Here is a 144,179-nt window from a genome sequence, read left to right on the forward strand (position 1 = left end):
AAATTTGGTTGATAGCAAAGCAGCCAACAAAGGAAACTCCCACTGATCCATCAGAAAAGTAGAATATCGATGAATTAAGCACAAGACTATGAGCACCTTCTACCACAAGCAAAATTTTATTAGCCTTTTTACCTTGTTCAAGGAAAGTCAGAAATTTCCACAAGCTGTGAACCATCTTCAAATATGTACATGTTGGTCAGTAATATGGTAAAATCGCACAACGGAGTATTAATTTACTTGTTGGGAGATTCATCATTCTCAGACTTGGCCTTTGTTTTTCCCTTGACTGGTTGTCCATCATCAGTAGATGGAACAGCAGCAGTAAGCTGTCCCATCTTGTTCTGCAAATCAGTAAGAGATTCCTTGGTCACTTTTCCTTTAGGACTTTTCTTTTTGTCCACCAGCTTTAATTCTAGTCTGTATAATGCACAACCATCCTGGTTGTTGATCTCATACTCGTACAAATGCCACTCGAGATAACTAAGAGGCTGGGGGTCCATGTAATAGGACCTCTTTTGTCCCCCATGTTCCTTCATTACCTGCTTCCTTGATTCATGCCAACCACGCCCACTGTAATCCGGAAGTGATCTCTGTTTTCTATTTCCACTTTCAAATGCCCTTCTAGGCTTGTCAAAGAAGAGCCACTCCCTAACAGTTTCACCCTCAAGAAAAGAAAGATCAAAGAACTCTGCAACCAAAAAAATGCTAACAGTTTAATTAAGATGAAAAGTAATAAGCACAGATAGAACAATTTCTTCTACAACGCATTCAATAGACAAGTCTCTTGCTAGAGTTTGCAAAGCTTTAATGAATATAATTAAATAGTGAAACACAGCAAAATTAATAAACTCCTTGTGTACTCACCTGGAGCATTCCAGGGGGATTTAGTTGAAGCAGCACCTTCACAACTAGGGATGCCCACTTCCTTTCCCTGCGTCTTAGCAAGAACAGCAGCAAACAAAGGACCATCTTTTACACCAATTCCCCAAGGTCGCAAAATTGGGGTCATGCCAGGAAGACCCTCGTTATTTGCCAACAGCTCATGACAACTACTACAGTAGTTCTGGCACCATTCTACCCCTTGAGCAGGTCTGAAACAGTCCCATAGGGCACATTTTGGGGCTAAGAAAGCAGAAGGTGGGGGGCAGATATTTGGAAGAATGTTAGGTATAATATTCTCTCCATGCTGCACATTGTCATCAGCTTCAAAGAATTGGCTACAATCAAAACCTTCTAAACTAAATTGAGTTGATTCTGAGTTGTTCTTCATTTCCGTGTTGTGCCTGAGGTCATGATATAAATCAAACTGACCCAACAAATTAGAGTTGTGACCCATATCTTGATTTAAAGTGAATGGGTGATAATCTAACTGTGTCATATCTGAGCTATTATAAGCATTGTTGTACAGAGTTGAAGCACTTCCTTCAAAAGTATGACCTAGTGGTTGGTTATCATTAAAATGCTTCTGCAAGATACCAAGTGCCAAATATTATCTCTTCAAGAAAAGCGAGGAAATAAAAGATTAATCAGTAAAGCACATATATGATTAAACAGACTAAAACTTTCTGCTTATACATGTTCTCTTTCTGCATACATTGCACATTAGTTTTGTTGTTTTTTTAATTTTATTTTTTGAGAAAATTCAGAAAAAGAATTCATGGTAAAAATATTTGCATTTTCAGAACAACAAACCACTCAGGTGCTAAATCAAGTCAGTAATTGGATGCATATTAACAACTCAGAAGTCAGAACAATGTTAACCAGTTAAGTAGTTCATTATTCCTAACTAAATATATTTTTTAAGAATTCCCTTTTTGTAATTCTACCTCAACCAGTGAATTTTGACAAGTTGGAATCAACCTGGAAAGAAAAAATAGAACAAGGCTGCATGGTCTGCCAAAAAATTTCAATAACTTACAACACGACATCAAGTAACTGGATGACTTGCGAATAGCTCATTGGAATCATGTTCATTTCTCATATAAACAAAAAGGTTTAAGAAATTATCTTAGCACGGAACAAACTAAAAGACCACACAAACCACACTGGCATTAGTAGACTTCCCTTATGCTATAATTCATAACTTAAAGCGTCTCATTGGTATTTTTTTTAATCCATAGGAATTGAACATGGTATCAGGAGATTTACAACATTTACACACCCTGCTCAACCAACTGAGCTAGACCCCCTTGGTATTAGTATTTTTTTGTTTAGTATCTACTATCTAAAACCAAGAAAAAAAACACTCAAACTATACAAATCAATGCTTTTGATAGAGGTATTGAATCATGGCCTGTTTGTATGATATAAATAAATCCCCATTCCCAAGAGTTAAAACATATGATCCTTCGAATTTTAGTCTTCAAATTTCATACTCAGCAAACACAAGCTTCACCTGACCTTGCAATTTTTCCCATATGGTTGGTGTCATTTAGCAAATATATATATAGATTAATGGAACACATATTATATCTCATATTTTTAATCATTAACTATAAGAAATTCTAAGATGGTATCAAAGTCTATCTTAGATTCGTTTTTGGGCCACCTGCATTGCCATGCTCCAGGCCCATAGCCCTAGGCATGAGGGGGTTGTGTTAGAATGCCGTCTTAATTGTAGTCACCCCTAGCCCACCTATTGTGGCCTCTTTGGGGACTTCCTTAATTGCAGCCTTAAGGGTGGTATTTAATCCCCACATTAACTAGAGATATGATGTAAATAGTGCTTATAATGCTTAGGCAGCCCTCAACTTACAAGCCAGTTTTGTGGGATGAGTTTAGTGAGGCCCTAAGCCCAAATTCTAAGAAAATTCAGCACTTTTAATAAAGGTAATGAATCCTGACTTGTGTCTACTGTCTATATGATATAACCAAATCTTCAAGAGTTAAAACATATAATTCATTAATTTTTAGTCCTCTAAAATTCACACTCAGCAAAGATAAGCTTCAGGTCAGTGTCATTCAGCAAAAACTTATATAGATTAACAAAACACATATTGTATCTCATTTTTCATCTTTAACCATAAGAAATTATTCCAAAAGCATACAACCAAAATAATAGTATAATACAGGTAAAGTTTTGTGAACCAGGGAAAGCAACAAACCACAAATATTAAAAAGAAGAAAAGAAACCTCTCAAGCACTAGTGACAGAAACTTACCTCCTGAAAATACTGAAAATTGATGTCACTAATGTTATTTGTAAGGATCTCATTCTTCAATGGCACAGGTTTTGTCAATGGACTAGTAGCATCATCTTTCTCCTCAGTTCCTAGCAACATTTGGGCTAGTTCGCTGGGAAATGAACCAAAGCTTCCATCCTATAGAATGGCAATGCAAGCATACATTACAACAACATCCATCCAAATCTTTTTGAGATGAACAAAGGAAAGCACAGATATTATAATCATCCCATGTCTTAACATTTAAAACCATACAGCTAAGGAGTTGGCCGGAGACTCCAGTTCCGCCTTCCACTCTCGGAGCAACTGATGCATCTGCTCCTCAAATATCACAATGTCATTACCCCTGCCCTCCTTTCTTGCACACTGAAGACTGTTGAAAATCCCTTGAATCTTCTCCACCAGGTGTTTTTCCTTCTCCTTCATGGATTGAAGAGAAGAAGATCCACCCTTGCCCTTGAAACTTTCTCTCATCATACCTTCCTTGACAAATATCACAAAATAGCCAATGTAGAACACTAATGAGCACAATCAAATAACAGAATATCGGAAAATTCTAAAAGAAAAAAGGAAACATCCAGTTGGTAAGGATTGGGTTCATATCCTACAACAAAGTGGGTTCGAATTCCACCGCTCATGTTAGAACCTTTTCGGTGGATAATCTGTTAGCACCTCTTCAAGCAGTTTTTGAGCCTTGAGATATGTCTTGATCCTGGTGAGTCCCCCAAGACCCAATTTTTTTTTAATCAGCAAATATTAGTTGTTAATTGTTAGTTTTTTGTTAGTTGGCGAATCACACCCATGACTTTCCCTCCCTCCCTCCCTTCTCCTTTTACCACCAAGCCAACCTTATAACTCCTCCCCAAGACCCAATTAACGCAAACTTTTTTTCTACCAAACAAAAACATAACAGAAACTGATTTTAAACATGGTGCATGACAGTGATCAACCACAATCAACAATAAAAACTCTTGAGCAAAATAGCCATTGACATTTCCAAAAAAAATATATAGTGACACACGAAAATTTGAACATTGATAGATGTACCCAGATGGAAAGCAACACCCCAGTTGACCAAGTTTGGGGCTTTCTACATCTACGATGAATTTAAAGCTAAATTAGCTTGATGGGTATGTTACCTTTGGCCTTGAATTGGAGAGAGGGAGCAATGGGGTTCAAAACGACGACGTAGAAGAGGGGAAGTGTGACGGCTCCGCTGGAATCAGCACAAGACGAGAGAGACTCAGAGAAGCCCTCAATTGTGCGTCTCTCTAATTGAATTTTGCATATTTTTATTATTATTTTTCGAGTTATTAGTATTTGTGCACGTTGAAGGCTTCAATTAGACGCAAGAATTTTTGTTGTGTGCCTTCTGATACCCTTCTCCACTTTTCCGTTTACCCATACTTGTGGGAAAAAAAAAACATATATATATATATAGTTGCTATAACTTATTTTGAAATATGTAATTTTTTTGGAAGTTAAAATATTATAAAGTTTTATAATAATTAAGAATAAAAATATTCAGAAACATAATATCAAATAGAATTATTTTCTTTATAATAATTATAGATTAAGTGCCAATAATATTATTATCACCATCTAACATTTTCTAAACATTATTTTCAACCAATTAAAGTAAGCATGTTCGATGTTTATGATAATATGATGAAATTTTATACTAAAAAAATTTAGGAAAAAATAAAATAATTATTATATTATATTGTTATTTAATTTAATAACATATGATTATCTTATTTTATTGTTTATTTTATTATTCATCTGGTAACTTTTATCATAAAAAGACAGGTAGGAAATACGATAATATTAAAAAAAAAAGATAAAATAATTATTATAAAAAAAAGATTGAAAAAATAAGATCTATAATATGGGTCCCAACTCTCCGGTAAATAAACATTATATTTGATAAATATCTTACAAAATCAAATTTAAGAAGAAAATATTTTTAATGTATGAAGTTATTAAATGTAACTTTAGCTTCAAAATAAAGAAATATACAGAAGACTAAAAAGTAAATATAATTATAAAATAATAAAAACTTGTAAGTATACTTTGATCATAAAAGTTATATTAAAAAAAAAACTTTTAGGTTCTTAACATGCTAAAAATATATGTTACCTCCCAATACTCAATCTTTTAAAGTGATGCAGCGTATGTTCCTTTGTATACTAAATAAAAAAGACTTATGCATCCTTTCTAAAAGTACAAAATAAATTCTTTTGACCTTACAAATAGTGTGTTCTTTGTGTTCCTCAGTAGTAATTTGAATCAAAGGGAAAACTTTGTGATCTCTTACTCTGAATAAGATCAGACTTTGCTGCAGCCTGCACTTTGATTATTTTCTATACACTGCACTGTGTCTTCTTCTGGTTTACCAGGTGATTTAGATACAATATAACAATAATATAAATTGTTTCATGATGTCTAACTCAATTAAGGTTATTTTCATATTTTATATGTAGTATTTTAAAAAAGGAGACTAAACTTATATCTGATTTGTATTTCTTTTTTGTTTTACTTTACATAGGACAATTGTTCCAAATTACGGATGTATAATTTGAGTCACCAATAGGCATGTGAATTGTGAGTGTAATGACCTCATATGCCATTACATGAAAACACTAGACTTAAATCAAGCATTATGAAGGGAGAGAAAAAAAATCACGGATTTAATTTTCTCTGCTAACAAAAAACTAACAATTAATAATTAACATTTGATGATAAAAAAAATCATGCATTATAAAAATCAGTGTTACAGTAAGTAATTGAGGACAAAATTTTGAAGGAAACAAATGTAGATTATCCAAAAGGCTAGAAAACTGTAGTTAGCAGGCTGAATTTGTCCCTGGAAAGGAAATTTTCAAAAAGAACGCATTCATAAATGTGTTGTACAATTTTGTTTTATTTCGTATGAACAAGATTAATCCTCAAAGCCCCTCTCAAAAAAAAAATCCTCAAAGCCCCTCACCACACCTAAAATTTGGTTTTAGCTCTGATTGTACCTCCATATATAATATACAGTAACCCATCTGCACATTGTCAATATCATGCTTCTTGCCACACCAAGAGGTATTGCTTGTTAATCAAAATCTGTGTGCAATGCTTAACAATTGCAACAATCAATTGGATTTTCTATCTTCAGAGACACGAGTGTGTCTGAAGTTAAGAGTGCCAAGTAGTCCTCGTCCCCTGGAAAGTTGTTCCAGCTCTTCAAGCTTTTGTGCAAGAAGTTCAATTTCTCTAGCCAATTCTTCATTCTTAGTCTTTATTTCCTGCAAAGTAACAAAAAAGTGAATAGATCCTTGAAATTTAGAATATTTTTGTCCCCCCAACGGCTTCCTCTACCTCAAATGAAAGAAAACAAGACTAAAATAAATAGGTAGGCAAAACTAAAACCCAGTGAGGGGGAAAAAATGCATCCAAGTTTAAAAACCTCCATCATGCATAGCAGTCAGAGAAAATAAATGAATTACAAGAAGACCAACTTTGCTTCAACCCACAATTTACCCTCAAAACATATAATCCATGACAGACAAAGGCAGGAAGACAACCTGTATCTCCTGTCTACGTAATTCTTCTTTTCTTGCTTCTGATCTTGAACTTCTTTGCACCTCAAAGATGATGGCAGCTCCTGCAACCTAAATAGAACGAAATCGATGATAGCAGAAATCTTGATAGATGGTACAGATGAAAATTTTGTAGCATGGGTCCTGTAAGAAATAAATGGAAATAGAATGGATTTGAACATATCAACCAAAGACCATGTGAATAATTTGACAAACAGACTTTTTTTTTTTAATTGCCACAACTTTGATTGTAGAAAGGTTTTTTACACCCTCAAATAATACTATAATCTGAATCTTATGCTCTGGTTTAAATCTTTTACTTCCCTTTTGCTAGACAAGGGAAGTTCATTAAGGACCTAGCCTATACAAGATTACAAAAGCTCTTCGGCGGTGGCAAAACCTACGCACAGGAGCTTAGACAGCTGTTCGTAGATTGGCTTAAGGTGCTTCATGGGAGTTAACTGAAAAGTCCATAAGCACTCTGCACTCCCTTAAAAGTTAAAACATCCTAGCATTAACCAGACCTTAATTTCATACCACAGTTGTAAATAAGAAGCAAGCTCAAATCAGTGATGTTTGGGCAATGAATTGCATTGCCATTTGTTATTGATGAGCTCAAACCTATTGACCTAAGGAGTCTCTGCACAAGCTGAATCTATTAATCCAGTTCCCAATACCTTATGCATAAAATTAAGGAAGGATATCTTTCCCTGCCATATATGGTTATCATTAATTGCATTGCATGTAAGAAAGCAACTAAACAAGCAGAAATAGCAAGTTTTTAAAAAAAGATCTGTGACCTTGTTTTGGGCTGCAACATCAAAGTTTTTAAAATGTCCGCAACTGCGATTAGAATTGCATCGGCCACATTTGTCTGCGGTATCAACAAACACAACAAAACCGCATCACGACCGCAACCGATATTTAAAACCTTGGGAAATAGTATTTAAGCCAAAATTTCAGGGATTTGAGGGGTAGCACATTCGCTTTACTATTAACTTTGTTTTTTCAGTTCTTTTAGTCCCCCCAAATTAAAACCACCACAAATAGTGCATCCAAACCGCCACAAATTAGTCAACAGGTAGTAAAAAAAAAGCATTTCACGAATTTGAGGGACTAAAAAAGATAAACCCAAATTTGAAGGGGAAAAAAAACACATTTAAGTCATTTAATTTAATTATCATATCGCAGCTAAACCTCTTCAATCTGCAATTAGCAATAGCATAAAAACAGTAGTAAAACACACAAACAGATAGAAGGCAATTCATAATAACAATGGTTTATGATGATTACCGAGAAGACAAAGAGTTCTCCAAGCAGATCAGCAGCAGCTTGCACAGCCTTCTCCTCGTTCAGAGGGTGGATTGCAACATCAGTGGCATGACCGTAAATTCGTCTCTGCACTCTCGTCGTCAATCTATGATTGGCCTGAGACACATACAACAATACAACATATCACACGTGCGAACACAACACCAGACACGTGCGAGAAAGAATGAAAGTGGGAGCTGACCTGGGCAATGCTGATGATGAAATTGCGGAACTTGAGGTGGTAACCGGCCTCCTTCTTGAGCCTGTTGGCGATTGGTTTGCACGCGGTTCTCAGAGCGAGTGTTGCTAGCTTCACCACCGGAAACACCACCATCACTTACTTGTACTTCTGGACTAGAAGAGAAACTAAACTATGAAGTTAATAGTGATAAAGCGAATGTGGTACCCTTCTTGAGTTCTTGGTCTTGGGTGCGTGTGATCGACGAGGGTATTTGAATTTCATCAGCATCTTTCTTCCTCAACAAGAAAATGATCAGAGTAGCAGAAAAGTAAAACGAATACATACATGCATACATCATGATACATGCACATGCATTATGCACATGCATAGTTAAATTCGATGGTCCAGAATCTTCGCCAAGGAGGCGAAATTAAAGCATTTTTTTAAGGTTGTTATTCTCACTTGCTTCAGATTAATTAATAATTAATAACTAGAGTTTTAGCATGTATTGGAGTAAATAAAAGTTTATAATTTATTATAATTAAAATCAGTAACAAATTTTTTTTCATATAGATTATATTTTAGATCTATGAAAAATAATTTATGTTATGATATATTATTATTTTTTATGTAATACATTATTATTTTAAATTTATTGATTTTTTTTTCTAACCACGATATTGGTAGGAAGTAACTGTCATATTCAAGAATTAATTAGAATTCGAATGTTGGATGGCTTTTTAAGGAATAGACACAAGTAATTATTTTTGTATTATCTTTGTTGATATTGATATTATCTTTTAAGAAATATTCAAATTCAACCTATAATTAAGAATGATGGAAACAATATATTGAAAGATATAATAGAAAGTCATAGATTGTTAGTAGCATATTTTAAAGATAAAATATATTTGAAATTGTTTTCTAATATTCACTTAAAAATTGTTACGCCATTCAATTATAGTATCAAAATATCAACAAGAATTATGATATGGGCAATTTGATTTTCCATGTTTGGAAAATATTTCTTCCTTACTATTCATATATAGAGCTCTCGTGAACACATGAGACTTGACACTATGAAAAATAATTTAAATTAGATAAACATATTTGATTATTGAGTGGATAGCAAAGAATAAATATTACGCTTTACTTTTTACTTGTTTATTATTATTGTCAAGCATAGTATATGCTGTCAATTGTCTAGACCTATTTTTACACTTTAGCAAATTATAGTGAACAACATTTTATCAAGCATAGACAATTGCATGGAGGTCATATATTATGTTTGATGAAGTGTGATTCAATACAATACACGGCACAAATTCTTAATAAATTTGGTTCAATTGTTCAATTTCATTAAATAAAAGCAAATCTCGTTCAAGATAAAATTGTGACATTAATATTATATATATATAATTTAAGGTATGTTTCATTTACATAAATTTAATGAACATGACAATACTAAACTACTTGATCTAAAGATTTGTATGCCAATCCATGAGGAGTTGGAAAGGTAAGAACAAAAACCTGAAATTTTGTTACCCACTAAATTAGGGGATATAACTTTTTGTTACAAATAATAATAATAATAATAATTGCATTAAAATAATTAATAAAAAATATAATAAGAAATTTGACACTCTTTTACTTGGGTTGATCATTATCTATCAAATAATGTAAAAAAAAAAATTGTCATGTAACTTAAACAATTGTTGTTCTCCTTATATTGTACCTTAAATAAAAAAAATTAAGTAAATATATTCAAACTCTCTAATTATCTTGTGCATCACACAAGTAAAAAATATAGTTGAATAACAAAAAGAAGAGATAATGAAAAATTGAATGAAAATATTAATTTGGAAATATATATTTTTTTGTTAATATAACATTTGTGTAAACTATTTATCAATTTTCTTGATTAGTGATATTTTATAGAAAATCGGGCTTGTCACCTTTAGTGTGATTTTTCTTTTCAATCATGTTTTGCCGATTCACAGGAGATTAAATTGAATATTATAAAGGATGCAAGTCCAATTTTAATCAGACCAACAACAACATGTTGCCTATTGTTTTACAAATATGATGATAAGGTTGATTATTAGAACGTCAATTGGGCTATACGCAATCAACCAACTAAAGCTCTTGGCTTCTAGAGGATCTCAAATTTGGGTAAATACCTTGGGATAAAGCTTCACCACTCTCGAGTGGGAAAAGAATGTTTTCAAGGTGTTTTGGAGAAGGCTTCTCAGCATATGAGCTCTTGGAAAGATAGGTAGTTGTCGTTGGCTAAGTTTATCTAAATCAATCATGTTCTCTCTCCCAACATTACTACATAAAAGGGCTTTAACATCAGTTATTTAGGAGTTTTAACATTGGTTTTAAAATTAATGTTGAAAATCATTATTTACATCGGTTATAGCTGAAACTGATGTAGAAATTTTGGATAATATTGTGTAATTTGAAGCGTTTTCTATATGTTGAATGTGCTTACCACATTGATTTTGGCGAAAATCAATGTTGAATGTGCCTTTATAACATTGATTTTGGTCATAACCGATGTTGTAAAGGCACATTCTACATCAATTTTAGACCAATCAATGTTGTTTGTTGCAAATTTTTTAATAATAATAATAATAAGAGTTACCAAAAATATCAAACGGAAATAGAAACCTGCAAAATTAGAACTACATATAACTTTACTAGCAGCAAATAAATGACAAATATGTAGCAACTATTTTTTAGAGTATAAAAATTAAAGTTACTGTAGTATAAAACATTAGAATCAAAATGTTATTTGTTGTGTAGTCCATAAATTTGGCCTGAGTCATAATCACCCCATTGTAGTTGAACATCAACCCACTACTTATTTCTTGCCTTTTGATAAAAAAAAAATCCATAGATTCAGCTACAAGACTGGTGGCCATCTATGGGCAACAAAGGGAAGAGTGTTCGCACAAGAATTGCTTATTTTGTAGTTTTTCCTTGGATGGATTATTTCCTTTTGAACAATTTCAACCTCCAAAGCATCCAACTCTTGATCCAAAACTTGACAGAGATCTATAACAACACTCTCATGGATCTTCTACCACAAGTGAGCTCTAAATATCTGAAGGGATATCTTCAAAGATTATCCTTGCTGTAAACAGATGCCTTGGTGAGCATTGGTGTAAATCTTCAGTTGGGTATCTGGTTTAGACCAAATCTTTGAGCATTGGTAAGCTTCTTATACTTCATAGATTCCTCAAAACCATGATGCCTTTTCCCAAAAAGACCTTCCCAAGTTGGAAAACTAACAAGGAAAAATAACAATAAGTCAATTACAACTTTTTACATAGTAGACACACAATAACAAGAGTTAAATACTAAACAAGAATAACCAAATTCAAACAACAAAACAAGTAAGACTTACTATGTTCCTTTGAATAAAGTGTGTTTAAGAATTCCTTCAACTCCTCCAAGGGCTTGAATAACATTAGAATGGTAATTGTTCAAGTTCCATAATTTCTCATCATGCCTCTAATGTGTCCACCATAAGTTATGGAATGGGGTTATTGGGTACTACTAAATATACATATCCATGTCTAGAATAAAGAAAACTTAGAAGGTATGCTTTTTTCCCTTTCAAACTTTGGTACATTTCATCTATTTCCATCTATTACATATCAACAATTTTGTGGGTATTTCCAGTGTACACCACTTTTTAAATAGACGACAATGAATAAGAGTAAGCCAAGTAAGGACAAAAATAAGAGGATATCTGATCACTTAATAATACTTAAGTAGTTTGTTTCTTTTCGTCTTTAGTGTTGCAGTCATCAAATCTTTTTTCATGTCAAATTCATCTGGCTCTAATATCACCCCCTTTATATGTTCAAATCCCCTCAGCTAGTTTTATGAAGGACGAAAATTGAAGAGGAAACAAGACAATTAGAGAATCATATACCATAATGTTCTGTGATTGCAAGATCAAAGTCTTTCTAGTTTGTTGTTTATGTTATGCAGCCTTCATGCTTCATAGTTTAAAAATCTTTCCAATAATAATAATAATAATTTTAAGTTTTTTTCATACCTAAAGCAATAAAGTTTTTACTTTAACATCATTTCATTGTTGGTAGGTGTTACCTTATTTCTCTTAGATGTCAACTTGAGCTCAAATAACACATATTTCTTCAATTGATCAAATGAGCAGAGTTTGGGGGGGGGGGGGGGGGGAACCAATGTGACCATTTGAGTATGCCCACTTATTGGAAAATTCTTCATTTGAAACTACTACTGCAACTAGCATTGACTTGAAGTTATTTCTATAAACCTAGATCTAATAGTAAAACATACAAGAATCACAAACTTACCAATAATCGTGAGTCTATGAACTAAAAAGTGTACCAATTAACTATGTTGATCTAGGAGTTATAAGGTGACAATTACCTCCCAAGTTCCATAATTGTATATCCTCTGTCAATGCCATTGTGATAAATCCCCCATAGGATACAACAACAATAAGGTAAAAAACAAATCACATGATAAAGTAAAAAAAAAAATCTAGATGTCAATATCAAAATATAAAGAAGTATGAATGAAGTAATTTCATAAAACTACTGAATCTAACTCCAATGTAAACACCAAATGCAATAAGCTAAACTCAACATAGTGCATCCCACTAAATTTTTTATTGCAAAGCTTTAAGGAATTAAAAAAATAAGAATAAATAAAGATTATTGTGTGGTTTTATTATGGGAAAAATGTGTTTTTGGTCCTTTTACTTTCCGTCAAACATGGTTATAGTCTATGTACTTTGAAATTGATGAAATCAATCCTCCATATATTGAAATATGTTATTTTCGTGATTTCGTCCCTCTACACTAACTTTGTTGATGACAAACATCATATATTGAAATATGATGTTACTCATAATGGATTTGGATTTCACCTCTCAAAACCCTTTTTCTTAAGTCGTTTTAAGCCAAAAGTTGACTTGAATCTCAAATGATGTTTTATATTGTCATTAAGGACTAAAGTGATACTACAAAGTTGAAGACTGAAGTCATAGTTTGGTTAAGTTAAAGAGAAGAGACCGATGATGGGGTGGTTTGGTGCTAACATTCTTGATAGAGCTACTTTAAAATAATATGGTATTTGAAATGTGTTTTTTTTTCAAATTAAAATTGAAATGCATTTTGTTTATATCTCAACTTCCTAAAATTTAAGGGTAGACATAACCAGAACTTTATATAATCGTACAATGAACTAAGTATTTTTAAATCTATCAAACATATAAATTTCTAAGAATCATAGAAGGCGACGAGCATTCAATGACATTTCACAAAGATAGAAATTTACATAAATAACTAAGATAGGATACCTGTGAATCTAAATTCACTTCATCACCAGAGCTAAACACTACATCTTCCATAACTCTCATAGCTTTCATGGCCTTCTTCTCAAAATTGTCTTCTGGTGGAGCAGGCTTTGATGCCATTGCTTGTTGAATTCATCTCTGCTGCTCTTCCTTTTCAATCATACATTTTCACTCCTACGAATGTACCATCATTGTAGAGTTGGTCTATACACTTGACACACACAAACACACTCACACAAAGAGATTATTGTTAAAAACCATGTTTAAAGATTATCAATAGAGATCGATCCTCTTCAGGATCAATAACTTTCTCATTTTCATCACCATGAAACAGTTTTGGTGAAAATGAACTAGTCTAATCTTCAACTTCTTGATCTTATCCTTTGATGAGTTCTAGTGAAAATGATTCATCTGTAGATTGAACTACACAATAAAGATAAAGCAAATATCAACATGAAATTTGGAACAGAAAGAAGCCTATAAACTATCAGTAACAAAATGCTTTATACCTTTAACATAGTGTTAAGTATCTTCCTCAAAGTTTTTAACTTTAAGCATCTTCTAATTTATCTTCATAATAACATAGCAAATAGTATTGACAATTCGTTGAAAATTGCAAATATTCATCTAAAGGTAAGAGTTATCCTTTTGTTAATGAATTATTCAAACAACCAAATATCTATTATACCATCCTCTATCTAATTATAACATTTAGTATAGTATATCAAACAAGAATTCCCTTGAAAGACTGACAATACAATTTTCCGCAAAGTTTTCCAAATAATTTGTTATTCTCTTAAAGAAACTGAAATTTTAATTTTCAACAAAATTAAAAACAAAATCATGTAGGAACCTTAACCAATATTCCATTAATAATTAACCAATTTCTTAGAAGTTTCATGCTTATATTTTCATCTATACCAACATTTTAACTCCAAAACTACTTAGCAATCCACTCTTATGAAAAATAGAATGCTTTAAAATTGTATACATATATGCATGAGTTATTGGCACATGTCTGGAAAATTTATCACTTATGGTAACATGAAACAAGTCCAAAAAACATTACATAAGACAAATAAAAAACCATACATTATCACTTATGGTAACATGAAACAAGTCCATAAATTGACAAATGCTTGAGATGTGAATAGTGAACAATCACAATTCTACCATTTTCCATAAACCATATTTCCCTTCCTGTGTCCCCAACTCCTTCTTAAAACAACAAAGATAAGAAAATGTGAGAAAAACAACAAAGGGAAAAGGGACAAAAACTTTACCTGTGATAATATACGAAGCAACAACTTGTTTGGTGAGAAGGTCTCCCAATTTTTGAGGATAAACAGAGACATGATGCCACTGAATGGTAGAGCAATTGACATAGTCCTTAGGGTTCTCGTCAAACCCTAATAAGGAACCAATCGTTCCTAATAGAGCAAACCCTTCCTAATAGGGAATCAATGAAGCAATGGAAAGTCAAATGCTAGTAGTAATGCTAACCTTATGCTCCTCAAACCTACTCTCGCACTCAGAAACATCTGCCATAACAACACTAAGCATATCGATAATGGTGCCGAGATCATGTGACGGAATGGCCTCTATGGACTTCTGGAGGTTCTCCAAGGCGTCATTGTACTGCTCTATATATATAGTCCTGGAGCACTACGACGATCTTCAACGAGGCCTTCTTGTGCTTGGTGACGACGAAGATGGTGAAGTTGGCCTGGTAGGAGCAGACTTTAATGGTGACCTCAAGGACACTCATGAGGTTGAAGTTGTGGCTGAGGAACAACGTGATGGTGGAGATGCACATAGTGTGATGGCAAAGTTTGGAAATTTTTAAGGGAAGAGGAACGAATGGCACGATATCATGGAAAATAGGGCATTAGAAACATTAGAATGACAACGACATAAACTACAACATTGATTTTAAGAAAAATCAATGTCAAGAAATAAATCACAACATTGGTTTTCATAAAACCGATGTTAAGTTACATGCTCAACATCAATTATTTTACAATCAATGTTAACAATGACACGTTATTTACAAAAATATCACTTCGCTTTTGGTTAACATCGATTTTTCTAAAATCGATGTTAACTGGCCGACATTAAATTATTATTTTCTAGTAGTGCTGCCTATACCATGCAATCCTCTTTCCTCCCAAAATCCACATGCGATAAACTTGATCAATTGACTCATCTTTCCAATGGGATGATGTTGATGAGCATAACAAAGCATATATGCTAGCTGAAGGTCATTCGGAGACATGTGTAACAATAAGGACAACCTTTGGGCCCAAGTTGTCAGGGCTAAGTATGGATGCACGAATAATCTTTTGCCTTCCATTAACTTGAACACCACTTGTTCAAACTTATGGTGTGGCATTCACGCTTGTTGGCAGAAATTCCAGAGAAATATCTCTTAGCTCATTGGGGATGAGAGAAGCATCATTTTCTGGAAAGATAAATGGGTTCCTTAGAGGGGCACTCTTGAAAGTCTTTCCCTCAAGCTTGTTCTTGCAGAGGATGTTATAAAAAAGGTGGGGGAAGTGGTCAACTTGGAAGGAGGTTGGGATTCCAACTATCCGAAGGAAATGCTCCCAATCGAGATAGGTAACATTATCTTGGCTATTCCTCCTCCTTGTAGTATAGCAGTGTTAAATTCTTTGACTTGGGAAGGCTCAAAGGATGAGGACTTTTCCTTGGCAGTGGCATATCAAACTATCACCAATGGGATTGTGATTCAACATGATCCTCTTTGCAAGGTTAAGGACCCAAACGAATCTGTCTTTTTTGAGGAAGTTAAGCCATGATGCCTTTTATACAAATGCCAAGAGGTATTTGAGGTTTATAGTAGATAGTCCTGCTTGTCCGATGTATGGGGAAGTTGAGACTGTCATTCATGTCGTGTGTGATTGTCAATATGCGAAGATTGTGGAAGCATATCATAGCTCCCCAAGCTTGGACCTCTTTTTTCCAAGGGGACTTGGAGGTTTGGCTTATGGAGAATTTGAATAATACCAACCATTTGAAGGATGATTGACCTATTTGCTTTGGGATCGATTACCATGAACTTTATATGGCTGAGACATGACAACATGGTGTTTAATGGTGCTTAGGAGCTGGATATGACCATGTGCAAGAAGATTGATAGTATGCTCGAGGACATAATTGCTAGAGACTCATGACACAATCACACACTTTTGTTAAGAAATACCTAGTTGTTCATTGTCAGGTGAAATGACTCCTTCCCTTAGAGCATTGGATGAAAGTTAACTGTGATGGTGCTTTTTCCAGCTCCACCTTCAAGGCCTCCTGCGGTGGTATTATTAAAAACTCTCTGGGTTGGCATGTTGAGTTTTTCTCTTGCGTCTTAAGTTCGTGTGCGCCTTGGTGCATGCATGGTACGTATCTGAATGACTTTGTCGAGAGGATTAATAAATATGTTGGTTAAGACATATTAGAATCTCCCACGTGTTGCAGATGCTTTGGCGAAGCACACTAGGATGCATACATATCCTTTGAGTCTCCCATTTTTTTGTCTTTGTCGTTACTAGCTGATGTTAGTGGGGTTGCTTTTGTTCGTTAGTTCTCTTTTTGGGTTTCAGCTTTAGCCCCTTTCCCTCAGCCAAAAAATGTTAGTTTTTAAAATATTATTTTAAAAGTTATATTTACTTTTTTTTAATTAAAATATAAAAATATTTATACTAATAGCGAATAAAAATTAAAATCTTAATTCTTTATCATAAAAATTTATTTGTTGAACAAATCAATTATTTTAGAAGGCTTTTAATACTATATTTGAAATAAAAAATTGAAGAGTTTTTATTTTTAAACGATTTATTTACCAAGTTTCCAGAATCAAGATATTCATAATTGATTTTCTAAAATTAAAGTTATTTTTTACAAATTTAAATTTACAAATTGAACTTAATACATTTTAAAAATAATTTGAAATCATACTTTAAATGTCCTAACTCAATTCATTGTTTCCTTTAAGACTTAAATGTCTTTTAGTTTTTGTAATTTAATGTTTTTTAATTTTTGTTTTTATAAAATAAGTTTATTTTATTTTTCTTCCTTAAAAAATTTTAAATAACATTTTTTTATTATTTGAAATGTTTTTTTACTATTAAAAGTACTATAATAAATATTTTACAAAGAAAAAAAATAAATGCATTTTGTAATAATTAAAACAAACAAAAAATTTTATAGGAGTAACCGAAATGAAAAAAATACTAAAAAGGGATGGAATATATATATATATATATATATATATATATATATATATTAAAATAAACATCTTATAGTATACTACTACTATGAAGTAAAATTTAAATTGCAGAAAAAGTAACAATTTAAATTGACGAATCCCGTTGTATCAAAATTTAGAGTGAATTTTTTTTTGACAATTTTTTCTTATGATTTTCTATGACAAAATTTTGAGTGAATTATTACAAGATTTTTTTGGACAGATTTTAAAGATTAAATTAAATTAAGGCATGAGATGACGAAGAACCTCAAATAAAACCCTGAAGTGAAACCTACCCTTAACGCTTTTTCACGGAGGCCACCGTCGTCTCTCAAAGTAAGCCCTTCCCTTTCCATCGTTCACAGCGGCGCCTCTGGTTCTCTCACTCCGCAACCAAACGACACCCATCTTCGTGTCGTCTCCCTGAAACGACACCGCCACCGAAGCAGAACCCTAAAATTTTGCTTCAGCGATGCAGCACGACGAGGTCATATGGCAAGTTATCAGGCACAACCATTGCAGTTACATGGCCAAGTAAGTACCCTCACTTCTTCAATTTTCACTTTCTTTACTTCCTCCTCAGATTTATGATTTTTTTTTCTTTTGTAGAATTGCGACGGGGAATTTTTGTAGAAACCCTTACAACGTGACTGGGGTTTGTAACCGAAGCTCGTGCCCTTTGGCTAATAGTCGCTATGCCACCATTCGCGATGACAATGGTACTTTTGCTTACACGCACTCTTTTTTTTGGGGGGGCTTTTTTGGGGGTAGAAATTAATGCGTAGCGATGAAATGCTTGTGGGGTGTGAATGAAGCTGCACCCTTTGGTTGAGTTGAGGTTAAAGTTTGGTTCTTTGGAGAATCCACAAGATGGCTTTGTGAGGCCCTATTTAAATTGTCTTTGATGTCTCACTTTTGTTCTTCATGTGCCCATATGGAAATAATCTGGTTTGGTTTTATTGTGTGCAACATATCAATGATTAAGGGCGTGTTTGGATAAACAGCTTAAATGAGCATTTATTTAGGACCAGTTTGTTTAAACATAAAAAAGCAGTTTGTTTAAGCTTATTTTTTAAAACAAGTGTTTTTTTAAACAAAATATGCAGTTTTATGAGTTTCCGATGTGTTTGTCTAAACTACTTTTTTTTTTTTTTTACCTAAAATAAGCACTTTTCTGCTTTTTTTAAGAAGCAAATCCTACCAGCTTCTTAAATAAGCACTTATATAAGAAACAGTTTTTTTTAAGTTTAAACAAACTGGCTTATAGGATTCGCATCTTAAAAAAAAGCAGAAAATTGCTTATTTTATTAATTTCTTTTTTAAGTTTAAGCAAATGGACCCTTAATCATAGCTTAATTTGTGAAAATTTTTGTTGCTTAATTCAATAAGCTTCACTGTTTAACGAATCAGCTTTAATTTTCTGCGGAAATATCAAGATAAATTCAAAAAAGCTCATGGAAACTCTTCGAAATGCCCCTAATGGTTATCCTGATGAATGGCCAATGCTATAAGTGGGGAATTCATGGCAGAGTATGCAAATAATCATGATATTGCATTGGATGTTGCAGGAGTGTTTTACCTTTACATGAAAACTATCGAAAGAGCTCATATGCCGAAAGATTTGTGGGAAAGAGTAAAGTTGCCAAGGAATTATGAGAAGGCACTTGAAATCATAGACAAACATATGGTACTGTGGATCTACGTTGTCTTTTGACATGTTTATGTATTCAATGTTTTACATGTTAGTGATTATCAAGATCAGTTGTGTGCTTGACCATTCTGCATTGGCAGTTGTATTGGCCCAAACTTCTTATACACAAGATAAAGCAACGCTTGACCAAAATGACACAGATGAGGATACGTATGAGGAAACTTGCTTTGAAGACAAGGTTTGAAATCAAATTCTCATGTGCATTTTGTTTTATCATGACAAACCATACCTAATTTATCCATAAGAAGCTTGTGCTCCAGATGCTCTTAATTTGTTTGATTCCTGCTTGTTGATTCTGAACATTTGAATAACCAATCTGATAAATGCATTTTTGCATGTGTGTGTGAAGGAAATATAATTTTCTGAAGAATTTACCACATGAAGTAAAAGCTCAAAGCCCCACCATATTACATCTGATTTTCAATGAATCAGTTGCTGATGGTTTAGACTATGGGCTAAATTTGGCTTGTTCCTTCACTTCCTTGAAATGAGGGAAGCCAAGACAAACCAACTAAATGTTTGACTACTATCATGATGCTTAGTTCTGGTGCTGATTCTCCTTAAAATCCAATTTAGTGAGAATAACATTATACTACTCCAGCTAAGGAAAAAAATAGATCTCCCACTTGTAGATGTAATTTTACAACCTTCTCATTACTTTTGTTTTTTATCCAATATTTATTAGAATGGATTGTCTACTTTGTTTTTTGTAATTTGACATAATTACACTACAAGCTTATTCTTTCGAAGTACATTTTGTGACAAGTAATTCTAAAGAGGGACAAGTTTATGAATGAGGGGTAGCCTATCTGCTTAATTAGAGGGCACATCACATTAGAAATATTGTGGTTGACTTTTTTGTCCAGTTTTTTCTGCTTCTTTCTGTTTGCTTATTTGTTTAATAATCAGGAAACACTTACTAGAAATCAATTACTTCTACATTGTAATGGACCAAAAGCAAAGCATATGTATGTAGTCATAATATAAACAGAAATAATAGGTTCTATAGGATCTGTTTTTGTAAATAATAGGTTCTATAGGATCTGTTTTTGTATTGAACCATTCTGAGTATGCACCAAAATCTGCCTTTTCAGCCTTCTCTTCAAGCCTATAAGATTAATAGTGTGTTTGGATAACAAGTGAGAATTGATTCTGGTCCATAAAATCATGGCGACCCCATGAAAGATCTGAAGCAACTATTTGTTGCTTCACTCCTACCATGATTTTTTAATCAATTATGCTAGAAGTGAATCTAAACCAAACATGCTATAATTCAATAACTTTAAGATTTTGTCTCATGTCCCTCGAACACTAAATTTTAGTGTTAATCTGTTTGATCCCATTTTATTTGACACTAATCTGTTTGTGGATAAGTTCCCTTTTCAGAATTTAAACTAGAATTTATTTGACTGCTGTGACTTTATAGGTATTCTTCCCGTCTGTTATTTTTACATGTGTATATATTATTTTGAATATGATTTTATGTTTGATGTGAGATCTTTGCATTGTGTTACATTCATATGGCAATTCTTTATACCTTTATCTATATTTTAGGTCGTTGTCTACAATGAAAGTTCATATCTGTTTCTCCATAGCAGTTTATCATATTGGTTATTGTGGTTGCTGTTGTACAGGGAGAAAATAATGACAACTCCAAGGAAAGAGAAAAAGAGAGAGGCTCGAAGAGAAGAGAAGGCCGAAAAAGCAGCTTTGTTAGAAAAGGTCATAGTTAATCTTAATGTTACCCATGCCCATTAAATTGTATGTTGTTTTCACATTACTCACTGGTGCTTTTGAATATTATTTAGTCTATTGAAAAAGAGCTATTAGAACGCCTTCAAAAAGGAGTTTATCAACAAAGTGATATATACAATTATCCTCTTGAAGAGTACAATAAAGTTCTTGATATGGAGAAACTTCAAATTGCTGATGAAGAAGAGGATGAAGAGGTATGTATTCACTTATCCATCTTTTTTCTTTTTTTTTTTTTTTCTGTTGTCAATTATGTTTCAGTTAAAACTATTTGGAATTTAACTTTTTAATGTGTTTAGTCTGTTCAATTTATCAATTGTTTGTTTTTGGATTGAACAGGAACCAGAGGTAGAATATGTAGAAGGTTATGATGAACTTGAAGAGGAAGAAGACATGGAGGATTTTGGTGGTTTTGCAACTCTCAAGTCTCAGGGTGATTTTGACGATGATGAAAATGGTAACATTTAGTTTAGAAGCTTTGCAACATGGATTGAATATTTTTCACACGTTCAAATATATATTGAATGACATTTTTTGTAAGTGATGAAATCGTGAATTAGGTTTCCATTTTTGTTTTAAATATTTTTTCACTCAACAAGGAATTTGGTTTTGCTTGATTATGAAGCCCAAATTCAAGGATTCTGACCAAGAGGCTGGTATGATATAGTTAAGCAGGTCATGTTATCCATGTTCTGCACCTAGTTAGGTAGACATAATAGATAGGATATTATTATCTTAGTTTTGTTTTGACTTCAAATGCTGAATATATTAGATGAGAATTTTGTTGGCTGCATAATTTCTTTAGTCACTCATGTACTTCATTTATTCTAGATTTGATTCTGTAATCAGATCTTCCAAGTCTTTTCATCTTTAAATTTATGGAAATTATGATGTTAAAAGGAAAAAGATTTAAAAATTAAAACAAAGTTTACTGATCTACAATCATATGTCTTCTGATTACTTTCAAATTATTATAATCTAATCTAATAATTTATACAAACAATTTTTGCAAATGATAACCTTTCATATTGAGAAGGAATCTCTGTGTCACCTTTCACGAGTTTTGAAATAGTTCCAAACTTACACATTTGAAAAGCAAAAGCATGACAAAGTCTTACTAATGCAGCTGAAAGCACTGATGATGAAGAGGAAGAAGCAATTGATCAGAGTAGAGCAAAAAGGAAAATGGCATTATCTTCAAAGAAACTTGAGAAGAATGGCCTTGGTTCTAAATTAAAGAAGACAAGGGTACTTGTTGAGGTAATTATACAATATTTTCTTCTATGAAAAAATATCAGCGCTTTTAAATGCTATTGGATATTGTAATTCTATATATTACTTTCTGTGAACATCTTAACTTTGGGGAAGTTTTGCAGATCATAATTTCAATATGTATAATTTATAATTGTTGACATTCAGTTCTAATTTGAAGGCCATACCCATTATTGTTTTCAAATAAATGATACCATAGACTGCAATTTCAGTGCTCCGAACTTTCAAGATAATGTTAGAAAGTGGAAACAATTTTGATTTTCTGAGATTGAAAATTGAGCAATGCCTCTTATTTTTTTTAAAGAAGTTAGCTATTAACAAAGTGGGGGCGATCCCTGGCACAGCAGTAAAGTTGTGCCTTGATGACCAGTTGGTCATGGGTTCTCTAATATGGAAACAGCCTCTTTGCATATGCAAGGGTAGTGTTGCATATAATGACCCTCCCCCATACCTTCACATAGCAAGGAGCTTCGGGGCACTGGGGTATGTTAGTTTTTTTTAGTTATTAACAAAGCCAATCCTCTGTTGTTTACTTCAATAATATGTTATATGTGCATGTGTTTTCTGTGTACCGTGCACTGACAATGATGTGAATCAAATCCTTGTCGATATTTTCCTTTCCTCAGTTCCTGTTGCTTGATTTTACTTGGTTTTTGTTTTGTGTTTGGTTTGCCAAAGCTACATTCTGAAAGTTATAACAGATCATTACGCCAGACACATGCTGTAATTTTATGATTAATATTCGTTACTCTTTAAAGAATAGGGCATCAGTTAGCTCCATTCCATCTTTAATTTTAGAATTAACTTTTGAAAAGCAAAAGCAATGACATAGTGGACTGTATGAGTGCCAGCCATACAGGGTTGAATTATATACAATTCCATATTAGAGTAATTTTCTTCATTGTTGACACTGATAGAGTTTAGAGATGTATGAAATACCCAAAATATCTTGGGTTCAGGACCTGATATTGCAACCTTGATTCTTATTGTTTTCAGGTTGAGCGTGAGGACGCTGGTGAAAGACAGAGGATGGTACAATAGTTGCATTCGCCATTGTTATGGACAGGAGAGGAAAAATGCTATAGCAGAATCGGAATTTTGATTATTGAGTCTTCTATTTTTTTTTCAGCTTTTGAAATTATATAGATTTTCCTCTTTTCTTTTTAATTTATTTCATATTTGTTCTGAAGAGTTCTGGCAAATGCCATAAATTGTAGTCTAGGGTTGTTTGATAGAGGTGGAGCATCTCATTCCTGCATTAATTGACCATTAGGGTGTTTTTATAATTTTCTTGGGTCACGCAGCTCAGCCAGGTTTTGGAATTTGGAGTCCTTTGTAAGTTTTGAAAAAGTTAAGCACAAGTTAAGCACATTCTAATATTTTTTTCTTCAACTGGTTTTTACAGATGTTTTGTTGACATCTAGCGTTCATTTATGTATAAAATTGGCTGTGTCTGGTGGGGGGGGGGAGAAAATATTTTCAACAAATAAACTAAAGCTTATATCCAAAATAAATAAATATAAAAGCTGGTTTTGATTGAAATACGATTATTTTTTTATCAGGAGGTATTTGGGGTTGTTTATCTGGCAACCCCTTACCATGTCGAACCATTTGGGGGTAAAGTGATACCTTTACTCAAGTGTCAAATTACTTTTGGTCTTACCAACAATTTTTGGTTGAATATGCGATCCTATAGCATGAGAAAAACCCTTGAACAAATTATTTGCTTGTGTAGTTTTCCCTATAAAAACCAAATAGGTTATAATGGGACGAATTATGTGATGTGTGCCGGATTGCACCATCGAATGTTACAAATAATTTCGTGCTGTACAATGCTCCGTTATGTATAACAAAAAATATCTGATTGATTGCACCACTAAATGTTTTACGAGTCTTATTTTATTAATTCTACCTGTGCTAGTGAAAAACGGCTATTTTTTAATTCCATTCTGGTGTTTTTTTTTTTTTTAAATTATTAGAATGAGTATTTTTTGAATTAATTGTGAGAATGGGTAAGTTGTGATTAAGGGTGAATAAATGGGTTCAGGTTCATGGACTGGCCTGTGGGGTCCGCGGTCCGCACGAGTTACGGATTAATTTTTTTAAACGGTTGGTGATTATGTCATATTTTTGGGTCCGTCCCGTTTAACTCGCAGACTATGCGGGTTTGGCCTGCGGGGTCCACGGGTTGCTCGCAAGCCGCATTGGGTATATTAGGTTTGATTTTCTCTTTTTCACTTTAAATTTTTCTTTTAAAATAACAAATAAAGAAATATATTAGATAAGATAAAGATTTAAAAATAAAAATAAAAGATTTAAATTAAAAGATGATAAAGATAAAAAAGGATAAAATAAAAAATAAAAGATAACAGAAATAAAAGATTAAGATAAAAAAGATAAGTGATAACATGCTAAAAATTTTCATTTTTTATATTTTCTCGATTTTTTTTTCTTTTAATATATCCTTTTCATATCTGCAAGCCATAAATAATAAAAATAGCAATTCTTATCATTTAAGTTAAAAATAATTGTTAAATAAATATTTTTAAATTATTTTAATATATTTTTGTTATAAAAAATAACTCACATCAAATTTAGCAATTATCATTGTAGCAGACTAATAACATTTTTTCTCCTCACGGTTTTTTCCACCACGCAGTCACGCACAAGTCATATGACTCTTTCCCTTGTAGGGAAAACAAAACGCGACTCACATTCACGTAGTCACGCGACACACCATAGTGGCACAGTCTCGGCCCACCACCGTACCACTACGCAAAGTACATCTCTTCTCTCTCTAGCTAGAATTTGTTTTTTATCCTATTTTTGTTGGGCCGATTTATTGTTGTTGTACTCTTAAATTTGAAGATGGAGAAGTCTCAAACTACTTCAAATATGGAATCATTTGTTGTTGGAGGTGTTTAAATTTTATATTTTAGATTTATTGCTTGAATTTTCTTTTGTTAAGACATTATTTATTTTATTGATGTAATTGACTAATTATTGAGATTTTATTTACATCAGTATTGAACTTAATTTGATTGTATTATATTTTTATTAAAATTGAAATTCTTTTAAAACTAGACCCGCGGACCGGTCCGTTTGACTTGCGGGGCGGGAACAGACCAATTTATTTGGTCTTTGTAAGAAGCGGAGAGGACTGGCCCGATCCACTGTCAATGTAAACTTATGCTGACGGACCTTACGCAGGGTGAGTTGACCCGCTTACCCACCCCTAGTTATGATGAGAAATCATGCTAAACACGATTTTCCTTTTGAATTTTTTAAGAGAAGAAATCGTGCACATGCTGATGATTTAGTATTTTGATTTTATTTTATGTAAATCTAATTAGATTTTGGAGGCAAACTCGAATATTTAGATTTAAATTTAGCGGAGTGATAATTTTTAGATAAATAGTCAAGCTCGTATTAAAAAATGAGACGTTGACAAATTGATTATTGAAAAAAATTTCAAATATGATTCCAGGACTTGTTAAAAGTATAATAAATTAGTTTTGTAGATAATCTAATGATAAAATAGTCTTTAAATTGTCATTTAATATCAATTTGGTTATTAAAAAAATATAACTTTATTTTTACATAATATGCTATATAATGAAAGAACAAACAAGCACATCGGGCACGAATTCCGATTGCTTTTAAGTTTTAACTCAGGATTATAGACAATGTTCTCAAAAAATAAAAAAGAGAACTAAAGACAAATGATGGAACGTCATTTGCGTACCTAACAAAAATAGGATACATTGTTTATCAAGTGATAAATTATTTCAATATCTAAATGGCTTAAAGAAAATATTAAAAAAGTTCCAAGAGATATAATTTCCGTTTCCGCAATTAATGCATTTTTTTAAAACTTATCTAAAATATTAAGAAAGCTATTGATAGAATAAAAAACACCGACAGTTTTATCAAAATAATGTATATCAATCATGCAATGGATTCTTGGGATAAACAGAGCAAATAATTTGGCTAAGTGCAAGATGGGAGAACAGGTAAAGCATATATCAAATAAGCAGAGCAGTTACGACATTTCATAGTGGGAATGGACCATCAAGATCTTTTTGGATTTGGTTGAATTAAGAAATATGAATGAATGATTGCCAAGTTTGTTTTTTTCTTCTTCTTAATTTTAATTTGTTATTAATGTTAAAAAATTTAAATATGATTAACAGTAAGATTTGATATATTTCTTAATAATTATTTATAAAAGAAGAAAATAAAATAAAAAAGATAAAATATATGAAATTTTTCGTAGAAGTTAAAATTAATTTATGTTATTTTATTTTTTCAAAAGCTTTCTTATCTAATTTTTCTATAAGCTTCTTTAGACTAGTTATAAAAATAATAACTCTTGCGTCGGTTGATCTATGTAGTTAGTGTTACTAAAAGTACATATTTGTTAACCACTAATTATAATACTTTTTAGTAAATTAAAAATCAAATATTAATCTCAATTGAATAATTTTGATAAATCAAGCTAATTCAAACTCCACCTTAATCCCAAGTTATAAAAAGTTAACACTTACTATCTTTATTTTCTTTCTTTTGTGATCATTTTCAAATTATTATAATATAATAATTCAATCATATTCGGTGATAACTTTAAAATCCTTATAATATAATAATTCAATCATATTCGGTGATAACTTTAAAATCCTTATAATATAATAATTCATAACCAATATGTCGTTTGTCTAAGTAAAACTTAGTTTTAATCCTTTAGAAAAATCTTAGATTTAAGTTTAGAAGAATTTATCAGATATTTTTTAATAAAAAATAATCATCAATAAAATTAATAAACACTTTTGACCAATAACATATGACTTAAAATAATAATTCATAAAGATTGACATACAACTTTGTAAATGATAAAAAAGTTTTATCCCCTTTATCCAAAAAAAAGGTTTTATCTCCAAAGCAAATGCGCTAATTATCGATCAGTCCCACATTTGGAATTTTATTATTTGATTTGATGCAGTTGAGACCTATCATACGGAGAAGGAAGCTCTATATATGCATGTGTTTGTTATGCTTGATATTTACAAATTTGGAAAGTAAAAGCATGATGAAGCCAAGTAATGAAGCTGAGTCCAAACTCGATACATTTCATATTATTAATTTCCTAAATTTTCAACTACGTACGAACGTCAGGTTGATTGCATTTGTCATATAGTATCTGCAAAGGAGAAATTATTTTATATATATAACTCGCATAACTTACCCACATTAAGTGTTGATTTAAGTAGATATGGAGGAAAATCTTAGGAAAGATTTTTTTTTCCAACTAGAATTAATACACGTGTATATCATTACAAATATAAGAGTGAAGACTATTCTATAGTTTTCGGCAACTTTAACAAAATTATTGCATATCAAGCTGTCTCCACAATAATTTAAGGTAATATGGTGTTGCATTCTTATTTTAATAAACTAATAGTGCACGTGCTGGCACTATAAATCCACCCATGGTGTGAGGTTGCTAATAACAAAATCTAGCAGCTAGTTCAATTAAATTTGCAAAACATGGAATTTGATAATGAAGACCATTATGCAAAACTACTTCGAGCTCAAACCCACATATTTGATCAAACTTTCGGATTCATAAACTCTATGTCCCTTAAATGTGCAATTGATTTGTGCATACCTGATGTAATACACAAGTATGGCCAACCTATGCCACTCTCTCAACTCATTGCTTCACTTCCAATTCACCCTTCTAAGGCTTGCTTCATTTTCCGCTTGATGCAAATTTTGACTCATTCCGGTTTCTTCTCTCAACACAATAATGCCACCGAAAATTATGAGCAAGAAGAAGTGAGTTATGTGCTAACTGATGCATCTAAACTACTCCTTAAGGACCATCACTTTAGTATGATTTCCTTGCCACAAGTCATACTTGATCCAATTTTGGTGAATCCATGGTTTCAATTCTCTACCTGGTTCACAAATGAAGACCCTACACCGTTTCACACACAAAATGGGATGGCATTTTGGGATTATGCTAGCTCTGAGCCCAAACTCAACCACCTTTTTAATGATGCCATGACTAATGACTCACGGTTGATTTCCAGCGTGTTGATTGAGAAGTGCAAGGGAGTGTTTAGTGGATTGGAGTCTTTGGTTGATGTTGGGGGTGGAACTGGGACTATGGCTAAGGCCATTGCCAAGTCGTTTCCTCAATTGAAGTGTATTGTGTTTGATCTCCCACATGTTGTTGATGGCTTGCAAGGAACAGAGAACGTAGAATATGTTCATGGGGACATGTTTGAAGCAATTCCTTCTGCTGATTCCATTATGTTGAAGGTAAATATTATCTTAGTATTAATTATCTTCTTACTACACCTTTAGCACAACATTAACGTTTTGACTGTCTACAAGATTGTATATATAATTAGGGTGTAATTTGCTTGATAATTTGACATGCATGCCACTAACATATTGTTCAAGAAATTTAGTCAAATTAATTTCTATTCATAATATTTGTGTGTGTATATATATATATGTGTGGGATGTATGAAGTGAACAACTATAAATTGAAGGTTAGGATTAAAAGTTATTCAATAGTTACATTATTATTTAAAAAGTTACACAACTTTATAGTTTAATTTTAATCTTTTATGATTTTATCTTATGACTAAAATTTACTTCTCACCAATGCAATTTTGCACAAGTTTTTTACTTTTTTTTTTGAGTGAGTTTGAATCGCCTTGATGTCACTTTCATCATCACTTGATGAATCACTTTCTCCATTGGTACCCTGCTCTGTAATATTAGGAGTGTCTTCATATTTTACCATTAATTTCTCATTATATATAAAAAAAAGATTTACTTCTCTCACGACTTTGTGATATATATAAGATTTACTTCTCACACACAATTTTATATAACTCATTCTGCATAATAGTTTGATTTGTAAAATAGATATCTATTCTGTTTATTATGACCTTCTACAATTGAAAGTTACCATACAAAATATTGTTTTTACTAATAAATAGCAAATTAATATCTAATGTCATTGTAATTTGATTGACATGTAGACTATAATGCATAACTGGAACGATGAGGAATGCTTGAAAATCCTGAAGAGATGTAAGGAGGCAATCGCAAACAAAGATAAAGGAAAGGTGATTATCATAGACGTGGTGATAGGAAACGAGAAAGGAGACAGTGAATTAGATCAAACAAAGCTCTTCTATGATATTGAGATGATGGTGTTAGTCACTGGGAAAGAGAGAAATGAGAAAGACTGGGCTAAATTGTTTTTGTCTGCAGGTTTCAATAGCTACAAGATAACTCCAGTTCTAGGTTTTAAGTCTCTAATCGAGGTTTATCCATAGTAACAATGGTTGAAAAAGTGAAATGATGGGTGGCACTATGTAATCTGTATCACTGAAATAAATTTTCTATTAATATTAAGTGTCTTCACATTTGCCAATTTGTCCATGTTTCTCAAAGTTTTCAATCGGTTTATATATTTTTAATAACAATTTGCTCAAATTCTTTTCTTTTTCTTTTTCGAGAAGCAACAATTTACTCAAATGAATCATTAAAAAGTATGTTTTGTAAGATAAAATTATTTTTTAATAAATATTTCCCAACATTTACTATTAAGTAAAATGTTTCATGTTACAGTTTATCAAAAGTTATTTGGGGTATTTATTGTGTTTTATGCATCTTAATAAAAATATTTCTATTTTAGATCTTTAACCAATATTTTAAAAATATTCATTGACATTTGTTTTACTATAATTCGGGATCAGTGGAAATATTATCAACAATGATAGTGAGTGAGGATAAAACTTGGTGGATGCACTCATCCCAGGGCAATTGTCCCCACAAATATATTTTTACTCAAAAAAAATTTCACCACATAATTAAAAGAATAAGTGTTGTCCACACAAGAAAATTATTTTTAAAATGAAAGTAAAAAGTTATAAGAAATAAAAGAAGAAATAGGTAGTTATAATTTATAAAAACCTAAGTATTTTAAAATTTTTTGTCATACTAATTTTGTAAAATGTTATAATATTTTTTCTATGAAAATATTAAAGATCATTTTTTTGTCCCTCCTAATCTTCTTTGATTCTGCCGCATTAAGACCCATAATTTTACTAGTTTTTTTTCTTCTATTTATTGTAATTTATAATATTTATTTTCTCTGCATTCACTAGTACTGTGTAGAGTGTTTTTGGGATTTTAGAGTTAAGAAAACACTTAGAATTAAAATCTTATTATGTTTTAGAGATAAGATTATTTACCATGCTACACCATGTTAATAGTTACATAAACACATCTTTATTTTTGTTTTTTTTAATACAGCGAGCACGTCTTTGTTATAATATAAATATATATATAGATATTTTTTTTATATGCTCCACTTTTATAATTTTAATTGTGTAATGATGATCAAATTTAAAACTCTAACATGATAATGTTTTTTTTTTTATCTCCAAATAAGAATCACACTTTTTTTAAAAAAATCTTTCAAATAAATGTCATGTTAAGAGTTAAGAGAGTAGATGCTACACGCTAATAATAAACCCAAGACCTTTGGATCCATAGCCTTACATCATAATATATAGATGTAAAAGGTGTGACGATCGACATGCTTATATTCAGCTATCAATATCTTTGAGGAAGGCCAGAAATATCTATCCTCTATAATATATTCTTTTTATTAGTCGAAATTTTGTGAACCGCATTCAATTTAATAATTTTTTTCCTTCTAATTTTATAATTTTTAATAAATTTTCTTAGCAAACTTGGTAGAAATCAGTTATAACTTAGTTTGTTGTAACTACTTTTCTGTTATAACTACTAAACCGTTTTGCTGTCTTTCATTGTTGTATATAAACTGCCTTCTCTACATCAATAAAGCAAGCTGTTAATTGTTCATTTAGTTGCTTTCGATATTTTCTTCTCTCTTTATGGGTACGTTCCTTTTTGTTATGGTATTATGAAGAGCTTTGCTGTGCATTCAACTTCTCTTCTTCATCCTCTACTTGTTCTTATCAACCATGAGTGAGGGCAGTGAACAAACACCTAGCATGGATAGTTACTTGTATCTTCATCCGAGCGAGAACCCAGTTGTTACTCTCGTCTCACCAGTTCTGGATTTCACCAACTACCATTCATGGAGTAGATATATGATAACAGCTTTAAATGCCAAAAATAAAATAAAATTCGTGGATGGAAACACACCTAAACCACCGGAGACAGATCGAATGCATGGTACATGGCATCGCTGTAATAACATGATTGTATCTTGGATTGTTCATTCAGTATCTGCCTCCATTAGACAAAACATTATGTGGAGGGATAAAATAGAAAAGTAGTTACAACAAACTTAGTTATAACTGATTTCTACTAAGTTTGCTAAGAAATTTTAACTAATAAATAAAAATGTGTTTAAAGGAATGTTAGAAAATATAAATATTTCTAGCACTCCTCTTATAAAATTCATGCACCAGTGACCTCTTTGTAACAAAATAAAAATAAATGGAAGTATCCTTTATAATATGTAACTAAATCACATTTTTTCTTCACTACACCTCGTCAAATTGTAGCCACTATATTAAAAATTCCCCCATGCTATGATACCTCTATATATGTGTCTCTGCCTTTGCCATGAATCATTCTTGACCAAAATCCATTGGATATAATATACAAAAATTACTGACTCCAACCCCCCAACCTCCAATAACCACCAGAGTAATAATATGACAGCTCAACCTTCATTCATTGAACATTGCTACATGACACAAAATTGAATATGATTGTAACTCGTATAAGAGAGATAAAGGTTCACTTAGAGGAATACTCCTACACAATCATTGCTTGGTACCTCAAATACCCCAACCATACTCCAGTCACTTGGAATATTTGAGGGTATAAATAAAGATTGTAATTTGTTACTCATGAAAAATATTTTCTTCTTAAAAAAATGACATAAGACTTAAGATAATGATATTGACATTTGTGATACTATAAACTTCTTGATCATAGGATATGGGGATTTTTAAGACTAATGTATCTAGTGTTTAATTTTCATTCAACGGCACCAAAACTAATTTACATAGTTAATAATATAAAATTATCTTAGGTATGAGTTTAAGTAATTATAAAAAAATTAATAAAATTATCAATATATAATAATTTATGAGTAAATGATAATATAATTTTTTCTTACGGTATCCATAAATTCTAATAAAATTCTTTCTAACTATTAACTTGAGATTTTTGCAAGTTTTTCATTATGTATTCAACTCAAATAATAATTATGTTGAATAATATATAAATACATTCAAGATCTAATTCATGTTTTGGTCCCTCCAATATATTTATTTTTAGGTTTTGACCTTAATAATTTTTTTCTAAATGGTTTTAGCTTGTATTATGATTTTTTTCTTGGTTCTTAATGTAAGTTAATTTTATTTTATTAAGTAACGGCGTGACTAATAAGTATTACATATACATCATTTGTATACTAAAATCATATATCAATTTTTTTTTTCTTTTTTATTGTTTTTTTGTGTTAAAAGAATAGAAACTTAATTTCTTCTGAATTTTTATCCAAAAGATGCTAAAATTAATGATTTTATAGTAATTTTGGTTGTATTTTTTATAGAGATATAAAAAGGTATGAAAGAAGATTGAAGAACTGAAGTGTCGCGCTTAGCGCGACATTGCTTAATGCATCAGGACCGCTCAACCCATGAAGCCCGCTTAGTGCAAGAAGCCAACTTGGAGGCCAACTATAGCGTGCATCTGACGGCTTAATGCACAATCACTTATGTCAACTGGATTTTACATGTGTACTTAGCGCGCTCGTGCAGACTTAGCGTACAGTGATAGTTTTGATTAGTCATCAAGTGGGAAGATATTTGCAAAAAGTGAATTATATATATATATATATATATATATATATATATATATATATATAAAAATTAAATTAACATTCATTCCTTAAGTATCCTTCATCACGAAGCAAGGACAACAAAGGAGAAGAAGAAGCGTAGGAAGCCATTACCAACCGGTGCAAGGAAAATTTGTTTCTGGAGCTCTGGCCAATCCATTTCTCTTCCATTTTCTTCCATCCATTTCTCTGGCCTAACCATCTCTCTTTGATGTAATGATTTTTAACTATCTATTAATATGATTATGATATTATTATTTTTTCATGTGCTCATTCACATGTCCGTGGTCTAATAATCCATTTTCATGAACTATTTTAGGATTTAGACATTGAAAAATGTTTATATGCTAAGAACTTGAGAAGAAGATCTAAGTGATTCATATTTAGGAATAAAATGATGTTTTCTAGTCTATTTATGCACACAAATTATTTAATTTAACTCTTTAGGAATTAGGAGCGATATTAGGCTCTCCCACTTGAGGGATCATGGTTAGAGTATATTGAAAGATACAAATAATAATCATATTCATTTTAAAGAGAAAAATTAATTACAATTACATCAAGATTAGTTTTGGTAAGTGGAACCCCCAACACATTCCATAAGTCATCACCAACATCATCTCACAACTCCAAATGTTTGTTTTCTTAACTTTTGACATTCCTTACTTTGTATTTAATTTATGTCAAATATATATATATATAAACTCTGAGTACAAGTAAAGTCCTTGTCAATTCGACAATCAATCTTATTGTTTTAATATTACTTATATAAATTCATGCACTTGCCAAAGAGTCAACATTGACTCATCATAAAAGGCCATGTTAGCATGTGAGCTAGTATTACAATCAACAAAATACCGAAACAAAAAAAATAAAAATACTAAGAGACCTTTCTGAAAAAATATTTTACATAAACTAAAATAAAAGAAAATATGTTACAAGAACCAAAAATATAATTAAGGATAATGTATAATAACAACAACAACAACAACAATAATAATAATAATAATAATAAAAGTAATAATAGATGAAAATAATTTAATTGATAAAACTCTTGTTCATTGACTTACATACATGTAACCTAACAAGTTAATAACATGTGTTTGAATGTGTGTATGTGAAATTGGTTTGGAATTAAAGCGATGGTGTAAAATTGATTTAAGTAATTTGGGATGACATTTTGGGAATTGGCTGGGTGTGAGCCTAAATTCAATAACCTTTTCAATGATGCCATGGCTAGTGACACTCAATGGGTTTCTAGTGTGGTAATTGAAAAGTGCAAGGGCGTGTTTGACCTATCAGAGTCATTGGTTGATGTTGGAGGAGGGACAGGGACTATGGCTAAGGCAATTGCTAAGTCATTCCCAAAACTAAAGTGTGTTGTATTTGATCTCCCACGTGTTGTTGGTGACTTGCAAGGAACTGATAACATAAAATTTGTTGGAGGAGATATGTTTGAAGAAGCATTTCCTTTGGCTGATTGCATTACGTTGAAGGTAAATAATAATTGTACTTATTTTTTGTATTAATGGTTACATACTTTATTTCTCAAAATCCAAAGAGTTAACTTAGTGGTGTAAATGTCTCATTGTATTCACATGAGTGCGAACAATCTATTCACAAGGAGAATTAATATTTGGTTCTCAGTGTGTGTAAAATTTTCTTAAACTAACAACAATCACGCATCGAAAGTGAAATTAGTCTCTGATCTAATGAATTAGGAAACACCCATAATCTTTTACTCAAGAAAAAAAATACTTAATTTATTTCTCATTCAAAAACAATCTTCTAATTTTATTGCAATTAAATCCTTTGAGTTCATAGTCAAACACCTGAAGTATGTACCAAGGAATTTTTTTTTCATTCTGTCTTTTCTTGTTTACCCTCTAAGTATTATTTATCTTATTACTACACCTTTAGCATAACAAGATGGTTTCAGTACGTACCAACTATATTATATATACAGTTAGGCTCTAAGTTGCTCAATAAATTGGCTTATTCAACCAATATATTGTTCAAGAACAATTTGCATATGTTGGAGGGCTAGAAATTAATACAAGCAAATAGGGTATGTATTTTTTAAATAATTTGAGATTGCATGTGTGACGAGATTTGTTTAGATATATTACATTCTGGATTTAAATATATTTGAGGGCTTTTGATAAATCGGCTCTGAGATCTAAACTTGAAATATAAACTCAAACTAAAGATCAATTGCTTCAAGCCAATTGATGATATAAGTATACAAAAGTGCCATAGAAATAAACAATATAATATAAATATAGAATGTGGTGATTTTAGAAAAAAAATGATTATGATTATGATCAGTAGAAAACCAATGTTCATTTCTTTGCTGATTCTTATCATTGTTACTTTGACAGTGGGTATTACATAATTGGAACGACGAGGATTGTGTGAAATTACTGAATAAATGCAAGGAGGCAATACCTAACCACGGTGGGGTTATTATCATAGAGGTTTAGTTTCTATCATTGAGGTTTATCCATAGTGATGACAATAAACGAGTGCAAGTGAAGGACCACACTATACGTATGGTTGACATTAGAATCTATATGTTTCTATTTTCATTTAATTTACTTTTTGGTTCCAATTTATCTTGTGTTAGAATCATGTTCCTGAGGAAATAAATTGATATATTATCTGAATTATAAACCTCATGCTTACTGCGTGACTTAGCTATGTGCAACTCTTTTTTGAATTAGTCTGTTTTTTTTAATTAATCTTGTTTTCCTGAGTTATCCTATTTACGATAAGCGTGTTGTTTTTGCTAAAATTATAACGTGTACTAAGCGTTTGGGATGCGTTAAGCATTTGAGAAGCGCACCTCTTTAGATTTTTAATTTGTTTTTTTAGACTTTATTTTAGTCATTAAACATCATAAATTCATTAATTTTTAATATTTTCTACACAAAAATTTAAATAATGTTAAAATAAAAATTATTTACAGAAAAAGAAAAAAATAAGAGAGAAAAAATTATCAATTCCTATATAAGTTAATCACAAAATATATCTATAAATATCAATTATCACGCCGCCTGCTTAAGACGCAAACTGCCATGAAACAAGTGGCGGATGCTCACCGCCGTGACGTACACTTTGACGTTGGGGATTGGGTCTACCCCCCAGTCTACAACAAGCTCCCCAAGCATTACTATGGCCCTTTCCAGATTACATAACACATTTGCCCTATCGCTTATCGTCTTCTTTTGCCAGCTTCCTCCCGGATTCATCCCGTTTTCCATGTATCAATGTTGAAGCTCCACCAGGGCCCCTTGCCTTCCCAACCTGCTCATTTACCACCCACAAATACTAACAATCACCTTGATATTGAACCCCTTTCTCTGCTAGATTGGAAATGGGACACTTCTGCTTCACCTCCCACCAAACTTGTGTTGGTTCAATGGTCTGGTCTGGCCCTAGAGGACATCACATGGGAAGCTTGGGATGCACTGCCTGACTCTTATAACCTTGAGGACAAGGTTAATTTCCCAGAGGGTGGTGATGTTAGCGATATCAGCCCTGCAACTAGTTCAGCTAATGCTAGCAGACCCAAGAGGTGCAGTAGAAGACCAACCCACCTCAATGACTACATTTAGTCACGAGGGTAAAATCAACAAACAATCAGCACTACCCCTTGATTGCCTAAACCATTATCACTACCAGAATCTATTATAACAGAATTTCATTCCACTACCCCACCCATTTGGTTATTCTGTTTAGCTATCGTGGAGCAACACTTAGTGCCTAATCTCATACTATAAATAATGTATGGCACCACGAGTAAGGATATGAAGAAAAGTTTATTGCCAATTCATTGTTTCTTTACTATTTTATGCGCCATCTTTAGTTTCTACTATTTTTCCTTTGCCAGTAGAATAACAAATTCGTTCAAAAAAATAATTTTAAAAAATTCATATTTTAAGGGATGAATTGGAATTGAAGCAATGAGTTGAGAGAGTGGCATGGGTTGGCCATACTTGTTTACGACATCAGGTATGCACAAATCAATTACACATTTAAGGGACATGGATTTAATGAAACTGAAAGTTTGATTGAGTACGTGGGTTTGAGCTCCAAGTGGTTTGTTAGAATGGTCTTCGTTATCAAAATCCATATTTTGCTAAATGAACTAGTAGCTAGATTTGTCATACATATAGCATCCTCACACTCCATGGGTGCATGTATAACGCTAGCTCTCATGGTCGTTATTGGTTGATGGAGAGACTGTCCAATAGAAAAAGAGGGGGACTTTTTCCTTAGATTTTGTGTGTGCGCTTTGCGTGCATTTTTGAAAGTTATTTATTTCCTTAATGATATTGATAATTTTTAAAAAAGTTATAAATTTAAGATAAATTTATTATTATAATTTTTTTTTAATTTTGATGAATGATGTAATTAAGTCTTATATATAAGAAAAAAATTAAACCTAAATCAATTTTAGTCCTTCTATTTTGTTTCATCCATAATTTTTGTTGAAAATATCATCGCAAACAACGTTAGATGATCAGGAAGAATTTTAGTAATACCTGGATTCATAATGATTGATCAAACAAACACAGCGAAATCTGAATCTGTAGATGACTTCTGATTTATGTACTCTTCTTAGGATCTGTTACAAAACGGATAATTGGCTAAAGCGTAACCGATAGCTTCATGGTTCTTCCTTAACTAAAATCTCTTTATTCCTTAATAGGACATTCGTAACTTTTCAGATGGGGAGAAGAAAAATTATATGTGATGTTGATATATTGGGGACCATAACCTTTTTATAGTGTGTTAACCTAATAAGATTCTCATTATTCCCTAATGGGCTAACACTGACATTTGCTCATTTAAGTCCATATCATCTTGTTGTCTAATGAGCTCACTTAATTTGATCACATAAAATAAAATGTTCTAACGATAAATAACTAATATAATTATCTTATAATATTAGTCCACATTAATTATTGGAATAGAAAATTCTAACAATCTTTCACTTGGGCGATATATTGTAACAATTATGTGCGAAATCTTTAAACACACATCTGTATGCTATTTACCTTTAGACTTCCTCCTAAACAACCTAGTCCATCTCATATATCAATAATATAATCATTGCGGCTTTCATCACTACAACAAATGTAATTAGACCCCAACGAACACCACATTAGTACACTCAATGACATGGTCAATAAGAATAAGCAACATGAAAATTACATGCAATGTGATCTTAGTCATGCTTATTTCCAACTGGTCCAAACTTTATTCTTTATAGAGATCTATCCAAACACAACATAAATATTACAAACAAAACAGGCTGATAATGAAATGATAAAATTCAACTTTATTTCTGCAGAAAATCCAAACAACAAAATGTTTGTAAACCATAAGATATAAAACATAAGTAAGACTGCCATTAAATTAAGGTACTATCATGAATTACATCCATATGAGCAGTGTGCTCATGAAAAACTTTAAGTGTCATACCTTTAGTAAGTGAATTAGCTAGCATAAAATGAACCCCTACATGTTCTATACAAATTTGTATTTCCTGTATTCTTTATTTAACAACCAAATATTTTATGTCGACAAACTTTTACTTGGTTGAATCCTTAATAAGACCACTAAGATATTGTTCTAATAAACATCCGATGACTACTTAATATTGGCGACATCACATGGTTAAATGTGGATCTTTATGTGGAGTGATTGCTATTAAGATATTCTAAAAAAATCAAAGTCAGAATATCCAATGATCTCTAAACTTCTAGACTTTCGATATGAAAATATGTAGTTTCTTGTTCTCTTCAATTAACACATAATGCGCTTTACTACTTTCTAGTATTGTATACCAAGATTACTCATATATCACCTTATGACTCCCACAAAAAAATATTTTATACATGCATATTTGGGATTTAAATAATATGAGTAATTTAAACCATAGTAGTACCAACAACAATAATTAAAGAAGAGAAAATAAACATACAGTACAAAAATAATCTTTATGGTGAATTTCAAGACCCAAACAAGATACCTAGCACATCATTAATCCTCAATCTTTGGATTGAAAAAGACTAACGACAAGTGATACTCTCAACGCATTGATCAAACATTGGTGATAAGACTTGTCAAACAAATGTTGTCTTTGGACACTCCATTACTCACATGGAAAACTTATATGATGATTACTCCGATCAAATAATGATTGTCTTTGAATATTTCATTATTCACATTGAAAATCACACTATTTATAATCCCCACATGTTTACCATTGCAAGCATGTAATTATTCTGCCAAATTGTGTCTTCCTTTGGGTCGAACACAATTCACATGAATAATTCCATGTAACATCCATGTAAATTCAATCAAATCAACTTACGAAACAAAGGTTACTTTGACAACATGTTGTTTCAATCAATTTAACCAAAAAATACAAGACAATTTAACATAATAAATGAGAGGTCTTAAAATTACTTAACTTTCATATTATGTTATATATATATAAAACATAATATGCAAATATTTTTGCAGAACAAACTCATCAGAAGATACCTGGCACAACATTAATTCGTAGAGAAATTAATTTGTAATTGATACTCTTAACACAATGATCAAATATTGATAATAAATTTTATCAAATAATAGCCTTGCTTTGGACCAACTATTATGCATATGAAAACACCATATAATTATCACACATTTAGCATCACATGTATAAAATATTATTTGGCCAATTTGCCTCTTTGGGTCGAACACAATTTGCATAAATAATTTTATACAAAAATCTATGTAATTTTAATCAAATCAATTTTCACAATAGGAATTACTTTGACAATATATTGTGTGAATCAATTTAATTAAAAAAATCACTAGATATGCAAATAAATGGGAAGGATATGCTAAATTAACTTCAAACATGATAACAAAAAAATATTAAACATTAATTACGACAAGTAAATATCATATTCTTAAATTATATTTAATGCTATAATTGATTTATACTAAATATTGCACCTTTCTTTTGTTTCTTTTGTTAAGAGCACCCTTAGTTTTTTCTTTTTTTATTCTTAGAGGTGAAGCTTAAATGAACACTTTCAGATTTGTCTTTCCGCCGTCTCTCTTCCTCTTGCACACAATGAGGTATAAGCTCATTAATGGATCATTTTTCCTTTTGAGTATTATAGCTCACTTTGATTGCCCAAAGTGTGCAGGAAGTGAGATCAAATCTAAATGCACGAGCAGGTCTTCACCAAACTCTATTTTAAGTGCTTTTAGTTTTGATGCCAAGTTAGACATTTTCATTATGTACTCCCTTATATAATTTTTGCCCTTATACTTGATGGAGATAAGTTTAGCCAAAATGTTACTTGCCTCCGACTTCTCGTTTTTGGCAAAGTATTGTTCAATTTTCTCAAAAAATTTCTTTGCATTTTCATTCTCAGCAATAAAGCCCCAAAACACTTCTAGAATAGAATCCTTCATGATCACAAAGCACATTCGATTGGAACGGTCCCATTCCTCAATTATTTTTCCTTAGAGGTTTTTGTAGCACCCTGAAATATTACTAATTATAAATCGATGTTTAATTATATTTATCGTGTTATTTGACTATATGGTTGACTTGAATGAGTTGATGTATGACTTGAATTAGTCATGTGTGAATTTATTGATGTGGATGTTGAGTTATGTGGAGTTTTGTTGAACTAAGTTGAAATTATGAGATTTCAAATTTTACCTAAACCTATTTAAGTAAAATCGCGATCCCAGATACATTAACCGTTGGATCATCTTCAAATTTTGGCTGGAGGTTCCTAAGATAATTCTCCATAATCTTACCATTGGGATTTTGAAACTAACTACATTTGATGTCTCGCTAAGCGCAAGGAGCATGTTGTGTGCAATTCCAACCTGAGAGGGAATTGCGCTGAGCGAGAATTAGCACAAAGGAAGTTGCACTGAGTGAGAATTCGCACGCTAAGCACAATTGCAACCCGAGAGGAAATTGCACTGAGCAAGAATTTGGTGTGGATTTTTGAAATTAAAATCCACACCATCTACACCTTCAGTGTAGTGGCACGCCACTAAGTTCCTCTCGTAGCGTAGCGGCACGCCACTAAGTTCCTCCCCAACCGCACCACCCTCCATCACCCCCCTTCAGTGTAGTGGACCACTGCCTCCCCTACAACAAGCACAACCTCTATGACGTCACATTCAACAACACCCACACCATTTACACCTTTCTCACCTCCGACCCCTCCCTCATTGACTCGTGGATCTGCACCGCATCCTCACTGTGGGCCTCCACGTCCCCTCTTCGATCTCAAAGCCAGCGGTCGCGCCTCTCTTTCTCCAGCTCGAAGCCCCTCAAGTTCTCCAGAACAATAAGAGCAGCAGCCGCCGATGAGACCATAGAGGCACCTGCAAAAGAAGAGGCTGCATTGGTTGGGTTCACCCCACCAAAAAAAAAAAATGTACTTCAATTTCTATTCTGTTAGGCAAAAAATTCACATGTTTATATTTTGTCGGGAGGGAATTTTCTTGCTTTTATATTTTCTCTGTTAGGCTAGTGTTCCCCCAAAACGTTAAAGAAAAGGGTGCCAAGTTGTGAATGTGAAGAAGAAGGTGTGTTGAGGAAGGAATCAAAGGAATCTTTTGAAGGGTGAAGAGAGTAATGAGGCGAAGTGTTGGTGGGTTTTGCTCCGATTTCTTCTCTGTGTTGAGGGTATGTTCAAAGTTTTCAACTTGCATTGTGTTGCATTGTAGGTTGGTGTTGATTTCTTGTACTTGAATCTCAGATTGGGTAAAAAATGCATAATATTTTGTGGGGTTTGGCTTATTTGTCTGAAAAACTTGAAATTTTTTAGTTTATTTTTTGCTACTGATGTGTGGAACTAAAGGGTTTCTTCCTTCTTTTTTTTTCGTTTTATGGGGTTGAATGTCTATTTAGAAACCAAAAAATAGTTTTTAAAAAAAATTAGGGGGATTTAGTGGTTTCTTTTGGTGAAAGCATCTTTTTAGGTGGAGGGGTTTGTCTCGTTCTCTCTATACAACTGTGGAATGGGGTTGTTCACTTGTTTGGTTGTGTATTGCCTGAAATGGGTGTTTGTTGAATATAAAATTGGGGCAGTGGGCACACAAAGGTGAGGTTCTTTTATATATATATATATATATATATATATATATATATATATGCTCATTGCTTTGTTCTGTTCCATCATTGTATTTTTGACTATTGACATCTTTCTGTGTGTTAGTTGTTCGGAAGTCGACAAGTGTATCGATTCACACAAGTAGTATAAAACGGTAAGACCGAGTATCGTATCCTCAGGAAATTTGTTTCACCCAGACCATGTACATTCAGTATGTAAACACTTATAGGGATTAAAAACAAGGCAAATGTGAATTCTGTACTAGAAAATCTATTTGAACATAAACAAAATATCTAAAGCTATAAAAAGTGAAAACTATCAAGTTAAGAGCGTTGGGGAGTGTTCTACTGAATTTCTCTCGATGTATAAAAGGTGTTTTTCTCTATTTAACGTTATCCTAGTGTTCTTATGCTGAGAAACCACTCAAACCATGATTTCTCACATGAATGAGCCTAACTCTCTTTAGACTTCGTCCTTGATCCCTCAACAAACTTGTTCTAAAAGAGTTGCACTAAGCCTACAACATAAAATGGACTAGATCACTGCACTCCGTTCCTAGACATACAGATTTCTAGCTTGCTCTATCAAGTTCTAAGGTTTTAAAGCATTTTCCAATACTAAAAAGCCTAATTGCACTTACAAATGGGTGATCAAGCCACAAGCATGTAAAATAAGCATAGATAGAAGTAATGAACACAGAAAAATAATATCAAATAGATAGCGAGAATATTACATCAAGATTGTTCAATAGAACTCCCCAACAAAGAAGCTTAGCCTTCCATTACAAGCAAAGCTTCAAAACTAAGAAAGAAACTATTTTTGGTGAAAGAAATTGAAAGAAGATGATGGAGGAAGTCTCCTCCAACCTCTAAACCCTAAATCTCTCTATTTTCTTGAACTAAGCTCCCTCTGTTGCTCAAAAACTCGTATCTCTACTGTGTCTCTCCTTGCATGTTGGGCGGACAGATCTCTGGCTTATTCTCTTCTAGGGTTTCCCATCGACTAAGCGAGCTAGATGCCTCGCTAAGCGGATTCATCTCGCTGAGTGGATCTACCTTGCTAAGTGAGTCATCAGCTACTTGAACCTTCTCTTCTTTGGCCTGAAATTGAGTTGGATTCAACATTAAGTCACAAAAATGGAGTTTCTACTCTATAAAATCACACAATAAAGAAGAATATGTAAAATTCTACAAAAAGAACCATAAATTGGAGGCAGAGTGCTATTTTCTTGCAAATATTCAATACCAAACTAACTCATGAATAACAACTAACATTAGTGAAATGGTATTTAATAAGAGCATTTTGTTTTGTTGAACTAGATGATGAACATGACAACTAGGTCGATGGCTGTTGAATTTCCTGTCAGACTTGAAAGCAATTGTCCTTTATTTCTTGAAATTTATTTTTTCCCCTCTTCTACCTGTAAATTTAAAGTTCAAGCAAACTATGCTGACAATATGTTAAAGACGTGCAAGTTTGGGAACTCTTTGTTGAGTCAGTTGTTTCTTTGTTGTAAAAGATTGAGTAAGCTTGGATTACATTACATCAGGTTATAGTGTTATACAAGGTAGGTGTTTAGGTCACTTAAAGAAGGATAGGATAACACTAACCACTTTTACTTTTTGGAACTAAATAATTAATCTAAAGTTTTGCTTTCGTTAGTGTATCTGAAAAAATAATGCAGGGTTGAGGCATTTGTTCCTTCATTATAATGAACAGGAATGTTGTATTATTAGCATCTAAGATAAAGTGCTTGAGTGATAATTTTGAATGTAGTTCATTTCATAAGTAAATCTCTAACTGTCTTATAAGAGTGTTGAATATTCATACATTAATTAAGTACTTTATTTGTTATTGGGAAATTTCAGATCATGAAATTGAAGTAGATATACTTGAAAGGTTTGAATAGTAGGGAATGGGTTATGCTGCAGTCGAAGTTGCTGTTTTCCCATATGCGGATTACTTAGACTTTTAGGGGATGTTATTCTGATTAGTGATTTTGGGAGGAAACTGGACATGAGTATGCTAGAGGGGATATGCTCGAACCGCGAGAATCTGATATACCTGTCCTGTTTCTGGTCTTGGTTGTGCTTCCCTTGGTGGCTTACATCTTACTTGGAAAATGGAGTGAAACCACTAAGAAGAGAGATACGATAAATTTGCTTGCCCATTTGGCTGCTGAAGAAGCTCTGAGAGCTGAAGAAATGGTTGTGGCTGATGTAATTCCTCCAGTGTCTGCTTCAAAAAATGAACATCATGTGTGCGCTAGGTGCTCTGTTCCAGCCAGAACTCGCTGCTCCAGATGCAAAATTGTTAGATATTGGTAATTCTTTTAACTTACTTTAGCTTCAAATCTATTTTTCTTTCTCCCCTTTGTGTACTTAAATTAATTGTGTGGAAGCATGCTTTGAATACTCATCAAAATATCTGCCTTGGGAATAAGGATACATGCCTGCTAATTAGATTGAAGTTTTACACCATTACCATGCCACCAAATGAAGAATACACTTCCTTAGGAGTTGTGCTTAATTAGTTCTCAAATAGGTAATATCTACTCAGTTTTCTCTAATTGCTATGAAATAATAAACCCATGGCTAAAATTAGTTCTTGGCCAGTAAAATGTGGTAGTTTTTCGGTTGGCTTGTTGCATTGGCAATTTGCTAATTTTGTGCTTTTGTTAGAACAACTCTTATGTTGATTTCTCCATGACATTTTGTTTAAAGAGTTTTCAAGACTTTAACTAATGGAAATGAAGTGGAACGACTAAATCTTGTTTTCCGAATTGGAAGAGAGAAGAGGGGAGACAGTGTATATTGTAACCTATATTAAACAACTCTTCTATCTGCTCTTTTATAAATTTTCTTCTATAACATGATTGTTGGGGAAAATATTATGTTTGACCTTAAGATTAATTCCCAAAATTTGAGTTGTAAGTGGTTTGCAGCTTTGGAAATTGTCAAATAATCCATTGGAGGCTAAATCACAAGCAAAAATGCCAGCGACTGGAACCTCCTAAATCAAGCTCATTTCCTCTGGCAGTTTCAGTTGAGGAACTTGGTCATGGGAGTTACTTTTATGAAAATTTGAACAACCAGTACTTAGGTCTCTCTTTGAAGCAGACTTTAAGGGAGAGTGCACCTTTGCACATAATTGTTGGACCCGTGAACACTTTTTTTTTTGTGTTCACCCCACCAGAAATGTTTATTGAATATTGAAAGCTTGGCATGCATTGCTGAAATGATGTGTTTTTTGTTTTTCTCTCTATAATAGGATAATCTTTCTGATTCTGGAGATTGGAGGGACAAGGGAGCTGTCACTGAAGTTAGAGACCAAAGAAAATGCCGTAAGATTTTATATTAACATAGCATCCTTCAAAAATTGTTTCCATTACTTATTATATCACCTCTTTTCTTGAGATTCTTCATTTCACTCCATGCATTTAGCATATTTATAGTTTAAGACTAAAAATTGAGCACACACCACTCATAAGGGTGTAAATTTTAGTATAATTCAGATAAAATATGTGCACATTTTATGCATTGGACATGGTGGAGGAAAGAAAAATATATACACCTTTGCATATATTCTCAATCATTAAATGTTTATTATTGTCTTATAATTTTGTAATTGCTTTATTTTAGAGCGTCCTCCATATCAAGAACCCCTGGATTGGCCAACTCGGAAAAGAGTAGCTTTGAGATCTGCATAACATATAGGTCTTGCTCAAAATTATTTTATTATCTTATCATATTATTGTACCATTATTTAGTTTGCCCCTTTTTTCTGACTTGTTATCTATGCTGCTGAAGGGAAGGGAAGCAACCAAAAGTAATAAATGAGTATATTGCATTTGATCTTTTATACTTGAGTATATTGCTTTTGGTCTACTAACCCAACAATCAAGGTACGCATGTTATTAGAATTTGGGCTTAGACTTTTTAACTCAATCCCATAAAATCAATTTATAATAACTACTTAAGTCATATTTCTAGTCGACTTGGGATTTGTGAGTGGATTGATTGTGGGAATTGTGAATGAATGAACAAAATGCAGGAGCTGGTGCAAATGGAATGTAGTAGATGGGCAAGCAAAGGGTTGAACATAAAGTACGAGGTGAGGAACATAAAGTCACATGTTTGTTTAAATTTATTTATCGAAATATATATTTATTTTAATATAATAAGTATTTTTTATTTTTATAATGTATTTGTCTAAATTATTTTTGTTTTTAAAAAATTTAATTATTTTAAGAAATAAATTCAATCTATTTCTTAAAAAAATATTTTTTTAAAATTATTTTTAAAAATTTAAACAAACTCACCTTTTATTTAAATTGTTTCTGCTTTTAATTTTTCTTGTTTTAAGAAATAAATTCTATCTATTTCTTAAAAAAATATTTATAAAAAATACGTATTTTAAAGTAAATTTTTTTGAGATGAAGTGTTATTGATGTCACATTGTCATTAGTACATACAAAATATTTATATCAGCCATACGAATATCTAAATAAAGAGACTAAATATTGTTATCTTTGTTGGAGTGGTATGTTTTTCAATAAAGAGACTATATATATATATATATATATATAAATATAATTATTTTATGATAATAATAAAAGTGACGGGATGAAACACTCTGATAAAGAACATATAATTGTGGTATGTATAGCCAATCATTTACTTATCTAAATAATTGTGTAAAGTTGCTTGCATAAAATACAAATAAAAATAAAATTACAGGTCTAAGTGGCTATCATTCATCTACCTATCTGCGTAGTCAATTATTATGTTTTGTAAGCCTTTTCATTACTTCTAATTATTTGAGTAGTACTATTCTTCATTATTTCACAAAATTACTATGCTATAATTAGATTAAAGAAATGATTATGTACATAACAAAAATTGCATAGCACTCACGCATGGAATTACACTTTGGCAGATTCATATTTAAAAAGCATAAGGAATTCGTATTCCAACATGATTACTATATAATAAAGGAACACATGATAATATTGAAGGATGCAGTGCATTGTGCTATGTGAGTGACTTTTAAGCATGCCAATTAAACGAGAAGGGCATGGCACTAATCTAAGAATTGACCTGAGCATGTGCATTACCACTTTACCAGAATTTTTCAGCTCATACCTTTTGAAGTTTTTTTTTTTCGATCAATATGCAAGGAAGTTGCAACTTGGGATGACCAGGATGCAAGAGATGTCACTGATTACCATTTCATTGTGGAACAAGAAGTGGGGTCTTGCACTTACGCCTTCTTTGGCTTCAACGGTAATCATCTAATAAAAACAATTTCATCCGTTTTTCTTATAAAAAAAAGAATAATTGGTTTTAAGTGCAATAGTGAAAATGTTTTTATTGTGGTTGTGGCATGATGAATTTAGTAATTTACAACCAATTTTTGCACTCATATAAATGATACAGGAATTGCTGGTGTATGGAGAATTTCGACGCTGTATGAGTCTGGAGGGTGGAATCATAGGACCACAGTGGAAATTCTTTTGTATTTGCTTAATTCAATATATGACCAAAATTTAATGTGTGTGTATGTTAGGACTTGCGATAAGTTCGAGCTACAGATTTTAGCCCCCAACATATTGCATAAGTTAAAGTAATGGAAGGAAAAAAAAAAAAACAAAAAAGAAAAGGAAGTTATTTGAGAGATTCCTACATTTGGTCCTTAGTTAGATCCTTATCTCTTTGAAAAAATAAATAAATAAATCTTGATTTCAACAATGGGTAAAATTACAATTTGCAATGATTGTTATGATTTTTATACAGAAAAGTAATGTTCTAATTCAAAGTTAGCTTGATGAGTAGTATTCAATTTTGGAAGTTTATCAAGAGTGGCTCCTATGTGGCTTCCACTTCTTGTTACAATTGTATTATATATTATCAAACTGTTTCAGTGCACCTTCTAAGTACACACCCTCGTTTATGGATCTGCCACCTAGGGAGACCATGAAGATGGACCTACACAACAAAAAATCCATGCCATCGATGTCTCCAAAGAAGAAGTTGACGGCAAAATTTGCTCTGATGAAGTCCCGGCCACTATCGGAGCAGGAGATCTTGACGGAGGTGACTGCTTTAGTCACAAAACAATTTGCTATGCAAGAGATTTTGTCGGAGGAATTTCGACACTGTCGAATCCGTAAACTATCGTAACCTCTACGAGGTGCTCTATGACCGTCTTTGACGTTGTCGTTGACCGTCAAATTGTCATGGTTGTTAGAGTCGTCCAGAAAATCACTATCAGTTCTTGAATGTGCTCAAGACTTCTTTGACCTCCTCATCTGAGAAATCCATCGCCGGCGAGGCTCCTCAGTCGAACACCAAAGACGGAGCTTCCTCTGCAGTTCTCTATATGTTGTATTTACCGTGTATCATCAAGGTTTGTCCACTTTGTTACCCGTAAACGAGTAGAAGAAAATGACCATGTGAATGGTTTAAATAAATTAAAAAAAAATCTCTGTTTTCTGTTTTTACTTAATTTTTCGTACAAGTTTGTCTTGTATAAGAATCAGAATTTAGAGAAAATGAAATCAACCAAACTCAGATTTTTTAGCAACTAGAAATTATGTGTAATTTTTTCTGCAAACCCAACTGGGCTAAGGGGGAGACATTATTGCAACTATATATTATAGATTACACTGCAAGACAAATTAAAATACAAAATAATCCGAGGACCTTTACTTATGACAGAGTGCTGGGACATTTGGAACATTATTACAACTATATATTATTTTTTGGTTTGTGAAGGGGAGAATGAGCCTTTATTGATGATAGTGCTGGTCCTTCTCCTATATACCACATTTCATAAGAAGTTGTTATGGGTAAATCTCAATGAGAGACCTTAAACCCAACACTGGAGTTATCTTGTAGTCACTGAAACCAGTAGAGAAAATCAGTTTGGCCCATTCTTTCTCAGTTCTCTCTTTTCCAGGATACAGCACCATCACAACCATATCAATGAAGAGCTGTGTTTCAATTGATTCATCATCTCCCTTTTCATTCTCCACCACCATGTCTATGATAATCACCTTGCTCTTTATTGCCTCTTTGCATTTCTTCAGTATTTTCACACACTGCTCATCATTCCAGTCATGCAATATCCACTGCAAGCATGTCATGCATTCAAAGGAACAGTAAATGATCTAAATCACTGAAAGGTGTTGAATTTTTTCTTATTTGGGGGTAGTAGAAAAAGCAGTATAAGTGTACATATAACTAGAGCATATTTTTTGTCCAAAAAAATTAGTCAATACTCAATATATACCATTTTTTATCCTAATTATAAAACTAGTTCATTTCGTCCCTGATTTTATCGAAATACATGTTTAGTCTTTGTTGTTAGTTTTACCAAGTGATGACCACATAGCATAGATTAATTATGCCACGTGTCAATAATCTATATTTGATATGTCACACTAATTACAAAGACTGAAAACATATTTTCAAGCAAGAAAAAAACACAATAACTTGTATTATTATTAGAGGTGCAATAATATCTTACCTTCAAGAGAATGGCATCAGCAGAAGGAATTGACTCAAACATGTCCCCTCCAACATATTTCAAGTTCTCACTTCCTTGTAAAGTGGCAACAACATGTGGAAGATCAAACACCGTACACTCTAGTTGTGGGAATGATTTGGCAATAGCCATTGCCATAGTACCTGTGCCACCCCCAACATCAACAAGTGACTCCAATCCATTGAACACTCCTTTGCACCTCTCAATCACCACATTGGCAACCAATTGAGTGTCACTTGCCATAGCATCATTAAAAAGGTCATTAAGCCTTGGCTCGCGGTCAGCATAATCCCAAATTTTCATCCCATGTGCTGTTTGAAATGGCGAGGGATCATCATTTTTGAACCATGTTGGCAATTGAAGCCATGGCTGTGTCAAAGTTGGATCAAGCATTGCATGCAAGAAAGGTACCATACTTAAGGGGTTGTCCTTAAGTAGTAGAGTAGATGCATCGGTCAACACGTAACCCATTTCTAGCTCATTCTCGTTGACCTTGTGTTGAGAGAAGAAGCCAGAATGGGTCAAAATTCGCATCAAGCGATATATGCAATTGGCTTTGGAAGGGTGGATTGATAGTGAAGTAGTGAGTTTTGAGAGTGGCATGGGTTGACCATACTTGTGTATGATATCAGGTATGTCCAACTCAATTGCACATTTGAGGGACATGGAATTTATGAAGCTGAAAATGTGATTCCAAACATGGGTTTGAGCTCCAAGTAGTTTTGAGACACGCTCATCTCTTTGGGCTTCCATAATTTTTCTGCTTTAAGGAAGTATGCTGTTTTACTAGGTATGCTGTTTTACTTCGATGAAACCTTAAATTAGTTTGGTTCTATTTATAGGGTAAGCTGGCTGGTGTGCTATATGAATACAATGGTTGTATAAGAAAATAACTTTTATCACGTAAAAGTTAAATCCATTGAATCAATATTAATATATGTTGATTAATACTTAGCGTGATTAAAATGCCAAGCACATTCTTATCCTCCGTTTCTTAAAGTATATTATATATTTTATGCTTTTCAGGGGTGTTGTTCAATTTGTGGGATAAACATATTAAAGTTACTGTGCTCAAATATTAATTAATTAATTCAATCTTACGTGGATGCTGATTAACTCAATATATAATTTAAATGGCAATCCTTTTCAAGTTCTGAGGCATGCTACACACATTTTCATCATTGGAAAATTTCCATAAAAGATTACAGTTAATTAATTTAATCTGACTTATAGACAAGACCTGACAAATAGTAGTTTGAGGCATCCAATCAAAGTTAAGGTATGCGCTTAAAATAAACTTGAGTAAAACAATGGTTTGAATAGTTATATGTTAAAATAGACTGGGTTTATGAAGTGTGTCAATTAAATTCTGAATTGTGTTGTAAACTTAATATACTTTATGAGAATTTCAAAATTAATGATTCAATTGATAAAACTTAATTTTCACATGTAGTTAATTATTAAATATAATTTCAGAATATTATTACGCAAATTTAAATACACCAAATTTATGCCAAATAAGATGTTGAATGGAAAACATCTTTTTTCTTAATTTCTTAAGAAATAATTAAACCTGGCATCCTCTCAGAAAAAACATGAAAAGTTAAACTCTGGAAAGTCTAACATCTCTTCCTTTACATGATCTGTTAGAACCACAACACAAATTACATATGCACTGATTTAGACTGCTAGTTATATATAAGCTTTATGGTAATTTAAAAGAATGGTAAAAAATATTTTTACACAATGAAGAATCATCATCATCATCATCATCATCATCATCATCATTTGTTCAGAATATATGAAATTGAAATAACCATGTGGTTAGGAATACAAATCTGAGATTGATGGTAAGAAATGCATATAAAATTTTTCATTTTTTTAATAAAAAATATATTTTAAGACGATTTTTTTTGGAAAAATCATCCTAAAATCCTCAAAATATTCTAATTTCTTTTATAAAAAAATATATTCTAAGACGGTTATCTAAAAACCATCTTAGAATCCTCAATATATATTTTTTTAAAAAAATATATTTTAAGACGATTTTATGAAAAATCATCTTAGAAAGTCTATCATTCTATAACGGTTTTTACATAAGAATTGTCTTAGAAAGGTATCATTCTAACACGATTTTAACCTAAGAATCGTTTTAGAAGGGTACCCTTTTCTAAGATGATTTTTTATGGAACTATAATTTTTAACCGACGTAGAGTCTGTGTATTAAAATGTTTTTTAAGTTGGACCTAAATCACAAGGGAGAGGCCCTGATAAATTCTTCGAAGTCTAGAACTTGGGGGTAAATACACCCGATTTGAGTGCTCCTTTAAGTTTGTGCCGATCCCACATGGTTGAAGCATTCTCGCAAAACAACATGACCCTGACTGGTTTCCCTATGATTTTACCTAGTGAGGGTGATCTCACTTACCAGTGTATGGTTTGTCTTGTCATGTACTCTTTGCCGTCTGACGAGGTTTTTCATTGATATGATATCACATTACATATAAGATTGAGTCTTAATATATTAATTGCATAATGCGTGTATAATGATCATTGTGACTTGTTACGTGATGATGAGTAATGAATTATGTGAGTGTGAGATGTTGTGTTGTACTTGAGATGTATTGTTCTAAACACGTGATTAATGTCAATGTGTGGAATGTGATTTTGTGATTAAATTATTGGGACAAGGGATGTTACACAATGAGTGGTAAAATGATGCAAATTATGCTAAGTTGAGTTTGTTATACTTATATTATGCGTGTGAGTGTGCGCGCACTTTTGTTTATCTCTACCTAGTTAAAAATATAATAATTCACTCCTTGTGTGTTGTTTGTGTTTGGATCTTGTGATGATCTCGAACCTTATGTTCGTGAGAGCAGATGGTTAGGTGGATAACTTTAAAAAATTTCATGCTAGAGAACGCTGAGAACACAACGCTCTGATAGGATGTGGCATTAGGGTATGAGTTTCTATATTATTTGCATAATATTCTGAACATGTTACTTTATGTTGTTCCGCTGTTTAACTTGTTTTCCTTTTGTAAAAATAATTGGATGACCTTGGTTTGGGCCTGAGATGTTTTCATACTCTTATTTGATAAATTTTTAATTTAATGATTAGTGTGGATGTGAACCTTTTACCCACGTGAATGCTTTTATGCTTAGAAAATAAAATCTCTTTTATGTAATTTTACATTTCTATGTATTTTATTATATAAATATGTATATCAGGGTAGAAGGTGTCACAACTTGGTCTCATGATTTTTCCCTTTCATACTGAGGAGGTTTTCACATTAAAAGTTTCTTGGTATTATTCTTCTTCTCTTACTCTCTTAATTTATCTTTCTTATTGCCCATCTTAATCACATAGAGAAGAAAATTTATTCTTGGTATTTTCCAACAGTGGTACTAGAGCTAGGTTGATTCAGGAGCTATAATCCTGTGTGATTCAAGATGGAAGGTGTTGTCACTCATGATGGAGAAATGTTCAAGCTAATTGCTGAAAATTACTCCTATCGGAAGAAATGTTCAAGCTATTTATAGGGTAAGCTGGCTGGTGTGCTATATGAATACAATGGTTGTATAATAAAATAACTTTATCGCGTAAAAGTTAAATCCATTATATTGAATCAATATTAATATATGTTGATTAATACTTAGCGTGATTAAAATGCCAAGCACGTTCTTATCCTCCGTTTTTTAAAGCTAATTATATATTTTGTTTTTCAGGGGTATTGTTCAATTTGTGGGATAAACATATTAAAGTTACTTGCTCATAAATATTAATTAATTAATTCAATCTTACGTGGATGCCGATTAACTCAATATATAATTTAAATGGCAATCCTTTTCAAGTTCTGAGGCATGCTACACACATTTTCATCATTGGAAAATTTCCATAAAAGATTACAGTTAATTAATTTAATCTGGCTTATAGACAAGACCTGACAAATAGTAGTTTGAGGCATCCAATCAAAGTTAAGGTATGCGCTTAAAATAAACTTGAGTAAAACAATGGTTTGAATAGTTATATACAGCAGATTCAAGATACTAAGTGAATGAGTTTAAGTTATAAAAAATAAAATTAATAGATTTAATTATATAAATAAAATAAAATATAAAAAGAAAATTTTATTTATAAATTTAATGAATTTTAAAAAATGAGGAGGTGGAAGTACACACTCTCACAATCATGTAGGTCCACCACCGATTATATGTTAAATTAGAGTGAGTTTATGAAGTGCGTCAATTAAATTCTGAATTGTGTTGTAAATTTAATATACTTTACGAGAATTTCAAAATTAATGATTCAATTGATAAAACTTAATTTTCACATGTAGTTAATTATTAAATATAATTTCAGAATATTACTACGCAAATTTAAATACACCAAATTTATGCCAAATAAGATGTTGAATCGAAAACATCTTTTTCTTAATTTCTTAAGAAATAATTAAACCTGGCATCCTCTCCGAAAAACATGAAAAGTTAAACTCTGGAAAGTCCTACATCTCTTCCTTTACATGATCTGTTCTTAGAACCACAACACAAACTACATATGCACTCAGATTTAGACTTCTAGTTATATATAAGCTTTATGGTAATTTAAAAGAATGGTCAAAAATGTTTTTACACAGTAAATTATTATTATCATTATTATTATTATTATTATTATTATTATTATTATTATTTGTTCAGAATATATGAAATTGAAATAATCCTGTGACTAGGAATATAAATATGAGATTGATAACAAGAAATGTATATGAAATTTTTAATTTTTTTAATAAAAAAAATATTTTAAGACAATTTTTTTTGGAAAATCATCCTAGAATCCTCAAAATATTCTTTTTTTATAAAAAAAAAATACATTCTAAGAAGATTATCTGAAAGCCGTCCTAAAATCTTCAATATATTTTAAATGAATACATTCTAAGACAGTTCCTTGAAAAATTATCTTAAAAAGGTATCCTTCTGAGATGATTTTAAACTAAGAACCGTCTTAGAAGAGTACCATTTTCTAAGATGATCTTTTATGAAACCGTGATTTTTAACCGACATAAAATAACATCAAATGCATGGAAAATAAAAGGTGAAGATTTTAAGGTTTTGGAATTTCATCTTTGACTCTTGATGATATCACATTCATCTTAGAAAAATGGAGATAACATTTCCAAAGGTTCTTAGAAATATGAAAATTAATTTACATCCATTTATTACTATTTTGGGAGAAGCTATATCCCTCCACTATATAAATGAGGGTTTGTGAGGAGTTGTTGCAAGCAAGTGAGATTCCTCAAGAGTGATAGAGTAAGAGAGTTTTTGTAAACCTCTTCAAGAAAAAAAAAAGTTATATATTTCTACCACACTTGGTGAGTGTTTGAGAAATATTGTAAATCATTTTATCGGGTGAGATTGAGATCATTGTAATCCTACTTCATAGTGGAGATATTTTTTTGAACTTTGTCCCAAGGTTTTTCCCTTTCATTCACATTAAATATTTCTTGGTGTTATTCTTCTTTGCTTACTCTCTTAATTTATTTTTTTTATTGTCCATCTTCATCACATTTATACTACAAAGATTTGCATGAGCCAATAACCCAAAAGGATAAGTCGAAGGGTGTAACATCCTATTTTTCATAAAATAAATAAAAAGTTTTATTTTAAAATTAATAGAGGTTTCAGAAATTAAATAAATGAGAGAAAAGAGTTTTTATTAATTAAAATAAGGGCTTCATAGTATTAGAAAATCAATGGAGTAAAATGATGTTTTATAAAATAAAAGGATGTTTTAATTATTATTATTTAATGAAAGAGTAAAATAAAGTTCTTGTTTATAAAATAATAAAATAAAAAAATAGAGTAAATAATAGGCTCAAAGTACCACAGTTATAAATAGAGATATATTAAGTCAATTTTTACAATTCCGATATGTCTCTACGCTCTTTCTTCCTTCCAAATTCGTTCTCAGTTTTTTCTCTTCCAAAACTTTCTCTTTTTCCCACATACACCCAAACCAGTCTCAGCAAAATTATGATATTGAACTCGTTAACCGCTAGATTGTTCTAAAATTTGGACACCACCTTCAGAACTCATTTTCTCACATTTCCATCGTTGGGATATGCAAAATAATGTCTCCAGATAGAGAATTGTCCCTCACACATAGGCGATAAAATTAAGGGAAATTAATATATTAAGATTCAACGATAAATACTTTAAATGTATTTTTAGTTTAATTATTTATTAAATATTTTTAATTGAAAATATAGTTCGATTTAATATATACATGTTTTATGCCAAATGTTAAGATTGTGTGATGTTTATATGATTCATGAGACATGATAACATGTTGCATTGGAATTATAACATTGTGATTGAGATTGAGTGTTTGTGATAAATTGAGTATCTGTTGAATTGTAAGATACATGTGTATTGAGATTTTATACGCATTAAGTTGTGAGTTATGAACTATACAATCACACAACTGTAAGACCCTTTAAGGGCGACGAATTAATGCGCTACGAGTATTGTGATGAGATTCACTGTGAAAATCCAATGAGTTGAATTAATTCGAGGCATGACGAGGTAAAATGATTTTAAAACAATTGAGTAGCTATGTGTATTGCATAGTTCAAACTCTAGTAGCACGTATATGATTTTAAATGTCTATTTTAATGAGATGATTAGTCATATGAAGATAACATATTAATACTATGAGATATGTATATGGTGTATGAGGCGTGATAATGAGATATCTTGGGATTATGAAGGTGTGATGAACTTTGTATAAGTGACAAGTTGAGTATGTGTTCAATTGTGAGATCACGCGTGTATTGAGATGTTGTGTGCATTGCACGATTGTTCAATCACGCGACTATAAAACCCTTTAAAGGCGAAGAGTTAATGCATGACGAGTATTGTGATGGGATTCACTGTGGGAACCTGACGAGTTGAATCACTTTGAGGCGCGAAGAGTTAAAATTATTTTGTGCACAATTAAGGAGTCATGTGTTTTGTATAGTTCATAAATAGAGTCTGCGTGTTAAAAGGTTTTCAAGGTTGGACCTAAATCAGGAGGGAGAGGCCCTGACAAATTCTTCAAAGTCTAGACCTTGGGGATAAATACACCCGATTTGAGTGCTCCTTTAAGTCTATGTCGATCCCACATGATTGAAGTATTCTCGCAAAACAACATGACCCTGACTGGTCTCCCTATGATTATACCTAGTGAGAGTGATCTCACTTACTAGTGTATGGTCTGTCTTGTCATGTACTCCTTGGCATCTGACGAGATTTTTCATTGACATGATATCACATTACATATAAGATTGAATCTTCGTATATTTATTGCATAACGCGTGTGTAATGATCATTGTGACTTGTTACGTGATGGTGAGTAATGAATTATGTGAGTGTGAGATATTGTGTTGTACTTGAGATGTGTTGTTCTAAACATGTGATTAATGTGAATGTGTGGAATGTGATTTTGTGATTAAATTCTTGGGACAAGTGATGTTACACAATGAGTGGTAAAATGATGCAAATTATGCTAAGTTGAGCTTGTTATACTTATATTATATTATGTGTGTGTGTGTGCACGCACTTTTGTTTATCTCTACCTAGTTAAAAATATAATAACTCCCTGTGTGTTATTTGTATTTGGATCCTGTGATAATCTCGAATCTTGTGTTTATGGGAGCAGATGATTAGGTGAATGACTTTAAAGAATCTCATGCTAGAGAACTCTGGGGACACAACGCTCTGATAGGATGTGGCATTGGGGCATGAGTTTCTATATTATTTGCATAATGTTCTAAACATGTTATTTTATGTTGTTCCATTGTTTAACTTGTTTTCCATTTGTAAAAATAATTGGACGACCTTGGTTTGGGCCAAAGATGTTTTCATACTCTTATTTGATAAGTTTTTAATTTAATGATTATGCATTTCTATGTATTTTATTATATAAATATGTATATCAGGGTAGAAGGTGTCATAACTTGGTCCCATGGTTTTTCCCTTTCATACTGAGGGGGTTTTCACATTAAAAGTTTCTTGGTGTTATTCTTCTTCTTTTACTCTCTTAATTTGTTTTTCTTATTGCCCATCTTAATCACATAGAGAAGGAAATTTATTCTTGGTATTTCCCAACAGTGGCATTAGAGCTAGGTTGATTCAGGAGCTATCATCCTGTGTGATTCAAGATGGAAGGTGTTGTCACTCATGATGGAGAAATGTTCAAGCTAATTTCTGAAAATTACTCCTATTGGAAGCCGATGATGGAAGACCATTTATATTGAAAAGATTTGCATGAGCCAATAAACCAAAAGGATAAGCTGGATGGAAAGATCACTGACAAAGTGTGGGAGTTCCAAAATTGAAAGGTAGTAGCTATGATTCAAAAATAGATTGACTTAAGCTTGTTTGAGCATGTGTCAACTTATACTAATGCATATGAATTGTGTACAAAAGTTGAGTCTATAATTCAAAAGAAGACACCTCGAAACAAATCCCATCTCGTGAGAAGGTTGGTAAAGTTGGAGTACAAAGATGGCCATAGCATGATTAAGCACTTAAACATTTTCAAGGGGCTCATGAATCAATTGACGAAGATTAACACGAAAATTGATGATGAATTACAAGCTCTTGTACTCCTTATTTCCCTACCAGAGAGTTGGGACATGTTAGTAGTTACTCTAAGTAACTCAGCCCCTAAAGGGAAGCTCGGATACCATCACTGATAGCTTGTTGAGTGAAGAAGCTAGGAGGAAGGAACGAGGTATGATTCTCCAATCTGAAGCTAACATTGTAAAAATCGCGAAAGAATTGCAAGTAGAAGTTGTGATAAATCTCGAGGTCGATCTAAATATCGCTTTTCAAAGATTATCTGTTACTATTGTGGCAAACCAAGTCACAAGGAATCTGAATGTCGATATCTCAAGTGAGATAAAAAAAAATCGGCATTATTAAGCCAGATCAAATTGATCTGAAGAAAAAGGAGGATAAGAGCACTACGGTCATGGTTCCTTATTGGTAAAAAATGATTCCTTATATAAGGAATGCATCGTTTGCTGAAGAAATTTGAAGTGCCACTACAATTTGCTCCAATGTTAGAGAACTTGAAAGAAATGGTTCCTTAATATGAGAAACCCACGAAACATCTCCGATTAGAGATGCTCTTAGTGGACCTTCATCTCCTCAAATGTCATCATGGTCGCCTCTCAAAGTTATTGTGGCACTGCTTCTTCTAAAGTTGTGCGTTATTGTCTTCTCGTTAGAGACCATTGTCGCCACCTATGGTTCCTCACCATTGTCGATCTTTACCATCATTGAAGCTTAAGTAGAAAAACAAACAAATAAAAAATAACCAAAGGCCACTTCAAGTCATGGTTCATCTTCTTTCATGGAAAAAAATATATAAGAAGGAAGAAGAAATAAACATTATCCTTTTAATGATAAAGAAGGGGAGGGTGAAAAGATTATATATATATATATATATATATATATATATACAACAATTTAGTCCATGCAAAAAATACTAACATATTAGTCAAGTACATTATTTTTTATAGAACTGATTTGTCGTACTTTTTTATTTTTTAACTTGTAAGGGATTAATTTTTTTTTTTCATTTTTCAGGAACAAATTTATCTTAGTTCCACACTTTCAACGATCACTACTAAAAAATATACATTTAACATCGCCAGGTTAACATCGGTTTCCGGAAAAATCGATGTTAACAAAAGCACGGTGACATACTTGTAATTAAGATTAGTTTATTAACATCGGTTTTATAGAAAACCGATGTTAACATGTAACTGTTAACATCGGTTTTGTAAAAAACTGATGTTAACACAAATGCGGTGGTGATGTTAACATCGATTTTTTAAATAATCGATGTTAACATCCACTAGTTAACATCGGTTTTTTAAAACACTGATGTTGACATGAACTACTTAACATCAGTTTTGTTTAAAAAACCGATGTTGTCCCTTTCATAAGTACTAAAACCCCGAAAATCCATTTTCCTCCACGCGTTCAGTAACCAAAACTCTTTCTCCATTGTAGAGTGTGAGTGAGCACCCTACTTCGCTTTGAGTGGCGCCTGCTTCTTCCTTTGTTTGAATGGTTTTCGTTGCAAGCTGCCTTTCTGATTTTTGCTACAAATTTTAAGCTAAAATAGCATCTTAATTGTTTGTCTTCGAGTTTGATTATTTCACCCTCCTGGGGATTCTATGCTTTTTGTGGCTTTGTGTTTACAGTGACCCTGGAGCACAACTGCACTGTGCCTTTGTGGGTTTGTGTTTATAGTGACCGTGGAGCTCACCTATCAGCGAAGTTTCCATCAAAGGTAAGTACTACATTGTCCCTGAAACATTTATTTTTGTTCCATGATAGAAAAATGGTTGAACCCAGCATTTACTAATTCATATGGTACCGTTGTCCGCCTATTTTTGTGCCTGTGTTTGCCTTGTTGAATTTAGTTATCAGTTTAGTTCAATTCAAAATAGTTTTTAGAACTAACCTAGGTTACGAGAATATGCACTTCCTGTTTGATGTAGCGTATGTCACTGACACTGACTATGTATGTTGAGCAATTCTAGCATCTGCTTGAAAATATGTTCTATTGAAAATGCTATATACATGGAACGAAACACTCCAATTAGACCTTTTTTTGGTACACAGAAATTAACTTTAATTAATTATACTTAATGACTACGTGCTTGTGTAAAAATTGCTCTAGACTGCCAAACTATTTTACTTCAGCAAAAATCAACGAAATGGTGTGTTAGTAATATAAAATTAAAAGAATAAAGCATCAAGAACCATTTTCCTAATCACTGCAAAATTGGTCATTCAGGATAATTTTGTATTATAAGGTCACTCAATTCAGGATATAGTATTAGTCTCTTGTAATTCTTCTGCTGAATGGTAAATCTTTATGTTGTATATTAAATGTAGTCTCGGGTTATTTTTGACGAGATATAATAGTGAAACAATTTAGATTTGGTCTATGTTGGATGCTTACACATTTGACTGATTGAAAGTAAGTCTCAGTCAATATTTGTCATAAGTTTGTCTTTGACACTGCAGGTTACCTAAAATTTACACAGAAAACAAATTAGAAGGAGTAGAAGAAATTGAAAATAGATTTCAGTGTAATTTGTAGCATATAAATGGGTAAAGCTAGTAGGAAAAAAATGTTACTATTGAAAATAAGAGACCTAGAACTTAAAAGCATTATCATCATATCTTATAGAGTTGCTTCCATCAGGAATTTTTTGTGAGCAGAACACTAAGGTTTTTGAAGTCTGATCCTTTTGTCTGAGTAAATTGAAGAAAACATAGCTAAAACCTTTCTGAACTAGTCCATATAGATTGAAATTTCTATTTCAATTACTTTGGGAAAACTTCATTTTAGTGTATATACACACACAAGCTACTCCAATTCCCCTGCGTACCTCTAGCTAGTGACTGTTCTCTTCCTCAACTTCTTCAAGCAGTGCTTGTTTTTGTGCTTCTGTTAGGGTCTCTAACCGCTTCTACATATTGAATAAAGGCAATATTATTGAACAACATCGTATACTCACAAACAATGTGAACACACAAGAAGTTGCAGACAATTTTCAAGCTTCGGCCATATGTTTAGAATGACTTTTTTTACCACACTACATCAGTCTCTCAAGCACACTAGAAGAAAGGAAAGTAAAAGTAAAAGCTCAGTAGCTGAATTACTATTCCTCTGTTAGGTTCCTAATGAATTGAACACTAGTAGCTGTTGTTACTGTGTCAACAAATTCGTTCTCGGCAATTGTTGTTTCTTCTCTTAATATATGCTCTATCACCTTTTCCCATAGCTTCATAGTGTGACTCATAAGTTTGATATCTTTGTAGTTAGCACAATTTTGGATATGTCCTTGTTATTAAAAATTGGGACCAAAGTACTCTTCCTCCACTCATATGGCATCTTCTTAGATAAGCAAAAATAAAATTGCCTTGTCAAAAAAAAATCATGTCAAACCTTTGAGTTATTATTTTATATCCAAATATTAGGGATTTATGATGGATTTGAGGTTGATAGTTTTATAAGTTTAAAAGTCAGAAATTTATATAAAAAATTGATATAATTTAAAGGATTCTATAGGATATAAGAATATGGTTGGAACTGAAAATTTTGAGAATTTTCTATTTTATATTAAATTTGATGATTTGAATAATGAGTTTTGAGTACAAGATGATTTAAAACAATTTAACTGATTTACTTTGAGAAGATTTAAAGTAAAAAAAAAAAAAAAAAAGAGAATTTGATGGTCTTCTGGCCCAAGAGGTTCCTCTTTTAAGAAAGCTTCAAGGCACTTGTAAATAGAAACTGATTCTTGCATTCTCTTGGAAAATAGCTAGGGCTTGAATCAAGCAGCTATGTATCATACATTTTAAGCAAGAGAACTACCGCAGACAGCTATCCAGACGACATTGTGACTTGTGGTAATGGTTTGTTCACTATTATCTTGGCCCTCTCTAATCCTTGTAAGTAGAATTCAAAGTTAGTTGAAGAATGAATGTCATCCTCTGTTCCACTGTTTGAGTCTGCATCATTCCCCATTGTTGTAGAGTTAGTAGCATCACCCAATTCATAGTAGCATCATCCTCTGTTCCACTATTTTTGTCTTTCATGTTAATCCTCTGTAAATATTTGTTAGTTGATTCTGTTAGGCTTAAGTAACGGGTTAAGTGCCAGCTTAGGTACCCGACTGATCTTTCACGTGTTTATTGTCATGGCCATGGGCATTTTCTTTTTAAGTTGATTTAATTTTCAGAATACGGAGATGACCTAATCTTGAAACATGTTCCTTATTAGAAGACAATTCCCTTAAATTTCCATGTACATGTTACTTGGAGAGTGGGGATTGATTTGAATCTTATTATTTGCAAAAGGTGTGTCTTTTTTATAAGTTATTATTATAATTATAATGATTATTATTTGGGAAAACGGCTATGAAATGAATGTTACATCATAAATTGATTATATGAAAAATGAATAATTGATGAGAATTGAGTATTGATGCACTATTAAGTGAGTAGTAGGAAATAGCGGTTCAGATATCCTGCATTAAACTATCTTTTTGTTTTCCAATTAGACTCGACTGCACCATTTTTGATAAAAAAAAAAAAGTTAAAAACACACCACTTTTGTTTCAGCTTTACACAGTTTTTGAATATTGATTGTTTCGGTATATATTCTTTCTTTGATATAGTTTAAATTATATTTTCTTTTCTGGTATATATTAGTAGTAAAGTTTTATACTTTTAAATATGTTTTATTTTTTTAGTTAATACCCAAAATTCAAACTGCATTAAAACAAAAAGGAAAAATCAATAAGATTGCACCATTGATAAGAAACCATATCTAACTCTTATCGCATTAGAAGTTATAAAGTTGATATAGTGGTTGAAGAATGAAGCAAGAAGAGAGAGATTATTGGTTGGGATCACTCCCACTAAACTTCTAAAATATTAACCACTAACATTTGTTTATAAAAATAAAAAAAAAACTTTTATTGCATCCATGTTACAATCGCACCATTGTTATCTTGGAAGAAAATCTAACTTAAATAATGGATATAACCTCTTGCATTAATATAGAATTGCACTTAATTTCTATTGGCAACTTCCCTTTTCTTTCTAACATTGCTTTCTTTGCATGTAGAATATATTTTTTACTTTCGAGAACCTTTTGATTTTATGTTTTCTGTCATATATAATTGTAATGTAAAAAAAAAATAAATGATTTGACTTTATTGATGAAAAAGATTATAATGATTTCACAACAGAATTAACAAGTTCATCAACACTTTTAGGGGTGTCTTTATATTATAAGGATTAAGTGACACGGAAAAATCTAGGATCTAAAACATTCAAATCAGTAGAATTTGCACTTTGACTCATTAAAACGATCAAATATCAAATTCATCTTCCAAAGATGCCGGATGAAATTCAGCATCATATTGATCAATATGTGTTCTTGTATATTGTCTTGTTGAATAAATATCATGTCTTAAATCCTCTTTACCATTTTTCCTTGATAGCAAATAATATTTTACAATCAGTGATATTGTACAATTTTTTCTTTCTTTCTTTTGACTGTTGCGCTGGAAATTGAACAGTGAAGAGTGAAGTTCTTTTGTCACACTCATTGATTTTCCTTTGATTTCGAAGAAAGCCTAACACACACACACACACACACACACACACACACACACACACACACACACACACACACACACACACACACACACACACACACACACACACACACACACACACACACACACACACACACACACACACACACACACACACACACACACACACACACACACACACACACACACACACCACACACACACACACACACACACACACACACACAACACACACACACACACACACACACACACACACACACACACACACACACACACACACACACACACACACACACCACACACACACACACACACACACACACACACACACACACACACACCACACACACACACACACACACACACACACACACACACACACACACACACACACACACACACACACACACACACACACACACACACACACACACACACACACACACACACACACAAGTTTGATAACAAATTTGTTCAATTATACATGCAAAAATTTCTTCAATTCTGACTTATTAGCTGTGACAAGGTAGCTGGCCTCTTCATAAGGTACTTACCTAACATTAACTTAAATTCTATTGTAGTGGTGATGACCTACTAATATTAGTGAAAACAAATTTGCCAAGTGTACCTTAGTTAATTTGTTCAGAGTTGTTAAAAATGAATAGTTTTTAACTTGAGTTATTCCTATTTTAAATTTTCAAATATGCTTGCATGATTGTATTTGTATGAGGATTATATTCTTTTTTATATAAATTTTGGGAAGCTGAACAGTAGTTAGTATAATGTCGGTATTTTAGGGGCAGTGTAGTTATTTAAGGGTACTTGCTAGTGTTTTAGGGGAATAACAAAGGCAAGTCTAGTCTTTATCAAACACCTAAATAGAAACTCAAGCCCTTCTTCAAGATGTTGATTAAGAGACTCGACTTTCTCCAATTGGTTTTGCAGCTTATTCATTTTTGAAATAGGCAAACATCAAGCCCAAGACAACAAGGCAGAGCACTATCTATGGCCTATCCTACATCAAGCCCAACGCAGATAATGTTAGAATGTTGAAGTCATTTTTGCCCATCATAAGCCTCATTTCTCATCTTCCATAAATTGCAGCAGGCACAATGCCACAACAAATGTTTTGATTTTGTTGATTTTTTTCCTTTGACCATAGTAGTAAAAAGCTTGTAAAACTGCAGTAAAACATCTGGTAGTGAAAAAGAATAACCAATCTCATCGTCCAGTTGGTGCTGTAGGTTGCAATGAGCAATCTTTGATTCAATCTTTGTTGACAAAACTACCTAGTCTTGGGCACCACAGCCTTAAATCCACAGCTCCTAACCTTAATTAAAATCCACACTTACCATTGTTTTCCTGGGAATTCCAAAAGATCATACACATGAAGACATTCTAAATTAGTGTTACCTAGGAGCTGCCATATTCGATATTATCCCAGCTTCCGAAGCTGTTTGTTCCATGTCTCCTCTGTGATTGTTCAGCATGATGAGAATATGCAAGGCTTGTTGATTCATGTCCACACTCGAATTTAATCTCCATTATCCTTCTAACGGCTTCCGCCATGTCTAACCGCCGCTGAGGGTTGCTTTCAGTGCAAGTAGCACCAATGTGGAGGAGTTGCTCCATCTCACCAAGCCAATTCCTAGAGCCTGCAATCTCAGGATCAAGCACTTCTGATTCCCTTCCCTCAGAGATTGCAGTTTCCACCCATTGCACCACATCAGCCCCACCCTTTCCATTGCTGAGATACTGAGAAGGGAACCTCCCTATCAATATCTCAATTATCACAACACCAAGACAGTAAACAACGCAATTGCGTGAAACTTGGCCTTGTTGTGCTACGTCTGGTGCCTTGTAAGCGAATAATGTTTGTGCAATGGTTGAAGGGTTAACCATGTGGCTGAACCCGTAATCCACAAGCATTGGTTCATTGTCTGGTCCAAGGAGAACATTGATGGACTTGAGATACTCGTGTGGAAGATCCGAGGAACCAAGTACTGTGTAAAGATAATGCATTCCTTGTGCGATTCCTCGTACAATCTTCAAACGAGCAGGCCAATGTAGCTTAACATGAGATGCTCCCCTATCACTTGCAAAAAATATAAGAGAAATTCTATGATGCTTTCGAAAATGTAAAAGTTTTAGTACTGTCATTAAGAGTTTTAATATAGAGAAATTCTATGATGCTCCCCTATAACCATAGCAAATCGGTTCTTGTGTTTGACAAGAGCTTATTTAACAAATGTCAATTAAGTCGTGTATCTAATTGAAGCATCTTACCATATTTGAAAAGGACAAAACTTAGATATAGTTCTTTGAGTATTTTGTGTTGTTCCCTTATCATAATTAAAGTTTTTTTCCTAATAAGTGACCTATGTTGATTTTTAATACAAACCTTTATTATGCAGACTCCAGATACATACACCCTCATGACACGCACACACACACACACACACACACACAAACCGTAATCACACACACACACCCTCATTACACACACACACACACACACACACCCTGATGAGACACACACACACACAAACCCTAATCACAAACACACACACACACCCCCTCATGAAAAATACACACACCCTGATGAGACACACAAAGACACACACACAAACCCTAATGACACAGACACACACACACACACACACACAAACCCTAATCACACACACACACACAAACCCTAATCACAAACACACACATTCCCTCATCACACACACGCATACACCCACATGACACACCCTGATGAAAAATACACACACACACCCCCTCATGTCACACACACAAACCCTAATCACACACACACACACCCTCATGACACACACACACACAGACACAAACCCTAATCAAACACACACACACACACACACACAAACCCTAATCATACACACACCCTCATGACACACACACACACACACTTAGTCAACCTCACTTCCAACCTAGTCAACCTCCCTTAGCTTTCTTGTATGTCATGAATATAATATGCTATAGAAACAACTGTTGATGTCGATATTTGTCAATAATCGAAATTTAGATTTTGTATGTTCTTGTACGTCATCAATTTTATTTGCTATATACACAACTGTTGTTCATGCTGAGTGAACCTTAGATTCCCGTTTGAGACTGAATGCAATGATTCTTGCGGACAATTTGCATTAGTCATTGTATTTAGTCTTGAATTGTCCATTTGGACAGTTTGGGAAGACTGGTATTTTTATGTTAAATTCATTCGTTAAGGTTATTAATATTTTCATTAATTTGATGAAATTTCGGTACAATGCATTTCAAGTTGTTCTCTGAGTGCATACTTGATAATCGGGAAATTAATTTCACCGATGTCATGTCGTGTACTTGGAGACCAATGCGAAATACTGCCAAAATTTAGTCAAATTTTTTAAAATAATGCTAACCCTGATGTTTGAAGCTAACATAAAAGACAGTCTTCCTAAATGGGATAGGGCCACACCTATAAATAAAAAAGTGAGATTTTCATGCATGAAATTGCTTAGATGGATCGAAGTTGGATGAATCAAAGTCTCATGAGCCCAGAATATGAGGATGGCGTCAAGCAGTTCTTGCAATTTGCTTCAGAAAGAGGTTGACTGAATGAAGAATGAAAATATTATTGTCCTTGCATCAACTGTTTGAACGAAAGACGCCAACTACTGGATGACATACGAGAGCATCTATTGTGTGACAGGATTAAGAAGAATTACACGACGTGGGTATGGCATGGTGAAGTCACAGACATGCAGAGTGGGTCCCAATTTGAACCGTTTGATGTAGAAATGGGAGATCGCTTGGAAGACATGATTTGTGACCTTGGACAAGAGTCTTTTTAGCAAGCACACGCCCCTGTGTATGAAGGATTACAGAGTGATTCAAAGAAGCCTTTGTATACGGGGTGCAAGAATTCCTTAATCTTGTTGTCTGTGGTGTTAAGTCTGATTAATGTAAAGGTCAGGTATGGGTGGAGTGACAAAAGTTTCACCTCACTGCTTGAGGTAGTTCACAATCTGCTTCCAGAGGACAACACGCTGCCTAAAACTTACTATAAGGCGAAAAAGATACTGTGTCTGATGGGTATGGAGTATCAGAAGATTCATGCTTGTCCCAATGATTGCATACTGTACAGGCATGAATTCCAAGAAATGTCCAAATGCCCTATCTGTGGGACTTCACGGTACAAAGTGAAGGATGAAGAGGAAAGCAGTTATGATGAAAACTCAAACAAGGGCCCTGCAACGAAGGTTTTGTGGTATCTTCCAATCATTCCAAGGATTAAGCGTATTTTTGCTAACGAGGATGACGCAAAAGACCTTACATGGCATGCAAATGGAAGGATTGCTGATGAAATGGTCCGTCATCCAGCTGATTGCTTGCAGTGGAAGAAGATTGATGGTTTGTATCCGGATTCCGGGAAAGAGTCAAGAAATCTTAGACTTGGACTAGCCAGTGATGGAATGAATCCATATGGCACCTTAAGCACTCAGCACAGTTCATGGCCAGTTCTACTAGTAATTTACAATTTGCCTCCTTGGTTGTGCATGAAGCGAAAATACATGATGTTGTCTATGATGATATCGGGCCCAAGACAACCAGGAAATGACATTGATGTTTATCTAATTCCGTTGGTTGAAGACCTGAGAAATTTGTGGGACAACAGGGTTTTAGTGTTTGATGTGTTTCACAAGGAGACATTTCAAATGCGTGCAATGCTTTTTTGTACCATTAATGACTTTCTAGCATATGGGAATCTCAGCGGTTATAGTGTTAAGGGTCATCTTGCATGCCCCATCTATGAAGAAAACACAAGCTACATACAATTAAAACATGGAAGAAAAATAGTCTACAGTAGGCATCACTACATACAATTAAAACATGGAAGAAAAATAGTCTACAGTAGGCATCACCGTTTTCTAACACCCAATCATCCTTACAGACGACTGAAAAAAGCTTTTAATGGAACTCAAGAGCACGATATTGCACCGATACCGTTGACTGGTGAGCAGGTATACCAGTGGGTTCAACACCTAAATACTGTATTTGGAAAGACCCAAAAGAAGAATAAAAGTAAGACTTGCATATGGAAGAAGAGGTTCATTTTCTTTTATCTTCCATACTGGTCTGATCTAGACGTTAGACATTGTATTAATGTTATGCATGTCGAGAAAAATGTATGTGACAGTGTGATTGGGACGCTCCTTAACATTTAGGGCAAGACGAAGGATGGCTTGAATACCCGTCAAGATCTAGTTGAGATGGGGATACGATCACAGTTGCATCCAAGGTCTGATGGGAAGAAAATTTACTTGCCCCTAGCTTTTCATACTTTGTCCAAAAAGGAGAAGATAACTTTTTGTCAGTGTCTTCGTTGGGTGAAGGTTCCACAAGGATACTCTTCAAATATTAAGAGCCTTATGCAGTTGAAGGAGCTTAAGCTTGTAGGGTTAAAGTCTCACGATTGTCACGTGTTGATGCAGCAATTGTTAGCCGTGGCTATACGAGACATCTTGCCAAACAAAGTCAGGTTAGCCATAACTCACTTGTGCTTCTTCTTCCATGCCATATGTAGCAAATTCGTTGATCCTGTCAAGTTTGATGAGCTGGAAAATGAGGCTGCAATTATACTGTGCCAGTTGGAGATGTATTTTCCCCCTGCCTTCTTTGACATCATGATTCACTTGATTGTGCATCTCATCAGAGAAATCAAATGTGTGGTCTTGTTTATTTGCGGTGGATGTACCCGGTTGAGTGATACATGAAGATCTTAAAATGGTATACGAAGAATCTATATTGTCCAGAAGCATCTATTGTTGAGAGGTACATTGCAGAAGAAGCCATTGAATTTTGTTCAGAATACATTGAGAAGGCTAAACCTGTTGGCCTTCCTGAGTCTCGGCATGATGACAGAGTGGGTGGTAAGTGTTCAAGAGGACTGCATGTGATCACTCCAAGTCTAGAAGATTTGTTACAAGCTCACTTGTATGTGTTGAACAACAGTAATGAAGTTTTGCCATACATATTTAAGCATGAAGCTTTAGTCAAACAGAATAATCCCAAAATGTCAAAGAATTGGGTGTTGAAAAAGCATAACAAGACTTTCTGTGATTGGTTTAAAGATACAATATTTACAGATGAAAATGCTTCAGAAACATTAAGAACGCTAGCAGATGGACCTAAAAGAAATGTTATAACTTGGCAAGGATACAACATAAACAAGTATTCATTTTACACAAAAGCACAAGACGGCAAAAGTACAATGCAGAACAGCGGGGTCACCCTAAGGGCTGAATCTCAACACTTCACAAGTGTGCATGACGCCAATCCCTGTGTAGCTTCCATCCCTTTACTTTGGGTTCATTGATGAAATTTGGGAGCTTAACTATGTGAAATTTTCTGTTTGTGTTTTTAAATGTAAATGGGTTGATAGCAACACCGGTGTGCGCACCGATGATATAGGATTTATGTTGGTAGACCTAAAGAAACTTGGTTACCACAATGACCTTTTCATCATGGCAGAACAAGCTAGACAAGTATTTTACGTGCAAGACCTTTGTGATGAAAGGTGGTGCGTGGTTCTACAGGGCAAAACAATTGGTGTTAATGTAGAAGATGATGATTCATACATGGACACCTATGTTAGTCCTCTGTCCACACAAATCACTCCTAACGTTGTCGGAGAAGAAGAAGCTGATGATGTGCATGTTAATCGTAATGGTCATGATGAAGGAGAATTAATTAACATCGTCTAATGTAATTTTCTATTTATATATTTCATTTTGCTGGATTCATTTGCTAAATTTTTCTACATAAGTCATATAATTTAATAAGGTGAAATCTGAAGACCAATGTATTTATCGCATTAACTTGAATTGGACTAATGCTGCAATGATTACAATTTTTGAAGATTTTCACATTAAGTTACATAACCTACTAAACATATTTTTGAGATTGATTCATATTTAATCCACATTTATATTTGATGATTGGTTTCTGTGATTGGTTTACTAATTGCATTATTGAAAACATGCATATATTTGATGAAAGCTTTAAAAATGAAACTTATGACATTTCATATTTTTGTATTCAATGGATCTCATCAATTGTTTTCTGGAGAAAGAGAGCTCACCAAAGCAAGTGACAACTACATTTTTTTCTGATTGTATTCAGTGTATACATCTATCTTTGTGTGTGTGTGTATTTTTTATTATTTCAGATAAAAAATAAAATACTGCATGCAAACAAAATTAACTTCATAGTTTTAAACTTTCAATATCACAAAATTAACTCTTCATTTCCATGATCCATCTTCGATGAGTCCATGCAACTCCAATTAAGACCATAGGTTCTAACTTCTATTTTCTAAACCTGAACAAATGTGTACAATTTTTCCCATACATGTGCTATTGCAGGCTACGTACCAAAAATATACACAATTAGCTATGACCCAAGTACTACAAAAAAGTTTGCAAGTTTTTTAATATATGAATAGCTCTATCCAAAAATATATACCAAGTCTTCCAAGAGTTGGTGACACCAAATATATCGATATTCCTTTGTACTCATTGTGCACAATAGCAGGCCCTAAGCTTCTTGCAGGATTCATTGATGCCCCTGTGATTGGCCTGTCAAATATAATTAATAACTAATTTCAGTATTCAAAAGTGAGTTCCTAGTTTGCACAAAGACAACTACCTACACAAAGAGAACAACCTACACAAAGAGAACTACACATCTTAGATAATCTTATGAATGCTCGTGTTGTGTCTCCACGAAATAAATTTATCTCTTCTCAATCCAAGATCAATCCGTGAAATAAATTTTTAAAACATATCTATATAATTTGGAGTTTTTAGGGGGTTTTATATTTTAAAAGTTATTTTATAATTTTTAAAATTTTTCAATTAAGTTCTTAATAATAAATTTTATAAATAATTCTTAAATTTTTTTACCAAAAACACCAAATGACATATTGATGATTCATGATTGTAAACATACATTGACTTACTCTGATAAGTCGTAGGCCAGCAAGAACCTATTTAATCATTTTTAGAAGTATGCAAAGCAGTGAGAGCACGTTAAAAGCTTATATAACCTATTATGACCAACTTAAAAATCAATAAGAGTTAGGTTAAGGTTTGTAGCTTGTTTAGGTGTGTTTTTCTTAGAAAAACATGACATCAAGGGTTTGCGTATGCAAGATAAAATTGTCTCTTTTGTAATAAATGTTGCAAGTGTTATTCAAGTTCCAAGTACTAACTTGAGGAGAGAAAATGAGAGACATAAATGACTCGAGCCCATACTCCAGTACAGTACAAGGAATGAACTAGAAATGTAGTGCCCACAATGTATACTTGGGTGGAATTGGATTTCTAGGCTAATATTTTATTCTGATACTCTTGTGTTAAAGCAGTGTATTATGTATATACATCACCTGATGATTTTTTGTTTTTTTTTTGTGTGTATCCGACAGCATTTGTTTCCTTTTTAGAGTAAATTCCCAAGGATTTATTTGAAATAGTTCACAACTGGAGGAATGTTTAAAAGACGTATTTTACTTTAATAAGAATAATAATAATTTATAAAATTTACAAATCAAATGAGTGCAGAATATGAGTGTATTATTACAAAGGTTGCCGGAGCGGGGGAGCCCTTGAAAAGCTTTAAGAAATAATCGGGAGTGCAGAATATGAGTGCATTATTACAAAGGTTGCCGGAGCGAGGGAGCCCTTGAAAAGCTTTAAGAAATAATGATTCTAAAATTTTTATTTTCTTATTTATGATTAAGGAAGCATGATATTTTTAATTACTATTAAAATATTAAATGTGTTTATTTTTATTGATAATATTAGGAAGATTTACAACGAATTTTTAGGATTTCTCTTTTAAGAAAAGAGTAGATTTAAATAGCAATCCCATGGAAGGGAAGTTATTGCCAGCAGATGTTCTGCCCTTTCACCTCCATAAACACAGAAGACACTGTTGTTGTTGGATTTGTACGTATACAATACAATCTTCCACTTGAACCGAATCTAACAGCCTTTTTTACGTGTTTTGTTTATATTGATCATTGCCCCATCTTTAACCAACACAATAACCAAAGTTGTTTGTCATTGAATACAATTAACAAAATAAATATCTTAATTTTCCACGTGCTAATCACTTAAAGGACCACTGGTTAACTGATTAATGTGCATAAGCATACATTATATATAGTACTTGAGATTTTGACAAAGGATTGCCTTGTGTTAAAATGCAAATCTGTTTGATTTACCCTAAAGTTTAATGTTCCTTTATTCTGGGGCCTAGATGTTTCCAACCCATTTGGAAATAGTGAAATGGATAGTTTGCTATAATCATTAAAGCCTTGCCTGGTATTAAACTAGTATATAAGATATTGAAATAAATAAATCTTCAGTGTGGGCTGCTCGCGAATCTGTCTGCCCCTCCTAAAACAGTAGCTAGTCAAGGCAAGGGCTCTACTTGTTTTTCCACTCCTTATAATAATTACGAAGAGAATACACACACACACATAAAAAAAAAAAAAAAAAGCTATAGTGAGAGAAAATGCACATGGATGTAATGTATTGCTAGCTACATGCAAGGAGCTTATCTAAATGTTTATTCATATTTGTATTGTACCTGTGCTATAATGCTACTAGGTTTATATGCATCTAGAGCAGCTTCAAATTTTGCCTCATGTAAAAATATGAAACCAATTGGTCCAGGAGGATCTTCAAATGTGTTTTGAAATACTGACAGCCAAAACTATGAGTTGCTTCTTGGCTTATACTACACACAAGGGCACTAATTGACAGCCAAAACAATTATCACCTTCGTAACACTTAAAGGCAGTTAGAGTTTGAAAATTTCAACAACAACTGTTTCAAATTTAGAGTAAAATTAGTTTAATTCTAATATGAATAAAGGGCAAGGAAGAATATACTTACCTTAATTGCTTGCAACCTCCGCAGATCATCTACCACCACCCAACATAAACCAACCTCTCTTAATTGCCAATGGTGTCATTAGGAATACTTCAGAGATTTAAAATAGATCTTTGAATGGCATTGAAGGTCAAGGACCAAGAATTACCTTGAGATATTAATTATAGATGTGTGTGTATTGTAGAAACTAATGTTGGAAGTGCATTAACTACTGTTAACCAAAATTGATGTTGTTCACATGGTTTAATGAAACAGGTTGGGACAAGGAAGGGACAAAGGAGAACACACATCTTTTAGAAGAAATTGAAAAGGTTGGGTGATCGTAACGTGTTATGTTTTTTTTACTGCAAAATTAGATCTTATGCTATGTATGTGATGAAGTCTGCATATGCTTGCTGCATTTGTATGGCTTGCTACATTCGTATCACCATAGAGTGGTGGCAGTGAAGTGCCTTAAGAATGTTACAAGTGGAGATGCTGAGTTTTGGGCAGAAGTCACAATCATTGCCAGAAAGCACCACCTCAATATGGAACTGAATTTGAGTTAGGGATTAGGATATTTTTTATGATAATGAGTGCAATATTTATATACAGTGAGCAAGAATCTATCCCTTAAGTTTAGGGATTAGCTAGGATCAACCTATCTATGTATGGAAAAGGCTAGAAAACAAATCACCGTAATTATGTGGTACACAGACACACACACACACAATAAAGCATAAGCACCCTCGAACCCGACAATTCCAAATTAGTTACATAAACAACTGTTGATATCGATATTTGTCTGTAATTGAAATTTACATTTTGTATGTTGTTGTATAAAGGATCATGGCTTCTCCACCTGCCTCGCCTCCTCCTCCTCCTCCGCCTCCTCCTTCCAACGTATCGCCTTTGTCATATGACGTGAAGTGAACACGCAAAGCCTCACGTCTACGATCGTTGTCTACTAGACCACCTGGTGCTGAGAGACCAGTGATCCACATTGATCCTGCTACCGGCAAGGCCGATGGTCCCCACATGAAGAAATTAAGAAAATATTTGGGGATTGTGGCGCGTGATAAGGTGGGTGTCACCTATGAGAACTGGAAGGAGGTCCCTACTGCTTAGAATGACTTGATTTAGGAAGATATTCAGGTATTTTTCTTTTCTTATTTGATGTTGTTTAATTAATAGTCAAAAAATACATTATTCTAACAAATAAACCTTATTTGATGTTGTCAGGCGGAATTTGAAATCCCATAGACTTCTGACAGTAGGACGAAAAGGAAGTTACTTTAGACTATCGGCGAGAGATGGAGGCAGTTTAAATCAGACCTCACGAGGAAATGGGCCCTTGCAGCCGATCAGGATGGTGTGGACGACACTGTTTGTGAAAAATACGACATAAGCAAGGAAAAATGGGCTCAGTTTTGCCAGACTCGTAGAGACCCTTCTTGGGAGGTATGTACCTTTCCATTTAAGTTGTTTTTCAACAAACATTAACTTGTTATACTTCATTCTAGCAATTTGAAAGATTATTGTTTTTGTTTTTTTGCAGGATGTGTAGAAAAAGGCACAGGCCATCCAGAAATAGAACACTTCCCCCCACGTTTTGTCTCGTGTGGGTTATGAATATTTGGAGCAGAAGCTCCTGGTTGAGAAGACCAAGAAGCAGTTGGAGGAAGCTGCACAGTCAGGAAGCGTTGATGGCGTCATCGACCCTCCATCCCCTGTCATACGCCACGTGAAGTGGAAAATGGCCCGCACCAAGAAAACAGGGGAGATGACGACTGAGGCCGCAAAGGAAATCGCTGAGAAGATCGTAAGTCATTTTCAACTAACCATTACAATTATATTTCAATACTTTGTGAATGCCATGTACAACTGTGTGTTTTTTGTGCAGGATTGCTTTGAGGAGCAAGTGACACAGGGATCCTTCGTCCCCCGTGGACGTCAGGATGTTCTCACCGCTGCTATTGGACGTCCAGAGCACCCTGAACGTGTCTGTGCTGCTGGAGCCGGTGTCACCATCAACCAATACTTCGGATCAACTCCACGGACGTCCCGCAGCTCTTCCTCTCTGCCTCCTGAAGAATTACAGTAACTGACCCAACAAATCAGGGACCAGCTAGAGGAGTCGATCATAGAAAAAGTGACTCGGCAGCTCATGGCATCGTTCAGCCCAGATGCAGTCCCAGATTCAGTCTCAGGGACTTGCACTACCTCCTGAGCCTCTAGTTGGTCCCTCAGGTCCTCGAGTAAGCACAAAAGGGAGTTATGTTGATCCCTTAGGAAACGATCCTGAGACGGGTGAGTCAGATAGGTGCGGCTTGTACATCGAAGCAAATCCTGACCGCCTGGTTGCCCTGGGGAGAGTTTATGAGGGATCCACTATTGTTCATAACACTCCTTTGTTGTCTGGCCAAGTAAAGGTGGGTGTGGAGGAGGTTAAAGATGCAAATACTCCAGTTCTTGTACCCACTGATGAGGTTTCCTTAGTGGGGCAGGCAATTGACACCTTCCTTGCTTGGCCGACACATCTGGTCAAGTCTTTATCACAACAGGTATTTTACTCTTACTATATGTTTCTTCTTTTTGAATTAATTCATTTAGCGTGACTCAAATTAGGCCATTTAACTTTGTTTCATGAACAGGCAACTGTGTCTCCGGCAAAACCACCTCAAAAGTCGGATCCAGAGGTCGATGATTCGCTTTATCTGATGACATTGATCATCCCAGAGCTTTTCTTGAGGCCTTACCAGCTTACATGGGATGCCACCGTGTTTGGAGTCTTTAATCTAGACTTCCTGCTCTACATAAAGCACGAAGACCTCTCCGAAATCGCACACGGTGGTTAATGTCTCAGCATATCAGTGTTACAATTATGGATTCTGTAAGTCATTTTAGATTACTTTTAATTACCTAACTTGTTGCTTTCGCTTCATAAATATTTAACTTTGACTTAACATAAACAGGCATCTGACTGAAACAAGTATGCAAGCGGGGAATTCCGATATCTATGGATTCCTCGAGCCACAGTCTATTCAAAGGTCTGGGCAATCACAGTTTGAGACTGAAAGTTACATAAAGAGTTGGATGCAGAGTTCAAAACGTGATATCTACCTTGGAGCCTACCTGAATGGGTAAGTCACACAAAATAACTTAATTTAATTAATGTTTATTACTATACTAACTCATATTCATCCCCACTGCAGCGGACACTGGTAGATGGTGGTCATCGTGCCCAAGGAACACCTAATTGTCTGGTTTTGTTCATTGCATAACAGGCCAGACAACTACCTTAAGGGGATAATTAACAGGTAAGTGTTCTTTTCAATACATTTGTTTCAAATACCTCAACAACACCACTTTTTAATTGTTACTCGTCTGAAACAGTGCTTTAAAAGGTCTTGATGATGCTCCACAACCTAAATCAAAGGCTCCTGCTAGGTGGATTGTCGTCAAGGTACGTCATTTACATAAAACCGATGCTTATATATACTTCTTATGTGTATGTACACTAATTGTTTAATTAATATCCAAATTTCATTATGTATTTAGTGTAATAGACAAAAAGGAAGTACTGAGTGCGACTATTATGTCATACACTGGATGTCCACCATCCTTTTAAGAACTTTCAGGAATAATTGGGAAGTGGTACGTTTATTTCAAACAAATTCAATTTTTTTATAATAACATCGATTATGTAGAAAAACCGAGGTTCACATGCACCTTAACATCGATTTTTCAAAAAACCGATGTTGATTATTTCTAATAACATCAGTTATTTATAAATAACCGATGTTAACATGAAAACGTTAACATCAGTTATTTATAAACAACCGATGTTATATATAACTAAGTACAACAACATAAGTCTATATAGATGATGGAAATTGACATCGGTTTTCTAATGAATATATTAACATCGGTTTTTGTAAAAAAACCGATGTCAATTTCCATCATCTATATAGACTTATGTTGTTGTACTTAGTTATATATAACATTGGTTGTTTATAAATAACCGGTGTTAACGTTTTCATGTTTCAAAATCGATTTTAATTGTAATACATTTAACATCGGTATTTTCAACATTGATTTTAAAACTGATGTAGAATATTATAAATAACTGATGTTAAAAGTGTATTTTTTAATAGTGGATCAAAATAAGCATTTATCCTTCATTAAATATTCCAAACGTTGTTATATAAACTTCTATTTTTCTCTTTAAATAAAACTTATTGTATATTTCATTTTTGTGATCTTGTCCTTAGGCCTTAATTACTAGTTCAGATGAGCGAGACACTCTTTTTATTCGTTTGTAATCTTGTCTGCTTTTTTTTCATACTAATTTATATACCTCCAATCTCAAAAAAATTAATTGAAGATAATTACCTTAAAAGGGATAATTACCAAGGACCATTTATACACCTTCGATCTCCAAGGCACTCCTTACCCGGTGAAATTTATAGAAGATAACAAAAAATTTTGTGGATGCTATATCATATTTAATGATTTTTTTATAATTTTATAAATTTTAATTAACTAAAAAAAATGTGTTTGAAAAAGTATCTTTCTATAAATTACTCATCTTTTAACAAATATAAGGGACTAATTAAATTGGGTATCTTTGAAAAATATGAGACTAAATTGAGTAGGCAAAGAACACATTGAAATATCTTTTAAAAATAAGAGACTTAAAAATTATTAAAAAAGGAAATAAATAAATAAATAGATAAATTTTTAAAAAATTACAAGCAATAATTTAGCCTTTTCTTTTTTCTTGCTTTGCGAGTGCTTTTGGTTTGTCCCGGATTCCCACTACCGGCCAGCGCGGCTCCGACCCACAACCTAAATTAAAGAGAGCATTCATTAATGTGGGCCAACGTTTAAATTTTATGAATCCAAAGGACAATCATGTAGCGCATTATTAACAGTACGATATAATGTGTATATTTATATATTTTTAATGCGTATGTGTACATGAATATATAAATTTCCACCAAAAAATATATTAATATATAAATATTCAAAACTAGGCTCTATTGGAATGTTTTCTTTAAGCAGTCTCTATTGGAATGTTAAGATATATATAGTATTTTTTTTATTCAGTGGAAATATTGCATAGCAAGCACTACCCAACACTATCACTTTGTCCAACTGCGCATCAAATATGGAAGAGATGGTAAAATTTGTTTGGCATAATTACATCGGCCTTACCAAAAGGAAACAGAGGATAAATTTTGGCAGAATCAACATGGCATGCGTGAGAATTTTGGTTTAATGTGGGGTTGGCATGGAGTGCTATCATGTGGAATTTATGGTTACAAAGGAATGCTTTGAATTTTGAAGGTATAACCCTTGATGGTGAACAACTTTGGCATAAAATTTTGTTCACAATATGGACTTGGCTGAAAGCGTATATCAGAAGAATTTACATTCATTCCAACAATGGCAATTGAATCCGGCCACATGCTTGCAGAGGTGAATATTGAAGGCTCTCTGGAAGGGTGCGTTGATGGGTGATGGCCAATGGATTGTATCTTTTATTATTATTATTATTATTATTATTATTATTATTATTATTATTATTTATTTAGAATCACCCTAATTAAAATCTTAGACTAGCCAGTAATACACCAAGACATACACAATGGATTGTATCTTTACTTATGCAGCTGATTCAATTTGTATCAGTAGGAGTGGGGTTTGCACGTGTGATGCGTACGTTACTACTAAGATTGGATATTTGTATTTATGGTGGGACACAATATTGTACTTCCTTTTCAGCAAATCGATCTTGTGCAATTAATGAATTCCCAGTTGCTGATTAAAACAAAACCCAACACTATATCACTTTCTTTTATATATTAAAAAAGCAGAAACTATCACTTATAAGGAGAGTGTTAAGATATAGTACATAAAAAAGCTTGATGTAGAGAATTTAATTACGTTCTGATAGTTGTGGTTTTGATTTAACATAGAGGGTATGCTCAATTGGAGATGACACATGAATGCGAACTACATAGAATTTGGATCCACTTCATCAGCTTTTTTTCTCTTAAGCCCTTTCCGGCAACAATTATGACTTTTCGATTAATCTCATGGATGAAAGATTTGTTTTTTTTTTTTTTTTGAAAGGATCTCATGGTTGAAAGATAAAAACTAAAAGATATTATGTTTCGTGAAAAGAGAAAACATCAGAATTTGTCTGGTTGCAATTTTCCTTTAGTCATTCACGACTTTTTATACCACTCATGTTTTTATTAATTAATATAATTAAAGGGTTCACAATATTTCTAAACAAAAAGAAACATTAGTTAAAACACCAAGTAGTGTACTCAGGTCTAGTAAAACTTATCTTGAAACTTATCTTGAGTCTCACCCTTGTTACGTGAGTTTTCATGCTATGCGAGACAAAAAACATATCTTTAAAGTAAGTTTTTTATATAGATTTTTTAATTATTTTTTTATTTCCGTAATATTTTATGATTCTTTCATTATCATTTTACTTTCGAGAAATTCATATAAAATTTCACATATTTATATTTTTTATTATAACTTAATTATTGTTTAAATAAAATAATTAATTATTTTTTAAATTTTTATGTATACAAATAATAAGTATGAATAATTGAGGAAGCTTCTAGAACTTCCCAGAATACTAATATTTTCAATTTTGCTTAAATAATAGGATTTAATTTCAATTTTTTCAATTTTTATACATACTAATATTTTATTTTGCTTAAATAATTTTTGAAGGAAAAAACAATCTCAAAAGCTTCTGGTGCTTCCCCACCCCATCCTCAAACATCCATTGCCACCCCACCCCACCCCACCATCTCTTCACTTTCCTCAAACTCCTCACTGAGCCAGCCTACCCCATCCTCCAACATCGTCGTGTCCCCTCAATGTACCACCACCCAACTCAGACCCCAACGCCAATCACGTGCAACACCACTCACCGCCCTACCACCTAACCCAAGATTTTGACATGCACAACCCATGATGTTTGAAGTTGGTTAGAACGGCGTCGTTGGAGTCATGGTCACTATTCATACTCCATTCTCAGTTATTGTTCGTACTCTTTAATTTGATGTGTATTTTATTCTGAGTTGAGATTACATTGAGTGATTTGATTTGTTTTGAAAAACTGCAATCTTTTTGTGAAATTTTATCTCTGCATTTGCTTCATTTGTTTAAATTGATTTGTTCAAATTCTTCATCTTCTTCCTTTGCTTCATCACTTTGTTGTTCTTGTGGTTAAAGAGTACACATTCTATGAAAATAATGGTTTTTATTGGTAACAAACACTCCAAAAAAAAGGGCATTTCCAACGGCCAAAATCCGTCAGAAAAATGGTCGTAAGAAATTTTAACCAACAAATTTTGTTGTTCGTTGGTAATTTTCATCGAAAATATCCATGGAAAATTTTCGACAGATATTTTCCGTGAGAAATTTCCGACGGATATATCCGTTGGAAAATCCGTTAATAATTCTATTTTATCAAGAATTTTTTTTCATTTTTATTATTTAACATCGATAATTTAGGAATTATTTTTTCATTTATATTATTTAATGTCAAAATTTTAATTAACACATACATGTAATTAACAAAATACTCAAATTTATAAATCCAAAAAAATAGTAAAATAAATTATTCAGTTAAATTAAAAATAAATCTAAAAGAAAAGCACGATGTGTAATATGTCAATAGTAATTTTGTGTTGTTAAGTCATTAATCATACTACTCATTGGGAGAGTGTCTATGTTGGTCATCGTTTTATTGCTTGTCATCTAGTTGTTGCTACTATTCATCTGGTTGGTCATTGTCTTGTTGCTATTGCTGGTCTTGATGTTGTTGGTGAAGTTGTTCATGTTGATGAATAATGTTTCGCTCTTCAGGAGATAGGAACTGAAGGACAACTGACTGAAATACACGTATTTCCTCCTTTGATTGACATAGTTCCTCCCTTAGTCAGTTAATCTCCGCTGAATCTTGAGGACAACTGGAAGATCCTTATGTATGTTGCATGAAGTTGTTATCTCCACATTTATAAGTATGAGCAAGATCTCCAATACCGTAAAGGTGTCCTTTACGCTTTGGTCCCACAGTCGCAACCCAACCCTGAGTCCTAAGTCTTTGTTCTTCAACAAGGTCTAAAGGAGTGATTTGTGATTTACCAACACTTGATGCAACATTAGACTTAACTTGAGATAGTCTAGCCTCAAATTCTTCCTATCATTCATAAACAGTTATTATTAAATAAATATAATAAACATTTTAAAAAATAAAAAAATGCAAGATAATGCTCTCACATGTGTCTGCCTAGATCTATCATCGATAAATTAACTAGTATCCTTTTGTAAATGAGTTTGCTGAAAGACCTCATCTACGTATGCAAATCGACTAAGCTTCTTTGACTATTAGCAAACATTATAAAATAAATATTAAGTGGTAATTAAACAAGTACAAAGAAGTATGTATTATAATTTTAATGTACATACCAAGCGAATGGTGTGATCTTGCAAGCTAATAAAACCACTTGTGTGCATACATCCACCCTTTTTAGATGCCAGTTTTTTTCTTTTTTTGCTTATGCACACTTGGAACGATACCCAGGTGCATTCCAATGTGATAACAGATCATTCTAGGCACGATCTCCAATCTAATATGGCCTTTATTTTCATTTCAGACATCCCTAAACATCTTAGAAAGTCTATGAGAGGCTTTTGAGTTAAAAGCTTTCTTAATTTCACTCTCTTCCTCGGGTCTCCAGACCAATTTTCTCTAAAGTATCACAAAGTTTTGAAATGTTACACAATTGGCAAAATACCACTTTTATAATTTTAGATCGAATAAAACAAAATCAACATTACTATCCATTTCAACCATTGAAATAACTCATTAAGACGTGAATAAGTTACCTTAAAGTGCTGAAAAAAGAGTTCTTGATGATCTTTTGGAATTACTACCCATGTAGGCCTTTGTCACAAACTTAGATGGATGAAACCTAAATAGAAAAAATGATTCATGAAAAAGTAAAAGATCAAATGATGTATCATATATAATAATAATTATTTAAATTTTGTAATACTTACGCTCCCTTGATAAGTGTGTCATACCCTAATTTCGTTCGGAGACCATTGTTTGTCGGCATGCGACCTTCGTTTGATCACCTCAAAATTTTTAACAACCATCGTTGTGGAATCCGTAAAGCTTCGAGATGTTTCGGGAAGAAACCGATCAAAAACACGAAAACGGGAGTGTATTTAGCAAAGTGGGGTGTGTGTAAATAAACTGTTACACTTTAATTTCATCTGAGAACCATTGTTGATCGCTTCGGAAGGCTTAACACTCATCGCAGTGGAATTCGTAAAGTTTTGTGAGATTTCGAAAAGAAAACAGTCAAAAACACAAAAATGGGGGCGTGAACTTATTAAGATAGGGGTGTAAATAGAAATTTGATTCTAGGCCTTCCGAAACATTTTGGAAGTTGGGTTGCTTAAGGAGGAAGCAACTGGGCGACAAGCTCCTCCACGTTGTTGAAAAATAGTTTTTGGGGCTTCCGTGACTTCTGTAATGCTTCTGTAAAATTTCTGAAAACCTTGGGTAAACATATTTCACTTAACATTGGTGAAAGGGAAGAGAAAAAAAGATGAAAATCAAATCCGAAACACTTCCGTAACTTTACCGTAAAGTACGAAAAGTGGGGTGAACTTAGTAATTGGGGTGCGCTTAGAAATCTTCCTCAAGAAGCCTCTAAGCGGCAAACACCTCCCTTTTTCCCTATAAATAGGGGAGGGGGGCTGTTTCAAAATATTTCGGACCCCTTGGTTATGCATTTCGGCTGTTTTTGGTGAAAAAATGTGTTTTCGTGAAGAAAATCCAAATCGAGGTGCTTCCGTGACGCTTCCGTAAGCGATTATGTGAAAATTCTTCATCGTCCTTCACCGTTCTTCGTTTGTTCTTCGTCGTTCTTCAGTCTTCAACCGGTAAGTTCCTGAAATCAAATCTTTCAATTCATTCTATGCACCATTAGTGGTCCCTACTTGTTTTGTGTACTTTCACTTTAATTTCACTTACTTTCAGTTTTCTTTTCTTTCGCTTTAACGAGCTTTTAACCGTTTATTTAATTCATTTTCTCACCTAATATATGATACAATGAATTTCAACCGATCATTTGTGTTGTAATCTCATTTAATCACTGTTAAAACAAAATCTAACCGATCGTTCACGTTGTAACCTCAGTTAAACCAAAAAAACAAAATAATAATAAAATAATCAAAATATTTTGAAAAAAAAATAATAAAATAATCAAGGAAAATCAATCGGACGTTTTTCTTTGAAAGTTTTCTTAAATTAATTGACTAATAATCAAAGTGAAACCAAGGCTAAAATCAACTCACAAATCAAGTTTTGTCCGCAAAAATCACTTAAAAATGTTTTAAGGTCCAACGCCTTAAACAGTCCTCTTTGCTTTTATCGGTTAACATAGATCGTTCAAAAGCATAAAATCAACATGTAACTTTACCACTTTTGCAAGAACTACGTAGGTCTGATTTTCTCATTGTAATTGAGGATACGTAAGAGCAAAAGCCCCGCTTTTGTCGACCACCCCAAGAGATCGTTAATGGTCCAACGCCTTAACGTTTCTCTCTTTTCAAAAACCAAGAGATCGTTAATGGTCCAATGCCTTAACGTTTTTCTCCTTTCAAAAGAATCAAAAGAGCATTTAATGGTCCAATGCCTTAAACGAATTTTGTGCGGTTAAAATCAATCTTGCGGAAAAAGATCAAAACAACTTAACCAACGTTTAGTTCTAAAAGAACTACGTAGGTCTAATTTCCTCATCGCAATTAAGGATACGTAGGAGTGAGGGAAACACCCTTGTCGACCACAAAAAGATAAAAATACAAAAAACATAAAAAGCATAAAAACACAAAAAGACATAAAAAAGGGAAAATAAAACATTTTGAAGTCATATTTGCACACTTGATTAAAGGTTGTCGTCCCTTGTGACGGACACGTGGAGTGCTAATACCTTCCCTGTGCGTAAAAACAACTCCCAAACCTTTCACGATTAAAGTTCGTAGACCACACGTTTTGGTTTTTTTGACGTTTTCCTCGAATAAACGTTGGTGGCAACTCCGCGCATTTTCCTTTCTTGGAAAACGCACTCGTGAGCCCCACGTTGCCCTCCCGCCGAAGGGTAGGTTGCGACAAAGTGTAATCATAGAACGATCATTGAGGGGGGGGGGGACTGGGTCTTCCATGGCCAAATTTGGAACGTCTTCATCAGTAGACATGTTTGCTACAACTAGGGTTGGGGATGGTGTGGATGTAGGTACCAAGGACAGTCCACATGCATCTCTAGGTGTTAATAGTCTAATCACATATCATTTTTTCTTCCCACTTGTCTCTTTCCCACTGGAGTCATGTGACGGGGGTCGGAAAGGGTTAGCACTACCTGATGACATATCTATATATACAAAAATAATATTACAAATAATTAATCAAATAGAATATTGAGATCAATTGAAATTAGATAACTAACATAATTCCATTTCACACCAAAAATAAAATACACTAATAAAGTGTTCAAGTATTACAACAACAAAAAAGATGTGACTAATAACAAATATTATAACTGACTAACAAACATCAATGTCTAATCCTCTTCAAAATTGTATGCTTTAAAGTCATCTTCTAATTCCTCTTCATTGTCTTGTTCAATACTATTTGATTCTTCATTCAAATTATTTGATTCTTCTTCGTTTGTCAACATATTAGCATGGTCTACTTCAACACCACCTCTTAAATCTTGCAATCCAGAAATACTTTCAACTTCAATGACTTCGTTGACATGTGACATTTCCTCTACTTGGTAAGGCACATCATCTTGTACATTATTGAATTCTATGTAACCCCTTGGCTTCATTTTAATTGCAACACACCAACTACACTTGTCCCTTCTTATTGTTGGATATGACACATAATACACTTGTCTTACATTATGTGCACTGATGAATAGGTCAAATAGATTATATCTTTTATCCATTCGAATTTCCAGTGTCATATTTAGGATCAACTCTTGTTTCTCTACTCGTTGGATAAAACCAATGACTAAAATAATACTACTTGCTTAGGATAGCTTGTAGTATTATACTCTAGCTCATATATATGTTGAATGACCCCATAAAAATCATCTGTGTCTCCTTCCGTAAGACCCTTTATGTGAATCTCACTATTTATCGTTTTCGTCCCCTCACTCCATGCTTATGTATGGAATTTGTACCCATTGACAAAGTATGTGTGTCATTCTTTAACGTAACTTATAGGATCATACGATAAATCCTTTAAGTGTTGGATTCTCACATTTATAGACTCATTTATAACCTACGAATATAAAAAGCATGAACAATTATATCTTACTTACCATAAAATAGAAAAATAAAATAAATTGTAACATACATACTTGTTCCTAGCACCACACAATTATATTTTATTTGAGTTTGGAGCTTCAAATGTCTGAGGTTGTCTGAGAGTATTACACACCGTTTGTTGCATTAAGATAAATTATTCACCTTGAGCCACATATTTTGCACTACTTGACGCATTCATGTAACTATTGTCATCATTTAAATCAACATGCGACATCTCTTCGCCATGATCAATCCAATCCAATAATTAAGCTTGAACCCATTTTTAAAAAGGTGAACATTTACAACTCTATCCTCCTAAATCCTAGTACAATCACATTTAACACAAGAACATATGATCCCCCATCATTGTGATAATAATTTTGCTTACTAGCTTTGATTACAAACTCTTCAACCCGCTCGACAAAAGACTCTTTCAAACTGCTTCTACCACTATAATATTTATCGTACATCCAACGACGATTTGAAAGAATATAGTTCATGTATATTTAAGAAAAAAATATGAACATTCATGAATCACATACATAATCTTAGAGTGATCTCTATTATTAGTAGCAACAATTTTAATTGTGTTTTAGGTGAAAAAAAATCACATACATATAGTGTTTGACTTTCTAACCGAACAAAACATGAAATATAACTAACATAATCACAACCACAAATATTTAACACATTTAGAATACAAAATTTCAAGCAACTAGAATAAAAAAAAATTATAACTAACCTGAAGAATGAAACGTACGTGTGAGTAAGGAAGCGATCACATAACAATCTCACCTATCAACTTGAGAGTAAGAGAGAAAGAAAAAAGTTTAAAAGTGATTAGCAATTTTTATATCTAAAAATGCTTATAATAGAAAATTGCATTAAATGTGTTTTGCAAGTAATAACATGTGTTTTGGCTTATATAGATCTCTAAAACATATATCATTATTTTACAATTTATAATTCTTTTAATAAACTTAATAAAACTTCAAACAAAGACTAAAATATTAATTAATCAAAATAAAATTCTAATAAGTCATTGACGCCAAAAAAAATTCCAAAAGAAAAATATAGTGATTAAATGAAAAAAAATAATCAACATATTGAGCTTCATATAATAAAATAATAAATTAAAATACTAATTTCCCAAAAACTACAAATCTGTCGTGTAAACTACATACAACACAAGTAGCTCTACCATTCTAAACAGGTATTTTTTTTTTTTGCATCCAATAGTCCCCAAATTAGTGTAAATATCAGTTTTAAACCAAATATTCACTTATAGAGTCCAGTTTTAAAGCAAAACCGTCAATATATCTTTTTCAAATCAACATTAAATGCAAGTTATTCATAGATATATGATTTCGGTTAAAAAAATTTTAAAAAAATGAAATGGTTGATTCAACTCCGTTAAAAGACAACTCATTTTTTGGACATGGATGGTCGTTAGCTATAATCAAGAGACACAACTTTCTAATGTAATTAGATAAAAAAAAAAAAAAAAAACTAAGACACAACAATAATTTTTTTTATAAAATAATATTGAATAAAATTGATGCAACTCATTGCCAAAAACCCAGTCATCAATCAATTAGTCATTAAGTAAGCAATTATTATTATCAACTTAATTAACACCATGAAATATTTTACAGTATTAAATAGATATAAATCATTATAGAAGTTGAAAATTATTAATAAATCCTATCTATTTATTAAAGAACATTTATTTTAAAATTATTTTTTAAGTTTTAAACAAATTAGCCATTATCTTTTGCGTTATAAAGGGAACACCGTCTTTTTTTTCATTTGAATCAAATAAAAACGTGAATGAAAAAAATATAATTAACATAAAAAATCTTACTAAAGGATCAGTGAAATTCTATAATAAAAATAAGTAATGATTAACAAAGAAAATAAATATGTTGCACTAATATTGATCTAAAAATAATATTTTTATTATTATAAACTAAAAGACACGCTGGTTACAGAGGCATGATGACGAATTGGACACGACAGGGCCTCCAGTGACCACGGAGTATGACTATGAAGAGTAATTGTGGTGTAAGTGAGAAATGTGAGTGATTGCAATAACACTAAAGTTGTTTCTTTTTGTTTTGGGTTAATTTAGATTTCCGACGAATTTATAATTTGTCATAAATTTCATAGGTAATTTCCAATAGAACCAAATCTATGGATAATATTTCGTCGGTAATAAAGGTTGTTCGACAGAATATTTTCCTGTCGTTAAATTTCGTCGGTAAGGTCGATATTTATGATGGATAATAATCCATCGAAAAATTTTGTTGGTAACTAATATTTTTCTAACGAAAATTATTCTGTGGAAAAATTTCTTTGGAAATCGCAATTTTTCTTGTTGTGAAACGGTTCCTTATATAAGGAATGCACCGTTCGCTGAAGAAATCAATTCTACCATGTCACTTTGTTTCATGGCCGAAGAACTCAAAAGAAACCATTCATTAGATTAAGAAACCTACGAAACACCTCTAGCTGGAAATGCTCTAAGACACATAACCAAACCCCCACTTTATTTTTTCTCTTGTTCCTTTGAAATTTTTAACTTGTTTTAGGAGATCTGTATTATTGATACTAGTGCGGATTCTTTATTGGTGCACATGATGTGCCCTCATCTATTAATAGGAAAAGTTCTCTATGAACAATAAAGTTCTCTATGAACAATTTACATAAGGTAAATAATTATTTTGGTCACTGAATGTGTAGATTGCTAACAAATTCGTCTCCGAAAATGAAAAAAGTGCAACAAATCTATTCATTTGTTAACTTCTATCTGTTATTGTTAATGAAAGTACTTACATGACACATTCAGGACGACTTTATTAGCGCTCTACACATTTAGGAAATAAAATGACTATTTATTCAAAATATAATTTAATCTTTATCTTTTTTTATTTTTTAATCGTTATAAGTATAATATTATAATAAACATTTAAAAAATAAGAAAATAAATATAAGTTAGGACAAACATAATAATAAATATAATTTTTCTATTGTTCTAAAAATTTTAATGTGATAATATCTTACCCAAAATATGAGTAGGTAGCTATTAATTTAATCTTTAAAAAAAATGAATATTATTTATTATTATATTTTAGAACATCAGATAAAAAATATTTATTAATCAATATTATATTTATTATTATATTTATTAAATATATGGACCTTTGGAGCGAGTTTTGTTGCTTTGCCTTGCTAGCACTAGAATTCAAATATTAAGCTTAGCCTGGTCTACTTATTCATAAATAAATAATTTTTAAAGAGAATAAATGTTACTCTGAAAAGTACTAATAAATGTTACTCTGACAACTGAAAAGTACTAATAAATGTTACTCTGAAAAGTACTAATATTGTTTTAAAAAAGAGAAGTAAGAAGAAAAAAAAAACATGAATTGAAATTCTCAAGGGGTAAAAATAAAAAAAGAAGGAAATGTGCGAACAAGTGCGCAGCGAGACACACGTTATCAAAGGAAAGGAACCACGTAAGCGTCATAGAAGCGGGCCCCACCATGTGGCCAGGATTAAGCTCTATCCATGAATCACTTATTGTTGCCCACCATCCTCGCATTGTAGCGAGAGAAACTATTATACCTTATTAAAACAATTATTTATAACTTAACCTTCTTCTTTTATAAATAAAATCACAAGTATTCTTTATAATAACTAGTAATTTCGTTAACGTAAAAAAAGAGTAATTTTTCTTTGATTTGAGTAAAAATATTATAATTGATTAAATATTTTTCTTAAATATTTAATGCATTCAAAATTCAAATTTTACGGTATTGAATAAACTGAAATAACTCGATTCTTTAAGATAAAAAATTGATGTTTTGTCTAAAAAAATCAATTTTTATGAAGAAAAAAAATTGATTTGACTGTAATTAAAAAGAAAAAAAATTGTAACTTTTACTCTTTCAAAAATCACATGAATCAAATATATCCATTCTATTTCTATCTTCGGTAACTTATTTTTTCTTTGGAACCAAACAGATAGGAAAAAAAAAACTAATTGATAAATATTAGTCATTAATTATTTTTTTTAATGAATGACATTCAGACTTATGATTTTTTTTTATCAAATGAATCTTATAATTCCACATAATAAAAGAAATGGATGAAAAAAAAAACAATTAAACGTACGTCTTCCGCATGTTTTACCATTTTGCCTTACCCTTTAGCTTCAAGATATTGACACATAGCACACCTATTTTAAATAGAGCAAAGTAATGCGTGAGCTAGGTTTTATACCCCAAACCTAGCTACGCCTACTAGTTCAGATATCAAATTAGCTATGGCAACCCAAAGTGAAGAAAATGCTACAAAATTCCTTCAAGCTTATACCCAGATTGATGATCATAGTTTGAGATTCATACACTCCATGTCCCTTAAATGTGCAATTGACTTAAGCATACCAGACATCATACACAAGTATGGCCAACCCATGCCACTCTCACAACTCATTGCTTCACTACCAATCCACCCATCCAAGACTTGCTACATCCATCGCTTGATGCGACTCTTGACTCATTCCGGTTTCTTCTCTCGGCACGATTTGGTCGAAAACGAACAAGAAGTGATCACGTATGAGCTAACTGATGCATCTAGACTACTCCTCAAGGACCACCCTTTTAGTTTGAGGCCTTTGTTGCTAGTCACACTTGATCCAAGTGTGATTAAGTCATGGTGTCAATTCTCTACTTGGCTCACAAGTGAAGACCGTACACCGTTTCAAACGGAGAATGGGGTGACATATTTTGATTATGCTAAGCGTGACCCCAAATTCGGTCACTTTTACAATGATGCAATGGCTAAGGACACTCGATTCGCTTCTAGTGTGGTGATTGAAAACTACAAGGAAGTGTTCGAGGGATTGAAGTCAATTGTTGATGTTGGAGGAGGAATAGGGACCATGGCTAAGGCCATTGCTAAGGCATTCCCACAAGTGAAGTGCACTGTGTTTGATCTCCCACATGTTGTTGATGGCTTGCAAGGAACAGAAAACATAGAATATGTCGGAGGAGACATGTTTGAAGTAATTCCTGCAGCTGATTGCATTATGCTGAAGGTAAATACTGCATTTTCTAAAGTATATATTAATTAGGCTAAATTTCAACTCTTTCATCCTCTTTTAATTTCTTATTTGTAATTTTGGTGTCGTATTTTTGTTAGTCTTATATTTTTAAAAATATATAATTTTTTTTTAATTCTCAATTTTATATATGTTTGTTTTTTTATTTTGTATTTTAATTAATTAAATTATTTTTTATGATAATATTTATGGTTATCAAACTTTCGAGTTAACTCGTTAATTCTTACGAGTTTACAAGTTCATTTATCCTTTGTGAGTTGACTTGTGTGTAAACTCTCTTTTTAATAAATTTTAGGTAGACTTGATAAGCTCTATATAAATTTGATAGACTCTTGAGTTTACCATCTTGAGTTTACCATCCAATCAGCAAGTCAGTAAGTTAAAAAAATTAGACCAAAACATAAGTCATTTTGAGTTGTTTTCTGTTTGTTTAGTGTTTAACATACATTTATTTAGTGTATTGTTCTTGAATCAAAAAATTATCATCTCCAATAACATCAAACTCTCTATGAAAATACTCTACCACTGCTATAACATCTAGAAGTTATTATCTAGTAGTAACGCATTACTAGATTTAGTTATTTAAGTATTGTAAAATTTATGATTTATTATTTTGTTTTATTATGTTGTTGAAATGTTTAATTGGTAGATTATTTATAAATATTTTATTATTATTTTTATATGAAGTTACGAGTCGAATTTATGGAACTTTCACGAGTTTAAATAAACTCTCGAGTTTGATAACCTTAATAATATTTTAGATCTATCTTCAATTGGACCAAAATAAAATAAATAAAACAAATGTAAAATTGAAAATAAGATTAAAAAAAATCATGAGTTTTTTTAAAATGTTGGGACTTAAATAAAATAATAATAATAAGATCAAATTGGTATATTAAGAATTAAAGAAGAATTAAAATTATAATTTAACTTATTAATTTTATATTACTACACCTTCTTTACTAATTTACTAAGGTCTAACAGATAAGTTACTTGATAATTTGTCAATATTCATTAATTTTTTGTGATTCTTATCGTTTGTTGCATTGATAACTAAGCAGTGGGTATTACATTGTTGGAATGACGAGGAATGCATGAAAATATTGAAGAAATGCAAGGAGGCAATACCTAGCGACGGAAAGGTTATCATCATGGAATTAGTGATGGAGCATAACAAGGAAGACAATAAATTAATTGAGATGCAGCTGTGCTGTGATATGCTTATGATGTCGCTTTTTGCAGGAAAAGATAGAACTGAGAAAGAATGGGCACATCTAATTGCCTCTGCTGGTTTCAGTAACTACAAGATAACTCATATTTTCGATTTATATCATATCATTGAGGTTTATCCCTAGTGTGTAACAAGTGGAGCGATGCAAGAAATTGACATAAAACTCTTGTGTTTTAATTTTCATTTATAATTTTGTTCTTATTTTATTTTTTTATAAATCAATATTAATGGTTAATTATTAATGATTAGTAGACCATCTAACTTCACTTTGGGCCTTTTGTTTCGATTGCCCAACCCCGACTATGAGACTATTTCCTTCAGCTCCCTTACCTATATCGTCCTTCAACTTTTTTACTTCCTTTCCGTGATTGCTGCTGCCTTTTCCCAATTTGTTCACCCTTGGTTCTGCTGCTTACCCTATGCTGCATTCAGAATCACCATGGAACAGCAAAAAAAAGAAAAGTTTAAAAACAAAAGAGTGATCACCATTGGAAGAAAAACTTTCTTGAAAAAAAATATCTTTGAAACTAAATTTATATTCGAAAATCTATTATGTGTAGAGAAGATGCAACATCTATCATAAAAATGGTTACATCTAATTAATTAAATAAAATATTTTTAACTTTTGAAATATTTATATCAGTCTAAAATAAATTAACTATGACAAAGAAAAAAAAGTTTTTAATGAAAATCAAACTTTATTATTATTTTTGAAAAGAGAGTTATGTTTTATTTTTGGATATTTTATATTTATTGAACTCTAGAATTTCTAAATTCTCACAACTCATTCGACCTAAAATATAAAATTGATAGAGATATATAGCAATGTTAATTCTTTAAAGTAATTTTGTTAAATTAATTTATAATACTTAATCATCAGCTATTATTTTTTAATATGATTAAGTCATAATTTTCATTCCTATCCAAAGGCATTGAATGCCTTTTGAATGAATATAAATCTACCTAAACCCAAAAATGATGTCCCTTCTGCACCACCAAAGTCATGATGCCATATAACTAAATTAAAGCAATGTTAATTAATAAAATTAAACTATATATTAAATGCAAACAGAGTGAGCAAAAATCGAGAGAAAGTGAAAAAAAGGAAAGATGCTAGATTGGTATAAAACGTTTAATGACCATTAAAGCAAAATTAAAGAATGATTGAAACAAAATCAAAACATTGTAAAAAAACAGCCTTAAAACAAATCAAATCAAATTATAACCGAAAAGGGGAATAAAGATACAAAACATTGTAAGCAATTCCAAGTATAAACATCTCAATTAGAAACAAAGAAAAAAGTAATATCTGAGCTCTTTTAATTGAAAATGTGAAACTAAATTAATCTACAACTGTAATGATAGATCGAAACAAATCCTATTGTAATGTTAGATCAAAACAAGTCTCCACCAGGTGTTGTCAAACCAATGATGAGGGTTAGAAACAAAATAATTGTAAAAGCATATAACACAAGAATGAAGGTTGAATTGTATTTTAAGAAATTTAAAACTTTTTCTAAGATTAAAAACTTATTTATTGTTTGATGTAGATAAACCTAAAAACAATTTGAGTTCTGACTTTATCAGATGATAAGAAAAATAGTTTTCTTTGTAAAACAAAATAAGATATAAGATCTAAAAACAAATTTAAACCCTTTTGTCACTTAAAGCAATAGAGAGAAGTACGAAGAGAATTATATTAATTTGTCTCAAATCCGATACTACGTTTAGTTCTTGACAACTCATCAAGTTTTCACCAACTTATCAAAGTTAAGTATATTTTTCATGTCACTTTTGACTCTTACAAATGCAAGTTTTACCCCAAGCTTGACTTAAACCTACGATTCTTTGTACTATCAAACCATTGTTGAATCTAAACAAATCAAAAAGATTTGTTAGAAGTTTGCACATTGACTAAATTTATAATCATCTTACAAATAAATATATCACTCAACACTTTTAGTCTTTTCTCTCAAGGTATACAAAGTGTTTTGAAAAACTTAGTATTTATACAAGATTTACAAAAAGTTTTACAAGAAAGAATGAAAGAATATGTTCGCGTAGATTATTTGTGTTTTGTTTTTTCAAAGCTTCTTCTATATATAACCTTCTTCAAGTATTTGTTGTCAAACAACAGTTGGATTCTTCACTTTGTTCTTCATATGAAGTCTTGAGTCCATTGGAGCATTAAATTCATGTCTCTTATTCATGCAAAGTTCATGTTGATAGGTTAGTGTGTCTTGTACTCCAAGAGGGATGTCACTTCTTTCATCATAGTAGATCCGCAGCAATAGACCATGCCTTTTGATGAGGATCAATGTCTTCTAAACTGTAGACTTCATTTATTCTTCATAGGACTTTGATAGATCCTATGAGACATTTTTTGCATGAAAGAAGCTTAGAGACAAAGTATTAAATGAAGATTTTAAATGCATTACTTAAATGCTATATTAGATCGTATTATGAATGCATCGTCTAAAAATACTAACGCACGGACACATATCATGATCTAATAGCATATCAAATAAAACTTTTATCATTTGTTTCTATTTGTATCTAATCAAAATAATTAGGAGTCTTGATTCATCTTTAAGACATAAATGTCTTTTGTCTTAAAAATAACCAACTATGGTACACGAAGAGAAAGAAAATGAACATAGACATAAATCATCTTTAATATAAGGGAATTATTTTGATATATATATACAAACTACAACGGAAGAGATCAAAAGCTACTGATTCAAACATTGTTTAAGGTATGCATTGACCTATAAATCACTAATTAAGAGTCGGAAATAAACAAATTAATAAAACTATGAAGACAAATCAAAAAGATCGTCAATGTATGCATTTTATTAAACAAGTGAAACATCTTCAACTCAAACATACACATAATATCTACACACTAAACATGAAATCCTTGAACCCCAAACTTTGAGAGAGTTTGTAATTGACAAAAATCAAGGGACAATAGTGAAGAGTAAAAAATTAAGCAAGGTCAATTATACTAGGCATTTCATCAAACAAGTAGTTGCCATTGACAAGAACTGAGAAATCACATAGCAGCAAACAGGTTATATTACCTAAGTTAGTAACAATTCCAAGATCAAGACAAGAATTAGAACTCATGGAATGATGGGAGGCAATAAAACGAATAAGGATTTGGAGCATCAGATCGAAGGTCTGGAAAAGATCCTGGAGAATTCGCAGCGAGACAACTACAAGATTCATCAAGAAACTCAAGTGGTCATTGCAGAATCAGAAAAAAAACCATCAGTTGGCGATGGATTCTATGAATTCCATGATGGAGAAACTCTTCAAACAAGTTCAGTTGTTGGGTGCTAAATCAAATTCTAAAGAAGAAGAAGAAGAGGTGGGCAACGAGGCAGGTTCCTGCAAGATTTTGGACAGAGCACAGATTTCGTTTCATACTTTTGATGGCATGAATTATCACGAATGGAGAGCCAAAGCTGAACAGTTCTTTGAATTGGAGAATACGCCACAAGCTCAACGGGGAAAGCTTTTGTTATTTTCATTGGAAGGGAAAGCATTTGTTTGGCAAAGGCATTACATGACTCATAGCAGCAATAAGATTAAATCTTGGAAGCAGATTCTTCAGGATGTGGCTTCAAGATTTGACATGGGGAATTATGATGATCCCATATCAGAATTATCTAAACTACGCCAAGAAGGTACCTTGCTTGATTATTTTGAAAAGTTTGATCAATTATTAGCTAGGGTAGATGTTACTGAAGAAATGGCTATCAACTTTTTCTTGGGAGGATTACATGCTTCATTAGAAAAATCAGTCTCTATTCATAACCCTAGGTCTCTACAAGATGCAATGCAATTAGCTAGATTGCAAGATGAGGTTCTACAAGAATTAGAAAGAAAATTGGCAGGTACAAAGCAGAAGCAATTTGAGGGTGCCAGAAGCTATTACAGAAGCTGGAATTCTACAACAGTCAACTCAAGACCATCACCAATCACCAATACACAAAGTTCATCAGCTCAGTCTTCTACAAATCCATCTACGAAGGAAATGTCTACAACAAAACCTTCTTCAAACAACAGAAGAGAAATGAGTGCAAGGATAGCAAAAGGTTTCTGTAGATTTTGTTGTGAGCTATGGGATAAGAAGCACAGAGAAAAATGTGTCATTTGAGGGAAATTAAGTGCCATATTTGTTGCTCAGGGTGAGGCGTAAGAAGAATTTGAAGAGGAGGAAGAACATGAGAACATTATAGCCTTAGGAAAAGAACTGTTAGCCACTGATGTAGTTCAAATTTCACTAAATGCCCTTAAAGGGATAGCTGGTGGCCAAAACTTACAGTTGAAAGGAATTATTAACAATACAGAGTTACCATTCTTAATGGACACTGGAAGTACACACAATTTTGTGAGTGATAGATTGATGTAGAAATTGGGATTAACAACTCAGTGTATCATAGAATTTCCTATGGTGGTAGCCAGTGATAAACCAGTAATTATAGACAAGAAGTGTGAGCAATTGAATTGGAAATTTAAAGACCATGAATTTGTGGGGGATTTTTTGGTGTTACCTGGATCTCACTTTGGGGTAATTCTTGGAATGCAGTGGCTGAAACACTTGGAGAAATAAGGTGGAACTACAAATCTTTTACTATGGAATTTGAACATGCTGGGAAAACAGTGAAGCTCGTGGGAGAACAACAATGTCGACAGCACCAAGGAGCATCTACAACTATGAATTGCATTTTACCATAAGCTATGTTGTTATCTATTTCGATTCTCAAGACCCAACAAAAGACTTCACATCAGGAAACAACGCTAGCAGAACAACAGTAGCAAGACTTAACTAACATATTATTGCAATTTGACAATCTGTTCAGAATTCCTACTCAGTTGCCTCTTCAGAGGAAATATGATCATCAGATTCATTTGACAAACTATACCCCCTTATCTTCTAAACCGTACAGATATCCATATGCCCAAAAGACAGAAATTGAAAAAATGGTGCAAGAGCTGCTATAAACAGGATTTATCAGAGAAAGTGGGAGTGCATTTGCATCACCAGTGGTGCTCATCAAGAAGAAGGATGGAGGGTGGAGACTTTGCATTGACTATAGGAAGTTAAATTCAGTCACAATTAAAAATAAATTTCCTATTCCATTGATTGAAGACTTGATAGATGAGTTGGAAGGTGCCACTTATTTTTCTAAGTTGGATTTGAGGAGTGGTTATAATCAAATTTGAATGTGGGAGCCTGACATTCCTAAAACTGCATTTAGGACTCATAGTGGACACTATGATTGGGTGGTTCTTCCATTTGGATTAACCAATGCACCAGCTACCTTCCAGAATTTGATGAATGATGTTTTTCGGCCTCATTTAAGGAATTTCATCTTAGTCTTCTTTGATGATATTTTGATTTATTCAAAAACTTGGAGAGAGCACAAGGAGCATCTTTCCTTGGCCTTGAAACTCTTAAGAGATAACACATTGGTTCTAAACAGAAAAAAAATGTAGCTTCGCTAAACGTCAAGTTGAATACTTGGGCCATGTAATTTCCAAGTTAGGAGTAGCTCCTGATGCAGACAAGATAAAAGTAGTCCAGAAGTGGCCAAGACCGGCAACAATCAAACAACTGAAAGGGTTTTTGGGTCTATTGGGATATTATAGAAGGTTTATCATGAATTATGGTAAGCTGGCACAACCTCTAACATCACTTCTTAAGAAGGAACCAGCATTTCAGTGGAATGAAGCAATTGAGGAAGCATTTACTGCATTAAAGATGGCATTAACAAGGGCTCCAATGCTAGCTCTACCTAATTTTGCAGAACAGTTTGTAATTGAAACTGATGCTTCAGGTTCAGGTATAGGGGCAGTTTTGATACAAATAGGTCATCCTATCGTGTATATAAGCAAGGCAATGGGGAAGAAATATTAGATGTTATCTGCTTATGAAAAGGAGTTTTATGCTATTTTATTTGCAGTGCAGAAGTGACAACACTATTTTCTAGGCAATCATTTTATCATCAAGACAATTCAAAAGGCTTTAAAGCAACTATTGGAACAACCACCAACATCCTTGATGCAGAATTGGGGCTTAGAAAAACTGATGGGGCTGCAATTCCCAATTGAATATAAGAAAGGCAGAGAGAACATAGTTGCAGATGTGTTGTCAGGGAAGTATACAGATGGAAGTGTTGCTGCAATTTACCAGATAGGATCAGATTTACTACAAACAGTGAATGACACTTACAGTGAAGATACTAAAATACAAAAAATAATTGATAAGATCCAACTGTTACAACAACCCTATAAGCAGTATGAGTGGCAAGGAGAGGTGTTGAAGAGGAAAGGAAGAATAGTAGTAGGGCAACAACAGGAGGTGAGAAACAAGTTGCTTGCTTATTTCCATGATTCTATCCTTGGTGGTCACTCAGGAGCATCACATACATATAAGAGGTTGAGGCAAATTTTCTATTGGAAAAGGATGCAGTAAGAGGTTAAGGATTGGGTGCACAAGTGTACAGTTTGCCAAAGGAATAAACCTATTTTGACTAAGCCAACTGGTTTGTTACAACCATTTCTTGTCCCTAGTTAGGCTTGGTAGTGCTTAGCCATGGATTTTATTGTGGGCTTGCCAAAATCTAATGGGAAGACAATCATCCTGGTGGTAATTGATAGGTACACCAAATAAGCTCATTTTGTAGCATTACGACATCCAATCAATGCTGTTAAGATCGCTCAGGTGTTCATTGATACAATAGTGAAGTTGCATGGATGGCCCAGTGAGATAGTGTCATATAGGGACCCCCATTTTTATGAGTAAATTCTGGTCATAACTCTTCAAGTTGCATGGAGTCAAATTGCTAAAGTCCACTGCATTCCATCCACAAACTGATGGGCAATTAGAGGCTTTAAACAAAGTATTAGAAGGATATCTCAGGTGTGCAACAGGAGAGATGCCCTCTAAGTGAAGTGAATTCTTAAGTTATGTTGAATTTTGGTACAACACTAAGTTTCATTCAGCAACAGAAATGACCCCATTTGAAGCTTTATATGGTTACAAACCAATCAGCAACAATCCCTTGATGGCAGGTGATACAGCAGTTGAAGTAGTAGACTACACCATCAGGACTCGAGAGCAAATTGCAACAATTTTACACAAGAATCTCAGGAAAGCACAGGAGAGAATGTAGTTGTATGCTAACAAGAATAGGGCAAACAAAGAATTTGTAGTGGGAGATTGGGTATATTTGAGGTTACATCCATTTAAACAACAATCAATACCTAACTCAGTGTTTCATAAATTAGTTGCACGATTTTATGGTCCTTACAGAATTGTAGAGAGAGTGGGTAAGGTGGCATACAAGCTAGAATTACCAGCTCAAGCTCGCATACATAATGTATTCCACATTTCCTTGCTGAAAAAACATCATGGAGATTGTCCAGTTTCTACAGCACTGCCAAGTTTTGACATCAATGATCAATTGGAGTTGAAGTCGATTGACATTTTAGCTAGAAGAATAAAGAAAAGAGGCAACAGGTCGGTTACATAAGTGATAATACATTGGCAACATACCACACCAGAAGAAGCTACATGGCATGAGGTGCACAAGCTGAAGCAACAGTTTCCTCAAGTGGATTGGGACACTTTATTAATGAGGCCAGTGGATGAAAGGGCCTTGGGGGCAAGGCCTTCAGATGGAGGAGAAATTGTAAAACTCAGTTTATAAAAATAACCGTAAGGGGTTAAAAATAAAAAGGGTTGTTAGAGTTTAAGCGGGTCTCATTGTTTTCACTTGTATAAATAGCAGTATCCTATTGTAATATGAGGGATTTAGAAAAATTAATAACACACAGTCCCTTGGGATTGTTTTTCCTCGTGTGAGTTCCACGAGTAAGTTTCCCTTCTTCCTTTGTATTATGAGTTCTTGTGTGAGGTCTTGGTTCTATGTTATGAGAGTTAGTAAGGAATTATAGATTGATAATTTTCAATCTAACACCCTCCTAATCTATTTTCTTATGATAATATATAGAAGAGGAGAAGAACCTCATTCATACAATTGTGTTTGCCCAAAAAGAAGAGATGACTGACTTTTACCTGTGATCTTGCTTCTTCAATTTGTGTTTCCCATTTTGTCAGTCATCATTCTTCAAGGTCTATTGACATTATCCTCTGAGGCAGACCTTGAGTTTGACTTTTTAAAGCCTTTGCCTCTTGAAGAGATGGTGCAACGCCTCCCTATGTGCATGAGGCAATTTGCTTGTGAGTGAAGGCTTGGGGATGAAGGAAATATGTTGGACCTTGATAGGGTGCAAAGGAAAGGGGTGTAGTTGTGTGGACTACAAAGACTAAGGTATTTTTTCTGATGTAGAGTGAATTGGGTTCAAAGTGGGTTTGGATCATAGGTATTGGGTTATGTAAAAAGTAATGGATAGTGACCATTAATCTACTGGGTTAATGGGTCATTATCTTGGTTAAATTAGGCTTTGTACTCCAACCTGAAAAATAGAAATTTGTGAAGTATAACCTTCTCTTTTCTCTTTTTTTTCCTTTCTTTTTTTTTTATTTATAAAATAGTATATAGTCCAAACAAAATTAGGTGTTGGCACCCTCCCCATGTACCCTTTCCTGGTTTTCCATCTACTTCCATGCATTTTTGCTCTAAACCATACCCTCTAGGCCAATACCACTTTCACACATCTCCGTCATACTAACTATATTTTGCAGCTCTTCCCTACCTAGTTGGATTGCATAGTCTGTTGGATAATCACAAGCTTCCACACCTTTCCTCTCTCTGATCATCGGATTTACCCATCTTCACCTGATTTTCTACCTCCTCTTCCTCTCCAAAGAATGTCGTGGCATCAGAGGAACACTCTGAGTGTGATGACATGATCTCCAGACCCTTGTTATTGTCCGCCGAGGAACCTTTTAAGTGTGGTCCAATGTTCTTTGAGTACCAGTACTTGCATCATGGGAATGATTGTACTGACTCTTCAATGAATTGAACCTCATGGGTTCCTTTATTAATCATGATTCTCTTACATGTTGATATTGCTTGGGGAGATGCAATCCTCATAAGGATCCTAGCATATTCTAGTTTGCTGATGTTTTCCGTATCACTATCCAGCACTACAAACTCCCCCAATCATTAGAGTCATGTTTCTAAACCACTTTTCACTTCAATATTGAATAGGGGTGCCATAACACCTTACCCAAGCAAATCTATTTCCAATTGCAGAAGCAGAGGTCCACTTTTGAATGGATTGGAACATCGATAAAATATTATTTTCTCCAGGATTTTCCTTTGTACCACCTCTTATTCCAACCTAGTTAACAGGAACTATTCCTCCCTTAGATATCTCACCTTCATCTCCCCCTCCTTCTCTAGAATATATGTCTCCTGGATTATGTTGAACAATAATGGATTATTTAGCCTTGCCTATGCTATGTTGAAGCCATCCTGAAATAGTAGCCTCCACTTTCATCTTTTGTCTTGACTAAGCACCATCATTGTCTTTTCTCATATCACTTTTTACTCGCCACTGATTATTTTCTTTACAACCCCCTGATTCCTCTTTATTTCAACTACTTGAGCATATGTTTTATCGTCTCTAACATTGAAGGCACTCCTCTATTTCACTTTTTTTGTACCATACCTCCAACCTCCTGTAGGTTTGATGTGGTTATGTCTATTGTTCTTCAGATACCTTGGAATATATTCATGTTCATCTTTATGTTTCCAATGTATATGTTGTCTAGTTGTTTTTCCAACTACTTTTCATTTTTCACCTCTAAGAACCTCACAAATCCATATCTTTCCCCCCGAGTTTCTTCTATTGGCCACAAAGATCTCCCACACCCTTCCCCAAGGCTAAAAAACCCTTCATAAGTTTGTCATCTTATATTCTTAGAGAAATTTGAGAAGAAATATGTTGAGAGATGTCCATCACTCTGCCTTGTACCTCCATGGTGCTTCCTTACACCACATATGTCATGCGCGTATGGGTGTGTGTACGTGTGTACGCGCACATGTGTGCACACAAAAGTATGATTAAGTTACTATAAGTGTATTTTAAAAGAATTAAAAATTAAAATTTTCACTTCAAATGATAAATAAAAATAAGAAATGACCATAAAAAATAACGAAAGATATAAACAACTATAAATAGATTATTCATAACAGATAATGAAAGATATGGACAACTAGAAATATTGATTTATATAATATTATTCTTTTTTCTCTTTATTTTCCTATGGTGATTGAGTTACTAATTAAAATTTAGAAATCACTCTCAATCCTTTTTTTTTCAAAATTAAACTTTGTGTAAAGTATGAAAAAAATTAATCTTAATGACATTAAAACATTTTTTAAAATTAATTTTGAAAATATTATTTTTAAATACAAACTAATTCATCTAAAATTAGATATGTTCAATATTTTTTGGTCAATAGATCTATTCAAATTTAAACAAACGGGATACTTAATCACAAACAAAACAAATATCAACTTGCAAATTGTTATCACTTTCTTTTGTGGAATTTTATATATATATATATATATATATATATATATATATATATATATATATATATATATATATATATATATATATATATATATCACATAATTTGACTTCCCCAGTTTGCAGACATCAACATAGAACTGTCAAGTTATATTAGAGAATTATTTGCTGCAGTTTAAATCTTCAGATAATAATAATAATAATAATCTACTGCACTTTTGGATCTCATATCACACTTTTGGTTTGGAGTTAAATAGTTACATGTGGAGATGGTGTATAAAAGGAAAAAATATACATAAAGAATGCAAAGTCTTTATCTAGAAAAATTGTTTATCTAAATACGTATTTTATTTCAAATTCCTACCGTGAGTCTACAGCAAATTCTAGGAGGAAAAAAGAAATCACCCACCAAAATGGGAATTCTATACGATAGCTAAGTGTTCATTTAAATATAGACAATATTCTGAAAATATTCTGGCAAACATATACTTTTTATATTTTTAATTAATTAACACGAAAAAAATCACATGGACCATTCACCATTAGGACGCTGTTCCCTTGCATACGAAAGAATATTTGTAGCGATACGTACATATCATAATCAAGATGGAAAAATGATAAGCACAACCTCGACGATCAAACGTGGTATAGCCACCATCCTATTGACTTTTTGGCACCAACTGCTGTGATTACGGGAATTAAATTAAGTTCATGTCATACAGCTATGTTTTGGTCAAATCAAGTATCTATGTATTGGATTTTCTTTTCATCTTAATTTGAATATGATACTGCAAGCATCGTTTCTACGTTTTTGAAAGGAATATATATATATATATATATATATATATATATATATATATATATATATATATATATATATATATTCCTCAATTTAACTTAAAAGAAGTAGTTAAGGTTAATTATTGTGAACTTATTAGTGTTGCGTGCATTTTTAGTTATCGCATTTAAAAGAAAATATTGAAATTCATGTGATTTTTATTCTTTTTTAATAAATTAAATTTATAAAAAAATAGAATTTGAATGATAAAAAATATTTTTTACTATAACAATTTCTTAACAAAAAAAATGGAACCACTGTTAGAGCAAAAACAGCATGCAAGGAGTAATTATTGTCAAATAATATCTTTTAACAAATCATTCACTGTTTGAGTGAAAGCAACACATATTTTATTCAGTGCGTTTGATTGCAGGGTGCTTTCATGGTGGTGAGTGAGTTCTGGGGTGCTTCAATTCCGTTGCACCATTGATTTCAACACAAAAATAAAGAGAAAGATGAAAAATATATGGAAGAAAGAAGATCGAAGACCTGAGTCTATGAATACTGGAAGTTGAAATAGTTTCCTCATTGATTATAGACAGATCGATCTAGCATGGAGTGAAGTTGAGGAGATGTAAGAAATTAGGTCAAAAATCAAAATAAATACTTTTAAAATAATTATTATAAAAAAATAATAAATTTGTAATTAGAGGCGGTATAAAACCTCATTACATGAACTTTTTTTTCCCTCTGAAAATAAAAATAGAAAATGAATTAACTAAATATCCTAAAATATTTTCAATCTAATTTTTCTCTTCTATATTTTTGTTCCTGGCCTCGATCTCATAATAAAGAAAGAATTGAAAGAAAGGGTAAAAGTATTTTCATTCAAATAAACTGTGACCCTTTCTTTTTATCAACCTTCATCGACGTTTGAAAGAAACTAAAACGTGATGTGAATCATTAAGAAGCGTCAATGAGATATAGTAACTCAATTGAATCATTTCTGTGCGCATGAAGCGTTTAATGCCTTCTTAATTTCTCTTTCTAGGTGTTGGTTGATTATAATAAACATGTTCGAAGTGTACGTCAGCCGTCACAAAGGAGGCTGAAGATTGGTTCATGAATTCGAGTGAAACATCAGGAGAATCGTTCATTCAAAAGTCATGAACATTAAAGTGTTGTGATTGACCTGCTACTAATTCAAGGTTAATTAGTTGAAGAAAGTCTTTCATGAAATCAATTAAAGAACCTCGAGACTTAGCCAATATAATCTTGAATTTTCGTTTGAAATAAGGATTTTTTTATGGTTATTGAAAGTTATTATTTGCATGTAAAAGGCTATTTGGAACATGTCAAAGTCTTAAAAGATAGCCTTTAGGGAGTATTTGTTAGAATTTACTTAGAGCGTACTGTACTAATTAAAGATTGTATATACTTTTTAAAAAATGTATATATAAATTTTTTATATTATTACCCAACAATAATTAGAGAAAATAAGATGTGTATAAATAATATAAAGTAATTTTGTATTGTTATCTAATTATAAACTATTATATTTATATGATAAGTTTATTAACTTTAATAATAAATATCTTAAAAGTTATATTAGTAAACATAATTTCTAGTTTGTTAATATATAGTGTTAATTTTACACTAACATTTCATATTCATTAAACTCCAATAACTAAACTATCTTGTGTTCCAACAATTAACATTTATTTATGAATATGTTTGATTATGTGTTTAACGCCTTTCTCATTTCTTGCACTTTTTCCTTGTTGACTAAATTCTCATGCAATTTACTTAATTAAATTCTGATACTACCACGATAAACATCCACCCCATAAAGATGTTAATTCAATCTTATAGATCTTACATAAGTTTGTAATCCAAAATTGTTAGTAAAAACTAAAGTTAGGCTAAAAGATAAAAAAAATTAATCTGATAACCTCACCAACTTCTGCATTATATATACACCATAATACTTACATACTTGTCTCTCTTTAAACTCTTAATTGATTAGTACTCCAATAATCGTAGATAATTAGTCATTAGTCAATGTATTTTGTGCCTTTAATTTGGCACTACACGGCCGACACTTTGCCAAAGTTAACACATCAAGTTGGTCATTTGACAGTTCTGACATGTTAGAAACAAGCCAAATTCAGCATATTGTACGGTGTACGGAGTTTTAGGATTCAACAAACAGACAACTATATGTTTCTTGTAGGACTAGTTTATTTATTTTTCTTTCTTGTGTTATTACTTTAATGGCAAATCACTTGAATTCCCTCATGTATGTGACTACCACACATATCTCTATATAAAGATCACAACAGCATGTTGGTGTTACCTAGCCTCACCCACTTGAGCTTGGCACAGCTCTTTAGCATATCCTCCTCCTTAATTTTGCCCTCACTTAATCATATAGTATCATATATTATCATGGATATGTATGCATACTTAACATAACAGGAGGTGTTCTCTTTTCTTTTCTCAAAGGAGAGAATATGTATATTTTTGGCAGAAATTAAACTAAGGAAATTAACGAAGATTAAAGGCGAGTTCTCTTATTATGGACATAGGAAAAGAAAGATCCCTTGAAGAAACACCAACATGGGCTGTCTCAGTCTTTTGCTTCTTCTTTCTTATGATATCTTTGATCATTGAGGGAGGTCTCCACAAATTGGCTGAGGTAATAAATATACGGTTAATTAGACCAGTACATGTATGAAATGAATCCAAGGAAATTATAGCAAGTGTAATAGGGTTAGAAATTATAGAGTGATATGTGCCTAAAGGGTAACAATTTTTTATTTTGGTTTCTATTGAGTAGATTATTTAGAATTGATTCAAAATTTCATTCTGACCTATAGTTTTGGTTTTGAATATATATATATATATATATATATATATATATATATATATATATATATATACTCCAGATTTTCAGGAAAAGGAAAGAAAAATCCCTAGGGAAGGCTTTGACTAAAACCAAAACAGGTTGGTAAACATCTGGAATTAATGTACTTATAATTATTTTTTATTTGCTACTTGCATATTACTTTCTTCAATGATATGAGGAACGTTTCCTTTAATAGTTTTAATGTGAAACAAACTTGTTTTGATCGATGAAAAGCTTAATTTTGGTATTTGTTGTGTTTTTCGGATTGAATAATAGAAATGATGAAATTCGGTTTCATGTCCTTTATTCTCACAATATCGGAAGTGCCAATATCCAAAATCTGCATCAGCAAGGGAGTGGCAAATTCTTTTCTCCCATGTAAAGATGTTGTGGACTTCACAGGATCTGCTACTCGTACTTCAACCTCAGGATTGGACGTAGCACCTGCTACCAATGAATCCGCCATTGAAGTCAACTATTGTGAAGCAAAGGTAAGATTGATTTAATAATAATTAATCTTATCATGCTGACACCGTCTTAAAGTACATAGATAAATAAATAAAAAACTGCAGAAAAGTTTTGAAGGAAATATTATTTTATGTTCATTCAATAAACATGTACAGTAATAATTCATACAAATAAGAGAGAAATATAAAGATAATTGAGATAATATGGTATGATTAAGAGATAATTATATCTCTTAAACATTGTGATTAGAGATTCAATCCTCAGGTGCAAGAAAGATCATTTATTGAAAAAGACCAATCCTTTAAACGAGTATTTATACGTCAAAGAATTATTTTTTTATTCTCGGTCCAAAATATCCTACTTTAATTTACCAAAAATAAGATATTTAATTAGTATTTCTAAAATTAGTAATTTACTTAAGAAAAAACAAAGTAAACCATCACAAAAGATAATAAAATGATATCGATGATAAATTTTAATAATAATATACGTACACAATATTTTTGTAGGAGATATTTATTTACTATATTTAATGTTTAATTAATTGTTGAAATTTCTTACTTTTCCATACACGTGAAGGGTTACTTTAAAATTTAAAAATTTTCAAGTCTACTATTTCAATATTCCATGTTGTGTTTATTTCTAATGTCTCAGTTTTACCAAGTTAAAGAATATGCACAGCTAGAAAACCAAGTTAAATAAAAAATTTGTTCCTTTTTTCTTCTCCTTTTGCGTATACACAATAACAGAAGTTCTATTGAAAAACAGACATATGCATCATTAATTTTTTATGCTGATGAATGCAGGGCATGGTTAGTTTAATTTCAAGTGATGGAATCCTGCAGCTAAACATTTTCATCTCCTTTTTGGCCGTGTTTCACATTTTGTTCTGCACATTGACAATGTGCCTTGGAAAGGCAAAGGTATGCTCACTATTTTCAATTATGTAGAAATTAGAGAAAAGAATTTGTCTACACATAACAGTTTTGATTACACGTAACCTGAGAACCATACACGGGTTTTTCTATAGTAGAAAGTTTGAATATGAGGTATATCATTTTCAACATTATAATGAAAAGAATATAATTAGTATTCTTTGTGATTATATCTAAGAAAAAAAATTGACTATTCCACGGTGAACCAATATTAATCATTATGATCCGAAATTAAATGATATATCCATATATATTCTGGTGATTTAAAAAATGGTATGTATACACAACAAAACTGTTTATTCGTTCTAACCACCTATTGTTATGCTTTAAAAAATAGAGAAAAAAAAATACCTGTTGTTAATTATCATTCTCCTATTTCTTTAATTAGTCGGTGTATTCTGACCGACCTTGGTAATGTGCCACATTTTAAATTGATCAGAGTGCACACATTATAGAAAGTCAAAATTGATTGTTTTTCTAATAAAATATGGAACCAGGAATCAAATATAATCTTACGTATAGTCGTATAGTTATTCCCATCTCATTTTACCTAATATTTCGACTAAATCCTTCCAAGGCAAATGGAGGTTTGACTGCTTGTTTAAATTAGAATATTTGAAAAATAATAATCATTCTATACGGAGATTTCTCTTAAAACAATATAATTTTCCTATAATCAAGCCCAAGAAAACATTTGATCTCCTCATTCTGCATTATATAAGATACAATGCAACTTTAATTTCTATCCAAATGTGCCACAATTTAAATTGATTAACCAGCACGACACTTGGGAAGTTGTTTGGTTTTAAAAACGTTTTCGTAACATTTTGTTTTCACTTTTTATTAAAAAAATGACACCTTAATTTTACTTTGTTTTCACTTTTGATTATTTCAAAAGTGTGTTTCACCCACATTTGATTGTGTGAAACATGTTTCCTTTTCTAATTGAAAGATGAAGAACAGTCAATGTAATTTAAAAACTAAACAATGTAATGTTGGAACCACTCTGATCCAAACTCAATTAGAGTTCTTATGTTTGAGTCATAGATTTATATAGAGTTTTGTCGTTTATATTCATCATATTCGATTTAAACAAAATTATATTCAATAGAAAATACATGTGATGTGGACAAAAATAAAAAATTACTCTTATTGAATTTATAAATAAGTAGCATAATTAATTAATCAGTGCAAAGTAATCGTTTTGTCGCTAAGGCTCCATCAGTATTGTATCATCACGTGTTTGCAAATTGTAGTAGGCTAAGAATAAAATCATGTGAACAACATATATATGGCATAAAAATAAAATCGAAGAGCTAAAATTGACAAAGTATTGAAATACCATGTTAGTTAAATGTCCAAACTAAGCTCACAAGATACATGCAAGGTCTGGGACCATTTATTCAGTTGATGCACGATTGACATTACAATATTTTGTAACAGATGAGAAGATGGAAGAGATGGGAGGATGAGACCCAAACACTTGAATATCAGATAGCTAATGGTAACTTAATTTCTTGATTTATTTGTCATAGTAGAGAGACTGTATTGAGATTTTGTAATAAAAATCAACCTTGACACTTACAATTACTCAGTTTTATTCCAATGTAAACGACTTTCCTTTTACAGATCCAAGAAGGTTCCAGTATACAGGTCAAACATTGATTGGGAAGCGTCATTTGAAATTCTGGAGCTATCATTCTCCTTTGCTTTGGATGGTAAGTGAATGTGAATGAAAATTTTGAACTGGAAAAGACAATTTACTAACCACTAATAGTTTAGTTTTGATGCACTGTGCCGCAGTAAACACTTTTAGTTTTAACACTGCAATTATTTAGAAATCACCAGCCATATGGCTTTGAGGTAGTTATTACAAAAGCTAATAATTTAATAATTCGGTAATTCATGATTGGATTACAAGATAACAAATATTTACAATTTATTCCAATTAAATTCAAAACAAATCATTGATTTTATCTTTATAAACATCAAGGCAAGTAGTTTGACTTATAAGTATTATACATGATGATTCATTTGAACCAAAACAAAAATGCATGATAATTCACTATTCAAAATATTTACAATTGTTTATTAGCTAGTTAGTTTAAACTTAAGTTGAATAAATATTCTTAGTTTACTTTTTTATCTATTATCTTTCTTTTCATTTGATTTTATAATGATAGAAGTTAGAGAATTCTTGAAAGATACCAGTGTTTCAATTCTGATGATAAAAACTGCTAGAAAATCACCCAATTATTTACCTATACTAATTAAATTCATATTGTGTACTACGTAGGTTTGCTTTATTCGGCAGTTCTACGCATCAGTATCAAAAGATGATTACTTCACTCTACGAAATGGTTTCATTGCAGTAAGTGAATCATCTATAATTCTATACCAACTCCCTTAGTAGGAATTGATGGTACTCATTGAGCTTGAGCATCAAGAATTTAGACCAAATTTATTCTTTATAGGTTTTGGCTTTTTTGGACTGAGCCTCATTCCAATAAAGTAAGTTGTCAAACATACTCACTCCATTGTGACACCAAACAAAGCTTTTCTTTCCTGAAATTGCAGGCTAATATTTCTTTAGGAAGCAATTTCAACTTCAAGAAATTTCTTTCCCGCACTTATGATGAAGATTTTGAGAAAGTTATGGGAATCAGGTACTGGTACTCCTTATGGTCAGATCAAAAACAGGGTTCCTAGTCATGTGGATAACCGGTTTACCTCAATATTTTATAAAGCAAATTCTTATAGTTACAATTATTAAATTTCAAGGCCGAAAAATCATGAACCCCAGGCTTTTGATGCTCTTGCAGGATTTGGATCTGGATTTTCTCCATACTTTTCATATTTTTTAGCGCGCACGGTATGCAATGTTGTATCAAGTTGTCAATAGTCTTGTCTTTACTATACCTATCAATATACTTTCATGGCATGAAAACATTTTTTGCAACAAAAGCATTAGTACTTAACAATGGTTTCATTTTGTTTTCAGAGTTCTATAATTACTATTGGCTTCCATTTATTCCACTTGTGGTACAGTTTATACTATTTCACATAATTTTTTCCATTACGTTAAATTGATTGTACTAATGTTATTTTTCTTCAATATGTTTTTTCTACCCTTTTTTGTGACATTTGTATGCTTTCATATTCTGTATTGAAGGTTGCTTTACTTGCTGGGACAAAACTACAAGTAATAATAACAAAGATGTGTGTGGATAGTTGCAAGGAAAAGTCAGTGATCAAAGGAAGTCTACTTGTAACACCTAGTGATGCCCATTTCTGGTTTCATAGACCTGAATGGCTTCTCCATTTACTCAAGTTCATCCTTATCCAGGTAGATATTGTCACATACATACATCACATAGAAGTGTTAAAACCATTCACCATAAGCAAGCATCTTCCAACAGTTTAAAGTAATAACAATGGATGAATAACCATTTTGGTCCCTAAATGTTTAAACTGGTGACAATTTACTCTCTGAAATAAGGAAAATTCTTATTTAGCCACTGAATATGTAAAAAGTGCAAAATCTGTTAAGGAAAGTAAAATGTAATGTAAAAACTCTACAAGTAAAATCTGATGTAGAAACTTTTATATCTCAGAAATTTAAACCACGCTACACCTTTCCTAATTGATGCATTCTATTGAGATATACAATGACACAGATTTTAAGAGTGTAAGGTAATTAATTTTAAAGAAAATGAACGTGCTTATGCATAACATCCTAATTACAAGACCTGTTGTGATTTTTTGCAGAACTCCTTTCAACTTGCATTCTTCACCTGGACTTGGGTAAGTAATGAGTACTCCAGAGATGTTTATTTATTATGCTGACTTTACTCACAAACAACAGTATGAATTTGGTCCAAGGTCTTGCTTCAATCGAAAAAGAGAGGACATTGGCATAAGGATTGTCATGGGTGTAGCTGTGCAGCTCTTTTGTGGCTATGTGACATTGCCCCTTTATGCACTTGTTACTCAGGTACATATACATCAAATCATTTAGATGCTCATTTCATTTATTTGATAGATTCGATTTTGCCTTTTTGTGTCAATGGCAACAAGGATTTTATCAAATTTGCCTTCAATTTGACAGTGATTATATCAAATTGGCTTGCAATTAATGCTAATTCTTAACAGAGTCTAATTTTGATACACTAAGCTTAACAATTTTTATCAGTGTTGACTATAAATCACCTTATATATACCTTTTAAAGTAAATTATTACAAAATTCAATAATTTTTAATTATATGACAATTCATGATTGAATAACAATAAAAAAGCTTTTACAATGTAAATGTATTTTAATCAAACTCTTCTTAAAAACATATAGTTCATTTAAATCAATGATTATAAGTTATAACAACTTACATTACATGATCATTATGTCACAGATGGGTTCTAGCATGAGGAGAGAAATTTTCACTGAGAGGGTTTCTAGGGACCTAAAAAATTGGCACAAAAGAGCTAAACAATCTGTGTCCAAAAACAACTCAACTTCAAGCAAACACTCAGATACTTTGCATTCCAAAGAATGTGACAATTCAGTAAGAGGATCAGTGGATATTGTGCACACCTCAGATAATGTAGTGCTCACAAGCCCTCCTTCTCACATGATAAGTGGAGAGGAGGAAAAGAGCATTGCACCAACCAATGAACAAGAGATATCAAGTAACTCCACTTCAGAAATAATCAAAACTACTCAGGAAGAGAATCCCAAGATCATCACCAGAGGAACCTATGACGGTGAGATCTCATTTGGAAGCAGCTGGAAGAATGTGGGAAGTAGCAGGGGCATTGGAGAAATTGGTTCAATAATTGAAGAAGATGATGCTGAAAAATTGCCTGAGTTGATTCCATAAGGACACTATAATATTAATCTCAACGAAATTGTCTCTATAAGACAATTCTAAAAACTAATAGCCCTTGCTTATATCTTATTAAAGTGTCAACAGCAATCAAATTAATCACCTACCCTTTTTACCTCTACCCTTTCTTCTGTCCCTAAATTGAAAATTAACACCAGTAAGAAAATTTCTTTCTCTTGTTGTGACACTGACTTTCTCTTTCACAATTGTTTACTTTTTCTTGCTTACATACATGGCCCTTTTCAATTAAAGTGACGGAGAAAGAGACAGGTAATAGCCTAATAGGGACGCGTGATTTGAATCCTAGATAATCAATCTATCATATAACTAGATACTCCTTACGGCAATGCAACTATCAACAACTACCAATATTATTCAAATTGGCCTAACTTGAATTGAAATTTTAGTATCAATTTAATCAGTGTGTTTTTGAAAATTCCAAGTAGGAAAAATTTGAGCTGAGTATACAATTGTTATGGAATATATCAAGCAACGTAAGCTAGACAAGCCCATAAATTATCATTGAGGGTTTTACATGAAAGATCCTCCTCAAATATCACATTGTTTTCTTGATTTCCAAATCACCGTCATTCATCAATCATCATCATTATAACAAAATTTTGGGCACGGGAAGATTCGAGAGCAGGGTATATGATAAACAAAACCGTGTTGTTATTACTATATGAGTCGTGGTAAAGGTAGAGATCAATGACGAGCTGAATGATTAAAAATTTTCAAGTTTGAGCTTCTTTGACTTCAATATGTTGCCTAATTGACTTATATTTTAAAGGTTTAACTATGTTTTTAATTTTTAATATATACTTAACTTTTGTATATTTTTTATAAAATTTTCTTTTGAATTGACTCTTGATATTTGATGAAAAGTTTTATTTTACATTTCTATGATCATCGTAATGACGTGTCCGTCAAATAATTGATAACATGATTTAATGAAGACGTCATCATTTAATTGACAATAAGCATCTAAAACAAAAAAATTTAAATATTAAGGAGCTGATTTGAAAATTTTTTTTATCAAGAATCAAATGCAAAAATGAGATATATATCATATATAAAAACATATTTAAGCTTATTCCAAAATTTATTGTTTTTCTCAACGACTGATCTATCTCATGCATGCCAAGTATTAAATTTCAATAACCTTGGGCCATTAGAGGATTGGCAATGGCACTACTTAAAAGTCAGCTTGCAAGAACTAGCTTATTTTCCAGTTCTGATTTCCTGTAGTAGTTGATTTTTCACGCATTCACGTAATTAGTAACTTATTAGATGAAAATTAGACAAGTCATATTTTATTAAAATACGCATTTAAAATCTGAGTTATCAATATATAGTATGTGACTAAGTTGAAGGAGGTACCTATATGATATTTTTTTAGACTAAAGTTTAATTTTGGTCCCCTTATAATTTTAAATCCGTAAATTTGATTTTTTTTTATTTTTAAATCAAGACATTTAGTCCCTTTATTTTTTAGAACAAGTAATCTTGATATGACGCTTATGTAAAAAAAGATTAAATGGAGTGAAAAATAAAAAGTGTTTTATTAGGAATTGAACTTATGATTCTTTATTTACAAACAAGATAATAAATCACTAATACACTTATTTTGTTTAGTTAATTATACTATTATTATTTTCTATGCATCACTAGTTAAAAGTTCTTAATTTTTTAAAAATTATCAAAACCTGTAATTAAAAATATTAAATATATAAATCTTTTTAATTTTATTTTATATTATTTTATATATTTTTTATTTTGAATGATTTATATATTTTTAATTTTATTTTACCAATTTATAATTAAATTTCATAAATTAATATGTAAATTACATAAAAAATTTGTAAATTAATTTTAATATACAAATTATTTTTACTCTAATTATTCACCTAAAATTAAAAAGACATATATTAAATATTTTTAGTTTATAAATTTTGATAATTTTAAAAAATTAATAATTCTTAACTAATAATACAAAAAAATAATGATGATGTAATTAACTAAACAAAACATGTGTCTTAGTTGTTTATTGTTTTGTCTATATATAAAGGGCTATGAGTAATTCTTAGTAAAACATCTTTTATTTTTTGCTTCATCTGATTTTTTTCTTATAATTATCATGTTAACAATATATAAGTGTCACGTCAGTATCAATATATCATGTCAAAATCAACATCTCTTTTGATTGACAAACAAACAAGACAAATAGGTAAAAATACTAGAGAGTTAACAATATATAACTTATGCATCTTGACTAACTAATTGAACTATATCACTTTGTATATTATAAAATGGATTTATCGTATGCACTATGTAGAGAAAATACACAAGGACTCATAATTCATGAAAAGGATTACGTGTTATCACCATCCATTAATATTAACTACATCCTTAATTATAAAATTTTAGTTTTATTTCTTATTTTTTATAAGAGTCTTTTTAAATTACCTTTTGTATTGATTATTATTTTATTCAAATATCCTTTATTATTATATAATAAATGTATATATTTAAAAGATAAATAAATTATTATTTTTAATTATAATGATTGAATTAAAAGACTAACACACATTAATTAATTAGGTATAAAAGTAATTAAGTGAAAAAAGAAAAATTATGAGTCTCAATAAACTAAGAGTAATTTTAGAAAAATAATATAAATTATTAATAAATTTAATATTAATAATTATATTAACTAATTTTCTTAAAAATATAGATAAGTTAAAATAATTTTATATTTAGGAACAGAAAGAGTAACATTTAACAAGTTGTTGTAAATTAATCAACCGAGGTCACCATAAGAAGTACTCTACCCCGGTGGCGGCTAACTAGCAACACCTTAACTGCCCCAACCTCTAATTAAGAAAGGAAACGTCAAACTCAAACCATATCTCTCTACCAAGTTTATCTCAAAGATGACTCCATTGACCTCATGCAAGTTCAAGTGCAAGAGCTATAGCGCCATCAAAGAACGCCACTTTCATACCTAAACCAAGTTGTGCATTGATTGGAAATTTGGAATGATGGGTGCATGGTTGTCTCTATCCAATCATAGCCACACCCCCACACCACACTCTTTTAGGGAAATTACCTTTTGTATGCAATTTTTGTTATACATTACGAAAATTAGCTTTTGTAAATTTAAAACTAGTTTCCGTAAGATTTATAAAAAGCCAAAAAAAAAATAAAGGAAAGATTGAGATGTCCTGAAACGGCTTTGAAGAGAATAAAAGATAGAGAAAATAGAGAGAAACTAAGAGGGTGGAAAGGCAACGGATGAGGGGTAGGGTGCAGGGAGGGGAGGAAGGGGAGGGTGTAAGCAGGGGGTAATTAGGGTTTTTCAAAAGGTTCGGAATTTGGGTGTAAATGTGAAAAAGTAGAAAAGAGGTATAAATAGGAATGTCTTGTTCCTAAAATTAAGTTCAAACAACAGTCAAGTATTTAGGTTGGGGTATGTTACGAACTGAGTTTGATAAGCTCAATATACTTGGAATTCTTGTTAAGCCCACATATATTTATGCAAATTTACCAAAGTCAATTTTGATACCAAAGTTATTTATATACACACTAAAGCAACATACCGTAAAGGACCATGGACTTTGTGCTAAATATTTCAACCAAACACCTATTTATATCTATAATGTCATTTGTATAGTTATCAGACACAAATCGATCATCGATTCAGTTGAAATATTAAATTACGAGTTAAGGATCAATCCAGTAAATTACTAATTGACTTGCATGTTTTGATCCATATTAAAATAATTTATAATCTATTTAAATAAGATATATTTATTTTGTATTATGTCTAACAAATGTAAAAGTTAACTTAGTAGTAATTAATTACTTAACATATTGGAGGATGCATGTTAGAAAGTGACATATGCTAATTTTGAGTCATTATTAATTGTTTGCTTTTTAAATGAGTTGTGTAACAAAAGTGGAATTGAAACGTGACTGAACAACAAACTGAAACGAAAGAGGTGTTTCAGGCTTGCAGCAATAGGTAAAAGATTTTGGGAAGCATGAAAATCAACCCACAAACAAGAATGAAAAACGTTATGGAAAAAGGTCTTGAGCAGGTGAGTTCGCGGTCTGGTCTGAGCCAATAATACCGGCTTATTCTAGTTTCAACTCCCAATTTGGTGACATATCAACAAGTTAAAAGCATAAACGATTTAGCCTTCGAATCGGCTCAACAAAAGATCCGATTTCCGGTTCAATGGATCAAATTGGTCGGATCGAGCCGAATTTAATAACACTAAGTCATTTGTAGATGAAAGGATCAAAATATATGTCACATATTCTTTGTGTAGGATTTTTACTGACTTGGAGGATCAGAATACCTTTACTAGTATCCACCTTTACCCTAGCGGCAAATTGTCCTAATAGGGGTTGTTTTACAAACAAATTTCCATAATGGTGCTGTTTTGAAAGTATTTTCAGGATGATGCTATTTTTTAGGTAGGGTGAATGCATGCCGCCAGCAGGAATGACGAGTCCTCCACGGATGGTCCACGTGACAGTGGACTCGCCAGCACCAGTGACGATTTCGTGCCAGCTGGTCTCGCCAGTCAAACTGGCGAGTTGGTCCCAGTCTCACCAGACGCAGTGGCGACATAGCCATGCACTGGTGCAGATGGGCAGAGCGCAATGAGTAGGGTGCAGGCTAGGGCAGAGCAGCATGCAGCGGGAGCAACGACTTTTGCAGGTGGTCAGCATGCACAACAGGTCTCGCCTGTTGCATTGGCGAGAACCTTTTAAAAATATTTTGCGCGTTTTCCCTATAAATGGATCATCTCTCCTTCAGGTAGCAACTCAAATAATATTCTGAGTGTATGTTTGGTTTGTGTTAGTGAAAAAAGCTTTCCTCCTCCTTGTGCTCCCTCTTGCTCGTGCATAGTTCGTCTTCCTGGTAAGTGTTTTTAACTCATATCTTCAAATATATATTAAGTTAATTTTAGTTGATAAGTTAATATTATTTAGGTTAGATTTTTTAACTTATATGTTATTATTTGTGTTATATATGCTAGGTTAGTTTTATATGATTTGTTAATATTATTTTTTTTAGATTTTTTAAATTAGTATGATATTATTAGTTATATATATATATATGCTACTTAGCCGATAGTTTAAAATTTTACCCATAATATCTTAAAATATTAATATTGTTTGTTATATATATATATATATATATATATATATATATATATATATATATATATATATATATATATATATATATATATATAAATTTTAGTTGATATGTTATTATTTGCATTATATATAGGTTACATTAGTTTTATTTGATTTCGTAATATTATTTTGTTTATGTTTTTTAGAGAGAAATATGTAATTAGCTTAAATAAGTAAAAATATAAATAGCTTAGAGAAAGAAGGGTAAATTTAAAGAACAGTTTAAAAATATTATTTTGAGAGTATAGGTAAGAAAAATGAAATTTTGATTTAAAAAATTAAAGACGGGATATGTGGGAAAAAAGACGGAAATGTTAACACACTAGAATTTTAAACAATTAAATAAGAGTAAAGTTATGTTAATTTTAGTTGGTAAATTATTATTATTTGGTTTAGATTTTTTATATTTGTATAGTATTATTTGTGTTATATATGGTATGTTAGTTTTAGTTAGTATGTTAATATTAGTTAGTTTAGTAATTTTAAGTTATTAATCAAATATATGATACGTTATTAATTTATTTGTATAATATACATTATTATCGTTTAAATTTTTGTTTCCAACAATATTTCACGTCAAGATCACAATCATACTTATTTACCATTAAATACAATTGTCATAAAATGATAAATGTATTCACCTATCTTTTTATTTAATAAATTATATCTTCTATTGGGTAAACAATTCAAGTGTCAACACTATCATCTTTCTCTAAAGACTCTTCAATGTATGAGTTAGAAACAAGATAATCATCATCATCATCATCACCATGTAAGTTGCTTATATTTCTTGGTGGTTTCGGCTTATTATTAGATAAATTATTTCCACATGATGTAAGAGAATTTACATAATGAAACATAGAACCACCAGCCACATCCTTTTCTAGGTACAATTCCAGAACTGACATTTGATCTTGTTGTTGAAAACTTTCGATCATGGTTTCAACATCTTTATCATCACAAATTTGCAAAGCAACATATTTTCCTGAAACTAAAAATCTACAACTGATAGCAGAAATAATTTCATTATTTTCTAACTTTACCTTATTTTCAATTTTTTTTTCGAAGCATTAAAACTAATTGCACGTTTAATCTGAATCGCTTTTTTACTGCCTTCAAAGATTACACCATCATTCTCTTCATATACCCTTCTATTGAAATACAACACTGTTATAACCGAATTCATGATATACCTACAAAAACAATATTTTAAATAATTAATCATAATAAATGAATTCAAAATAAATAAATCTAATCACAGAAAACCTCTTTATTAGAACTTCACATTAAAACTTTATTCTTAAAAAAATTATTAACTTCAAATAAATATCATGATAGAAAACTCAAAAAACTTAAACGATTTCAACATAGTAATTTTAAAGGCAGAATAAACCATCAACCAAGTTATTATTATAAATAATTAATCTTAACAATAAAAAACAAAAAATACTACGAATACATTAAAATAAATATGATGACAGAATCTTAAAAGTAGAAATTTAAAAAGCCACGAACAAAGCATCAAAGAACGCTTTCAAAGTAGACATTTTAATTACATTACAAAGCATCAACGAAGTTATTATTATAAAGGCACACGAAAAAAACATCAACGCCGAGCTAATCTAATTAAAAAAATACTACAAACTTCATATTGAAATTTTTTTCCAGACTCAAAATAGTTACTTCAAATAAATATCATGTCACAAAATTCTTTTATTTTAAACACGGTTAAAGTTGAACGCTCAGAAATTTTTAACACACAAGAACAATGCATCAAGACCAACCTAATTTAATTAAAAAAAAATACTACAAACATCATATTAAAAATTTTTCCCGGACTCAACATAGTTACTTGAAATAAATATGATGCCCCAAAATTTTTGGATTTTAAATACAGTTTAAGTTTAACTTCAAGGCTCATAAATTTTTAACACACACTAACAAAACATCAATACCAATCTAATCTAATTAAAAAAATACTACAAACTTCATATTTAAATTTTTTTCCCACTCAAAATACTTACTTCAAATAAATATGATGTCACAATTTTTTTTTATTTTAAACAGACTTCAAGTTCAAGCCTCAGCAAATTAAAACACATACGAACAAAGCATCAACACGAAGTTAATTTAATTAAAAAAATAATATAAAATTCAAATTCAAACTTTATTTTGAATTGAAAATAATTATTTCAAAAAATAAATTTGACGGCACACACTTGTTTTGATTCTGAACTTTGAAGGCTTGAAGGCTCAGGAACTTATAACTACTGCAAAAGGCAAATTTGGAAGTTCAGAAATTTTTTAAAATGCACACGAAACCATAGGAGGAAGAAGCAGCTATTTAAGCTGAACGTATGTCGCCAATGGCTTTGGCGTAATCCAGCTATATCGTCAATGGTTTTGGCGTAATGCACATAGCTTGCAGCCCTACCCTGCTGCCCTAGTCTCTGCGCCTCTGCCCATCTGCTATAATGCATGGCTAGGTCGCCACTGCATATGGCGACACTGGGGCCAACTCGTCAGTCAAACTGGCGTGACCAGCTGGCACGAAATCGCCAGTGCTGTTGGCGAGTCCACTGCCATGTGGATCATCCGTAGAGGACTCGCCATTCCTGCTGGCGACATGCATTCGTCCTACGTAAAAAACAGCACCATCCCGAAAATACTTTCAAAACAATACCATTCTGAGAATTTGTTTATAAAACAACCCCTATTAGCACAATTTTCCTTACCCTAGCAATTCAGTTTTGAGAAGTGGGAATAAATTCACAATTACTTTGACCCGACCAACGTACCACTAACCCGAACAGATCAACAACGAAATCCAAATCCATCTTCTCATCCACTTCGAACATGTCAAGCATGCATACAAGCTAATTAATGTTAAAATTATTTGCAAGGTTGTAGGAGAAGCTCCATACCTTTTTATACATGACTTGTTTGCTATTGGTGAATATCCAGATTTTGTAGTGTTCCAAGGCTTTACTACCAATTGAATCAAATAGGAAAATACCCCAGAATGCATCTCAACACCTTTTGTAATGAAATGTTGTTTATAGGAATCCATAAAGGAGTCATTTGCAAGACTTTCCCATAAACTTTGAAAGAAGCCTGAGTTGGTTCAAAGTGTTCCCTCCAAGGTCAATCAACTATGGAGTGGAATTAATTTATGTTTTGATTATTCCGATCCATAGTTTGAAATTGATTATTGATGTAATTTTGTATTTTATTTTATTTTTGAAAGCCAGGTACTCTCGAGTTTTTTTTTTATATTTGGGTAGTTTTAATCATATCTTCATAAATCATGTTGGAATTAACACAAGTTCAATAAAAATGAGTTTTGATATTCAATCTTCTATGAAAATATTTTTTGAAACTTAGAAACCCTACATAAATCAATTGGTCAAAGTAATCTCCGTGTAATTGTTGAATAACATGTAAAGTAATGTCAATGTAATACATTACTATTCAATTATTGACATATAACCTGAAGTAGTTGTGTAGTTGATTAGCTGTCTTTTTTATGTATAATGATTTTTTTTATCTGCTTTTTATGTATAATGATGCAATGACATTTAACTTAGAATCTCATACAAACTACCTAAACCACTAGCAATTGTTAAAAATTTCAATTGACGGTGTCAAATGTCTAAAGACTTTTGAAAATTGAAACTTCATTGTGTTTAATTGAATAGAAAAATAAATAAAATAATAATTTTCTAAATATTTTCTTTAATGCAAATTTTAAAATTTTCTTTCTTTCTTTCTTCATATTTCCTTTTATTAAAACAATATGTAAGAGTTTGACTGGGGAATTGCCTAACACCTTAATGCAAAAATATTGGAGATACCATAGGGTTGAATCTATTGATGCGTTGTCTATGCTACGTACATACTGTATCAAGGAATACTTGTAAAAATATTTCTGCGTTTCTCTTAAGCTAGCTATTTAATATTCCTCCCAACCAGTTTAATATATATATATATATCAACCATAAAACTTTTCCGTGAGAGGTATAACTTTTTTTATCACATTGACATTAACGGAGAGTATCTAATAATTTTATTGATAATTATTTTTTAATGGAAAATCTATTTCACAAAGAATCAAGAGAGAAAATTTTTTTAATTGTGTTTAATAAAAAATTTCATTAAAACTTTTATAAAGTGTGTTAAGGAAATATTTATATATCCTAATAATAATCTTAAATTAAGCCAATGTTTTAATAATTAATTTAATAATTAGAAGATTTAAAAATAACAATAAAAGGTCGTGAAAATCCAAGTTTAAAATAGACTCAAAATATAATTAAAAACAAAAATAAATTATATTTTAAAAGTTAATTAAAATTTATGAATTTTGTTTCTTTTTCTCTTTCCTTAATAGACAATTTAATCTTTTGTTAAGTTCTTTCTCAGTTTAGTATAAATTTCTTTCTTCATTTTATTCTTTTCATCCAGAATACTTAAATTTAAAATTTTACTTAAGTGTATCAAATTTAATAGAACTCAAATCAACATCTTGTTGGTGGAGATACTAACTCTATTTGTATATAAGAGAAAATAAAAGTAAAAAAGAAAAAGAAAGTATAGAGAAAAAAATATTTATTTCTTTTATTTGAATATAGAGAAAAAATAAGATAAAGGTAAGAAAATTATATTTGTTTAATCAAAGTTTCTTTCTCTTTATCTAATGAAAAAATAAGTGAACTTTAAATTTTTAAAATTTTCTTTCATACGAAAAATTATAAATAAATATCCTCGTAAAAAATAATGAAAATATATTTATGATAGTTAAAAATATAGTTTTTTAATTTGATATTTTCGTTAACATAAAATTAATTTTTTATTTTTTTAAAAATAATATTATGATTTTTTAAAAATAAAATATTTCTCAACCGTTTCATTTTAATTTAGGTAGGAAATATTTTCTCGTGATTTTAAGAAAGAATATTAGTAATATGATTTTATGTTTCTACATAGTTCCAGACAACATTTTTAACCGAATCACATCTTTGAAGTCAACGGAGTTTAGTTAATTACACACTTATTTGTCTCTTGTTTTTTACTGATAAAAAAAATTTACATTGTTGCATGGATTATTATTTAGGAAATATGTCTCTCCTTTTGTGTTTCCTTTTAACCTAGCTATTTCAGCCATAACCACCATATAATAATGAAATGAAAAATATTTAAATTAAAGTTATTTAGTAGATAAAAAATAAAAGATATAAAATTCACATTAAAATTAAAAAAAGATCAACACGATTCTATTCAAGGAAATTTCTCTTCCTTTCTTTCCCTTTTTCTATACATGATAACGGGTAGAAGACTTAGAGGGATTTTCTCTCTGACAAAAATATCTTTCATAAAAGAATAACTTATTATTTATGATGGTGTTTTAATGAACTACTAGTCAGTCGTACATATACACAGGTCACTTGATTAACCAAACTTTAAAGGTTGATGTTCATGTGAATTTAAAAAATAAAACATCGAAAATGATATATAATAAGTTGGAGAGTTAATAAGATAAAAAATAAATACACTTGCTAAAGTTAAATCAACAACACATAATAATAATAATAATAATAATAATAATAATAATAATAATAATAATAATAATAACAAAATAAATTAATTAATTAATTAAATACAAAAAGAGAAAGTAGGACAACTTTCCAATTTTCATTGCACTACCAACGTGATTTGTCTCCCGTATAAATCTCAGCATTGGTATAGAAAACATTAATTATGGGATTGACATACTAATAGATAATTTTTTATATAATTACTCACCATTGTATATGTCTGATTTAAAAAACAAAACATCAAAAAGGATATATAATAAGTTGGAAAGTTAATAAGATAAAAAATAAACACACTTGCTAAAGTTAAATCAACAACACATAATAATAATAATAATAATAATAATAATAATAATAATAATAATAATAATGACAAAATTAATTAATTAATTAATTAAATACAAAAAGAGAAAGTAGAGAAACTTTCCAATTTTCATTGCACTACCTCATTTGTCTCCCGTGTGAATCTCAGCATTAAATTTGGTATAGGAAACATCAATTATGGGATTGACATACAAATAGATAATTTTTTATATAATTACTTGCTATTGTATATGTCTGATTTAAAAAATAAAACATAAAAAAGGATATATAATAATTTGAAAAGTTAATAACATAAAAAATAAACATATTTGCTAAAGTTAAATCAACAACACATAATAATAATAATAATAATAATAATAATAATAATAATAATAACAATAAATTAATTAATTAATTAAATACAAAAAGAGAAAGTAAGAAAAATGTCTAATATTCATTGCACTACCGACGTTATTTGTCTCCCGTATGAATCTCAATATTAAAGTTGGTAGAGTATTTTCAATCACAATAAATAAGAAATTCAGAATATAATTTGTTTTCACCCATAAATATAAAGAGAAATAACTAAAATACATAGAAAATCAGAAATAAAAGGTTCTGAGAGCCATAATAAATATTTTTTTTTCAAAAAACATCATAATTAAAGAAAAACATCATGATTACATAGCTTTATTGTACAAAATCAAAACAATCTGAAATAGCAAAACTTGAGCATCCCCTCTATTCTTTGTAAATTTAGGACTAATTTAATTTAAATAAATTTCTCAACAAACACTCATGAGAAAGATATAAAATGATTTAAGGAGGTAAAATACATCAATCTTCTCTTATAATTTAACTTATGTACCTCAATGGAGAAGTTAAATAAGAAAGTTTCTAAAAAGTTTGAGTTGTATAAATAAATTTTAACTTATGAAAAGAGTTTGATTTGCTTACCCTTTTAATTAATTTCATTTTATTTTCTTGTAAGTATTTGTTAATAACTCATCTGAATTTGGCCTTAGTAATTTAAGGAGAAATGATCTTCTTTTTTAAGTTATCTTCTCACATAGTCGCAGTCCTTACAGAAAAATCGAAAACCACATTGGACACTTCACCGCTCCTTGATATTCAGTTATGTTTATTTCACCACCAATTACAAAGAAATTTATTTTAGTCTGCGCCAAATAAAAAATAATAATTTGTACTTTTTCATGATATCATCTTGATTTTGTGAAATAAAATTTATTCTAGTGTTTTTTTTTCTAATCAACTCTGGGTGTTATCTAAACACACTATAAGTAAGCTATATTATTGTTTTAAGGTAGTTTTTGTACACAATAAAAATAACTAAATATTTTAAGTGTCCTTAAAAGATTTTAACAATACAAATAAAAATATTTATGTTGTTAATATATTAAATAATACACTTTTTAGAGTATTTTTATTCTGTAAAAAATGTTATTATAACTAAGGTGTAAAGAGACTCATATTTTATTAGTAGCATAACTATAATAGGAAGATGCAATATTCCTTAGAGAAAGAATGAAAAGTTGACCACCGACCCAATGGCAATCGGAGAACGTGGTGTGTGTGTGTGGTTCATCGTTCATGCCATGTGTTTCCTTTCCTTTGCGGTTATTCGATGAAAGGAAAGTTTCATGTCACGATTAAAGGAATTTTGTATTCGAAGAAAACTAAGTTTCAGACCACAATTAATTAAAGATTTTTATATTTCGTCAATAGTATCAAGTATTTCAAAAAGTATAAGTATGAATAGTTTTATATTTACAAAATATTAAACATTTCCCAATAAAAAAATTGGTTTTTCTATTGTTTTTTTTTTTTTACTATCTCTTTCAAATGATATCATTTTAAAAGTTATGCTTTCAAAATGATATTATTTTAAATTAAAATTACTTCATTTTGAAGAAACAACACCAAAAAAAGGATAACAGCAAGTATCTATCAAGAAAACACAGCACACGTCAGAAAATTTATTGCTGAGATTAGAGATATCTGCAGCAGGGTCCGCGAAACAGGTGGCGAATATAGTAATGTCAAACACGTGTCACGTGGCTTTCCAGAACGAAGCTTCCGCCACCACAGTTCAAGGTGCATTCTTTGTCCCATGTGGGCCCCACCCCCACTTTAAGGTTCGGCCAAGCTGATGTCATCACCGAGAACGTTTCTTGGTCACGTGGCAATGCTCTGCTTACTGGAGAAAATTTAAGTGTAATTTATAGAAAGAAAAATTATAATATAAGTTATATTAAAATTAAAATAAACAAGTAATCGGATATTAATGTATTGAATTGTTATGATACTATTCGAATTTAATCTTTAATAAAATAATTTTTTATTATGTTTTATTTATTTATTTTATCAAATTTTGAATTAATTTGATTTTATTTATTAAGATGAATCTTAGGATTAATTAAAAATTATTAAAATTAGAATTCAGTTAGAGTAAGATTTTATTATTATGTAATCATATATTCTCATGAATATTAAATAATAATTTATTAAATTTGATAATAATAATTTAATTTAGATATATTTTTAATTTCTATAATTTAATATTTTTTGTCTTTATAAAATGATTTTTTATTTTTAATTCTGATAAATTATATTTGTTTTATCTTTACTTCTTAAGATACTTTAAATAACACTTCAAATAATGAAAAATGTTATTTAAAGTATTTTGAATAAAAACAAAACAAATATAATTTGTGAGGATTAAAAATAAAACAATAATTATTTAAAAATAAAAAATACTTAATTGCAAAGGACTAAACATTTATTTAAATTTAATAATTTTATCCATTATACTTAAGATGATAATTGATTAATAAAAATTAAATTGATAACGTATTATATTTATATGTCAAATTTTATATTTTTATATATTTTATAGATAAATAAATTTACATAAATTGTGTTAAAAATTTAATTCTCGATTGTTTAATAAAATTCTGTAACTTTTTAAGTTAAAAATGTTCAAATAAATTAATGAAATTAAATTAAATGTTGAAATTTATTCTTATCATTTCCTATTACTCCATCTCCTTTTTATTTTATTTTATTTTTTAAAATAAATTTTTACTTTTAATTTAAAATTTAAGATCATATTAATTATTTATAATGATATTTTTAAAAATAATAATGTATGAAATATGGAAATGTAAACAGAAAGCAATATTTATATATATAATATAAATAATTTAATGAAAATAAGAGATTATTATTTTCAAAATTTAAATGTTATATATAATCTTAAATAACCTATTAAAATGGAGAACATATTTATATATTTTTATCATAAAATAAGTATTACTACTATTAAATATTCAAACTAAGTGAATGGAGTTATTTCAGTTTAATCAATATCATAAAATGTGAATTTTGAATGCATTAAATATTTAAGGAAAATATTTAATCAATTATAATATTTTTACTCAAATCAAAGAAAAATTACTATTTTTTTACGTTAACAAAATTAGTGGTTATTATAAATAATACTTGTGATTTTATTTATAAAAAAATAAGGTTAAGTTATAAATAATTGTTTTAATAAGGTATAATAATTTCTCTCGCTACAATAAGTGATTCACGGATAATCCTGGCCACATGGTGGGGCCCGCTTCCTTATGTCATGCCACGGGGCCTATGACGCTTACGTCGTCCCTTTCCTTTCAATAACGTGTGTCTCGCTGCGCAGCACTTGTTCGCACATTTCCTTCTTTTTTTATTTTTATCCCCTGAGAATTTCAATTAGTGTTTTTTTTTTTTCTTTTCTTCTTACTTCTCTTTTTTAAAACAATATTAGTACTTGTCAGAGTAACATTTCTTCTCTTTAAAAATTATTTATTTATGAATAAGTAAACCAGGCTAAGCTCAATATTTGAATTCTAGTATAGTATTGTAGTATCCTTTATTTGAGCGTTATTTTTATTTTATTCTAAAAAATTCCTTCATTCTCTCCTCCTAGATATAAGTACAAATATTGGCTTAAAATATTATTGTGTGTCAATTTCATTTTCTTTTTTTTCTTTCAGATATCAGAGTGATATCAGCTCAGACAATATTATATATATATGAACACGGACAATATTTTCTATTAAAAGTAATTTTATTTGAAACACAGACAATATTAAATATGAACACTTCTCATAATATTAATAATAATAATAATAATAATAATAATAATAGTAATAATAATAATAATAATTCATACCTTAATTCAACATATTATAAATTAGATTAACCCCTAATACTAAATCTAACTCTAGCTATTTAAATCACGGACGGTATTTTTTGTTTTTTGTTTTGGATCAACATCATTAAATCACGGTATTTAAGATATATAAATATGAAAATAACTTAATTAGCATATCATAAGCGTTACAAAGTAAATTGAACATTAATTGATCACAAAATAGATAACATCTTTAATTGTACTGTAAGTCTTATACTTGTTATTTTTTGTGATATATCAGAGCTTTTATACCAATTATAGCATCCTTGATCTTAAATGGAATAGAACTTCAATTCCTTTCAAAAAAAGGGAATATAAATTTTTGAATTTTGTTGTCTATATAATATATAAGTCGTATTTTTTTTACAATAATATTTTTCCTATCTTATTACCTATCATTTTTTCATTAAAAATATTGATAAAACAGGAAAATGCTCCTAATACCATCCAGCTAAACGTCAACCACATATTGGGATTATAGACTCATCACCTAGAAGGTTACTGAACACACTCAACTATAAAATAGTTCCAGCTAGTTATAATTATTCAACTAGCCTTACAATTACTCAACTAATCCTAAGCACCAAAAGATTTTCCTGAGAAAGATTATCCACTACGAAAAAAAAATGACATCAAGTAAATTTAAATCCTCCCTCATAAAAAAGATAAAAATTCGTACTAGATCCTTAACTACACATGTTAACTTAACATATTTCATACATCTCTTTTTCTCTTCTTCCTCTCTTATTGTAAATTTTGTTTTGCAAATACAATTATTCCAACTTTTTCCCCCCCAATAAGCCTTTCTTATAAAAAATAATGTGGGAAAAATGTTGCAGCTAATTTAGTCCAACACTATCAGCAGTGTTTAGAAAGTGAGATGTATATATGGCCGTCCAAAAACAAGAACGTAGAAAAAAAATAAAAATGGGAAGTGACACAACCTAAAACGTAAGACGACCAAATAACACCGCGTAATCTTAGAAACTTAGGAAATAAAATAAAATAAAATACGCTTTATTTATTTGCAGTTGACGTTACGAGTTAATGACCCTTTCTAATCATCAACCACTCACCCCCCACTCTCCCCTCCCCCCATTTATATTCACCCCCCATAACCAAAATCAAACAACCTCAAACCACACAAACACACACACCTCTTCTTCCCCTTCTCTCTCTCTCTCTCTCTCTCTCTAAACCAATAATTCATATTCACTCAAAAAATTAAAACACCATGCAACAAGCAATTCCTTATAGGTCATGGCAACCTCTCATCACACACACCTCCACCACCACCACCACTCACTTCACAATTAGCCCACACACATTAACCTATTCGACAGTGTCTCCAACAGGATTATCTCCGAAAGACAATATCGGTTTGGAACCGAATAACAACAATAATGGTAATAGTCATTTCTTCATTTCCTCCAAAATGGTACCCAACATGGTGTTAGAAAACGCGATTATAGTCTTTGCTAGCCGCGGGTGTTGCATGAGCCATGTTGTGAAGCGATTGCTATTGGGTCTTGGGGCCAACCCTGCGGTGCACGAGGTGGAGGAGAGTGATGAAGTGGGTGTTGTTAGAGAATTGGAAGCAATTGTGGGTGCCAATAATGGAGGGAATAAGATGCAATTTCCAGCGGTTTTTATTGGTGGCAAATTATTTGGGGGATTGGATCGGGTTATGGCTACTCATATTTCTGGGGAATTGATTCCAATTCTCAAAGAAGCAGGGGCACTATGGCTTTAACTCTCTTTTTTTTCCCCTTAGATTAATTTTTCCATTTTCGTTCTTGGTTTTCTTATTGTATTATATACTATTATTTGTTATTTACGTGTTAATTTCCTTCTCCCTGGGAGGCTGTAGAGAAAAAAAATTGAATGTAATAAAAAATTATTTTCGATGTGTTCTGACATGGATGCAAAATTTGATGATGTGGGAATAGAAAATTTTCTGGAGTTGCAGACATTGGTACAGTGGAGGAGACTCCACATACTAGACTAATCGTTACAGTTTTTATTTTTTTTATTTTTAAGTTAACTAATGGTTAAAGTTGTGATAATTGGAATAATGGGAAGAGATAGAATAGAAGAAAATAAAATGACACGTCATGAGATAATAGATTTTATACTTGTATCTTTCAATGCAGAAATCATTTCAGATATGACTTTTTTTTTAGTTTTCAATTAAGTAGAAGAAGTTATTTAAGTAATTATTATAAAATTTATTGAATTTGTATGTAATTATAAATTCTAATATAAAAATATTTTCATTTTTTATGTATTTTATAAAATTCATAATTCAATTTAGAAAAAAAAGAATGTAATAAAATGGGATAAAATATATTAAATAAATAATTGAATTTATCATGATAATTTGTTATTGTAATAGTGTCAACAAATTTTGCATTGCTAATACATATATTATTTATATATTCATTAATTATTATTTTTATTTTTTAAAATTCAAATAAATGTCATAAAATATAATAAAAAAATTATTTCATTTTTTTGTAATATTTTATCAGTTAGGAGTTATATTTATTTTTATTTAGAGATTACAAGTAGAATTATTATAAGCAAAAAAATCTCTCCTTATTACTGTTCTTATTTAATTTCTATCCCCATAGCCAGAAGCATAAGATTAATTTTATGAAACATAGAGATCATCAAAATGAATTTTATTTCTTTGAACAAAGTTTTTTCATAAAATGAATGAATCAGTTTATATTTCTTCTTATTATTTAACATAGATGTATAATTAGGGTTTAAATTCAACACCACTGGTCAAATTTGATATAGTTGTGGTGACTTTAATTAGCTGTGACTTGAATAATTTTTACATACATAAAGTTAAAGGCTTAAATACTCAAATAAAATTATTTTGTTAAAATATCTAAACTATATATAATCATTTTACTGTTGTTATTCTACGAATACACCCACCTAAAGATTTTCATGAGGTAGATTACAAATAAATTAAAGATCACGTTCTCAGCTCAGTTGCGGCAATTTTCATTCTGTCATTGTCTTTCTATTCCTGCTGTACTGGTACTAGGAAGGTTCCTCTTTTGACTTGAGGCATGTCTGAAGGGTGTGTAACGTAAGCAACAAATAAAAATACGATAACTACTAACCGAGCACAGAGAAAAAATTGGAGATATATATTCACCTTCGGTTAGGTTTGGTATTTTGTGGGTCTCACCCAACGTGATTTATGGTATAAGAATTCAGAATTATTTTGGTGCAAGAGAGGACAATTTGGTGCGTTGTGTACTGCTAGCTTTTAACTTCATCTATCACCGACAACGGAAAAAGAAACAATAATCTATGCATCTCCGAAATAATTATGTTACTAGCAACAACTGTATTTGTTTTCTTCTTTTTTGATGGGAACTACTTTTGTAATTGAATACTATATATGTATGATTGTGCAAATGGGTATAAACTAATGTAGAAGTGGAGATAGCACAATGTAATATTGGGTGGAGGTGGGGCGTGGTGGTGTTGGGTGGTTGTGTAAAGGGGTAGTTTTGTCTGTTTGGGTTTTTTGGAGGTGCAGGAAGTAAGAGTCCATGGTGTATTTTCCTTGGTCAATTCCAAATCATTGTCACTCTCCTCTGTTTGTGAGTGTTGCTAGGTGCACCAGCGTTTTTGTTGGTGCACCCAGCAAAGTTTTTAAATGGCAAAAATGCCCCTAGCTTCTTTTTTTCCTTAAAAATGATTTTTTTTTAGAAATGCATAGAATCCATTTTTGTTCGTTGTGATTCTCTCGTTTTCTCTTTTTCGTGCGACATTGTGTCTTGTTCGTGAGGGTAGCAACGTTGAGCTTAGTGGTGAAGGTGAAGGTATCGGCGTCGAGCGTTGCGGTGGTCGATGGTGGCAAACAAGGTATGCAGATGGTGGTATCTATCGCGGACGTACGGATGACTTTCGGATCAAGTTGATCCGTAAGTTTTTACGGATCAACTTGATTCGGAAGCTGCCTAATACTCTTACGGATCAAGTTAATCCGTAAGTGTATTTTTTTTTTTTGTATATGCTGTTTTTGCATTTATTTTTCTTTTTTCTTTTAAATTACTAATTTTTTTGTCTGGCTATTTTTGTTTGATTTGGTCAGATGGACGAAGATGAGTAGATGTATGAAATAATGTCTGAACGAGCGGATATGGATTATGAAAATGTAGAATCATGTGGTGCGAATGAACCACATGTTGATTGTTTGGATGCGTTCAAGACTTCTCAGGTTATAATGTTAATGTTTGTCACATATTTAATAAAATGAATACTGGTAGAAAACTTAAATTATGTGGATTTTGTAGGTGTTTGGGAGCAGAGAGGATGTTTTGCAGTGGGCTCGATCCGTGGCTCATGAAAACGGATTTGTGGCGGTGATTTTAAGGTTGGACACAAACACAGGTAGTAGAGGAAGGACTACGTTTGTGTTAATTGGCTGTGAAAGGAGTGGCGAGTATAGGTGTAAGAAAAAAGAATTTATCAGAAGAGACACTGGGACTAGGAAATATGGGTGTCCCTTCATGCTTCGTTGCAAACCAGTGGTTGGAGGAGAAGGCTGGATGGTGAAGTTGATTTATGGAGTGCATAATCATGAATTGGCCAAGTCATTAGTTGGACATCCATATGCGAGGCGATTGACTAAGGCTGAAAAAAGACTTATTGCTGATATGACGAAGTCCATGGTGAAGCCAAGAAACATTCTGCTAACTTTGAAGGAACACAATGTCAATAGCTATACGACCATTAAACAGATATACAATGCAAGAAGTGCATTCCGTTCTTCCATAAGAGGAAGCGATCTTGAAATGCAACATCTGATGAAGCTTCTTGAACGTGATCAATATATTCATTGGCACAGAATAAAGGATGAAGACGTGGTTCGTGATATCTTTTGGTGTCACCTTGATTCAGTGAAGTTAGTCAACGCATGTAATTTGTTGTGTTTGATAGACAACACCTATAAAACAAACCGGTACAGACTCCCATTGCTCGATTTTGTTGGGGTGACACCGACTGGGATGACATTCTCTGTCGGTTTTGCATATGTGAAGGGTGAACGCGTTAATAATTTAGTATGGGCTTTACAACGCTTTCGAGGCTTTTTTTTAAAGCGTGATGCCCTCCCTGGAGTTATTGTCACTGACAGACACCAAGCATTGATGAATGCAGTGAAGGATGTATTCCCTGAATGCACAAATTTGTTGTGCAGCTTTCACATAAACAAGAATGTGAAGGCCAAATGTAAATCACTAATTGTGCAAAAAAATGCTTGGGATTATGTCATGGATTGCTGGGGATCTCTGACTGATTGTCCTTCAGAACAACAGTTTGATGAATGCCTGAAGAAGTTCGAAATAACTTGTGCACCTTGGCCAATGTTTGTTGACTATGTCAAGGAAACATGGATAATACCACACAAGGAAAAATTTGTTTCCGCCTGGACTAATAAGGTGATGCACTTAGAAAACACAACAACAAACAGGTATGAAACTGTTCAACTATTTCTATTAACGTTGAAAAATTTATGGAATTGTATTATTGTATATGTTTATTTTTATTTGTGTATTTGAAATGTAGGGTTGAATTTGCTCACTCGTCTTTAAAAAGACTGTTACAAAATAACATTGGAGACTTATGCAGTGTGTGGGATGCCATGAACAACATGATTACGTTGCAGCACACAGAGATTAAAGCATCATTTGAAACAAGTACATATGTCGTTGGACATGTGTTTCAAAAAACCTTATACAGGAGGCTACTTGGAATGGTTTCAAGGTATGCTTTAAATCAGATTGCTGCTGAATTAGAGCGTGTTGACTATGCTGGCAAGAATCCCTCAAGTTGTGGTTGCATGGTGAGAACCACGCTTGGTCTTCCTTGTGCTTGTGAGCTATCCAAATATGTTGGTGGTTGCATCCCACTGGATTCAATCCATATGTTCTGGAGGAGACTCAGTTTTTTAGACCAAGGGTTATCTAAGCTCGAGGTGGGCATCAAGGACGTAATGGAAACAATATACCAAAAATTCGAAGAACTTGATGTTTGTGGCAAGTTTACTCTAAGAACTAAACTTTGGGAAATTGCACACCCTGATCAGAATTCGATGTGTCCTCCTCCAGCAAAGGTTAACACAAAGGGGGCACCGAAGAAAACTACGAGCAGGAACCCAAGGTCAACAAAGCGCGATCCATCTTACTGGGAATATGTAGATGCCTTTGAATCACAACAAAATAGCAATTTGTCGGTGAGACGTACTGCATCATCCTCTGAGCAACCGAATCGAAGAACGATGATGCCCATGTTGGACTAATTTCAGCCATTTATGCACGACTTCATTGATAAGATTGTTGATGTCAAAGGTGATGGTAACTGTAGATATCGGTCAATTGCCGGTTTATTAGGTATGAGTCAAGACTCTTGATCGGTGGTCCGCAACCATCTGCTTAAAGAACTTGCCAATTTCTCAGAAGACTATATCAAGCTCTTTGGTGGCACAGAGATATTTGAGGAATTAAGGATGTCACTACTTGTTGATGGGTTAACCAAGGTATGTAATTTATGTATTTGATTTTTAAGACTTTAGTTTGAAATTAAGTTTGACGTGTATATTTGTTTTATTCAGGTGACAACGGATGAGTGGATGGATATAACGGACATGGGACATATGATTGCATCAATGTATAACATAATCGTTGTATCCTTGTCTAAACAACAAAACATGACATTCTTTCCCCTTAGAAGTCAACCGCTGGCAAATTCTTCATTGCATCGTATAATTTGTATCAGTCATGTATATGACAATCATTTTGTTGAGGTACATTGTAGATATGAAGTGTTTTTTTTTATGGTTATGCAATGAGTTTTATAGGATTGAGTTAACATTTTTTTAGCATACACAACAGGTTTATTTAAAAGAACGTTGTCCCTTACCGTCTGCATCATTGTTATGGTCTAGCAATTGTCATCCGCATGCGAAGTCGAGGCCAAATCCATATATTAGCAGAATGCAGCATTACAAGAGCTTCGTGATGTTCAAGAGAGACTATGTTGACATAAATGATGATTGAACATGTAATTTACAAATGGCTGATCGTTTTGAACATGTAATTTATTTGTTACGTCCACAACAAAATTATTACTTAATTCTAAAAAAGCATGTATGATATATCGTTGTCTGAGTTGACTACGCATTGTGGAAAACCGTGTATGATAAATTGTTGTCTGCATTAACATAAAGCGCGTGGCGCGTGAAAGGACCCTGCACAACATGACTACACATGCAGATCTGATGCAAGCTAAAGCATGTCATGTCATTCGTGTAGTTGACAACACATACAGAAAACATGTGCATGCATATTTTCAATCTTTAAAAAATGCAGCACTGATATTAAAACTCATCTATATATATGGCACAACCTAACCCTGTAAGAAAACACAAGTTTCAGTATCAACCCAGGTCTTATAAAAAACTATGGCATTCTTGGGAGAAACAAGCAGTCAGATAGTTGTAAACTCCACATTAGGTTTTATTTTTTCAAATGGATCCATTGTTCACAACGACAGTGGTGTTTCCTTTCAAGCTTCCACTCCAATTCCCATTCGAGTACCTAACGGGTGTGATTTTTAAACGTTAAAAACCAGAATACACAATACCCTTAAGCTAACCGACAAGCAATTTTTGGATGAAATTTACTACCGGCAGCCTTTCACGTATGCAGGTAATCAATTTCGGTTTCAATGTATGCAACTGAAAGATGATGCTGATGTTAACACAATGTTAATGTGTAATCATGAATTTTCGTTTGTTGGTCCAATTGAGTTATTATGTAGCATTGCTAGAACCCCAGATGGTATTTTAAACTTACTTGAAGCTACTATGACCCCTACTCATGATGCCCTGCTATATTACAATGGGAGGTGAAACATGTCACGCCAAAATGAGTTTGTTGATTACTCGTTCACAGGAAAAAATCCCAAAAACTTTGACATTCCCACCGGATGTACCATGGATGAACTGAATGATTTGATTAAGCAAGTTGCGCCTCGTGGGATTCCCCCTTATGGTGTTGATGAAACACAAATGGTAAGATGATTGTTTTTTCGCAAACCAAGTCACCATGAGTATTCAGAAAAAGTTATAAAATTTAAAATAATTGAACTCAAAATCAACGAGGACGTGATGAAAGTGCTCATTGAGTCTAACTACTGAAAAAAAATTGGGCCAATAGAAATTTTAGCTGTTTTAAGTAAACCTGTACTCCAAATGAAAGATGAGTTGTCCTTGTCGCAAAATTAGCATGAGTTAGTTGTAGTATTTGATGCAAATTTAATTTCGTTCGACTATGTTGAAGTTAATGTACTGTTTGAATTCATGTATTGCATAATTTCGTTTTTATAAATTTATTTATTTTTTAATTTGATACAACACAATTCTTTTGAACTTCTTTATTTCAATTATATTTAAAGTTATATTTCAAATTACTTTTTATTAGTTGATAATGTGTAAAATGAAGCTGTGACTATTTCCAGATCAACTTGGTCCGAAAAAGACTTACGAATCACTTGATCCGTAAGCTTGGAAGAGGTTACAGATCACCTGATCCGTAAAGCATGTCTTAGTAAAGTTACGGATCAGGTGATCCGTAACCTCCTCCAAGGTTCCCTACTCCGCCATCAATGGCCTTTTCACCAGGGGTTTTATGACCTTTTCACCTCAAGTGTTGGGTGCACTAGCAAAACTGCTGGGTGCACCTAGCAGGGCTCTCTGTTTGCTTACCTATAATGTATATGGGTCAAGCCCTACTTGGTCCATTTGGGTCCATGTCTCTCATTCCATATGACAATTGTTAAATATACATCCAATATTTGTTAAGTATACCTCCCTTATTTTCCAAGAATATCCTTTTGCAGCCACGCTCATTCCATACCAGCAATCACAACATCATAGAGTCATTGTGCTCTGGAGGCATGCACCCCACAAAGTCACGCAACACCACCCATGGCATCCAGCATAGTCACAAATAAATTGAAGTGTTTTATACCCATAATTCTGTACCCAACGACTATAATGTTTTCATCGTTGTTTCAAGCCTCTACCAATCGGCTGCAATTTTTAGAGCTTGTTAAATAAAAAAGGTCATTTTTCAATCACCAGACTCTGGTGGAGAGGACAAGGCCACTCTTAGCATAGTCAGTAAGAAACACATCATATCAAGAATTACAAGACTTATCAAATCAAAGTGTATCAAACCATGAATCAAAATCATCAGCCACTTTGGACTTGCTACCAGAATTTGAAGAAGATTGCATGCTGTGATGGACGGGTTTTTCTTCCTGCGGTCGTAATAAAACATTTGGATTCGTCAACGTGGATGTTCCTTCCAGCAAGTCATCAAGTACATCATCTAGACTAGCAGTAATTGGTGCAGTTTTGGATGGAACTGGATCTTTATTTGAAATGTGAGGAGGATACACAGAAGCTACTCCCGATGAAACTGGAATCGAGGTGTTGGACTTAAAGCCCGAAGAATCTAGAATGTTGGTCTCACCAAATGAATCTAAAAGCATATCTAGTTCTTTTTCAGCATCAGCAGCCTCAAATGTTGAGTAAGGTTTCCCTCTTGTATCTTCAGTAGAATGTAAACTAGCATCTGAACTTAGAACAAATGCTTTATTTTTACCAGAACTGCTAGTTTGCTGAGCTTCAGCATCGACATAGTTCACGGGAATGCGAAAGTCGTTGGACAAGGGAAATGTAGAAGCAGCATGGCTACTGCTACTGGAACTAGATGATATAAACTGATCTGCAGCTAGATCATCTACATCTAATTCTTCAGACATCCTATTGGCTAGTTCACTTTCATCTTTAGTTTTCAACTCCTCGTGCTCTTCACTGCTGCTCATTGCCGACTCCTCCACACACTGCACAAAATAAACTGCATTAATGCAGCAAATATAGAATTGCAAACTATATATAAAAGAGTGAAATTCATCCTGTAACTTATTGGATTTCACAGGACATACAATTGGAAATATAATATGACTATCATAACTATTTGTTTGTATCATAGTGAACAAAGAAATTTCTGAGGTTAGGAATCTTTCATGATTTTCTATAGCACTCAATGATCATACCCGCACGAACCCATTGTTACAATTGATAAAAAAACACATGCCTATGTTTTAGTGTATCTGATACGGAAATGTAGTGCATTATGGCTCATGCCTTATCAACAGGTGATCAATTTACAGTTTATCTATTTGTCTTTCCATAATGCAAAGAAACAGGTGTTTTGCAACAAGAGAAATTCTTAACTGCCTGCTTTGGATCATGGAATATATGCCACATTAACTATTTCTGCCATCACTATTTCCCACTTTAACTAAATTGTTAATGACTTACTGCTATAGAAGAACACATAATGTTACAGACTACAGAACAAGAGTTCTAGGAGTCCCTATGAATTTCTCTGTACAAGTGGGTAATACTTGTAGGATCAGTAAAAATATAAGGGATTCAAATGATCCAATTCGCTAGTGAGGGGAAACAGTATTGCACATTAAGTGGACAAGAGTGAGCCTTCTCAAATCCTTTTTGTTAGAGTTATAATAACATCATGCTTGATTTTTATAATGAAACTTCAATCAGATCATAGAAATAAAATCCCTGGTTCAAAACAAAAAACTTCTTGAAAAGTGCAAGTTAGGTCTAATCTAAAAACTATGTAAAAAACGTATGCTGCACTGTTCACCCAGCCTCTGCCCAAGCCTTGGAAGGGAAAAAAGGAACATGAAATTAAGCAATAAAATGAATTTTAAAAAAATATTTTGAAACTTGACTTAATTTAATGCTATAAACAGTCAGCCACGTTATTTTAAGAAACAATTTAGAGAGTAAACATACCAACTCAGTGGGTAATAGGTCAGCCTCAATGAACAATCTCTTTGCTAAGTCAACTTTGGCAAAACTTTCAGCTAGAGCATGCAAATTCAAGGACAAAAATGATGCCTGCATGAAAACCCAATTCAAGATAAGTAAGGCAATACTAAAAATGAAGTAGGAATATAACATGTAGCAATATAATGAAGATATGAAAATGTCACAAAGGAAAATCATGTTAAGAATGCTGGAGAAAATCTGGCAGATTGACAACAATTCTAATTTACATACCAAATTATAATTCCCAATTACAATCATTTGCAGAAAAATAAATTGTTCGAAAAAAATAAGAATAATAGCAAAGTGTCTAATACTCAAATGCAGACTGAATACTCAAACTTTCAACCATCCTACAGTTTAGTTGCAAGGATGAAGAAACTTTCAAATTTTTTGCAGTCACACGTGCATAGCCTATACAACCCAAATGGACCAGTTTACAGAGTAGCTACTATATAAATGGAAGAACTACTGATGGCAATTAGTACACTAGGGAATACATACCAAACAAATTGGAACAGCTTATGGCCATCATTATTGCATCCCATATTTTTTATGCTAACTTCAGAGATGTTTATTCATTAACAAAGTAATCACAATTTCAAACCAATAATGTTATAATATAGATGGATGAAAGTAAACAAATACTATAATAGCTTATATGTGTTTTTCTCTTCTTTTTAAATGAGCACTATCAACTATCAAGCACTTCAGATATTATTACTACTACTTACTGCTAAACAACTTATTAGGTTACAAGCAATAGAAAGGTGGTTGAAGCTGGCCCCATTGATTTTCAATGTTAATTTACTAAAAGATGCTTAAGAAGCTCACACTAGCATGCCTAAAATCGTATGATGAGAACTATCTCTATTAGGTTCACAAAGAATTCATTAAGGGAGTGAATATATTACCTCCAGATTTCCATTTGTCTTATCCTCTACAACAAAATTATCATCTCCAGCCCACGACACAATGCCCTCTCCCCTGACCACAAGCATAGAGCTCAATCCCACACCAAACTCCCCTGTAAAATAATGTCACAATATAAAAATCTGAAAAATATTTATATTAAATGAAAAAGTTTCAATGACTAATCAGCTGATTACAAATGCTCATTATAAGCTAGTGCTACTACTGAAATATGTCAGGAACAATTAGGAATCATCAAACAATTGTTACAAGACAGAACTAAAGTGCAGCGAAGCTAGAATTTCATCTATGTTTAATACAGACCTTTATGGCTAATTACCAAGATAGAACTCCAATGTTGACTAGAAAACAGCATTAATCAATCTCAGCATGTTCGAGTTAGATTTTAGGAAGGAGAATTAGAACATTTTTTTTACAATAATTATATAATTACCACAACCTGAATGATAAGTTTGTTGATCTTTATACTAATTACCTGAAAAGTCATATCAATTATGATTTCTGATCGGTTGACAAAATATTTTTTTTTTATTGAAATTTCATTTATACAGATAAACAAAATATTACAAATCAAAGTTTTATGTTGTATGAAACATACCTCCACAATGTAAGTTTCACCAGAGTCAACAAACGGATAAAACCAAACAAAACTCTCCAAGTATTCAACACAACTAGGGTCGAACTCACTATATTCATTTATGATTTTATTTCTAATTTTAAAATTTTATTAAATTAAAAAATATATATTAAAAATAAAAATGCTCTCTTCTCTTCTCTTCTCTCATTTCTAAACCACATTCCAAGACATAACACTTAACTTGGCACCTAGATTTTGTTTAAATTACAAACAGTAACAGTGATGAATCACGCAAAACACATACCAGGAAGAAGATCATTGAAAGCAGGGAATCCCTCTAAACTCGTCTCCGCTAGGGACTGAGCCTCCGCAACCAGGTGGCGAAAATCCGCACCTTTACTTTTGGGCAAGACAACATCGACGGTTTTGCTCGCAATTCCGGACCCAGAATCTAATTCTTCTTCCTCATCCTCGTACCTGTCCCAATTCGAGGGAAGCGCGGAATGGTGGCTTTTCTTCTTCTTCTCCTCGCTCACTTGCTGCTTCCCCAATGGGTTCTTCTTCGCAGCGTCATTGGGGCCCACAGAAGAAGAAGACGATGATGATGATGCGGCTTTGTTGGGCTTGTGGCTATGGTGAGAATTTTTGCTGTGGTGCTGCGTGTGGCTTCTCTTTGATTTCGCTAAAGCCTTCACGTCCATTGGAGGTGAATGTTGCTACTGATGGGGTTTTCAATTCCACATTGCTTTTTGGTGAAGGATGGAACTTGGAAGGATTATTGGAATTGAATTGAATTGAGGTGATTAGAAAAATTAGGGTTTAGACAAGGGTTGAATCCAATCTACGGCGTCGTTTCAAATCTTAAGCAGCATCATTTTTCAGTGTCTCGCACATTCGCAATCTTAATTGCCACTAAACGCGCGTTTTGAATGTTCTTCCCTTGTTGGCATGGAAGAAAAGTGTTCGGCCATATTCATCTTTTTTGTTTGGTCCGAAAGAGGCTCATTTCTGATGGATGTAGGGCTATTGCTTCCACCTCCCATTTTTTGTTTCCTGCACCACCATACTTTTTAGTATCTCCAAATTACCTTTCTTTTATTATAAGCTGATTAAGCTCCTTTCCCAGTAACCTTGTTTTCTTGAAATTCCACTTCACACCCCCATTACACCTCAATCTTCATTCACCCCTTCTTTGTTTCTCTAGTGTTGTAAGCTTTTTAGTTGGTCAGTCTCCCTCAATCACCCACGAAGGAGCTGCAAGGTCACATCCTCTTCTACTCTTCAGATAGAAGGGGAAAGAGAGTGTGTTGTTGTCGCACAACAAAGGGGAAAGGGAGGGGGTTGCTGCTGCAAAGGGAAAGGAGAAAAAGGGTGCATGTTAGGGTTACAAAATGGGGAATGGGGTACCTTGAATTGTAACAAGAAAAGGGTATATTTTTACTTGTGGAGTGCAAGAAGCAAAAATGGGAATATAAGTAGCAAAAAAGAAGTGCAAGAAGAAATTGTCTCAATCATTTTTTTAAAAGCCTTATGTGTGGACCTAGCTCTTAATAAGTCATGCCACGTTGATTAAATTGTATGTTGAGCCATAAAATCAAAGAAAAATATAATTTAAAAAATGGAACCCACGACCTGATTAAGATATTATAGGATTAATGATTGACTTAATAAGTCACTAATTGAATGGCATGATCTGATTTATAATGCTATAAATAAGAGGAAAAAAATATTATGCATTGAGAGTGTAAATTTGTTTATATAGTTATCAAATCATAACTTATTATGTATGATAAATTTATTAATTTTTAAAATAATTCAATAAGTGATTTGTGATTGGATGACAGTATAAAATTGTTTTACACTGTCACTGCATAAACATTAAATTCTATAAACAATTATATCTAATTTATATAATATATATTATAAATATTACATTTGTTAATATTATATTAACTAATAGTCTCTAGCTTAGTAGTAGAGTTCATTTATTGGTTGATCTGAAACCTGTCTGGGTCTAATTGGTCCGATCCGGTAGTTGGACTGAATTGGTTGATATATCGACAACTTCCACTGGCATTTGCTTGTACTTATACTAGTTTAAGGTGGGTTGGTTCCCTAGCACTAGGTTTAAGGACTCTCTTGGGCAATAATTCCCTATCTTGATATACTATGGTAATTTTTCTCCAGGTTAAGGGGTAATCCTATGCCAAATAATGACCTCCATCAACAGTTATTACTTGGGTTAATTTAATGCTTGGGTCAGGGTGAATAACTTATGTGGACTGGGCATACCTTAATTATTGCCCTGGTCCTTATGTAAATTGTTATAAAATGTAATACCTCTATAAGTGTCATGAACGGCAATGAGGATATTCTTCCTATTTTGCATTACCATGAACCTATACAAATTAAAATCCAATCTTTTCCATTCATATTAATTATTTCTACAAAACCCTCATTTTGAAACAATTGGCAAGTGACTTTCTTGCTATAGCTGGTGTGAATCTAGTTCTCTACTTGTTGACGCGTACTCCTTATAGAAGAGGGGTTTGAACTGTTGATCTGCATAGATTATAAGAATTAAATACTGAGATGTTTTATAAATGTTTCAAAGTCCATATGGGATAGTTGTTAATTGACAAGATCAATTGTCCAAGTGTTGATTAATAGCT

At 32.2% G+C, this 144,179-nt stretch overlaps 11 protein-coding genes and 2 long non-coding RNA genes across 19 annotated transcripts in view; 7 read left to right on the forward strand and 6 right to left on the reverse strand.

Moving 5' to 3' along the window:
* LOC114417155 (transcription factor VOZ1-like) overlaps positions 1-4,534 on the reverse strand; it is a 4,729-nt gene extending 195 nt beyond the window's left edge. Inside the window, exons 1-5 of one of the 2 annotated variants that reach the window (XM_028382260.1) lie at positions 4,321-4,534; positions 3,437-3,664; positions 3,161-3,319; positions 865-1,465; positions 1-688 (exon numbers count right to left, since the gene is read on the reverse strand). The exon at positions 1-688 is cut by the window's left edge and continues 195 nt beyond it. In XM_028382260.1, the coding sequence (XP_028238061.1) occupies positions 234-688; positions 865-1,465; positions 3,161-3,319; positions 3,437-3,658 (1,437 nt within the window). In that variant the 5' untranslated portion in view covers positions 3,659-3,664; positions 4,321-4,534 and the 3' untranslated portion in view covers positions 1-233. The remainder of the gene's footprint in view (positions 689-864; positions 1,466-3,160; positions 3,320-3,436; positions 3,665-4,320) is intronic. The other variant, XM_028382259.1, reaches the window with a different exon arrangement.
* A 1,525-nt stretch (positions 4,535-6,059) lies between these two features.
* Positions 6,060-8,611, reverse strand: LOC114417156 (optic atrophy 3 protein homolog). Of its 4 annotated transcripts, XM_028382264.1 has the most exons (5): positions 8,282-8,609; positions 8,062-8,196; positions 7,569-7,642; positions 6,754-6,912; positions 6,336-6,474 (listed from the first exon to the last, which is right to left on the reverse strand). In XM_028382264.1, the coding sequence occupies exons 1-5, from the start codon at positions 8,411-8,413 to the stop codon at positions 6,468-6,470; spliced, it is 507 nt and encodes a 168-aa protein (XP_028238065.1). In that variant the 5' UTR covers positions 8,414-8,609; the 3' UTR covers positions 6,336-6,467. The 4 variants fall into 4 exon arrangements, with proteins under 4 accessions (XP_028238066.1, XP_028238065.1, XP_028238062.1 ...); XM_028382265.1 differs by lacking the exon at positions 7,569-7,642 and having other exon boundaries at positions 6,060-6,474; positions 6,754-6,840; positions 8,282-8,602; XM_028382261.1 differs by having other exon boundaries at positions 6,350-6,912; positions 8,282-8,611.
* Positions 8,612-18,135: 9,524 nt separating this feature from the next.
* Positions 18,136-24,004, forward strand: LOC114417157 (protein MAK16 homolog). Its single transcript, XM_028382266.1, has 9 exons — positions 18,136-18,411; positions 18,487-18,596; positions 19,446-19,564; positions 19,669-19,766; positions 21,223-21,310; positions 21,397-21,537; positions 21,680-21,797; positions 22,467-22,600; positions 23,609-24,004. The coding sequence occupies exons 1-9, from the start codon at positions 18,350-18,352 to the stop codon at positions 23,651-23,653; spliced, it is 915 nt and encodes a 304-aa protein (XP_028238067.1). The 5' UTR covers positions 18,136-18,349; the 3' UTR covers positions 23,654-24,004.
* Positions 24,005-28,120: 4,116 nt separating this feature from the next.
* LOC114417158 (probable O-methyltransferase 3) lies at positions 28,121-30,068 on the forward strand. Its single transcript, XM_028382267.1, has 2 exons — positions 28,121-28,936; positions 29,671-30,068. The coding sequence occupies exons 1-2, from the start codon at positions 28,157-28,159 to the stop codon at positions 29,968-29,970; spliced, it is 1,080 nt and encodes a 359-aa protein (XP_028238068.1). The 5' UTR covers positions 28,121-28,156; the 3' UTR covers positions 29,971-30,068.
* A 4,712-nt stretch (positions 30,069-34,780) lies between these two features.
* On the forward strand, positions 34,781-36,031 carry LOC114416347 (probable O-methyltransferase 3). Its single transcript, XM_028381212.1, has 2 exons — positions 34,781-35,044; positions 35,930-36,031. Exons 1-2 carry the CDS (start codon positions 34,781-34,783, stop codon positions 36,029-36,031), a joined length of 366 nt encoding a protein of 121 aa, XP_028237013.1.
* Positions 36,032-44,443: 8,412 nt separating this feature from the next.
* LOC114417160 lies at positions 44,444-49,205 on the forward strand. Of its 2 annotated transcripts, none has more exons than XR_003667719.1 (7): positions 44,444-45,026; positions 45,648-46,046; positions 46,345-46,419; positions 46,513-46,607; positions 46,757-46,816; positions 47,883-47,988; positions 48,142-49,205. It is a non-coding gene; the product is annotated as an uncharacterized LOC114417160 (long non-coding RNA). The 2 variants fall into 2 exon arrangements; XR_003667718.1 differs by having other exon boundaries at positions 44,446-45,026; positions 45,974-46,046.
* Positions 49,206-49,342: 137 nt separating this feature from the next.
* On the reverse strand, positions 49,343-51,075 carry LOC114417159 (probable O-methyltransferase 3). Its single transcript, XM_028382268.1, has 2 exons — positions 50,234-51,075; positions 49,343-49,835 (listed from the first exon to the last, which is right to left on the reverse strand). Exons 1-2 carry the CDS (start codon positions 51,002-51,004, stop codon positions 49,548-49,550), a joined length of 1,059 nt encoding a protein of 352 aa, XP_028238069.1. The 5' UTR covers positions 51,005-51,075; the 3' UTR covers positions 49,343-49,547.
* A 14,798-nt stretch (positions 51,076-65,873) lies between these two features.
* Positions 65,874-66,620, reverse strand: LOC114416351 (pollen receptor-like kinase 6). Its single transcript, XM_028381215.1, has one exon. It carries the CDS (start codon positions 66,618-66,620, stop codon positions 65,874-65,876), a length of 747 nt encoding a protein of 248 aa, XP_028237016.1.
* A 20,109-nt stretch (positions 66,621-86,729) lies between these two features.
* Positions 86,730-87,705, reverse strand: LOC114414240. Its single transcript, XR_003667165.1, has 2 exons — positions 87,570-87,705; positions 86,730-86,801 (listed from the first exon to the last, which is right to left on the reverse strand). It is a non-coding gene; the product is annotated as an uncharacterized LOC114414240 (long non-coding RNA).
* A 3,359-nt stretch (positions 87,706-91,064) lies between these two features.
* Positions 91,065-93,382, forward strand: LOC114417161 (probable O-methyltransferase 3). The gene is made up of 2 exons (XM_028382269.1): positions 91,065-91,928; positions 93,014-93,382. Exons 1-2 carry the CDS (start codon positions 91,155-91,157, stop codon positions 93,305-93,307), a joined length of 1,068 nt encoding a protein of 355 aa, XP_028238070.1. The 5' UTR covers positions 91,065-91,154; the 3' UTR covers positions 93,308-93,382.
* A 13,396-nt stretch (positions 93,383-106,778) lies between these two features.
* On the forward strand, positions 106,779-113,901 carry LOC114417163 (MLO-like protein 12). Of its 2 annotated transcripts, none has more exons than XM_028382270.1 (14): positions 106,779-107,180; positions 107,431-107,488; positions 107,667-107,881; positions 108,665-108,781; positions 110,237-110,297; positions 110,423-110,511; positions 111,090-111,164; positions 111,371-111,459; positions 111,616-111,665; positions 111,795-111,835; positions 111,966-112,139; positions 112,562-112,597; positions 112,659-112,787; positions 113,201-113,901. In XM_028382270.1, the coding sequence occupies exons 1-14, from the start codon at positions 107,061-107,063 to the stop codon at positions 113,666-113,668; spliced, it is 1,722 nt and encodes a 573-aa protein (XP_028238071.1). In that variant the 5' UTR covers positions 106,779-107,060; the 3' UTR covers positions 113,669-113,901. The 2 variants fall into 2 exon arrangements, with proteins under 2 accessions (XP_028238071.1, XP_028238072.1); XM_028382271.1 differs by having other exon boundaries at positions 106,780-107,180; positions 107,715-107,881.
* Positions 113,902-130,132: 16,231 nt separating this feature from the next.
* Positions 130,133-131,010, forward strand: LOC114417164 (glutaredoxin-C9-like). The gene has a single exon (XM_028382272.1). It carries the CDS (start codon positions 130,275-130,277, stop codon positions 130,791-130,793), a length of 519 nt encoding a protein of 172 aa, XP_028238073.1. The 5' UTR covers positions 130,133-130,274; the 3' UTR covers positions 130,794-131,010.
* A 7,062-nt stretch (positions 131,011-138,072) lies between these two features.
* On the reverse strand, positions 138,073-142,779 carry LOC114417165. Its single transcript, XM_028382274.1, has 4 exons — positions 141,812-142,779; positions 140,912-141,024; positions 139,965-140,069; positions 138,073-138,982 (listed from the first exon to the last, which is right to left on the reverse strand). The coding sequence occupies exons 1-4, from the start codon at positions 142,206-142,208 to the stop codon at positions 138,296-138,298; spliced, it is 1,302 nt and encodes a 433-aa protein (XP_028238075.1). The 5' UTR covers positions 142,209-142,779; the 3' UTR covers positions 138,073-138,295.
* Positions 142,780-144,179: the final 1,400 nt, after the last annotated feature.

The sequence above is a fragment of the Glycine soja genome, chromosome 6 (assembly GCF_004193775.1).
Source record: "Glycine soja cultivar W05 chromosome 6, ASM419377v2, whole genome shotgun sequence".
NCBI lineage: Eukaryota > Viridiplantae > Streptophyta > Magnoliopsida > Fabales > Fabaceae > Glycine > Glycine soja.

Coding starts and splice junctions, on each gene's coding strand:
- LOC114417156 (XM_028382261.1), bottom strand. CDS start 8,413: ATGGTGGTGTTTCCGGTGGTGAAGCTAGCAACACTCGCTCTGAGAACC. Junction 8,197..8,281: donor TCATCATCAGCATTGCCCAG/GTCAGCTCCCAC, acceptor TATGTGTCTCAG/GCCAATCATAGATTGACGAC. Junction 6,913..7,568: donor ATGTTGCAGCCCAAAACAAG/GTCACAGATCTT, acceptor TATTTCTTACAG/GACCCATGCTACAAAATTTT.
- LOC114417157 (XM_028382266.1), top strand. CDS start 18,350: ATGCAGCACGACGAGGTCATATGGCAAGTTATCAGGCACAACCATTGC. Junction 21,311..21,396: donor AAGCAGCTTTGTTAGAAAAG/GTCATAGTTAAT, acceptor AATATTATTTAG/TCTATTGAAAAAGAGCTATT. Junction 21,798..22,466: donor TTTTGACGATGATGAAAATG/GTAACATTTAGT, acceptor TTACTAATGCAG/CTGAAAGCACTGATGATGAA.
- LOC114417158 (XM_028382267.1), top strand. CDS start 28,157: ATGGAATTTGATAATGAAGACCATTATGCAAAACTACTTCGAGCTCAA. Junction 28,937..29,670: donor CTGATTCCATTATGTTGAAG/GTAAATATTATC, acceptor ATTGACATGTAG/ACTATAATGCATAACTGGAA.
- LOC114416347 (XM_028381212.1), top strand. CDS start 34,781: ATGGCTAGTGACACTCAATGGGTTTCTAGTGTGGTAATTGAAAAGTGC. Junction 35,045..35,929: donor CTGATTGCATTACGTTGAAG/GTAAATAATAAT, acceptor TTACTTTGACAG/TGGGTATTACATAATTGGAA.
- LOC114417159 (XM_028382268.1), bottom strand. CDS start 51,004: ATGGAAGCCCAAAGAGATGAGCGTGTCTCAAAACTACTTGGAGCTCAA. Junction 49,836..50,233: donor CTGATGCCATTCTCTTGAAG/GTAAGATATTAT, acceptor ACATGCTTGCAG/TGGATATTGCATGACTGGAA.
- LOC114416351 (XM_028381215.1), bottom strand. CDS start 66,620: ATGACAGTACTAAAACTTTTACATTTTCGAAAGCATCATAGAATTTCT.
- LOC114417161 (XM_028382269.1), top strand. CDS start 91,155: ATGGCAACCCAAAGTGAAGAAAATGCTACAAAATTCCTTCAAGCTTAT. Junction 91,929..93,013: donor CTGATTGCATTATGCTGAAG/GTAAATACTGCA, acceptor ATAACTAAGCAG/TGGGTATTACATTGTTGGAA.
- LOC114417163 (XM_028382270.1), top strand. CDS start 107,061: ATGGACATAGGAAAAGAAAGATCCCTTGAAGAAACACCAACATGGGCT. Junction 107,489..107,666: donor TTTGACTAAAACCAAAACAG/GTTGGTAAACAT, acceptor ATTGAATAATAG/AAATGATGAAATTCGGTTTC. Junction 111,836..111,965: donor TTCCATTTATTCCACTTGTG/GTACAGTTTATA, acceptor TCTGTATTGAAG/GTTGCTTTACTTGCTGGGAC.
- LOC114417164 (XM_028382272.1), top strand. CDS start 130,275: ATGCAACAAGCAATTCCTTATAGGTCATGGCAACCTCTCATCACACAC.
- LOC114417165 (XM_028382274.1), bottom strand. CDS start 142,208: ATGGACGTGAAGGCTTTAGCGAAATCAAAGAGAAGCCACACGCAGCAC. Junction 140,070..140,911: donor AGACAAATGGAAATCTGGAG/GTAATATATTCA, acceptor GTTTTCATGCAG/GCATCATTTTTGTCCTTGAA. Junction 138,983..139,964: donor ACCTATTACCCACTGAGTTG/GTATGTTTACTC, acceptor TATTTTGTGCAG/TGTGTGGAGGAGTCGGCAAT.